Genomic DNA, 137,293 nt, shown 5'->3' with positions numbered 1-137,293 from the left:
TTAAGGGAGTGCAGAATTCGAAAATGATGACCATTTTGGATTCCAAGATGTCTCCCGTGCACTTTTGTCATATGACCCGTCATGGATGTTGATTTATAGGTGTTAGGAAGAGTAGAATTCGAAAATGATGACCATGACCAACGTCGGCAGACATCTTAGATTCTAAAACGGTCATAATTTTCGAATTCTCCACTCCCTAATACCTATAAATCGAGATCCACGACGACTTTTATGACAAAGTGTACGGTAGACATCTTGGTTTCCAAAATGGTCATCATTTTCGAATTCTGCACACCCTAAAACCTATACATATAGTAGTTCGCCCCGAACTGTGAACTCGCGGTTCGCCAAACAGATCAATTGAATGCAGTGCTACTTAGTCTGAGATGGGCATTTCGTAATTGATTCCTGATTCCACGATTACTTGAAATTACTTTGTAATCTGATTACCGATTCCTAGATTACTTTGTAATCTAACAATACCGAATTACCAAGTACAATTCCATTTGAGGAATCAGGAATCAATTTTTCGAATACTACAATTACTAGTAATAGAAATCAATGTCGATTCTTCATTAGGTACAGGAATATATATTACTTGATTCCTTTCAGATTAAATTTCGTACCACTACATAAGTACTATCAAAAGTACATTTCGATAGTAGATATAGATGTTGTTGACTTAGGGTCGGTTGCACCAAACTGTTCTTATCGTTAAAGAGTTCGCTAAATTTTTATGTATGGAAAGTTTCATAGTAAAGTGCCGGGGCGCGCCGGCTGACGTTGATCAGTCTGTCAAATGTGGTTGGTGCAACTGGCCCTTACTAGGATGCATCTACCGATACCTTATTTGAAACAGGTGTGCAGATTTCGAAATTGATGACCATGACCAATAAAACGACATCCATGACGACTTTTAACATAGTGCATGGCGGCCATCTTGGATTCCAAAATAGTTATTATTTTCGAAATCTGCGCTCCCTAAAACCTATAAAACGACTTCCATGACGACTTTTATGACATACTGCATGGCCGCCATTTTGGATTTCAAAATGGTCATCATTTTCTAAATCGGGGCCCCCTAAAACCTATAAAACGACATCCATGACGACTTTTATGACATAGTGCATGGCCGCCATCTTGGAATCCAAAATGGTCATCATTTTCGAAATCTGCGCCCCCTAAAACCTATAAAACGACACCCATGACGACTTTTATGACATAGTGCATGGCCGCCATTTTGGATTCCAAAATGGTCATCATTTTCAAAATTGGGGCCCCCTAAAACGTATAAAACTGGTTTGGTGGCCAAGAACAAACCTAGGCAACGTACGAGACAAGCTACAAAGACTCCAGAGGCTCGCATGCTCGGCCACCACTGGCTGCACGAGGTCCACTCCGACTGCAGCCATGGAGGTCATGCTAAACCTTTCACCGCTGCACCTACACATACAACAAGAGGCCAGTCTCTCAGCGGTAAGGTTACGAACCCTCAATATATGGTCTAACACCACAGGAGCTCTTCACACAGCATGCCTGGAAAAAGTATACAGCGAATTTCCAGTGCTCATGGCGGGCACGGATCGAATTCACAAACAAGCCATCTTTGACAAAAGGTACAAAATACAATTATTTGAGGACGACAACTACGAAGGACTCAATCCCCGGGAGCTGAGAATCTTCACTGATGGGTCCAAAACAGACAGCGGATCAGGCTCTGGAACCTTTTCAGAAGACCTGAACATGTCAATCACCACTCCGCTAGGAGCCCATAACTCGGTATTCCAGGCTGAGTGCATGGGCATCATTAACGCGGCGGCTGCCATCACTGCAAGGAAGGTAGTAGGATCCTCCATCCGCATACTCTCTGACAGTAGAGCAGTCTTAATGGCCCTAAAAAGCCATATAGTCACATCCAAACTTATACACGAATGCCACGAACGACTAATGGAGGTATGTCAGAACAATAAGATCACCTTACAATGGATCAAAGGACACAGTGGATCCCGAGGTAACGACGCCGCGGACGAGCTCGCCAGACAAGGATCGGGTGCGGGGGCGATTGGCCCGGAACCGATCCTCCCGATACCGTTTAGTAAGGTACGCTCAATGCTGCTGGCACGTACAGGGAAACTACACACAGAACACTGGCTAAACCAAACTGGATGCAGACAGGCCAAGCAAGCCATGCCGAGCATGAACGGTAAGCTCACAAGGGCGCTCCTTCAACTAGGAAAGGTTCGACTGAGTATGGTAACCAGTGTCATAACAGGTCATGGACTTTTTAACAAACATCTTTTTATAACAGGTGTCACAGACAGTCCCCTATGCCGTGGATGCATGGAGGAAGAAGAAACAGCCTCTCACGTGGTGTTGGAATGCAGCGGATTGGCCCCATACAGGGCAAAACATCTCGGATCCCCGAGTGACCTCCCCGAGGTCCTACTCAACATCAAAGGTCTGATAGGATTCCTCGAGGAGCTGGGCTGGCAAGACTAGTCCACCCCCTATCACGCAAAATAGGCGCAAGACGTCGAGTTGCGGAAAATCGCCCGAACTACAATACAATACAAACGTATAAAACGACATCCATGACGACTTTTATGACACAGTGCATGGCCGCCATTTCGGATTCCAAAATGGTCATTATTTTCGAAATCGGCACTCCCTAAAACCTATCGACACCCATCTCGACTTTTATGACAAAGTGTTTTGCTACCATCTGCATGCAAGACATTTCTATTATTTTTACGTACAAAAATGGCCCCCTGTCAACTTTCAATCGAGATTTAATCGATAATTTATTCGATTAATATTCAGATTAATTCAATTTCAATCTATGTTAGGTCGACTAAACTAATCGCGATTAAAATTTGAGAGTTAACTTTTTTTATTCCATTAATTAGTCGAATAAACAGTTAATCGATTAATGCCCATCTCTGACCACGGCATTTTTACACTTTGAGAATATCTGAAAACAAATCAACACAAGGAGCCATTTTGCAAATCCAGTAACATACCAGTAACTTTGTTATTACTTTTGACAGCGCGTGTCATGTGTCAACACAGAGTCGACACAAAGTCGAAACATTGCAACTACTTTGTGACTGCAATATTTCTCAGCCTTAAACCATATTTATACATCATAATTAACAAGTTTCGTAGTATGTAAAGCGTTATTTCCGTTATTTAAGTATAGTATACGCATCGAAGTACTAAAAATGCTTCAAATAATATAGTTATGAACACAGGCACTGAGAAGTAAACAATTTCATTTCCGGCTAAACTAAAACAATGTGGTGGCGCGTTGATTATATTACACTTAGTTTATCAAATCACTCGAGCAGTTTAATTCCCCATAATAATTTAAGTCCTATTGTAATATAAATGCAAACAATATATAATTACGTCTTGTAATCCGTTTTAGAGATGGCGTATTAATGTCACTTATTTTTATGTAACTATTTTTCCATCTGACAGTTTCCATTTGACAGGAACAAAATGAACGAATGAACGAATGATTTTGGCATAAAGTAGTCGCAAAGTCGAAACAATGTGTGCACACGGCGACCACACTTTATGTCACTTTGTGTCATGTGTCGACCCTTCCCCATTTCTGGTAACTGTGTCGACACGGCGACGACTCTGCGACTGGAATTGTGACCGAAACAGAAGGTGTCGACACAAGATGTGTCAACACCGCGTCGTAACGGCGACTGGAAATGGTTGTATGGGATGAGGCGTATATCCGACACATAAAATCTAGTCCAGGAAGACGTATGTATGGGTGTAATGAATGCAGCCCTGTAATAAAGATAGCATGGTAATGCGGTGCATCTCGTTATAATTAGACGCAGACGGCGTGTCCGACCGGCGCGCGCGCCACTTTGCGGATATCCGCTCCTGCGATCGAATACTAAATAGGAACCTTAATTTTTTTAAATACAATTCATTTACTGCTAGATTTATCGACTGAAAAATTTGCCCACCGTTTTAGAAATTGTATGATAAACTCAGGTTCTGTTCTCTTGTTATTCTATGTAGAGATTACCTTACTTACTTTTCTGGTTTAATTGAAAACAAGAGTTGTGACATAGGTATGGTCACGATCACGACTTATGCTGGGTGGTAGATCTTTTGTGGTGTTTATTAGATAATTGTGGAATCTGTATCGTTAAAACAAACTTTAATCAGATTTACAAACATTAATCTTATTTGCAAGAAATTACCTATAGGCCACACATCGTAAGAAGAGGCTACGTTGAACGTCGTGTATAGGCATAAAACTGTCAAAGCAGTATGCATTAGGAAAGATTAAAGAAAACCATTTTGTGTAAAAGACATATTTTTATTTGTATGGTATATTGTTTTTTATTGTCTTCTTTGTATTGTTTTCTGTATTGAGGGTGTGCAATAAAGAGTATTTGTATTACATGATGGTGCGACTAAGATGTACAGACATCAAAACCATACATTATCAAAACTCGAATCGACCTTCTGAACTTATGAACACCAATGATTGTGCAGTAAAAATTCTACTATTTTTACACTGATCAATTAAACTAATACCTGTTAGTATTCTTTCGACCGTGAATTAATCACTCAATTAAGTGCAAGCATTCGCTTGCGTGCTGCAACTAATCTTACTAGTATGCTATAATGCACTAGTATTACGCTGCCCCACGCAAGACCGTTCTGCCCTCCTAAGCTAAAAAGCGGTATTTGCATTTAATCTACATTAAAAATACGTCCTTTTAGCTTAGGAGTGCAGCGTTCGTGCTCGTTCTTGACACAAATCGCTGGAAAGACCGTAAAACGTATTGGACGGGGATACCGTAAATTTGTTAACGACCAAAAGGCTGTTCGTGTAGGATATAAATGGTGGGTAATTTTATAGGGAGCGTTTTGGCGACCGCAGGACCAGCATTAATCTCGAGGGACCAAGTATAACATGTAAACACTAAACAGTAATCTATCTCCAGCCATAAGGAATTCCGGGACGACAAAACACAAGTATTAAGCAGTCGTACGTTATGTATGTCTTTGACAAACGCTACAGATACAATTGATGTGTCAATATTTTTGGGTTCTTCAAGCCTGTTGAATTAAGGAAAATAAAATAAAACAAAAAGAAGGGATTGTATTACATAGCGAACCGATCAAACGGCTGCTCTGATCATTCGCGATTGTCAATCTAACGTGCTTGACAGGGGTAGACGCACTAGTTGGATTTATTCGGAACCACTTTAGAAATTCGGATTGGACGAAATGACTCCTGTGGCCTATTTTATAAAGCTACAAATTACAATTTACAAGCGGAAGTCTCGTTCTAACACATAGGGTTAGAAAGAGACTTCCGCTTGTAAATTGTAACTTGTAGCTTTATAAAATAGGCCACTGGTTGTAGTCCCAACTAATCCAGTCTGTCGTTACCGGTGCCCACGTAGGGAATGTAGGGTCTACCATTGCATGTTTTATATATGCACAGGACTGTATGAAAATGGACTACTCTATTAATTTTACTCTGATGATGGCGACCACAGGACGAATATTAATCTCGAGGGAGCAAGTATTTCGGTGTGGACACTAGTGAGTAATTAAATTCCGGGTTGCTACGAGATGGGGCGATCTTTATTGCTGATAAACGACCTCGGGATAAAATAAAAACAAAGGGGAGTTTTATTTGGGAACAGCCAGAACTTAAGTTGAACGTCGATTGCCAGACGCATTTTTTACATAGCCCACTATAAACAATTATAAACATGTTTTTTACAAAGTCCATGATATTATGTGAACACAGCTATGTAATAAAATTAGTGAAGTTAAAATTTGCAAAAAAATCGTATTATTTGCGTCCTTGTTTATTTCTTTTTATTACAAATATAACTAAAATTGACTTCATTGTGGTTTCTCCAGAAGCATCTCCATTGTCTGCGGTTAGATGAAAACCTCTAAATAAGTATTATTAAAGAATTATAGGTCACTTTATTTGTTATTGGTAACCGCAAACTCTATTTTCATATTTCACTGTGACCAAATGACAATAGCGTGCAATTTATGACGGCTTCGTTTTGCTAACAATGAGCAAAACAGTTCATAGCTGTATGCGGATCGGAAGCTTGCATTAATTAACGCCAGGGCCGCATTTAGCGCTAGAACTACTGATCCAAAAGACTCGAGCCTTTGGAGCTCTTTTTTTAGGGCTCGCCTCATCTCTTGACGCCTAAAAGGCTAAAAGCTTATTTAGCTCTTTAGCCCCCGAGCCTAGTTCTATTTAAGAGCCTAGACTCTTGGGGCTAATAACCTTATTAAGCCCCTAAAAAAAGCCTATTTAGCTCTTTAGACCCCGAGCCTAGTTCTATTTAAGATCCTAGACTCTTGGGGCTAATAACCTTATTAAGCCCCAAGAGTCTCTACAACTCACTAGCTATTAGAACTCATGATTATTTTAAATTGATAACAGAGTAAAACATTGTTAAATATAGATACATTATTTTTATTTTACTTACGGTTAAAAACTTTATTGTAGATATTTCTGCATCATGGATTATACAAGTATTCAACTAAAATACTTTTATTTTGCGAGCCCTTAAATTCCTATCTCTGGCTAAGATATATGTTTTACGACTACCTATCATAAGCACCCTCTATATCAAAACAGCGCGTCGTATATTTTTTATATCCACAACTTTTGGGACTTAGAAAGGAAAATTCAAACTAAAGCTTACTATAATTCAACTGCAACCTATTATATTATAATAAATGTTATTTTAACTGCAACCTAAGCCTATGCTGGATACGGCTCTGGAGCCGTTAATTCGGCGGGTCCCGTTGCGCGCCGTATTCGGCGGCGCCGTGGTCACTGCTCTTCCGGCGCGCACTATTCGCAGATCGATGCAATTCGATAACAGGACGTAAAAACTCAATCTTTAAAAAAAAACCTTCAATTTTTACCTGTATGACGTGGAGGTAGTGTATTTCGAGTGTTGTCTACCTATGTTTTAATTATTTGGCACGACACAGCTCAAATGTCACAGCTTTAACGGCCTCCTAGCCTAGTCGGTAGTGACCCTGTGCCTACGAAGCAGGAGGTCCCGGGTTCGAATCCTGGTAAGGGCATTTATTTGTGTGTTCATCACAAATATTTGTTCCTGAGTTATGGATGTTTTCTATGTATATAAGTATTTATATATATTTGTATATTATATATATCGTCGTCTAGTACCCACAACACAAGCCTTATTGAGCTTACTGTGGGACTAGGTCGATTTGTGTAAAATTGTCCTATAATAAAAAAATAAAAAAAAGGATTATGATATCTATTTGGGTTGCGGTGTTTCTCTATGTAATTTCTCTATGTAAGCTTCCTCGGATACATTTTATCCTAAACTGCAAAACGTAATTCAAGACCAAAAAAAGTAAGAAAATGTTGCCACTTTTTACTAGCGCGTCTTGTATTTATGTAAAATTAAGTAGAGTCAAACTTCTATGAAATTATGACGTATAAATGACACTAGCACTGCGTGGGCTATCGAATCCGCTGCTACTTTTTTTGGTCCGACTCTAAATAAAAGTACTTTTTTAAATAGTAGGAGCAAAATTACCAAGAAATAAATTATCTTAGCGTGATTATTTATCAACAGGAATTTACTATTTTACAAACAAATTATTGCAGTGGCAACATTGTCTTACTTTTTTTGGTCTTGAATTACGTTTTGCAGTTTAGTTACGAGACAAATTTTGATCGTAGGTACTTATGTCACAGATGAATGCAATAATATCAGATAGACCCAGATAGGGCAACGAAGTGAAGTAAAAGCTTTTTTTGTGGTATTTAAGTACCTACTGAAAGTACACCAATCTCATTGACCGTATGTAAGAAATTAGAAAGAATAAAATATGTTCAATTCTTTTCAATGGCTTTCCGTTCCCAGCAAAGCAAAAGCTACTTAGCAGTCATGATTGTATGTAAATCGTGGAGATGGGCCGTAATTGAATACTCAGATCACAGACGCGCCGTCTAGATTGAAGCTACAGTACTATCTGGATCTGGAGCTAAGTAACATCAAACACTTAGGCATGCAGACGGGCAGGGCACACATTCAGCAACAAACAGTTCAATGAGATCGAATTCAGTCTCGGCCTGCATGCATTGTTAAAATTGTACGGAATTTACGCAAAAAATAATGTTGGAATCCACATATATGAACACACTAAATATATACTTCTAATAAAGTTAAAAGTATTTCTGGCACAATATAGAGCATCCGATCCCATTACAGATCCGTTCGCAGACATTTCGTTTTAGTAGAGCATAGAAAGCCCAACAACTAACATGGTTAAGTAATATGTATTAATATTTGTTTTGGTGATAGTATATATACGTAATTTACATTCAAAAGAGGTTGGCATTATAAATAATGCTACCTACTAACTGCTAAGTGGGTTAAAATAGCCGTTTTAGTGCATGACTACGAATAGGTATACCTATTATCATTACAATATTATTATACCTACTCGGCGGTGACAAATCCGCGACTCCTACGTTGTGTTGTGCAGTTCCATTTTGGGACAAGTTCTAGGGAACCGTGAAATCATTTGTCTAATTAAGGTAACCTAACACTTATAGGTATGTTTTACCAGGAAATTGATAAACTTTTATTTCGTAATCAACAACTTTCACATTCATGCAATGTGCATGTTTAAACATCTTTAAAAAAATGGACATCCATCATGAGAATCTGTACGTGAAAGCTGCATTATCATCAGGTTCGTATAATAAATGTACATTATGTAGCGTCAGTGAAGAGGTACTCCAAAGGTTCTCGCCCTGCGGCCCGCTTTGTAATCAAGTGGGGTAGCCATTATATCAGAAAGTTGTGGCTCATGCATGTTCTCAAGTGTTTGCTCCGATACAATGACACGTGAGAAACGACAAAAACCGTTCGCTATATCCGTTGCCGGCGGATCAATTAAAAGGTTCAAGTAGAGCGCCAATCACTGAGGAATTGCGAGAACTATACATAATTTGTTACACAAAGTATGTACTGTTATTTGTTAATGTTTGCTGTTGAAATTCAATTTAAAAAAAGACTAACAAGAATAGGGCGGAAATATCTAACAAATAAGTCGAAGTTTTGTTTCCCTCCATAAGTACATACATGTACCTACTCTATATATTTTATTATATCCTAAAGTTTAAATCGTATTTATAAATACTTTTTACTCTGGATAAAATACATCTTATTGAGTTAGGTATGGTTATCTTTCTGAACTATAACCCCGGTAAGTCAATTATTTTGCCGTATATATCTTCCGATACCAATTTAATATCAAAAAATTTAGAAGTTATAGCTATGATCGGTAACCATTGGTAATGTCTTCAATTTGTAAGTTGTACCTAAAGACGCATATTCCGTGGAAAATATCGTCCTTTGAAAATACCAAAGTTTAAATAGTTTTTATCTTTGCTTTCCTAGTAAAGTCCTTAAAATGTACAAGGCTATGGTATAGCTTAAGGAATTTATAGCGTGTAACGGTTTCGTGCCCATGTTGCGCCCACACTTATTAACGAAACTCAGATTTATGCGTCGCCGCGATAGCGATAGTGGCACAATGGGCCCTACGGAATGTGACCCAACACTCATTCGGTAGACTTATGTTTATCTAGCTGATATCTACGCTGTATAACCATATCGTTCCGCTCGCAATGACGCGGACCTTTGCTTTAAACTTAATTCACGAGTGTCAGTAGAGCAAATTTGATATAACATTTTAATGAATATGAATGGCCCCAGAACTGTCGTACTCAATTTACAGCAGGCTTATACCATTATATATTATTGGCGATAGCCGCCAATAAGTCGGTGGTATAATAATATATAAGTCGGTCGCCTTTCGGTTCATTACTGCAGTTGCAGCTCTCAGCTGTTGCCATTATATTGTTCACCGTCGAATTACGAACCTAACCATCAACGCTGCTCTAGATCCGAGCTCATCGAACGAATCTGGGAAATTACTTCTCGACACTGCTATTATGTTCAACCTCCTTTATTAGTTTTTTCTCAAGAGAAATCAGTTTGTGCTGGTTCCATTTAATGTTAAAGCATTATATCATTGTGATCTGTGTCCCAAGTAGATGGAGAGCACGAACCTATTATGTACGAACTTCTAACAAAATCGCTGACAAACGATGTTTTCTTTCCTCTGATAACTAATATGCCCACTCTAAGCTGGCCCCGCGTTGGATGGCTCATTGTAATTACCATATGCCCACCACCGGGGCTTGAACTTTCTGGGGCTTTAGGTAAGTCAAAATATCATTAATATCGATTCATTAGTTTAGTCAGTAAAGAGGTACAATAAGTTTCGCATTTATTGCGAAGTTGCCAGTTTGTCATTGTAGGTATGTCTACATGTCGACGCAAAGATTTAGGAACAATGGAAGTAGAAGTCCGTGTGAAAATATTTGCATCCTTTGGGTTAGCGATGATGTAATCAAAGAATTATTGTGTTTATGCGAGCAAGTAACTTAAATTATCATAATTTATTACTTAGCGACTAAATCCTTTTATTCGTTTCGCAAACGTTCGCATTGTTGGGAACACAAAATAGACAAGGTCAGATTCACAACAATTTACCTGCCCACTCTGTCCATAGTTATAACTAATCGTTCAAGAGTAAATGTGGACCGTGAATAAATGCTTTTCTGTTTAGGTCTGACTTCTCAAATGGAGATAAATTATTGACAGACAGAAAAACTTAACTACATGATTGCCTTTTCTCGATGCTGGTGGTCTCTGCAATTCGTATTCACTTTCTCTGCGAGTAATATTCAAGTGCTACGAAAAAGTTTAACATTTAACTCGGATTCAAACAGATATTTTATGTTGCACATTACGCCGTAAGTTATTATCGCTCGAAGATTCGCAACATCAGAAACGTGGAGGTACCGTGACTAACCACTTTTGTTATGGCGGTCTTTACGGCGGATGTCATTAAACGGTCGGCTGACTAGGAATGGTTGATCGTGCCAAAAGGTAAGCCCAAACTGCAAACATTGAAGAATCTTATAAGTAAGTATTTGGCTATCAACACTATCAATTAAAAATAGCTGATGTGATGATTATGAGCCTACTAACTATACGCGAGAGTTAAAGTTACTGATGTGTTTAAACTGATCAAGTATCATTTGCTCTTCATCGCTTTATTTAAGTGGTATAAGGAATAATGATTTAGTAGCACGCAACGCGTAGTTTGGTAGCGGGTTTCTAAATTTAATGAAAGACGTTTTATGTAGTGCAACAAAGGGTTCAGTGTGGGTTCTTGTGAAGTATTCCTCGTCTAGTAGCTTGTCTTTGAGCCCTGGCATGCCGATGCCGACCCGGTACAAGCCGCCATTGTCCAGCAGCTTCATTATCCCACGCGTGGGAGATCCGGAATATGTGGATTAGATCTAGTTCTACTTATGTTGCAGTACTTAAATTAAAAATAACTATACTGACACTACGATGTCATTCAAATGTTTTCGTTACCAAAGCCGCCGTTAAAAGCCGAAATATAGATCGTGTCTACCTTTGTTCGTATAGATCAAGGATTGTTTGAAACATCCGTGGCTTTGTACTGAATCATGTCTACAATAGAGCGAACTCTACATTACGAAACTTGCATGAACTTTAACGTTTCCTGCGTTGCGAATATTACGGTGGTAAAACATTAAATGCTCTTACGTCTCGTGAGAATTCTCCATTGGTGTTATAGACGGGTGAACAAAACTGTAAAAAGTATTAATGCGCTCATCTTCTGCTTTGTCGAAAACAACTTAATTATTACTCGTTCTCGTTGGTGGTCGCTCTTGATTACTAAGAGTAAGATTTTAATTACAGACTTGCGGGAAACGGTAAACGTTGGTTATTATAAAACTAAAATATGCAAACGTGTTGCGTAGTAGTCAGGCTTTAGTAGTCAAACAAAGGATTTGGTGCTAACCAACTAAACAAAGACGGTAGTTAGATAAGCTGTGAATCTTTCAAGTCCACACTTGTCCCTGCCCATAACTGGGGCATCTTGTTTAATGACACCAGTCGCCTTTTAAGGGGTCTCCGAGGCAAACGGACTCAGATTTTGGCGAAGATATTAACATACCAAGTAATATTTAAGCTTTTCATAAACACCGCCTCTTAATAAAGAGTCTTTAGAGATAAATTTAAAAGATATTTTTTGAACTTTACAAAAGTTCTTTTATATATTTGTAGATTGCACCGTTAAATCAGGGTCTATATTTATTAGCTGAATCTCGCCAGGGAAAGGTGAAGATAGGGCAGCCGAGCGGAGGGCGCGAAAATAACAAGTTAACGACTGACGATCTGTAAAATACCTGCCTACTTGTTGATGGGATCGTTTTATCACGTTTTCGGAGATTGGCTTCCCTGCTCTAGCATCGTGTGTAAACTATTTACTAAAAAAAAGCTAAACAAATTATTAACATATTTGAACGTTCACCATTTACACAACAATATCAACATTATCAAACTACACAACGGGACTTAATCGCGTATTTAAGTTTTAAGATACTTAAATACGCGATTAAGTCCCGTTGTGTAGTTTGATAATGTTTAATAATCGTGAAAGTTTAAATCAATATCAACATTACAATGCGATGGATTAATCGTCTAATGGATTGAGGTTCCACAATACCGCAATATGCATACGGTATAGGTAATAAGGGGAGGGTGGCTGGATGCATGACGGCGACGACGTCTGCATACTTCCAACCTTTGTATTCGAGAATCACCTTTATCGTCCCTGTTTTAGGGGTTAAATGCTATAGGTTTGGTATAATATATAGCAGACGGAGTGTGACGAGGGTTTAAGGTACGATGCGAGGGGAAATGCTGGGGACGAATTTAACAACAGCTATGCAATGCAATGCATCCGAGTGTTGATATTAGAGAGATTTATTTAATTAATGATCAATTAAGTCTGTTATTTCTATCATACTCTATATATTTCTTATTTATTGAATATGTACTTAAGTACCTAAGTATTAAAGTAATAACAATTTAGATACAATAGCTATGTACAGGGGTGAACTTATTCCTTTAAAATATCTCTTTCTCTGTTGTTGATGTTAATGTGATGACAATTACTAATCAAATTTTGAACAAATCAATAGGACAACGTCGTCGTTTCATCTATCGCTTATTAGAAAACTACCTATTCAATGTAAAAAATATAATTATTAGACCTATTTATAAATATGATGAAACTGAAGACCAATAATTAAACATTATCAAAATCTTAAACCTCTAAAATTTTCCAAGCGGCAGCTCACTTCTAACCGTTACGTTTAAAATTCATCATAAACACAAACCTTTTTTTTTAATTTATCCAAGTCATGCAAACATTGGCGATCGTTTGGCACTTTAGTTCAAAAGTCGCGATCATATTATTATTATTAGTCGTTAAGTTTCAAATCGATCATTCAAACTTTATATGCAGAAGTCGGCACAACACAAAACATATCGATCGACGCAGCTGATGCACAACACGATTGCAGCCGGCGACAAGCTGCCCGACGCGGCACGTTCGCCTAAGGCGAATGACGAATTAATACTAACATAACCTCAAACAAAATTACGCGCGCGCCGTCGAGAAAATGCTTTATGCTGTCCGTACTTTGTAATAGGGTTCAGTAAAGACGAGGAAGGAAATATTGATGGCATAGTGCATGACAAGGATAGAGGATTGTCAAAGGTGCACGCGCCGTAGTATGTTAAAAACGGTCTGCCGGTCATAGGGGCCATTACCTAACGAAAAAAAAAACAATATAAGGAATTTTCGTGTTTAATGTATGTTTGCATATCAGTTACTAACTACAACGGAAACAGACGGAGTTGTGTAAACCGTTAACGTTCACGGTAAACACTGTTAACATTTCTAATAACTGAAAAACACCGCACCTATTATGATAAGAAAATGTGCATACACGATATGGGGTTCAATTACTAGCAATGTGGTAATGCGTGAAGAATAATACAAACTATACTGGAAAAATTAATAGGTGATATTAATGCCATTAAGTACGTATATGTATTGTATGTTATATAACTCACAACTTATTTATTTTTATAGTTCTGTAGAGAAAGAACGCATCACATCAAACATCAAAACATTTTTTCACTCTCCACTTGAACATGTAGACAAGTTGAAGACCAAAAAAAATATCAAAGCGTCAACTGTTTGTGTACCTGCGCAACGTCTGCGTCTCTCGGCCCTTCCCAAAGCCATTGAAGCGTGAAGAATGAATGATTTTTAACAGCCGCTAACAAAAGTCGCAATAAATCCTGGCTACTCTTTGTATTCTAGTGGTTGTTAATGTTTAGAATTCCTTTTGTTGTGATCAAGACTGTTTGTATGGGTGAAGAAGTTATTTTGATCTAACCAAACTCTTTTACTCGTACTGTCCATTATTTAGATTACAATTGTTATGAACCAATGCTAGTTAATAGGATACCTAGATGTGAGAACAAAGCTGTTACCTCAAAAAGGTTTGAAGTTAATCTACTTAAAAGGAATACAAACAACATTGACTGATTATTCGTAAAGTCGGCTGACCGTATGATGAAATCAAAAATATATGTTGAACATGCTGGGTTATTAAAGAAAATATACGAAATATACAAAAAAAAATTAACCATGAAGGTCTATACGGCACAAACAAGGATGGCTCACGCTAGACCGGGCCGTGCCTGGGCCGAGGCGCTCCACATGTCATTTTCTATGACGGCTTATCAGTGATCACGTGGTCCTTTCCATAGAAATCGAAGCGCCGGAAGCTCCGGCCCGGCCCCGGCACGGTCCAGCGTGTCATCCTTTATTCGATGTTCCAAACGTCGTTGTTTCAAGCATAGTTATCTGGTACCTATACATTTAAGCAAAAATGATCTCTTGTATGTATTAGTAGTCAAAGCATTACTAAACTTAAATAGTTATAGGTAGTCATTATGCTATAGTAGCTTTTTAGGTGACTGTCATTTAGTATAATTTAGTGAGTACCTTAATGTTGTGTAGGACGATGCCCACATGCTCTCGCGCCAGAACGTCTGCAAGGCTGCGCTTACTAATGATTAACTCATGGTCACAAGGATTGAAGGAACACAAAAGGTGGATTATTAATAGTACTTAATTATACTTGTAATCCTTGCCAAATAACGTTGAAAGACAATCTCAAAAGTGTATGTAACTCTAACTATACTACCCCCATATTCATTTTTTTTGTAAGCATGTCATTGTTATGTTATTTTATCTCTGCTAGCGTGACGTAGGAGGTATGCTCATGTTTTAAATAATGACTTAATTACTGTGTTATTCATCAAACAAACGTACAAATAAGAAACACTTCAGAAATTACGTGAAGATAGATCTATTTATTTGATACACTTTTTTTTTTATAGTTACCCATAAAATCTGCTATACTAATTGAGTACTAGGTACGAAAGTTTCATTGAACATTTTTTCTTATATGTTCAAAAACTAACACAAAACCCTCGGCATTTGTATTCGGGTCGGACTCCTGCGGTTTTCTTTAATTCCACGTCAGACATGAATCCACGCACGCACCTTGTTTGTAAAGGCAAGGGATACAAACGTCCGCGGGTCGCCTAGCGGCGCGTGCTTCCTGCCAGCACGACCACGTCCTAGCTGCCCTAGCATACGCGACATTATAGCATTCTACCGCCAAACTAGTTTTAGTAACATTAATGAGAAACAGGCTATGCTTGGCCGTCTTGAGCACGCGCACGATTTACACAATGCGTGTCATGTTATAACTCCACCCTTCTAAAAGAATAATGTCATATGTGACTAAAAAATTCATAGTTATGTTTTATTTTTTCTAAAGGAGGCTGATAGTGGCGTTCCATACTTCGTGGTACACGTTTAGTCCGTGGGTCGTTTTCATCAATAAGTGGCAGCTGTTTGCGAAAGAACCAGACTGTAATCCTATGCAGAGGTCAGACTCTTATATCAAAACGGTAAAAACGGTTGATAATGAACTAACAAGGTTTTCGTTTGGTTTGTATGAAGTTCAACTTTTTTAATGAGGTGCTTCAGCCTATTTACGAGTAGGTAAGTATATCCTACTTAAGAATCATTTTTTAAAACTGACATGGCTCGAAATGGGTAATATGTAAGTACGATCAGATATTAGGTTTAGGTACACATCGATTTTGGATTTTAATGTTATTTCAGATGTTTTACGCTGCAATAAACCTAGTTTCGTAATAAGTTGGAAATATTTTTAGGGGAATCTCTACCCCATGTTTTACAGATGGGTTGATTATTTAAGCCAACACCCCAATGTTTCGGGTATCATCGTAGCGATTTATGAACTACCTCCGTATAACACTTTAAACTCTCGCGTTTTCTACACATATCTAATTACACAAACGGGTCTACCGCGATATAATTTCATTGTTTTTACCTTTAATTCCGACGTTTCAGCTGAGTTGCACCAGCTGTGGTCACGGAAAGACTGACGTCCCAATAAATGTCAACGGAGATAGTAATAAAACACCACCAAACTACCCGAAATTAGTTTATAAAAATGTTCGGGGTAGACAAAGAAATTGCAATTTTGCAATTTTTATAAATTAATTTCGGGTAGTTTGGAGGTGTTTTATTAATATCTCCGTTGACATTTGTTGGGACGTTAATAGTCTTTCCGTGACCACAGCTGGTGCAACTCAGCTGAAACGTCGGAATTAAAGGTAAAAACAATGAAATTATATCGCGGTAGACCCGTTTGTGATGTAATTAAATATACATATGTACCTCCGTATAGATGTATCAATCGTTTTTTTTTCGAACTGAATATATAGTTTTATTCTTTATCATGAGAATCATGAAAAAAGTTGGTTTCCTTTTTCGGAAATCTATTTTTTCCCTAAAATCAACTGAAAGCTTTGGAAGTTTTGACGTGAAAAAGTTATCGTATGTATAATCAATAATCAAATGATTAGCATTAGCAAAAATAGTTATACCTATCTACGAGGGTCAAGGTATTAAATATCAACACAGAAAAACTTCCAAATATATGTACACAACTACTCTAATGTAATGGGCAATAAGGTCGTGTATACATGCATACATATATTTGGCACTTTATCCGTGTCGATATTTAATACCTTGACTTACTGTAGGTACTTACATGCAGTGCTTCTATACTTATTTATGTAAAGTCGAGAACAATTGATTCTTAACAACAATGAGGCTGGGCTGGAGCCGTTTAGATTCTTATAAAATAAATATTTTGGTAGCAAAGGTTTTCTATTCTGTATTGTTTTGAATTAATTCTCGCTACGCAGTTTGATTTTCTTTTGCTCTAAATTGAAATATCCCAAGTTTATAAATATGTTTAAGTCTATTCAGGGCACAATCGCCTAGAAATTAGGCTTATAATGGCGTGTCAACGAAAATGAAGTTGGGTTGCGTCGGCTCTAAGGTTCAGATTTAGGGCGTTTACAATAAGAAGCTTTGTTTCTGTAATGTTATTCCTATTGCTTACCGAGTACGTTACATCATCATCAGGGACTCGATCCTATAGATAGACAGTCGCATAATATTGCTTTTCTATGTATAAGGTAAACGTGCTGGTGCTCGACGCGGTCCCCGTACATGTCATCTTGAAACTTAAGTCATTGTCAATAGAGGTGACAGCAAGGTGTCACCTATTGGGCATTAGCATGTCGAGCACTAGTACGTTTACCATACATCTCTGTCGCCAAGGATCTTTTATAGCTGAATTTAGTAACTACAAATAAATTTCGCCAATTTGACTGAGGAATTGTAAGACGAAAAACACTTAATCCAGTAGGATTTGGTTCAAGTTATGATACAATCCATCATGAAAACCAAGCCTTCATAATACGCAAAAAAATACGCAAGTAAGTATGTACCTATAACGGGTTAGCACTGATTGACGAGCACGTTATCTTTTCGCGGATTAGCAAATTAATATTTTGGTTTTACTTCATAATACGTACGGCAATAATTGTGGGCAGGTGTGCGTAAGATCACCGATAACGCACACTTCTACCAGATCGGGAAAACATATTTTTTTTATGCTGGTCGGGTAGAAGTCGGTGAACTATGGGAATCCATCCCTGCGCCGTGTTTTGGTTCCGGGCGCGTGCGCAACTGGTTGTAATCAGAACCGTAATCGTGGCTGGGCCGACGCGTGTGCGTGGTCACGTAACGGACGTTAAACTATAACAAATTATTTATTCCGTCAAAAATAGAACATTAACCTGTTATTTTAGGTACACATGGCCCAAAATTAAACAAATTTACTTTAACCCCTTCGCCTTCCAAGAGCTACATACCCCCCATGGTTATACTCGTACTATAGGTAGATAGATAGATAGATAGATAGATAACCATTTATTAGCTTGCCACAATACACACATTGACAGAAAAAAAACAGAAACAATAACAGTATCAAACTAAAGCTAAAATCAGGAACAAGATGTATCAATAAATGTGCTGTGTGCGTTGCAGCAAAACAAAAGGTAATAACAAGATCGGCTACGTCAACCACTTGCGAGCACACCAGAGACAGCAACGGAGTTGATAGCAGTCGCCGTGGCCGAATTGGCCGTGGAGTTATTATTATAGGTAATGTGTATATGTATACCTATGTATGTATATCGGGTGGAACAGAATTAGGGGGTTTTATGCAAACGGGGAACTGTTTAGGCTACATATTTTATTTTTCACTTATTAATCACGTTAATATTTGTAACCGTTTATGAGATCCAGTTTGTTAAGCATTAGTGCAAAAATCTGTAGGTATGTTTCAACCCTAATAGCAAGTAGATCCGATGAAAACTCTTAACAGCAACTTAAAAGATACCTCGTCCGTAGAAATAAGACAAGCAAGATTGTTCAGGGTCTTTGAAGTACTCGAACGAAACCAACGCCCACCGTCTCACAACTTCAACAAAAGATACGTCAAATAAACATCTCCCGCAGCTCGACGTTCCACGAACTCCGTGCCTTGGCCACTCCCGTGAAATGACATGCCTGTTTCGTATTATGATTGCGATGAAGCGGACTTGAAATACTCAAATACCTTTACTGATTAAATAGATAAAGTACCACGCAATATGTAGGTACCTGACATAGGTGTAGCTGTCGCTGTCGCGTGTATTTATTTTATTATTCATCACTTAAATCACTTATGATCACTTAAACGGTTAACTTTAAATAGCCATGTTAGTACGTGTGGGTCATGGTATAATAATATACTCCGCCTGGTACTCCATTCCCGTCTTTTCTAGGTCACCTAACTGACACGGGCCTACGTCATCATGCGACAGCGCTATATGATAATATGCGATAGCGCTATATATAGCGGCCATGTTGTTGTGACGTAGGCCCGTGTCACTCTGGGAATGGAAGACCATGTTTTATTAGACTATGGTGTGGGTTAAATATGTATTGCAAGCATGATATCCAATTTTTGATTTTGTGGAATGCGCCGAATTTAGGACACGTTAATTTGGTGACAATGCAATGTTTTGGCACCGTTAAGCTGATTTAATAATCTTATGATGGAAAGTTAATCTTGCACGTTTTTTTTTAGCTTTTATAGAGAATCTCAATAAGCGTAGCCCCAATTCTTCACTTGTCGTGAGAAAATTGCAATCGAACTGTAAATTACTCTGTCGGGCACTTCACTTACGTTGTGATTGAGTACTAAACAGTTTAATTCCTAACACCGAGAACGACGATGGAGAAACTTAGTTCACAGAATGAAAGCGGCAATCATTTATTACAATAAATATATCCAGAAGTAGATAAATTAGTCAGGAAATAATGTAATATTATTTATTAACAAATCTTGTTAAAAATTTCTTAAAATGCATTTTAATAGTCGCTTTAGTAGGCATAAACGCAATTCTATTTCAGCACAGAAAACGCTGGAATATTTTCAATTGTTCAGTATCAATTGAAAATAAAAATATTAATAATTTTCTTGTCCACGTAACTTTAATAAACATGTACTTACCGAGAGCACCAATTGCGTTATAAGTACATATATTTCAAATACCTATGTCAATAAAAACTGTGTTTGCTTCTACTACAGCACGTAAATAAATATATAATAAGATATAAGTAGATCTTGTAGCAATAGTTTTGGGAATTTGTATAAGGTACCTGCGCCTTGTAAGGCCCATTTTTTGCAATACCTAAATATAACAAAAATAAAAAAATATTTCTGAAATCAAATTTTATTGAAATATTCCTTATTTATTTGCGAATAAAATGAACATGAACAAAGCTGAAGAGGGTCGAAAGTCTGTACATGGAAGATATTCGAAAAAAAGTTGTCTGGGGATACTTAGAAGCGATAACAGAACACGTTCCAACAGTTTTTAGAATTTTTGTCTGTTTGTCTGTTTATCTGTTTGTCTGTTTATTTGAACGCGCATCACGTGAAAACGGCTGAACGGATATTGATGCAAACTTTACTAATCTGTCGAGAACATCCCCGGCCAGGTTATAGGCTATAAAAATTCAACCCCTAAAAGGGGGGGTAGCCACAACACTCGATTGACTTAAGTTAACAAATAAAATTAAATTTCTTAAAGAAAATAATCATTTTTAAACACCTCGAATGTGGGCCTTTTTAGGAACATAGGCACTTATCATGGCCCAATTTTAAGCAAGTAATTTTTAAACGCTATCAAAACAAAAAATATTTTTAAGCATTAAAATTAACGTATTAAATGCGTTTCTTAGGTAATCAGTTTCTTATAATATATTTTTTGGTCATAATTGGACGGTGGGCCATCTTGGGCTTAGCAAAACTTAATCTATCAAAAAAACAAATAAAAACTTTATAAAACATAAAAGTAACATTTTTCCTCTGCTTTTTCTAACATTTGTTTAAATCTAAACAACGAATAACCTTACAAATTGCAAACTTTTTTTTCAAACAATTTTAGTGGGCCTTATTAGGAGTACAGAAAAAAGTTTCCGATCCTTTTAGTATTTGGCGCCATGAAAAGTATTAAAAAAAATACATTGAACAAACCAAAGATCTGACAACTTTAAATTCAAACCAAAAATAGTAAAATAAAGTATATAGGTTAAACCTATAAAAAATTTAAATATTTTATTTTGCTACTATTTCTATTACGATAGTTATATTATATTTGAAAAAGAAATTAAAATTTCCCATTGTCATTTTATGGTCCAAAAAATTATCATATTCAATAGTCCTAATAAGGCCCATCCCATCGGGCTATCTTGGGAGCCCGTGTGGTGGGCCTTTATAGGCACTTCTCTCGGCAACGTGAATTATTTCTATTCAATGAAAATAAACAAAAAATATAAACAACGCTTACCTTCATAGGAATGTCCTTGAATCTTAGCAACTTTATATCAAAAAGGAATACTAAAACTGTTTGTTTTTTTTAAAGAGACAATAAAAAGTATGTGAGTGTGAGGGTATAAACAGCAAGCCATTTGCGACGTGACTGACAAAGTGTCAACCGCTACAAAGATGGCGGCATCTACCATTTGACATGAACTTGCAGTTATCTCTATGGCACTAACCGAACATGTGCGCGAAATTTAAAATCATTCGAACGGTTGTAAGTATAAAATTTTGAAAGTGGGCCATCTTAGGAACAGGGCCATCTTTGGCGGAGGTACCTTAGGTATATTTTTAGTCTGCTAGCTTTAATTTAAATTCATTTAGAAAACGTTAGAGAAGCATTGAATTCTGTCCCGAAACATAATATGTGCCAGTCTTAGTCTGTTACGAAATACTTTTTTTATTTGGTTCCGACCCGCAGTTGCAGCGTGTGGTCTGGCGCACAAAGCGACGTGTCTGTGTAGATGTAAAGGTTGTATAGCATTTGTACTGAAGAGGTGTGCCTTTATTCAAGGATGTCGTTGTCGTATGACCTTTGGCAACATTCCACGGGTAGTTTAGTGGGGATAGGGAGTCCGGCGGTCAGGTGTAAGGATGAATGGGAACTGTTTATATTTATATCTTCCTTAAGTATACACGCAAAAAGGTAAATATCGCATTGCAATACATATTTCTTTGTCCATGTCTTCTTCATTTTTATTTGAAATTTAGCTGTTTAGGTAATTGTGAATATTAAAGTATGCATGTAGGTACACACATCTGCAAAAGTGCATACCTACCTACACATTAAATGAATGAAATTCATTCATAGTGGTGCACTTTTGCAGCTCGCTGTATTCATAACCTCATCAACTTTTTGTATAAAAAATCTACCTTCAATTTCATTAATTAGTGTTTGACGTTTTACCACCAAACCAAATGGGACATTCTGTGGTCGTATCATATCTACATGTTTGCATACCTAAGTTTTCCCTCTTCATGGCGTCACAATTGCAAATGCCTTTCAACCGTTTAGTACATTCGTATAGGTACACAGGTGAAACAAGAGTTTTCCATTACCGGAGGCGAGTTCAGCGTCACGCTTAACGGTCCCGTGTGAAACAGAACACGCTCAATAGATGACATGAGAACATCTGTACATGTGCCTACAAAGCACATTGTGCTAAGTACAAAAGTATCGGTTTTCGAAAGTTAGCGAGAAGATACGTTTTGTTTTTCTTCATGACCGTGCGTTACTCATTTGTTTATATCGAAGCGTGACTAGTGCGTACGAATACCACTTACTTACTCACTTATTGTTCTTCTTACATAGTGAAGTAAGGTATGTAGGGCCTACATTCGACAAGGACAGGCCGTTTATCTCAAGTCCCATGTCATAAGACAAAAAAGACATTAATATTTGGTAATTAAGTTTGGTAGGAGTATGTGTTCATTGTGGTTAGAATTTTATAATTTAGCAAACAATAAAACTTATCAACTCTATCAAGATCCAAATTGGACTTTTTTTAATTGGGTATTTTAATCATAATAGAAGCTAAGCGTGGGAGCCACGGCGGCCTCGGCGGCGGTGTACTGTTTCAGCATGGGAGCCAGCCGCGGGTTCCAGTTCAACTGCCATCACGATCTGTCAGCAAGTGCCAGAGCACCGTTATACAAATGACAATTAAACGTGAATTACACCACCTTGCTATAGTCCTACAGTCGTGAACAACGGTATGCAACCAAATTTCATTTCATGGGTTTCTACACGTTAGAATAATGATATTTGTGAGTCATCGTAATATTCCCTAGCTATATAAGGTATGTTATAATCGTTGTTCGTAGGTATTCTTTTATTTTCTGTATTGATAATTATACGCTTATTATTTATATGCCTAATCTTTATTTTAAAAATATGTGTTAAGGTTTTTCAGTCATTGAGTTTAGTTATTGGGTTTTATTGGGTTTTTCAGTTTCTCTGATTTATTTACTGTTCGATGTATAAATACTACGAGTACATTATACGGTTTAAGATCAAGGAAAAGAAGAAAATCTTAATCCTGTAACAAAAAATAAGTTTGTCAAACCATGTTTGATGCCTTTAGTTTTAGCTTAGAAAAAAGCCACTCATGTGCAATCAACTACAATTCGCCATAAGAGTGATGAGTTAGTTTTATGAGACCTCAAAATTGTCATACAAAGATGAAACGTTGCATCATTGGATTGCAGCATTTAGTAGTATGTTACAGGTAAGACAATGGGCAGCTTTCACCCACGTTTGGACGTCGCGCATCTAGGCCGGACGAGGTTTCTGGACCAGAAAGGACTTATTGTTCCAACATTACATAGGTACTTTCGACACTTGCGTTTGGATAGATCTTACGTCAACGATAGACCATGCAATGGATTAAGGCTCCCTTATCGAATCTGGATTAAGAAATTATTACGGAAATTAACGTCAATATTTTACGAACTAACGAATTGACCATGTGGTCACTTAACTTACTTTTCATATGTATCACATAAAATGACATGAGCATTAAATGATAAATGTTATTGAATTTACCATTTCATGTTCAAAAGATGAATAAACAGATGAAGTCGTCAAATCCAACCGTCAACGTTTGTGGCTTGGTATTGGAAAATGATACAATAAACGGCTTTTTAAAAAGCAGTCAGGCTGAAATGACAGCAGTGTCAGGTTTTTAAATGGAGCATGATGCGATATAACCGTTACGATAACATTTAATTATAGTCAGATCTCTATTTTCCTCTAACTTCTATTGCAGTCAATTAATATTCACAGCAATGCTAATTTAAGATATAAGGACACTGACATCATGCTAACAAAGCCCTTTTCCAGACTACCTAATGCATTCAAGTGGTCTTAATAATGCTCGTAATGGAGACGCCTGCATGATTGCAGTTGACGACGACGATATTATCAACGCGAGAAGCTATGTGTCACAACTACTATTAAATTAAAGTTCAACGACATTCACATTTAAATTTGCTTTTATAAATTTTATATTTTCTATACATGCAGGTCATATTTGTAGTAGGTATCCTGTAATAATGTATAAGTAGGTGCCAAAAATATAAAACATCAAACCCAGAACTCGGTGAACATAATACTGCATAATAAGAAATAATACAATCCGGAAAAACGCGAGTTGCTTTTAAGGAAATAAAAAGGTGCAAGTAAAGAAAATGTGATGATGATGATATAAATTTTGTGAACAGAATCATATTCGCACTTGGCCCTTTTTGGGAGGTAGGTACATGAGCTTAATTAAATTAAAAGCTTCCAAAAAAGAGCAGATGGCTCTTTCACAAACCGGTTCGTTTATTCATGCTAGTCTATCCTTCCTTACTTATTAAATTACAGCGCTGTTATGAGTATTAACGATAGTTAATTATGAATCACACAATAACAAATCAATTAAATGTGTCATCGTTTGAATGGTGACCGTTCGTATATCATCTATAGGATAGTATTTATTTACCTTATAGTTCCAGGAGGACGTCAAGGCACATCAAGCGATGAAACATGAGTCACCTATAGCCATGGTGGTGGTTTAAATTTTGTCACGTCGTACTGACACAATCAATGAGTCATGAAATGCATGGTGTTCATACTCACAAGAATTCTTATTTAGTTAACTCTTTATAGGGCACATTTAGATATTATACGGAAAAAATTACCACCCCATAACAACAACTTTATGTATTTTTTTCTTATACGACTTTTTTAAACTTTTAATGAGGCGATGAAGCTTTAATTGTAATATTTTTTTTAATCTGGTCTGTTATAGGGCGACGAAATAAGGGCCGAGGTTCTTAAGTGGAGACCATGTATATACCGGAAAACGCATGGAAAGAACTCCAACAAGGTAGACTTTGATAAGATCTCAGGGAATTGTTGGATGAGGGCTGCTTACAGCCAGTCTAGATGAAGATCTTTCAGGCATTTATTGTGGAATAATGAATAGAATCAGGCGTTACTTTGCGGGAATCCATTTGCATTTTTGTGGATGGATGGGAACATTCATTGCATGTAAAAAAATACGCAAGTAAGTATAACGGGTTAGCACTGATTGACTAGCACATTATCTTTTCGTGGATTAGCAAAGTAATATTTTGGTTTTAATGCATATATTATTGTGATAAAGAAAATTGTTGATCAAAAATTAAGCGTCCCTTTTTAACACCGTGCGATTGAAAGAGATAGGCAATTCATTATTACGCTGTCAGGTAGACAAGGGCGCCAGTGCCATCATGTACGTAAGTGTACGTACATTATAATATATGTCGCAGACCGTCTATAATGAATGTATGACGGCTGCGTTTGATGGAATGTCAAGTATTGAAATAGTCTATGCTTGAGTGTGTTTGACTGCGATACAGTGACTTTTATTTGAATGACCCGAACAGCTTCTTTAATGGATTGGTTCCTGGCTGATTCTGAGGACAGCCCGAAATGAGATGACATCCTGAGTGGAACCGTCAGTCAGATTCGAATTGGAAAGAATCGCGGTCAACCTCACTACATTCCTATAATTAATATTTTATGAATTCTATCATTTTAGCTGTGCCGTTCATGGAGTATCTTTAATTTATGTACATCATCAGAAGTGGCTCCTTTTACCCTATTCCCACAGAAGAGTATAAGAAGAAGCAAATAATTTCAGGCACAAGCAATTATAATTATAGTGGTGGTAAGCCCAAAAGTAAGGTATACACGTAAAAATATGAAGATATTTTATTAAATACGTCTGGTGAGTTCAAACAGTTTTCGATGTTTAATATGGATAAGTAAATTGAGTGTAGGTACAGTCAACGGTAAAAATATGGTTGTACAAATCATCTCAAAAATATGTCCCATAACTCTTATGTCAGTCACTTAAGAACTATGGGACATATTTTTGAGTAAGTTGTCTACACCCATATTTTTACCGTTGACTGTACCAGTGGCGGCGCGTCAAACATATCCATAGGCAAGCCGGGGCTAATTTGGCTTAGCTACATATTTCCTTTACAATTCTGCTCAAACGTCCAAAAACAGGCAAGCCGGTGGGAATCGGCTTTTATGGACCCGCCGCCACTGGTAGGTACTTAATCCCATGGGTATTAAATATTGCCTATGCCAATGTTTGACACAAAATAATTTTGATTCCCGTTACTTTTGCGAACTGAAGTTTATTATTAAACTATATAAAAATAGTGGTGGTGCATAGTGGTGGTGTACCTATGCTGAGTGCCTCATTGTTCTGACAGTGCAACCAGTGCAACTAAAGTACAAGGACAGGTTTCGTTCCAATTTCATGAAATTTGACCCATATCGACTGCTAAACTTAACAAGGAATTGCGGCTACAATGTTTGATCTATTCCTATACATAATGAATTGACGTAGCTATGCCGATTGGTATTGCCTTAGTAAACTTATCAAGAAACTACGGCTACAACGCTTAACAATTTGTTCTCCTCCTATCCTGCTTTACAAAACAGAAGCCTGCCTAGCCTGCTGCTGCAGCCTTCTAATTTCGTGTCGGGCTGGTGTGGTGGAGACTGAGTTGAAGGATCGCTTTTGCTCTCGATGCACATATCGCAGCTGACATTGACAAACTTTGTTTATTTGGTGAGCAGTTCTCATTTTATTTCACCACAGCTAGAATGCTGTCAATATTTGGCAAGAGTCTGTTTAGTGATGATCTGTTATGTGAAATTAAATTACGAAACCACGAATAAAAGTTAATTCAAGTATTTCGCTATTTCAAGTTTAATCAAAAATATATGGCATCGATTGATATGTGGAGCAATGCACCAAAATAGCTACATAATATTTAAGATTGTTTTGTTTGGTTTCAAAGGGTACTTATACTTATCAGTTACTTATCTAATTAAATCGATTTGAAAGGGCTAAACTTATCGTGTAACAGTACTTGGGTTTTGTACTTAAGTTTTAAACAAATAAAACTGATCTTGTGTTCTCCTTGCCATTTGATACGAAACTATGAACTGAACTAGACGTCACATCCGAAAGCAAACGATTATCAAGGCCTCCGGTGCCCGGAGCTGGGAACGAATCTGCGTCTTCTGCATTTGCGGCGGAGGCCAAAGCAAAAACTGGTCTTCCCGGTCACGGTGATACCGGTCGAAATTTCTTGAGAATACATTATTATGTTTTCCTTTATTTAAAGGTCCTTTAGCCCACATTTGATACAGCCAAAATTAACACAAAAGCACTCAAACCAATGTTATATTACTAACCGTGCCGTAGGGACTCTTTAATGGAACGACGTACTAGCTTGGTTGTGTTTATGTTTGTTGGAGTTGTCTCGATGAGTATTGGTTGCCTCTTAGAGAGCAGGTACAGTCGGTGATAGAGGCTGTGACGAAAATGAAACCTAAAAAAAACACATACTTGTATCGTTCAGTAATCAAGCACACATTTTAAGATTGTGTTAATTAATTAATTTTTTTTTCCTTGAAACGACAACGACCGCTAGAATCCTTCCAACAAACTGTCACTGCGGTCCCCTGAGCAGCGGAACAAAGTGGCTACAAAATAGTTGAACCACCCCTAAACCGAAAAGCTATTACGCATGTAGAAATTAGAAGTAGAGGCTGTGACGAAAATGAAACTAAAAAAAAAACATACTTTAATCGTTCAGTAATCAAGCACACATTTTAAGATTGTGTTAATTAATTAAATTTTTTTTTCCTTGAAACGACAACGACCGCTAGAATCCTTCCAACAAACTGTCACTGCGGTCCCCTGAGCAGCGGAACAAAGTGGCTACAAAATAGTTGAACCACCCCTAAACCGAAAAGCTATTACGCATGTAGAAATTAGAAGTAGAGGCTGTGACGAAAACGAAACTAAAAAAAAAACACATACTTTAATCGTTCAGTAATCAAGCACACATTTTAAGATTGTGTTAATTAATTTTTTTTTTCCTTGAAACGACAACGACCGGTAGAATCCTTCCAACAAACTGTCACTGCGGTCCCCTGAGCAGCGGGACAAAGTGGCTACAAAATAGTTGAACCACCCCTAAACCGAAAAGCTATTACGCATGTAGAAATTAGAAGTTGTTATCAATACGACAAGTCATGTTGTTGACATAATGGGTAATGTTAATGTTACATACAGATTTGACATATTTGAATGATGATACAAATGGGCATTTTCATTTGAACATATACTTTAAAGAGCGACTTAAGTCGTGTTTCAGTAACGTCAACTCGTCGTCGTCTGCCCTATGGACTAGGTACTGAAATTTGCTTTCAATGAAATTAAGGCGTACCGATCGGGTAATTATTTTAATTTAATTTTAATTATGATATGGAGAGATTTTGGACACTGAGGGTGAGTGTAGGACTACTCACATTCCCGAAGTTATATTGCTTTGATGCAATTACTTATACAAAGCCCGCCTTTGTTTGATTTTTTTTCCCAGGGGTAGGATGGATCGATCAAGAAAGTAATACGTTTGTCAAGTTTGTAATAAGTTTGATTTGATTAAAATTTGAAATTTAATGTCTATTGGTGCACGGGTGAAACACGCTTCACGCTTTTCACTTTCATAAGACATTATGGCATAAGTTGCATGTTGTATATAAGTGACGATGAAACACCTACCTCCGTGCTTTGAAGTTGAAGTGGTGTTTCGATGATTAAGCATAACGATCTTGTTTTTAAAATCATACAAAGCCTAATTTTATTTATTTATGTTAGTTATTTATTTATGAATAATATTTTCATGACAGTATGCCAACATAAGTGTTTTGTATGATTGTTTTCTTTTCGTTAATGGTTATAAAAAAAAATAACGAACGGTGAGTGGAATGGTGAGGTGATGTAATAGTCGCTGCGAAACCGATTTTATTTTAAGGACCTAGGATGTAAGATAAGGACCGACTGAGCAATTAAATTCATTCCAATTTTGATCACCTGGAAGGTGGTGAAAGGTGATAGATACACATCGAAACAATTCATGCTTACCTACCTACAGTAGGTACCTACAAATATGCTCACGATTGGTTAGGGAAAATACGAAAGTGCCAAAACCTTTACATCCAACTAATCTAGACGATGATAATGCAGAGTCTTGGAGCAAGTTCGCAATGATGACTTCGAAGCATTAATAAATCATTAATTAATAAGTTGATAAAATGTTTAACATTCTCACGCGAATGATACCTATTAGTAATACATCTGTGGTTTTTCATTGGTGGTTTAGCCAATGATGCAGATTGCGGGTTACGCAATATGTTGTGGTTTTTCATTGGTGGTTTAGCCAATGATGCAGATTGCGGTTTACGCAATATGTTGTGGTTTTTCATTAGTGGTTTAGCCAATGATGCAGATTGCGGGTTACGCAATATGTTGTGGTTTTTCATTGGTGGTTTAGCCAATGATGCAGATTGCGGGTTACGCAATATGTTGTGGTTTTTCATTGGTGGTTTAGCCAATGATGCAGATTGCGGGTTACGCAATATGTTGTGGTTTTTCATTGGTGGTTAGCCAATGATGCAGATTGCGGGTTACGCAATATGTTGTGGTTTTTCATTGGTGGTTAGCCAATGATGCAGATTACGCAATAAGGACAGCGCCGGAAAAAAAAGAAGGAGTTTGGCCAATGATGTGGATTGCGGGTTACACAATAGCGGATGTACAGAATACTACTAGTCGAACAACCTGTTCCATTTTTGCGGATAATAAAGCCCTAAGCAAATAAGGTTATTGCGAACTTGCACTTGAACTTGTTTCGGCTTTGAAATTCTTATATTCATAAATAAAATTCGATTGAACTTGATCGAGCAAACTTATGTAAAGTCTGTTTGCACTTATGATTGTGATCAGGATAGCCGAGTGGACTTGTTGTTCCTGTGGAGTTTAGACTTGCATAGTACTCTTCTTACGAGGACGTGTGAAAGGTCAGAATGGCCGTGTCGCAGACCGTCTATAATGAATGTATGACGGCTGCGTTTGATGGAATGTCAAGTATTGAAATAGGCTATGCTTGAGTGTGTTTGACTGCGATACAGTGACTTTTATTTGAATGACCCGAACAGCTTCTTTAATGGATTGGTTCCTGGCTGATTCTGAGGACAGCCCAAAATGAGATGACATCCTGAGTGGAACCGTCAGTCAGATTCGAATTGGAAAGTATCGCGGTCAACCTCACTACATTCCTATAATTAATATTTTATGAATTCTATCGTTTTAGCTGTGCCGTTCATGGAGTATCTTTAATTTATGTACTCCCCGTCATATAGATACAGGAATACATAAGTATGTAGGTATCAATTTATCAAGCGTCATTTACTGTTAATAAACATAAATGTTTTAGTGCTTTAATTACCAGTTTAAGTACCTAAAGTTAGAGATCAGAGCATAGATTTGCAGTTGTTGATAAACTTTGATAGGTTTCACAACTACTTTAACTACAATCACAGGCAGTTTAAGCTGCGTCCTGCTATGAAGCCGGATTGTACATTATGCATAAAATGTTTAAGTGAAATTGTGAGAGAAATTGTTTGAGAGCTTTAGAACTGTATAGAATTAATAAATTGGTATTACAGATAATGTTGCTGTTGGTGGTATCTGTGACTAGCGACCCGCCCCGGCTTCACACGGGTGGTTCAACCAATTCACACAAAACTTTAACAAATTATACACCTAAACCTTTCTCAAGAAACACTCTACTCATAGGTGAAAACCGCATGAATATCCGTTCAGTAGTTTTTGAGTAAGTACTAATATATTAATTATATACCTACAGTTACTTTACGCTTACATTAAAAAAATTCTAGAATTATCTTCTCCGTATTTTGTTGTAGTTCCGTATGTAAAGTTGGCGAAGTATTACTACACCTTATAAAACAAAAAATACATTTTAAAACTGTTAATTGTGTCAATTGTGACGAACGGGCAGCTACGGAATCTTACCTACACTGAAAATGGCCCAACAGCACTTGGCCGGTTTATTACACCTTTTTTATTTCGTTTTTTTTTAACAGATAAGACATACTTAACTGATATATTATAGCAATTCGAACATAATGATTTTTTTGTGTTTAAATTGTGCGTTGCATTTAATGGTTATGTCTGAGGGTGGTGCGAGGTGTGAAGGGCAAGGTAGAGGAGTAATTGATATTTAAGGGATTTAAATTTACATAATTTACTACGAACCAGGTATAAGACCTCTTATTAAGATTAAAGGGGTCGCCGCACACCGCAGGGTGCGTACGAGGATAGGGGAAGCGTGATTACTTTTAGCAATATACTTAACTGTATGGATTTGTATAACCAAGACGTTGTAGAGCTAATAATACTTATGTCTGAATTAGATATTCAGAGAGACATTTATATCGGCACCAATTTTGATCCCACCAAAACCATTTTCATGTAAAATGTTGCCAAAACGAGACCATATGAGTCGCACTGTCAAAATATCAGATCCGCAGGTAGAGTCAAGCTTCCAGCATTAGACACCCTAACTCTACAAGCCCTAACTTCACTAACTCTACACCTCAGTCAAAATTAGATATCAGTCTAATATCAGTGTACGTTCGAATTAGCCTGTATAAAACTTTGACATTTATGATAGGTTAGTAGTACATATTATTAAATTGCACAACGGGACTTAATCGCGTATTTATGTTTTAAGATTTACCTCCGACGTTAAAATATAAATAGAGCGATTGTCCCGTTGTGCAATTTAATAATGTTTAATAATCGTGAAAGTTTAAATCAGTGTGTTGAGTAGTACATATGTCCTAAAATTTTGTCCCAGGTCCAGACGATTCACATTTTTGGGAAATACAATTTCGAATAGTGTTTACCGAGAGAACTAGTATTCCTATCTTAAGCTTACTATTTTATAATAAGCTAGCTTTACAATGATTTCGGGTTTTTAGTTTCGTCATATAAAGCCATCTACCGGATATCCATGAAACGCTAAAGTTTACCAATGAACATTTGTAAGTTACCTTAGCTTCAATCACAACTTAACGTACAGTTAAATAAGCCACTAACTGTAGTACGTGGTACCACTTGAGTTCTGTAGATGGCACTGTATAAATTGTTTGCATAGATGGCGCCGCTGTGGTAAGTTTAGTTTAAGTTTGCCTGGCGCCGAGCTCTACGTGTTTTCGAGAGCTTTACCACCCGACTTCGGTTTATCACGGACAACTTTTAGTAACGCTGTACATTGCGGCATCTATGATGTTACCGGCAGTATCGTTACATGCTGAGCGAGTAATGTAAGACGGTTGAGGGTTTTATAGTGTTGTACACAAGGTGTTTGTGTTTCGTAGTGAGCTGGTGGAGTTGTGAACGCGGGACCGACACCGGGCCGCCGGTGGCAGTAGATACGTGTTCCCCGCGGTGACAGGTGGCCCGCCGCCCTCACGCAAGTAACTCGCGCTCGCGAAACCGTCCCTTTTGTTTATAACACTTGTTGTGCTCCCGGTTCGATGACAACCAGCGGGGGAGTTTCCTAAAGTTCGTTTTGAAACTTGAAATGTGAACTTTCAGTGTCGTGAAGTGGTTGGGGAAAACTAAACGGCGTGATTAGTCATGTTAACAAGTACGATTAAAGTGAGATTATTAACATAACTTTGAAGATTTTGATTGACATAGTTCCAGCATGGACTTTGCTGGTGTGATCGAGTCAAGTTCTCAACAAATTTAGTCACCGTAAGTAAATTTAAAAGTTCGTTCCCACGTTTTTTGTAGGTAGTCAAGATGGAGCATAATTTGTGTGAGAACCGGAGCGTGATGAATAGGGAGTTCTCATGAAGTATACGATAGTGATAGAACTGTGTTGTAGAACATAAAGCACTAGTGTGAGGCCATGGTCGAGTTGAATGGCCGGCGCCGCGGGCCTCGGACGTTGCCGTGCATACCCAACCACCCGGCCGGCGGCTCGCGGTCGCGGTCGCAACGTTCTTACCGGGCCGTAATAATGTGATAGGTATTATTGTCCTTACGGATCTAGTCACAACTTAAACCATTTTATCACGACCATATAAATGCTTATCAGAATGAAATAAGAGTTTATTCTCGTCTAAATTATGGGCTTGATGTGCTGGCTGCATAAAGAGCTAAAAATGTTTGAGGACAAAAAACTTAACTGTTCATTTAAAATTAGGATTTCTACGGTTTAGTTCTGTAGCTGGCATATTCTGAAATGAAGGACGCCAAGTGTGATAGTTAGAATCTAAACATCTTAGATGCCTAGTAATTACTAGGGCTAAGTTAACAAACCCCCAGAATTACAAAAAAATGCTAAAAAATATAAGATAGCAATTCTTACATTGTTACTTGCTCTACGATGCTGATTACGGCTGTTGCCCAGGACTTGGTTTCCGTGGATTTTTATATTGGTTGCTCTACATATCTACATGAACATAAGTTGAAAACACGTGATACATACTTGTGTCACAATAAAGACACTGTGACACAAATGTCACGTGTTTTCAACTGCTGGACGAAGACTTCCAAAGTTTCAACTCCCTCAATCGGAAAAAAATATTTGTGCTCGACACAAACTGTCAATCTTCTCTCAACCCCATTGTAGAAAGTATTTTCCAAAACTCACTCATACTTGACACATTTTCGTTCTAGATACTATGTAGATACAAAGTTTTAACACCTTTTCTACCCCTTGAAAAGATGAATAAAAAAAATACTGATATTACATCTCTTGTTTTCTAACGGTTTACACCGTTTTCTCCGTAGTTTCACACGGGTCTACAGTATGGGGTTCTTCAAAAAAGGAGTGTACAGGTTTTTAAAAGGTCGGCAACGCGCATGTAACACCTCTGGAGTTGCAGGCGTCCATAGGCTACGGTGACTGCTTACCATCAGGCGGGCCGTATGCTTGTTTGCCACCGATGTGGTATAAAAGTTTCAAGAAGTGCCCCTCAAACAAATGTTTGACCCCAATTCAAACTTTCAACCCATTTTTTACCCAATATGGGTGATGATGAATACATCATCATCATCTGAGGCAATACAGCCGCGGGTGGGCCTTAGCCTAGTCAAACAAGTCTCTCCATTCCGATCTATTTGTGGCCTTCCTTCTTCAACTTCTCACTCCTAAGGTCCTGATGTCCTGGTATACGCCGTCCAACCATCTGAGCTTGGGCTTGCCTTTACCTTTACCTCTGCGGCCCTCCGGTCGGCCTTCTAGAAGGCGCTTGGGTACCTGGCCTCGTCCATTCGTATCACGTGCCCTGCCCATCGCAGGCGTCCGATCTTTATGGTCTTAATGACGTTAGGCTCATATTTTTAACCCTATTAGGGGCTGAATATTCAAAAACACTGCTGTACATGTCTTCTTACGGTCCCGTCCCGTACCTACCTACTCAAATCGTTCCCGTTACTAACTTTTAACCTCCTTAAGATTTTTTAAAAACGCTGAAATTACTTTTATTGTACCGTAATATTGTGTCTTCCTAGTTTCCTACCAAGTTTCAAATCCCTTACTCACAAAAGTTTTCGTTCCGGTAAGTAAGTAATCAAAGATTAATAATCGATGCACATAAGTAAACACATTTTTTACGGGACTGATCCATTAAACAAGTAGGTAGGTAAGTCAATGTTTCTCGAGAAGCGCTTTCTTATATCAAGATGGGGAAAAACCAATATGGTAACGCTTTCTTTTGCACTATGTGGGTAATGAAGCAGCAATTTCAACCAGTTCTGCAATAAGAACCCTGTTTAGCAAGGCAGGCTTTTCATTCAAGCGTAAATCATTTCTTGCTTAAACTTGTTGTGCTATCAAGTTTTTAAGATCAAAAATAAGGTGAAAAATCCGTATTAAGCAGTTAAGCACTTGTAATGTATTACTCAATTGCCGAGTGCCAAAATTCTATTCAATAAAATCTCCCAACGCCTGGTTGATGCGTCCGGTGATCAGAGGACGGGCAGCTACTTTGACCAAGCGGCTAAGCCTGGCCATTCAAAAAGAAAACGCTGCCAGCCTGCTGCCGGGCGCCTTCACCTACAAAGGAGACCCTAAACCAGCGGTCGGCATTGTCGGCAACCTTTTAGCAGCCAAGGGCCAAATAGTAGTTACCGAAGTTGACGCGGGCCGCACTTTGTTAATATTTATGACTTTATCAAACATTCTCGTTTGTCAATATTATGTACATACAAAATAGCCAGGGAGGCTCGCGGGCCGCTTGTTGCCGACCGCTGCCCTAAACTAAAGAATAGGTACAAATCATATAATATAATAAGTAAAGGGTCATTACAATTTTGAACCAAACTCTTAGTTTGACGTTCTTTGGGTTCCCAAATGGATCGTGAGAAATAAAAGTTCGTCATCTGCGCATGCAGTTGCGTTCAGGCCGAATGTTAACTAGACCTGAGACCCTCCTGGCTTTTTAAACTATAGCAGCTTTCTTATCGTTATTTCCTTATATCCAATCATGATCATAACTAACAGATCTGCCAGAATAAGATGATATCACAGTGTTCCGACATTTTCTCGTAACTGTCTATAAATAATAAGTTCCTACGCGGGTGAAGACGGTCTCCGGGGGGGCTGCCATCTTTCTTATTTTCGATCTGGAGCTGTCAGTGATAACGAGCTCCATTTCATTCATTAGCCAGCTTCCTTTGGAATTAATGTCTTTTACCATAATTATTTGCTATCACGATTTCCGGAGGCTGATTGATTCACGATGTGGTCTAATATTTTAAATGTTTAACCAACAGCACATACAGCTGAATAATTTGACTTATATCTGAGAACAATAACAGCAGATTAAAAATTAAATGAAAACAAACTAAATGATTTTGTTCAATAAAACAGTAAGTACTTAGGTAAACATGTTGCAAGATGTTTTAACTTGCCTGAAAGATTTAAAAGGATTATTCTTTGACAGCTATGAGGACCATATTTTGTGTAATGTTAAAATACTTTTAATCTACTTACTAGAGCTGCGTGGGAATTATTGTGGGTCTAAAAAGAGTGAGAATGAGTCACAGCTAGCACATGTTTTCATTTGAAAGTCGGCAGTCGGGATACGGCCGGCGGAGTCTTGGCGAAGGGGTCAAGTGCCCTCTTGTCCTCGATAGGGATTTGTAAAATCACGATCCGCCTTGGCACTACACTCTTCTGTGGTTCATTCCGTCAATAGGGTGTATTATATATATAGACTCGGTAGACAGATTGCACAGTACCTAATGATTAAAATGTACCAATGCATTAAGTAACATAAAACATAAGGTAAAAATCGGAACAGAAGGTTCACTCGTTAGCTCGCCTTATTAGCGGTGTGTAATGGAGCCCCCGAAAGAAAACTTGGAACTGTAAAATATTGTATCAGGACGACATATGCATGCATAAAATATTATTGTTAAAGTAAGAGTTACTTAGTTAGTTTCAAGAAATATTAATATGTAGATATAGATAACTGCACTGTTAAATCCTAATATTTATTAAGATCGAAAGGTTTTCAAGTTATAAGAAATATTTATCAATATAAATTAAAAATATATATAAATATTTTAAAATGGTTAGGTTATTATGCACATATTATTATTTCGGACGACCGCATGTAAAAAACGTGTACAATCAAAACAGACACATTCAACGCAAATCTAATTACAGAAGTGGGCACGTTTTTGCTCGTAAATTTTAGCACAAATTAATCGAATGACGGTTTCCGTGATCAAACGGAATCTATGTGATCCAAATCTGTATGCATGGAGTATTCAATATGAATGTGCGCGGACGACGGGCGCGCTGACCGGCAGGCGCGGGCAGCGGGCAGCGGGCAGTGGCCGGTTGACAATAGGAGGCTTTGTTGCACAATGCCCATTTCCGATTACCAGATTCACCAGATTGAATTGAACGCCGTCACTGCGGCTGTGCCACCGGCCGTTCAATTGAAATGATTTTCGCATCATATGGCTCACATGCTCCGATGCTTATAAGTGAAACAGCCAAATCTCAGAATCGTGGCTATCATGTCGTGGTACCTACTTCGTTCAACCCGGTTTATTGGGATTATACCGTTTTAACTCTTCAATATTTCGTGTTTTCTAATGAACTAATAGGTACTAATAGAGTTAAAAACGTCTAAATATCAGCGTCTTAGTAAGCTAAATACATACGTACGAAAAGTCCTTACATTTTTGGATTTACAGGGAGTATTATTAGATATAATGATGACGGTTCAGTATTTATATAAACAAATTCAGCCAACACTTGCTATTTTACAACGCTATCTCAGTGCTTTGAACTCGGAATTTATACAAGCATCAAACGCGTTTCCCATCAAAGCTGTTACCGTTTCAAGATTGTTTCTGTTCTCATTAAAGGCAGAACTATCGTCTGTCGCTATCGGAACATTGTTACGGTCGTGTGAGTCGTGTGACGCCGCATTTTTCTTCTGTTTATCTTCCTTTGTCGCGTCGCAACAATCTCACGTTACCGGCAATGGCTCTGACATCGTGTTTGCAATATGTTGCCTTCCTTTTACGATCGATTCTTCGTAATCAATTTCATCGGATGTTGAACATTGCTTTGAATCATGGTAAAATAAATTTAATGAGTTGGACACCATATCACTACTAAACTAATTGTATCAATACAGTATTATGTAACGATTGCCCCCAGCGATTAACTTGTAGCTGGTTATGTATTTGGCTGTGTGATATCATAACAAATGCTTAAATATACATATATACCAATGTATTGTTAAGATGCCGCAAATACTCATATCATTCAATACCCACTTTATAAGCTGACTAGGTCATTGAGCCCTCGGAACTGAACTCGAATTTGATGACTTGTGCATATGTGCATGTGTTTTAAATGCACAGCTTTCTCTTCAGTCGTACCCGTCTCCTTGAAGATCTTTCTGAACTTCATTGATCATGCCGCTCTGACCTCGAGAGTTAGTGTCCAATGACCAATGAAGACTTTTTGGCAGCATTGTTCAATTCTTTCCCTTCCTTCAACTTTACCACGCTGAATTAGCCGAGTCAGAGCAACAGATTGCACCAGATCTTCCACACTTCCCAAGTTCTATCTGCTTGCGGGTCCTAAAACCTTTCTAATGTATTGTAAGTACATTATGTAGGTTAAATGCTATTCAAAATAAAGGCTACATGTTCCTTTGTATCAATAGACTCATTCAATGTGATTTAAAGTTAAATAGATTTGCCAGAGATTTGCAGACAAACACTCAAATTGATGAAATAAGTTTTCTACTAATTCCTGTAAACGACTGGGCGAGGCATAATTGAATGGTGGCTAGCTGACACGCTCTGCAACTAAGTCCCAAAGCTTGACTACAGTTTTGCGGTTTCCAACTTCACCAACTTGTCATAGGACCTGATTAATTGCTATGTCTTGTAAAATGTCGTCATAATAACGAATATACATACCTATGTATAATGGTTCAGGTTTGGCTTGACACACATCTTATTTAGGTCGTAATAAAACTGTATTTTAAATTTCAATACACTTTTCAATAACGTGCTTCATTTTACTACGATTACCTATAATTAAAAAAAAATGTCTTTTATATCTCTTACTCGCCACAGTTTTCTAACTTCTATGTAATTCGAAAAGGGAGCCAAAGTCGCGCCTGAGGTTTTCTTGTTAAGTATTTCATTTAACCTTTTTGGTATGCGGGTGAGGGAGGACATTAATTAACAACTTCCATAATTGTTTCGAAATTAATATTTTCCAGTCGCCACTCAGGCATTATGATTAGCTTAGGTATTTTGTTACTTGTTTTGTTTGTTTACCTTTTTATCAATATTCTCTGATTAAGTATTAATATTACTCTAACGTATTATAATAGGTCACTTTTGGACAGTGTTATCTCGGGTCACATTAAACTGATCAATAAACAAATTTAAATAATGTCACTGTAATAAAATAACCAATTTTATGAAACTGCCTACGGCAAATTGAGCTGTCTGGCTTTATGTTTAAATGCTCCGGGCATTCAACACTACAAACGTTTACCGTTAAAAGATAATGAGCAAAAATTAATTCACTGCAAGCAAAATGTCGAATTCACTAAGTAGAATTAAATTTAGCGAGATCATGCTTGAGGGGCTCGGCGTGCTGAACACCGGCTCGTTGTAGCGAAAATTTAGACGAATTTGCGACGATTGCGTTTCATTAAGAGGCGTTTTAGTGCAGAGGCGCTTTGTAAGGCGGTACGAGTGCGGCGCAAAACAAAGTTTAGAGGGGTTCTTCGTTAGTTGCTCACTCGCAAGCACAGATTACCATGGTAAGACACCACATTATGAAGCGTTTACGAATACTTGAGCGGTTATCACACATATTATGCGCTCTTATTGTTGTCAAAACTCCGCATGTGATGATCCGCATATCCATGAAACGTCATATACATACAATTGAATTTCGTCGTTGTGCTTTCATACTCCATAAGTCAGGAAGCACTAATGCCTCGTCTCTACGACTGAGAATCCTGTACTCCGTCTTGCAGGTAAGTAATCTATGTTCACAGGTAGAGGCGCGGTGAATATATTAATCGCGAATGTACGAACTTTATTCTTACGCAAAGGTAACTTTATACTCCGCAATGCTTGTTACTGTGAGCTCCGCTGAGCTTAAAGTGCTGAATAGAATTGTGTGAATTTGTGTGTTAGGTAGCTACCCTTGTAACGCTAGGAAAGACTAGCATTCTTTGCGTAGACTGCTGACTTCGATGAAGGACGAATGGCCGAATAATTATACCTTAAATTACTTAGTGAAAAATATAACCGTTGACTTTGGCTTAGCAAAAACTACAAAAAAAAATTTGAAGTGAAAACTTCTTTGGCAGCGCTGTGCACTTTTTGTGATGGGGAAAAAATGTTAAATTCGCGACAGCGTAAGACGTAAGACGCTTCGTAAGACGGACACGTGACCTGATCGTAAAACTGTTACAATGTCATTGAGTTTTCACTTCTGCCGGCACTCCCGGAGTGCAACCCGTTGTTTTTTTTTTTTCTAAAAACCGTTATTGTAATTTAAGATACATATCTGTTATTGGCGTCTATTTTTATAATAATAATAATAATAAGCCCGCAGGGCAGCTTGTGGCGAGCTGTTGGGGAGTAACGACCCCACGGACCCGAGTGCTCCCGAGAGTCGGTCAGGGTCTCCGTCTCCGGCGTGTCTTCGTCGGTCGGAGTGGACCCCAAGGGGACCCGCAGGACTCAGCTCTGGCTTGCCTTTATTGGCCGTCCAGAGAGGAGTCGCTAGAGCTATATGCTCCAGGGGTGGAAGTGTTAAAGGGCATAACGCCGCGAGTAACTTCGGAGAAAGCGCAGCACCACCTCTCGACACCCCTGAGCCGCTCACGCCGGTGTTGCGCCTGGCCGTCTTTACGATGGCGCATCAGGTGCCCATCTAACGAGTGGCGAGTCACCGCCTGCCTCGATAACACTGTATAACACAATGTTATGGCAGGTTCCCGGAACTCTTAGCAATAGCCCAGACTTATTTTCCACCCAAATTTAAACCATAGACCAGGACTCTTTCCATTTTTCTATAATAGCTCCCAATGCCTGCTGAAACCGGTTTACGGGTATCTATTTATGTACCCGTGAATGGGTTCCAGCAGGCGTTCTACATGACATCAAAGCTCTCCAAACGGCCTCTACGTGTTGGATCTATATCCCCACGCACGCCTTATAAATGACCGGGCTTAAAAACCCGAGAGTTTGTAACGGAGATACAATAATAATAATAATAATAACGAGTTCGCAACGGCGCCTGACACAGACGGATCCAGTGACGAGGGCGGGCCGCCGCCGCCGCCGCCACGACCACCTGCGCGACGAGGGCGGCCACCGCTGCCGGCACGCTTGGGGCCTGCGGGACATCCTGCCCCGCCCACGGCTCCCGCTGCCGGTGGTATAGTGCGACGCATGAGATGGACTCGAGACATGAACGAGAATGTCATGCGCGCCTATTATGGGGCTACAGAGGGGGGAACACAGCTATCCGCCTATCGTTCGAGAATACTGCCTCTGTTTCAGGCTCTTGAACCTACCATCACCGTGTCGGAGCAGCGATTATCGGATCAGGTGCGCGTCATTCAGCGGCTAAAGCGCTTGGATGACGCGACACTTGATCGGCTTCGCCAGGAGGCTCTCTCTGCTCGCGCGGACTCCACCTCGGTGCGGGATCTGCCCGCCACGTCGCCGGATCCGGTGCCCGCACCCGACCTGGCACCGGCGGCGCCACGGGTTGATTTCTGTACCGACGAGGGGGACTTCGCGAGTCAGAATGTGAGTACAATTGCTAATGAGCAACTGAGGAGGACTTTGGAAGAGGCGATTACGCAGTATCGCGCCACAACCAACTCTAGGCCCCGATTACCACGTCTGCCTATGAATAGACGCAATCTAGCGCTGATGGGAGGCCTAAACGCTTTACTAGAACCACATCTGCGGACTAGTAAAGATTTAGATGATACGCACTCGATCATGTACTGCGGAGCCATCGCGGCGTGCCGTGTTGCTCGCGTCAAGTTCCCGGACGCTGAACGTGCACCTAGGACCGCCGGAGGTGTCCCTGCATGGCAAGTGCGGATCGAGCGACGTATCAGCTCGTTTAGGACTCTCATCGCAAAGCTGATCTGCTTCAGGGAGGGCAACAATCGCCCCCGAGTAATGCGCTTTGTGAACCAGGCGTTCGCGGGGACGGATATCAGGCCCCGCGACTACATGGCCAATGTCACAGAGCGCATCGACTTTCTAAAGCAGAAAGTCTATGCATGGGCAAACCGTATTCGCCGCTACAGAGAGCGTGTGGATCGATTTCAGCAGAATCGCCTTTTTCAAAGTGACCAAAGGAAGGTGTACCGAAAGTGGGAGGAAACCAACCTTCGTACGCCCGACACGCAGCCGCCGGATGTTACTGCCATGACCGACTTCTGGCGTAGCATCTGGTCGGTGCCTGTCGGACACACCGAGGGGAGTTGGATGAGTGTTGTCGAACGTGAGTGCGAGTCCATCGAACCTATGGGGGCAGTCACCATCAGCCCAGAACTGGAAAAGTCCTGGGCCGGATGGATTGCACAACTTCTGGCTAAAGTGGTTCCGATGCTCGCACTCGCGCTTGGCAGCACAATTTCAACAAGCCCTCGAGCTTGGTTCTCTCCCACCTTCCTTAACAACTGGTGTCACCTTTCTGCTCTATAAGTCCGGTAGTACCACGGAAGCGAAGAACTACAGACCCATTACATGCTTGCCTACACTCTACAAGCTCCTTACATCCATTTTGAGAGCAAAAATCAACGCGCACATTATCGCAAACAATATTCTGGCTTTCGCTCAAAATGGATGTCGGGTTGGGTCCCGTGGTACTAAAGAGCTCCTCCTCATAGACATGACCATTTGCCAACAAATCCGGCGGAACAAGGGGGCCCTCTCAGCCGCTTGGATTGACTACAAGAAGGCCTATGATTCGGTGCCTCATTCATGGTTGGGGAGGGTCTTAGAGCTGTATAAAGTTGATGCAGCTTTGAGAGCCTTCCTAAGCGCGTGTATGAGACAGTGGACCACAGTCCTTCGTCAACCAGGAGGCGGAGATGACCGCCCTGGCCCGCAGGATTTTATAAGGATTAAGCGAGGAATCTTTCAGGGCGACAGTCTGAGTCCCCTGTGGTTCTGCCTAGCTTTGAATCCCCTCAGCACCCTGCTGAAGGATTTGGGACTAGGTTGCCGGCTTCGGAGAGAGGGTGTAGTCATTTCTCACCTTCTGTACATGGATGACCTCAAATTATTTGCACCAAATAGCCAAGACTTGTTGGAGCTACTGAAAACCACGGAAGTCTTCAGTAGTGCCATCCACATGGAGTTTGGTGTCGATAAATGTGCGGTTATGCATGTACAGCGGGGGAAGGTTGTAAATTCAACAAATTTACAACTCTCTGAGACAATGTCTTTCAGATCTATCTCTGAATCAGAAACCTATAAATACCTTGGTATGTCACAGTCGTTGGGTATTGAGGACGAGGGTATTAGACGGTCGGTGAAGGAGCGCTTTTTCAGTCGGCTCACAAAAGTCCTTAACAGTCTTTTGTCAGGAGGCAACAAAGTGCGCGCCTTCAACGCCTGGGTAATGCCCCTACTCACATACTCCTTTGGCATACTAAGGTGGACTCAGACCGAGCTGGACGCCCTGGATCGGAGGGTCCGGTCACTGCTCACCACACATCGCATGCTACACCCACGCTCGTCAGTTATGAGATTGTACATCCCACGGAAGTGTGGAGGCCGAGGCTTCCTAAACGCCAAGGATCTCCACAACCGCGAGGTGTACAATCTCAGGAATTATTTCCTTAACAACGAGTGTGGGATGCATCGTGACGTGGTGGCAGTAGACAGGAACCTCACGCCGCTCTCCTTGGCAAACGAGAACTGGCGCAAACCTGTGGTACTAAGTACTGCGGATCGCAAGGCGGCATGGGAGAGTAAGGTGCTACACGGGCGGTTCTACAAGGCCCTCACGGGACCCGATGTGGACCTGCTCGCGTCGGTGAACTGGTTACGATTCGGGGACCTCTTCGGAGAAACCGAGGGTTTTGCCTGTGCAATTGCGGACGAAGTGATGATGACGAACAACTATCGGAAATATATCCTGAAGGACGGTACGGTCGACATTTGTCGGGCATGCCGCCGTCCCGGAGAGTCACTCAGGCATATCATTTCCGGTTGTTCTCATCTTGCTAACGGCGAGTACTTGCACAGACATAATCTCGTAGCCAGAATTATTCACCAGCAACTTGCTCTTCTATATGGCCTTGTGGACCGCGAAGTACCGTACTACAAGTACTTACCTGCGCCTGTTCTCGAGAATGGTCATGCCACGCTCTATTGGGATCGATCTATCATCACAGACAGGACTATTGTAGCCAATAAGCCTGACATTGTGATAATAGATCGATCGCAACGTCGGGCCGTGCTCGTTGACATCACCATCCCCCATGATGAGAATCTCGTGAAGGCCGAGAAGGACAAGTCCAGTAAGTACCTAGACTTGGCTCACGAGATAACCGCCATGTGGGATGTTGATTCGACGATCATTGTCCCGATAGTCGTTTCAGTGAACGGTCTAATAGCGAAGAGTCTCGACCAACATCTTGAGAGACTCTCGCTAGGTGGTTGGATCAAGGGTCAGATGCAGAAGGCGGTGATCTTGGACACGGCGCGGATAGTCCGCCGGTTCCTCTCTCTGCAGCCCTGACCACCGGTAGCTTGGGCCTTGCCCCGCTGCTGGCGGTACCCTAGGTTAGGTTTTTTATAATGTGCTTATATGTTTTTTTTTTATCGTTTTGTAAGTGTTTTTATATTTTACTTTTATATTCATATTATAAAAACCCTAACTTAAGACGGAAAATAAATAAAGAGAATAATAATAAAATGCTTTATTGCACACTACAAAAGAAATGGTACAAAAGTATGAACAGGTACAAATATGTAGGTAACAACAGGCGGACTTATCGCTAAACAGCGATCTCTTCCAGACAACCTTCAGATAGTGAGAAGGCGAAACAAATTCAGGTTAACGGGTGGTGCGAAAATAAAACAAATAATAAAAATAAAATACATATACTACAAATATAAGAAATAAAAATATACTACATTTATTACTATAATCAGATTTATAATCAGCTTTATTAAATAATTAATACAAGTATTTTATTAGAAGCTAAGGTGCAACTATCAAGCTACATAGATAGTTGGCTAAGGCACACTAATCTTCATACGAATTGACACAAAGGAAGGATGAAGAGACAGTGTTAGGGACGCTTCCATGCCTTCTCATCTTCATATTCACTAGCAAATGGTATTATAAAGGCGCCCCGGGTGAGGCCACAAGCATTATTAATATTCCATTTAGCCGCGCCGACTAAGCTCAGCAAAATCTGAGCACAGAGAATCCTTACGTGATAACTGCAACTTTTTAATTAACACTGATTTAAAGCCACAAAAACTTAACGAGCCGTCCCTTCCGCAAATCCGCATCCTTCCTTTGGCTTCCGAACGCCGAGCCAGCGAAAACTTGGAGAAAGCCACTGACACCCATTTTGAAGTCAGATTTCATAAAGCGTTTGTGAAACACTTAATACTTATCCCTATAGAATAGCCGTTGGCCTTTTTATTTGACAGACTGCCCAACAATACACCCACAAGAAATAAGCCCGGGCTCCAGCATAATGACAATATAATTATCGGGGTCCATAATGAATAATACGAATCTAGCATTATCCCAGGCGAGTTGAAAAATGTTAAACTGTGGGCGTGTCCGTAGGTGTATGGAGCTGAGCCGGTGAGTCCGACAGCGCGCTGCTGATTGCCGCGGAGCAGGACCGCCGCGGGCTACCTGATGTAATTTGTGAGCCAACAAATTACTCATAATAATAATGTGCCTACTAATTTTAAAAAGCAGACTTTAAATCCTTTATCTCGGTTTGAAAGCAAGCTACAAATTATGTGTGACTCAGCGCCGATCTTGCATAAGTAGTTTGCGTCTTTCGGTCCCGCTTGTAATTTAGTAGAGTCGTGTTCAAAGCTCCGCCTACTTTGGATAGAAAGTAATAAAAATATTATCCTTCATCGGGCGCCTACGTAATAAATAATTCACTTTTGTTAAGTGGCATGGCACAAACAAGATTTGTCAAATGATATATATATAATATTTACCCAAATATTTGTATTTTCCCCTACAATTCACATATTCAATCGTCGTCAAACCAATATGTCACTCGTAAGCCATTCGTGACTTGTTTTGGCTTCTTTCCACAGTGTTGCCAGGGCTCTGGAGTCCTAAGTTACGTTTCGTTTCCCTAAAAGTCACGTTTTTGCTGCTTAAGTCACATTTTTATATTATTGTTGTATGGGTAGGTATAGCTGGTCAAGCAAATCTTGTCAGTAGAAAAAGGTGCGAAATTCTGATTTTCTATGAGACGATATCCCTTCGCGCCTACATTTTTTAAAATTTGCCGCCTTTTTCTACTGACAAGATCTACTTGACCAACTTTTAAATCGATTTTGTTAGAAGAAATTCAGAAAATAATATATTTTCACAAAAAATCTATCATATAAGGTTAATATGATTTTTCTTATTGAAAGCACACACATTTTCATACTTAATGCTATTTGTGATCGATTTCATGAATTTTAAGGCGTATCCAGACTAGTAAATTTTTCGCCAATCTGATTAAATTGCCCGATCGAATCAGGACGTGCGGACGGAAACGCCAATTTGGCTCGCCGAATTAAACCGCCGATTATGACCGATATTACCGATAAAATGGAGTGCGGACGGAAAAAAAATCCGGGAAAAAAATCAAGAAATAATAAAAGGAACTTACAGGAGTGCCCAGACAGAGGTTATCAAATCGACCGATTGAAAAACTGCCCCAAAATGAAAATACTGGCGTCACAAATTGGTATTCTTGTGTCCGCACTTCATTTTATCGGTCATTATCGGCGGTTGAATTCGGCGATCCAAATTGGCGTTTGCTCCGCACGTCCTGATTCGATCGGGCAATTTAATCTTATTGGCGAAAAATTGACTAGTCTGGATACGCCTTTATTAGCTGGTGTGATGAAAATGAAATAACCGATCGCAGATTTTTTTTGCAGTCACCCAGACAAAGTAATATTGAATTGAACCTATGGTTGACGATATATTCCAAACATTTACGTTGATACGAAATCTTACTAAAAAACAATTATTAATCAAAGTTTACTTACCTATCTATCGAATCGTAAACAAATTCGGAAAAAACACTGTTATTTTCACAGGTAAATAAATAAAAGCGCGAAGCGTGAAATCACCGGACCTAGTCACATGAGTCACAGTCAGTCAGTGCGAAAGAATAGTTTTAAAAGTTTCCACTGTTTCCATTGTTCACCGCTCGCGCGACTGCAAGACCGTGCAAGTGCAACTAGTGCAAGCAACGGTTCATTTATTGGCGTCTGTACTCAACTTGCGGCATTCATTATTAATTAAACTTAATCAAAAGAAAATACAAAACCGAACAAGTGCGTGTCGGACTCGCCCACCGAGGGTTCCGTACTTTTTAGTATTTGTTGTTATAGCGGCAACAGAAATACATCATCTGTGAAAATTTCAACTGTCTAGCTATCACGGTTCGTGAGATACAGCGTGGTGACAGACGGACGGACGGACGGACAGCGGAGTCTTAGTAATAGGGTCCCGTTTTACCCTTTGGGTACGGAACCCTAAAAAAGTACCTATATGCGTAAATAATTTACCCCCGGATAAAAATGACACAGTAATGGTTTTTGAGCGCTCAATTATCTCAATATAACTGATGCAGTGCAATGAGTAGTATAGATAGGTACAGACTAAAAGAAATGAACTAAGAAATGAACTAAAAGAAATACACTAAAAAAATAACTACTAGGTATACTATCAAACTAAATAACACCGTCATTCCAAGGTAACAAGTCTCATTTTGCCACGACTATTATAATAAACATGATGGTGGATGTAACGTCAAAGTGTCAGTGCAAGTGTCAACTTGGGTTCGTTCACTGCGTTCCTAAATAATACGAATTGCATAACTAAACTTGTCCAAAATACGACTAGCTTAAAAAGTCACAAAAATTGCCTCATGATCGAAAGTCACGCACATGTCACACGAGAAGGCGAAAAGTCACGAAAAATGTGACTTTTGTGACCATCTGGCAACACTGCTTTCCAACAAACTACTTGTATCCAAACCGTAAGTTGAATGTATTAAAAATAAAAAAGGAATACGTTAAACTTCTCCACATGTCATCTGCCATAGAAGGGCAGTGTTGGTTATTTTAATTTGTGTAACTTCTCAGAAACCTTACATCTTTTATATTCAGTAAAAATAAAAGAAAGATAATTCCGAAGTAGGTACAGGATGTCATTACTGCTGCGGTCTACAAAGGTGTTATTTTTGTTGGGTAAAATTGTTGAAGTTTTTTTTTTAAAGTAGCGTGATCAGTAGATTGGGCCACTAGTTGGTGCGTCGAAGCTTGACGAGTGCCCGAGCCCGAGCCCACATCCCGCAGCCTCCGCGGCATGTTGTGCAAACTTTACGACGTCCGTCCGTCGAGATATGGCCTCTGTTATCAATTTATGCCCTATCGTTTTACATCACACACTGTACCTAAAAGGAAACACGCAACTTATTACGACTAAGTGTAGCGAACGGCCGTAAAAAATCGATCGGTCTCATTTGACTTAATAGGAATACTCGTACATGTAATTGGTAAAGTACTTTCAATTCGAGGTCAATTTTTTTAAAGGACAATCTGTTGCAGTATCAAACGAAAGGTAATTACATAGAGAGGACTTACATCCCATGTTCGACGAATCGATCGACATGCATCCAATTGGAATCCTCAAAATGCAGTTTGGGCTTTATTTAGTTCCGCTGCTACAAAGCTATTCATTCATTCATGCATTGAAACGAACGAAATATTCACGTCTCGTTAGTCAAACGCATTGACAGTGGCATATCTATCAATTTTCCAATACTTTTTAGTTTATAAATGTGTAGTTGAGTTTATTTAGGTTATTGTCCATTTGAAAATACCAAGGTAAAGTAGGTAGGTACCTACCTAACTAGGCGGGTGTAATATAACATAGAAATGAAATACCTATATATTCAATATAAGATAGTATCTTTAAACAATTAAGAACCAACACCAATGTTTTTATACTGACGGAATGTAGGTAGGTACCTACCTAACTAGGCGGGTGTAATATAACATAGAAATGAAATACCTATATATTCAATATGTAGTATCTTAAAGATACAATTAAGAACCAACGCTAATGTTTTTATACTGACGGAATGTTAATAGCTTTTAAAATATGTCTAAAAAGACAAGTTCTAAGAGTATGGGCACTTCTGGGTCATTCTCTGAGAATACATATGTCTGCGGTTGTGTCTAATTGCCACGACTCTTTACATACATTTTGTATGAAAACATATATGAATCGCGGCAATTAGACCGTAGACATATTTTTTTGAGAATGACCCTTCTTATCATATGACGTAATAAGTACCATTAATAAAAAAGGTTTTGTCAATGTTCAAAGCAATGTATGTAGTTAATTTGGTTTTCAAAGGACCTATTATCTTTCCCGGGCTCACTTGGGAGGGGGGGACACAAGGATGCGGGGGCTATGTCAATGTCGTATTACACACATGATGATTAAATGTGTCTTACTGTGCATGTCATTTATTTACAACATAATAAAAACACTGTGTCTTACTACATTATCAAACATTGCAAATATTTATTAGCTTTATTATAAAATCGGAAGGCGTATTCTGATTGTAATAACAGGTTATGAATTTGATCTGAATTTGTTGTGGATACGATCCATCTGTGTCAAAAGTCAAAAGTCTTTCCACAATAATTATAGCTTAAAGTTACCACAAAAGCAAATTATAACCTAAACAATGTAAATTTACTATAACAACATGGCAGATTTTGTAGAATCTTGTACTGAAGCCAGAACAAGGAAATAATATTCTTACATTGTATTTGGCTGAGAACTCTATGCAATATGCTAACTTCAATATTCGTATGCAAAATTAAAAAAATACTCTAGCATTTTTATGAGCATTTCTGTTACATAAAACGGGATTTTTATAAAATTGTCGTATCATATATTATAGCGTATATTACACATAATGAAGTATCAAATTAAAGCGTTAGGTACTACATATCATTTGATTACATATAATGGCTGACAGCTTTTGGGGTCCGATCCGTCCGATTACAAAGCAGTGCTTAGTAGGTAAGCACTAAAAGTTGTTGCTGGTTATATGACTTTAACCTTTAACCATTTGACATTTATTTCTAGTCATTCGATTTCGAACCGTAATTCTTAATGTAGAGATGCGTTTTTGTTTTAAGTATGATGGCAAGTACAGGTTACCGCTACGGACTAAAGGGTTAATTATGTTTACATTTTGTAGTCAACTAGTCACTCTTTCCACATACAGATGATGTGATAAAAACGAATTAATTGAAGTGTTTTGAACCACGCGAGAACCACGTTTTTTCTTATAATATCTGTCTGGTTTGATATTAAAGCAAAGCAATAAAGTTGTAGAAGTAGTGTCTAAGCGGCCAGCGCCATCAGTATGCGAGAGGTCTGCGCGTGTTGGTATGCATTGGTGTCCGCTCGCACCTCTTTGTTGGTGTTTAAAATGCATAGCAACCACTTGCCTCAATACAACCAGTGTACTTACAATCTCCGATTACCCATACCTGTTACAAATCTCGAGGTCACACTTATACTTGACGAGTGAACGATTTGTATGCAATGGTCAGAACAAGACTGTTTATATTATAACCATAACAAAGAGTTACGGCCACAAAGAGTTACAAGACTGTTTATATTATAACCATAACAAAAAGTGACATTTTTGTTTGAAGAAACGTCTCATTTGACACTGACACATCTAATCCATATCGTTTCTAGATCTGTTAATTGCCATATCTTAAAGTTCGAATCGGGCAGTTATTCTTACGGCTGCAAACGCCTTTCCAAATTGAAGGAGGTCTGACGTTAGATACATAGAACAGGAGTAAAAGTTTTACAGCGCTCGTAATTTGAAAGGTATTTTTTGGGTAATAAACGGAAATTAGGTTGTGAAAAATGGGGGGGAATGCTAGAATGCTATCATAAAAACGTGTCGATGTTATTTTGGTTTGTTCTAAGCGACTTTGTAGCCCTCTTAAATGCATTTGTTTTTTTATAATAACAATTTTCATATGTTGAAAGAAAAAAAATCCACACCATTTCAAAAACGAGTTACCTCTAACTGATTTTGAACAGTTTTAGTGCATTTCATTTTACATGCAAAAAAGGGGAAGCGGGAATTTTTTTTTTTATAGTTTACTTTAGGTATATCAGGTAGCTTTAGTTCGTAGAAAATTTTATTTGACCTGACTCGCTCGTATTAAAAAATACTACTTATAGAGTACTAGTTGACTCTGCATTGATCACTTCACTCTCTCACTCTGCAATAATAAAGTGTGGCAATGTCTTCATAAATGAAATGTCACTTCATTTTGTTCTGTCAAAACGGTGTATAGTTAGACAAACTAGTTCAATTTAAGCTAAGGCCTCGGCTTAAGACCAATCTGAAATTGTATGTAGATTGGTTTGTACCTTGGATAACAAACTTATTTAAAAAAATTGTGATATCCGTTATTGGAAACTCTAACTACATCAAACTTTTATTTAGTGGCGTGATAGTCACAACACCGCCAGCCAGCACATACCCATCGCCGTATTTTTTTATAGTTTCGCTACTCTCGCTGCATGTTGCAAAACGACAATTACTGACAATTTATATGTATAAAATGGTCACAACACCGTGGAAACAAAAGCGTATAAAGCTGGCCCCAGCGGCGTCGCTAACGCTTCGATAATTGGCCATATTGGCTTTTCCGTGCCTATACTTATACCTACGCTACGAACATGCAGTCATATACTAGCGTAGCGTTTACACTTTTCTCAAATATCGTTATGATAGTATAGAATTAAAATAATATATTGTTTCTTAATCTCTTTGGGCATAATGTTAAATCCATGCAAACTCAGCTTTGCATATCCGCAGTTACTATTCAAGACTAAAATGAAAGAAAAATGTAATCAATACCCAGGATTAACAATTACATAACTCCCCAAACAAAGAATACAGATACATATAAGAAAGAGCAGTAATTTTAGGCGCTGTAGAACTGTTAAGGAGCATAATTTTGCAGAAATAGTAAAAGTGACTTATGGTGATTGGAATAATATCAGTTTACCCGTTTCTTATTCAATTCACAAGCAATCGGTGTTCAAAAGTGCGACGCTGCACTATATTAGATTGTGGTTCTAATTATAGGAGCAGGCCCTAAAGGAATAGTTGTTATGTGACAGTAATCGCTTGTGGGAAAGAAAAAATAACGCGACCCCACGATCTCGGATAAGTGCAGCAAGCTGTCGACGACTTACGTTAATGTAATAACACCTAACGAGGTTAACTATGACTCGCTGTTACGTGACGGTGAAGTGATGAATACAATGAAAATAAAAGAAATTCGTCGCTTTCAAGAATTCTTTTAACTGTTTTATTTATTGTCTCTGGATCTGGATAGATGATGTGTTTTTGTATTTTGGAATTCACGGGCCTATAAATCCCGGTCTTTTGAAAGGCTTGCGTGGGGATATAGATCCAACACGTAGAGGCCCCTTGGAGAGCTTTAATGTCATGTAGAACGCCTGCTGGAACCCGTTCACAAGTGCAACAATAAACACCCATGAACCGGTCTCAGCAGGCATTGGGACTATTGTATAAAAAGTGAACAGTATACCGGTCTATGGATTGAAGTTTGGGTGGACAATGAGACTGGGCTATTGTAAAGAGTTCGGACACCTGCCATAACAATGTTAACACCGTCATCGAGGCAGGTGGTGACTTGCCGCTGACTAGATGGGCCCCTGAAACTGCCGTCGTGAAGACGACCAGGGGCAACATCGGCGTGAGCGGCTCAGGGGTGTCGAGAGGTGTGCGCCGCTCTCTACCCAGTGGTTGTTACTAGCCACTGTGCCAACTCGCGTCTTATGCATGTTTCACTTCCACCCCTGGAGCATATAGCTCTAGCGACTCCTCTCTGGACGGCCAGTGAAGGCAAGCCAGAGCTGAGAGTCCTGCGGGTCCCCTTGGGGTCCTCTCCGACCGACGAAGACACGCCGGAGACGGAGATCCTGACCGACTCTCGGGAGCACTCGGGTCCTTGGGGTCGTTACTCCTCAACAGCTCGCCACAAGCTGCCCTGCGTGTTTTTGTTATTTTTATAAGGTTAGGTAGACTAAGTACGTCGTTCGCTGTTCGACTCGATCTTGGTTGATTTTTTTAAAGCATACCTAGGCTACCTACGACGTACTGTAAACATTGTAAAAACTTCTTAATAAACGCAGCAGTTATTACAACAGTGAACCAAAAAAACCTCACAACAAGCAAACTGCTGTTCATTGTCTGTAATCTCGTTTGTGCACATGAGAAAAGGCACTCATGAGAACGGAGTGATGAATTGACGACTGCGTAACGATGTTATCATGGGTACGCAGTGAGAATATTGCCGTTTCTATATTAACGGGCCTAATGCGGTACCTCTGTATCGCGCGTGATTCTCGAACAAAGGGGAAAAAGAAAAACGCAGGGGTTGTTATTCTCGTTATTTACTGAGTAGTTACTTGCTTTAACAGACCAATGTAAGTGTGGTCTAGAGATCCGTAACAACTCTGCATTATCGAAGATTAGACATGGGGTATCTATAGCTGCGGAATGCGATGGGAAGAACTGCTCGGGCGGCAGGGGACACGTTAAGATAGACGAGAATCCCACCAGTAAATCTGCCGCGTTATCTGCTTAAGATGAAAATAAATTCCACAGCCTCATTATCTGACAAGTTTAATGACACTGTCTAAATAATGGGTGTTGTACATTAAAGTGACATCTGTGGATTTACAGGAAAAAACAAGAATAAATAACTTATATATACTTATAATGAATAACTTATATTTATTTTAAAAAAGTTATTATAAAATTCCAGATTGAATTTTTTCCACAATTAATCTTAATTATATTAAAATCGTGAAAACGAAAAGGAGTTAAGTTTAACACTACTTTGTTTTAGTAGATATTTATTGTTATGCATTTTATATGTCTCTTGCAGTGGCTAGTAATTTGCTACCAGAGAAATCGCGGGCAAGTACTTATAGTTATGCAAATGTTTACTTATTTCCTCGCAGTAGTAGTGAAAAGCACTATGTAATGCCTCGGCCGGAAACGCTAAAGATGGACTCGTATTATTTGAGGGCCTCCACTAACGTGTCGACCCTCAAACTCACTCGTCCATCTTTTAGCGGTTTTCCGTCCTCTCCTACAATGTACTATAGTTGACTAGTGCTATCGGCGTAGAAATTGTAACTTTGTAGCAAGGTAAGTACTGAATAATGAAGACCCTGTCAATTTGATTTTTTTTTGTTATTCCTGTGCCTCTCGCTGGTAGATATCATATTTGTGTGAGCGAGATGCGCTGTGAGTAATAACATAATACATAATAAATAACAGATTTTAAAAATCTGAATGCTGCTTTAAATCGCGCGCGGGACTTTGCTCGACCCGCACCGCGTCGCAGCGCCACGACGTCAATCGCGACTCCTCTTTTTGCTTCCGCCTAGACAATGGCGGGAAAATGTTTTCCACGTGTGGGGTGGGGTCAGGGGGCACTAATCTCTGTCGGGCTCGTTCGGATTAATGGCTCGTATTGCCATCTCTGTTCCGTTGTTTGCTGCCTCCAAGTTCTTGGCTTGTCTAGTTGTTGGAAGTTTTGCGATGAGCTCAACGTGTTGCGTTAATGTTTGGTTTTTCTTTTACCCGACGTTTAGCGCCAGGGATTTATTTGTTACGTCTACGGGAAATTTGTTGCAAAAGTGAAAATCCAAAAATCTGAGAGATACAACTAGGTACTAGTAGAATAAGTATGGTGCACTATTACAAGGTCATGTCATTGTAATGTAATGTAACATTATGGTACACAATTATTTATTGTAGGTATAAGTACCTACCAAACAATGACATTGCATTATACCTCACAATGACAAACTACGCCGCTCTATATTTGGTTTAGGTAACTTGTGTCTATTACGTATGTCAACTATTTACAGCTAATAGCTACAATTTAGGTAGATATTAAGGAACGCAATCTCGATCTCGCAATTTCGAGATCTCGCACTCATTTTCAAGATTAAATCTCGTTGACAGGAAATCTCGATTTTAGCAATCTCGGTCGAGATCTTGATTAATATTTTCGAGACCTCCAACGAGATTGAAAGAAGAAAGATCTAGGTACTTTTGGTTTTGTTAGGTAACAAAATGTTTTTCTGAAAACTTGTAAAATCCTCCAGATTAATATAAAACTTATTAATAAACAATCTCACAAGTAATAAATCTAATTGTTTGTGGCAGCTAATTATTTAACAACTGCAAAATTGAAATGGGAGTTCTAATAAATCTTAGTCGAGTCGAGCTCCGTAAATAATACGGCATCGGCTCATCACGTAAAATCTTAATTAATTGCGTGTCTACTTACCCATAAATAACACAAGATACATTTTATGGTTATGTATTAAGGTATTACTGTTTATACAGATACAGGTTTAAATTAGGTACCTAATCTATTTCATGTACCATTCGAACGTCACGTACAATATCGCGCTTAATATCCCCAACGGTAAACTTTCATTTAGATTCAAATATGTCATTTCACGTTCCTGTTCCTATTTTTCGTTTTCCAAATAGGCATTACGAACGTGGTCCTTACTGTTACTTTAACGTACGAAAAACCTTTTCGAGATCACAAAAAGTCCCGCCGAATCGAATACGCCTATTAGGGAGGGCGCTGCTACTAATTAAAACAAAATTGTTAAAACACACCCTCCCTGTGCGCTCGCTCTCCCCGACTAACTTTTAACGAGTATATATTTGGTTTCGACCAACCCTTTGGTGATTTTACTATTGAGTCTGAGTGCAAATTCAAATAACTCCGTAATTGACTGCAAACAACTTCTGGCTTTGCGGTTAGAATACTGGGATTTGTATTAGGCTACCTGCAAGGGTTTTAATATGCTCCAAAGCGCAAAACACAAATCCAAAATATGCAGTTTCATGTTATCTGGTAAATAGGTTGGCTTTATGCTTGAAACGTACTCTCGAACAGAAAGCACCTGATGAATTCATTGAATTATAACCCGGCTACACTGCACTGCACTTATTATATTTGTGTTTGATTTAGATGGATAGCAAATATATTTATCAAGCCCACAACCTGATAATTTATACACATTCTTAATAACCCTCATGCCCTAGGACTATTGATCTCGCCATACGAGAACATTAGTGCTACAGGCAACGGAGTAGCGCTCGTAAAACAGCTATATTAGCTGCTAAATCAAACAGATTTTAAAGTTAAAAGTGTGCTTATGGTACAACGTACACATTTTCTAACCCTCAAGCGAAAATAAGTAGCTAAATACTTTGAATCAGTCAAATCAGGGGAGGTATAAAAATATTTTTTATGGTGTTCGAATGTTACTAGGTTTCATAAACATAACATTGAGACATCTTAACTGTATTTTAGCATGTATCTTGATTCATATTAGCCACTTATTTGAACTTGTGATAATTGTTTGAACTGTGAGAGGGTCCATCCGGATTGTAGTGAAGTATGATTGTAGTGTATGTATGGTCAGCATGTTGCTAAAGTGTATTTTGTTGCAGGGCGCCAGGCGCACGCAGCACGATGATGGACTGCCTGTGCCCCGCGCCGCGCACGCTGGCCTGCCGCGTCGTGCTGCTGGATGAGCGAGAACTACTCCACGAAATACAGGTAGGTACTTAGGCCACTTAGGGCATACTGAAAATTCCTGGACTGGCCACTTAGAAAAAATAAGTCGTCTTATATATCAGAATCCAGAAACTTTCAGTATGGCCCACGTATAATACTGCCGAGCTTTTCTCGAGGGGATACAGCATGAGGTTTTTTGATACAGGAGTGTACAGGTTTTTAAAGGGTCGGCATCGCGCATGTAACACCCCTGTAGTTGCAGGCGTCCATAACTGCTTACTCAGGCGAGCCGTATACTTGTTTGCCACCGACGTGGCTTTAAAAAAAGTAATCATAGACATAATAATGTAAAAACACGCGACTGCTATGTCTAAGTCTACGGTTTACATTTTACAACTACAAGTTTCATATTAGGTATGTAACCGACCATCCAAAGCAGTTCTTTTTAGTTTTACCTTACCTCAGAGCTGCGTTATTCAAGTAATAGTCACACCGATTTGGATTATAGTTGGATGGTTTTTCGGTAAATACCATTAATAAAAAAAGGGGGTACCTACCTATTTACCTATTTATTATTTACCTACATCGTCACGGAGTGACTGGTGTGCTGCGAGTTAATTGTGATCTATCTACACACCATAGCGACGTACAATCGCTCTTTTGGATTCAATTTTTACGCACATTGTTACTGCTATGCTGCTACAATGTTCCTCATTTTTACAATGAAACACGATTACGTTTACGATACACAACACCTATGTAAAACGAGCTGTGTGCACACTATCTATTCGCGCGTAGAGTTTAGATGCCAACAAACTGTTCTGCAGTTTGGCAGATACATAAGTGCGATAATTAAAATGTAATTATTTTATGGATTAAAAAAATAAAAAAAAGATACCAATTCCGTGAAAATTGCTCTTATAATGGTGCCAAACATTATGTTCATGGTGAATGCCCCGTTTTATCTTATCTGTATCTTTTTTTTATTAACTAACTACTGTCTAAATGCAAAATTACTTAGTTACTGTTGACAGTTGTTGGATCATATGTGACGTCCTACGGGTAAAGGTACCTTATGGCGCTTGGCGCTTACGCTATTATTAACGCCGCTCCAATATTATTGCGGCGCTATGCGACGTAAGCGCCAGCCGCCATAAGGTACCTTTTGCCGTGGAACGTCACATATATCCATAACAAATCCAGATCAATTTCATAATCCGTTATTACAATTACAATAAGTCATGCCTAGGTTACATTGGAGGGCATTCAGTAAGGTCATACTTAACATATAAGTACTAAGTTGAAATTAAACACTATTGTTGACCGCCGCGCCGTCTACACATTAAATAGTCCAGACACTCCAGACTCGATAAGGTCACATTGGAGAAGCTAAAGAAATGTGAAGTATGTACACGGCATATTATTTATAAGTAGTTTTATTTTAGTTTGATAGATACCTACAGCCTTAAGGATGACTCACGTTAGACCGGGCCGTGTCCGGGCCGGAGCTTCCGGAGCTTACTTTTATATGACATGACAGGCGATCACGTGATGCTTTCCATAGAAAACGATGCACCGGAAGCTCCGGCCCGGACACGGCCCGGTCTAACGTGAGTCATCCTTAAACACAATTCGATCTGGTAGGTAGGTACCACAGTTAGCTGATATAAATAAATACTTATACTTACTTATACACATAGAAAACATCCAAAACTCAGGAACAAATATTTGTGATAAACACACAAATATAGATAATTGCCCTTTGCAGGGATTCGAACCCGGGGCCTAGCGACTAGTAGCCCGAATCTGATTTTAATTTCTTGTTCTGAAACAACTGTTATATGGTTATGGTTTTGAATTCATCTCACCTATCAACAGTGACATAGTTGGACTAGAAATGACAGTTTTTAGACAAGAAACTAAATTCGGAACCGGGCAAGAGGCCATTAAATATCAAAATATATCGACATATGAATTTTATTTTAATTTTATTTTTATAATGCAATCGTTTTATTTTATATTATATATTTTATGGACCGGTTGGTAACTCGTTTTTACTTCATTCCTATCCTATCCTATTTAATCCAACTACTGCGAAATTACATTCAGTGAAGATATTTAGGTACCTATTATTTCCTACCTACAAAGCCAAACCATCAAGCTCGGGCGATAATTCTAGTGTTCCGTTACAATTGAAAACAACTTCACTCTTCTCTATGATGACTTCGATTACCGTTCGTAGCTTCCTAGTCGGAACGTCGAAATTGGCTGGGGATTATTTCGAAATTCAACCTTTGCCACCTCGTCCCGGCGGACACTGGCGGTATTTTCAATTTCCCTTGTATGAAACAACGCGGGAATTTTTTCTCGGATTCCCTTCCCTTACTTTTGAAGTGCAGCAGCTATTCCGAGACGAATTATTTGAAGTACACCCAGGGGCTCGAGGAAGGTCTTTTATATGCGAAGCTCGGGTCCAAGGTGCGGACGATGAATTCACTGAATCGTACGTCGACTCTATGAATATTAAATTCTATTTGACTGGCATTGTCGCTGCGTAGTGAATGTGAGAGTGGCTGTGTCCCGCCGCGCGCCTGCCGCCGCGAGCCTCACTATCGGCCAATTATACTCTCCCAGCTGGCTCATCATCGCGCCCCAATAGCGATTATTCCTTCTACTTGTTGAATCGCGTCCCATATCTAAAGCTCCCGTAACACTTTCCGCTCCCACGTTGGAAACTTTGTTAAAACTTTTTCCAAAGCCGAGATAATTTATGGCTCCGAAAACACCCCCGTCCGCCGAGGAATAATGGCCGCCTCTGTCGACCTCACACACAATGTCTATTATCTCCAAAACTCCGACAAACTTGGAAATATAGAGCCTCCGACTTCGAATGAATACCGACCAGTTACTCTGTCATAACCGTAAACAAGGACGGAATTTGTCCTAGAAATGCTTTTGTTTGGCATGCATGGATCCTCAACTTACACGTCAAACAAATTCCCCAGAAAATATATTGAGGCCAGACTCATCCAATTTGGGTAAAGTGAAAGCGACGAGAATGCGACATTTTATCCTAAATTGTATGGGTATTTTAGATAAATCGCCTTTCTTCCCTCAGTTTTCCATCTACAAAGGGACATTTGTCTTAAATGGATCTAACAAAAACTTTTCTCTTTTCACACATCCAATATCCAATAAAATATCGTGATTTGTTATTCACAACCCTCGGCTAGTTAGTAAGTTTGTGGATTAAATTTGAGCCTCAAACTTCTATAAATTGATTTATGTTACATAAGTTATTATCTCGAAGCACTGGTGGCCTACCCGTAAGAGCGTACGACTTTCAATCCGGAGGTCGCGAGTTCAAACCCCGGCTTGTACCAATGAGTTTTTCGGAACTTAATAATAAGTACGAAATATCATTTGATATTTATTACTTGCTTTTCGGTGAAAGAAAACATCGTGAGGAAACTGGACTAATCCCAATAAAGCCCAGTTTCCCCTCTGGGTTGGAAGGTCAGGTGGCAGTCGCTTTCGTAAAAACTAGTGCCTACATCAATTCTTGGAATTAGTTGTCAAGCGGACCCCAGGCTCCCATGAGCCGTGGCAAAATGCCGGTATAACGCGAGGAAGAACATAAGTTATTATTTATAGTTATTTCGCTTACCTTATCAAACAGGTGAAAATAAATATATTTTTAAATGTTTAACAAAATAAGTATAAAGAGGTATTTTTTTTAATAATTTAAAATTTACCAAAACAGTGGAGCTTCATCGATTATCTATAGGTGATCGTCGAAGTCGAGGGATAGCGGAACGTAATGTAATTGGTTGCGCTTATGCTTTTATTAAGTTTATTACCGAAGATTACAGCCGCGGCAGACGATCGCTCTGAGCCGCGGCCGGCGCCGCCCAAGAACTAGGTTATTCCAATCACATGCCGACCTCAAGTTAATGCTAATCTGAGGACAACATTTATAAGTTTGAGCATATTTGTTACTCAAATTCACGGTTTGTCTGAGGTGAGAGTTCGGGGCGTTTGGAAAACATTGGGAATACATATACAGCATATATTATTTTTAAAAAATTGCGCGTCATAAGTGGGGCAGGCATAAGTGAACTAAGTTAACTATAGTCATCATAGAGTAGGCAATAGGTATGTATGGTTGTTATGGACACACCGGTTGGTCCACAAATGCTCGCTGCTCAGTAAACGAAAGGAATTACCTCCCAGGAGACTTTTGCTCTTCTTATAATGTCTACAATAGTCCTAAATATTTGTGATTTAGAAGTAATAACCAGATGTCTGAGGCGTGGCATCACATAACAATAGGCTGCTCAAACAGGATAGTAAATACAATTTGATTCTAGCTTTCTAATGTGAGTAAAATTTATGGAAATTTAATAAAACGGTCGCCAGGAAATGTAGAATTAATTAAGTTAATTAATTTTTTGTCATGTTTCGCCAAGTCACTTTGAGGAAAAAAATATTCCTATTTATCCTTCGTACCTTATGACTAGGTCAAAGATAATAAATGTGTACTTAAATAAAATTCATCATTATGGCAGGATTTACGGTTTTAAAATCTAAGTCGTTTTGATTTTGTTAATGAACTAGTTATGAATATTAGCTATAGTTTGTTTTTGAGTAGCTTATTGTCACAAGTTTTAATTGAAAATAGAAAGTTATTGGTTGATTAATTTTGCGTCATAATTCGCCAAGCTTTCTCTATAGGTATAGCTTTTATAGAGGTGACAGTCATCTATTGGGCATTAGCATGTCGAGCAGTAGTACCACCACCTTATTATGCCCACAAATTCTTGATCACTGTGTCTACTATAGGTACGATTGATTTGTACATTAAGAACTCTCTCGACGATTTTTAATGATTACCTATAAATTAAGAACTGAAAGTAGAATTTTCAGTAGTCGTAATTATTATGAAACGACCATCAATGTGAAGAAAGTACTTATATGTAACACAGAGGCTTAATTAGCTTGTAACGTGTCTCTAAGCGTTTGACTAAACGTATAAGAAAGTGGAAGTTATCTAGATGTCAGACATAAAAGCAAGGCAAATAAAGCTTTGTCGGACTTTTCTAGCAAAGCTGTTTTTATTTGACTCAAACACTAGACGGAAAGGGAAGATAAGAAATTGCGCAGCAATTTATGAAGCGAGCCTAGTGTCGGCGACAACGCGATGGCTCGCCATTGTGCTGTATTGTAGGAGTAAATTGACTCTGCAGAGTTTCACGGTCTGCTGCCTAGTGCTGCAGCTACAACTACTTGTGTTTCATTGATGCCTTCTTTTAACTTCCCTTCGCGTTCTAGTTTTTCTTTTAAATTACGAATTTTTCACGTCGCGCGTAGCGCTTGGTGCACGGGTTAAATACGCAAAAGCAATCACCATATTTGCAATTTCTACAGAGTTCTATACTTATTATATATTTATTCGTTCTCTCTTTGAGTATTGAAATACTTTTGCCAGAATAAAACAGCCTGTACGTCATCAAAAAAATTGATTTCGATGAAAACCAGTTTAATTGTAAGTATGGGGATCATATTAAGCTTGATGTTCGAATATTTTATGAAAAAAAATGTAATTAATATTAGGTATATTATATGATTGACACAAAAATAACAAACCGTTAAGGCTCATTTAGACGGTGCGAGAACTTGCATGCGAGTTTCATTACATTGCGGGTTTTGATCGGTCGGTTGAATTGGACGTAACCAACAGTCCGCAATGTAACTAAAATCGCATGCGAGTTCGCGCGCCGTCTAAATCAGCCCTTAGAAATAAATAATTACAAGAACTGTGACACTATGAATGAATGAATGAATGAATGAATGAATGTTTCTTTATTCAGGCAATAGACCCATTACATAATATTAAAATTAAAATAAAATACAATAAATTTAAAAATAAAAGGAAAGAAATGTAAAAATAAATAACTACTAAAAAATAGCTAAAAAAAACTAACTAACTACACTAACTAACTAACTAAAAAAAAACTATCAAATATCTGCCGTCATAGTCTAAAAGGCAGTTTTTCGACATTTTGCCAAAATTGACTTTTTGTGATATTCGTAATGTAGAGATCGAGATGCATCGACCACTTTGGCCCGTTTTCTGATAAGTGGCTTAGTTTTCGAGAAAAATATCGTAAAAAGACCGTATTTGCACTAATGTTCTAAGCGTTCCTAGTCTAAAAAGCGACTATTTGACAAAGCCAGGCTAAAACAACGTATATGCAGCTATACGTTTTTTTACGCTCTGGTTTGCGTAAAATCTTATCCACCATGTCTAGCCTAAAATAACGTATAAGCCAAAAACTAGACTAAAAATACGTAAAAGACGCTATACGCGCTTTAAGATTAGGATCTTTAGCAAAATTTTAGATTTGATACTAGTATAAAAAATCGTATAATATTTTTTTTTGTTTAAATGTCTCATACGTCATTTAAGCCTAGTATCACTTAACTTTTTTACGTCACCATATTAGTCTTTAGAAACGTATAAATGTTATACGTTCTTCTTATTTTGTATGGACGTCGTATTAAACGCAAACAAACTTTTAAAATGGTTGAAAGTGCGTCTAACTAGTCTATAACGCAGTATATGCTCCAACCTTCGTCATGCTCCCCGCGCGCCGAAAGACACCCTTATGCTAAGTAAAAGCCGTCAGCCGCAAGCGCAGGCTTGTGGCTGCCGGTATGCGAGCGGAGGTGGCATTTTGCGCGCGAAATATTGACCGAACGCCAAAGTAAGAAAAATACTTTATTATTGCATTACCATCATATGTTATCAATAATATGTAGTGTTTACAATTAGTACCTTCGAGTATTATCATTTTTATCAAGGTATATACTTTAAAATTGCCTCGCAAATGCTTACGCTCGACAGCAAATACGTCTTTCTAGCGTAGTTTGTGATGGTGAAATTGTTCATACGTACTTTTCTACAGCAAACGTTGTTTAAGTTTTATTTTTTCATTCGACGGTTTAACTGCTTTTATTTAAATAAAATCAATTTTATATTAGAGCTAATTGTATCGGGTTTAATTCCCTATAAGCCAAGTAGGTATTTGACATTACGAAGAGTTTAAATCTTAATGAAAAATGTTTTATGGGAAATTTAATGAGAATTGTTATGGACAGAATAACATTTTCCACCTAAGTATTTAGATAACCAGGACATAGCACCATGGGCATCTTTGTATGGAACCTGGGTCCATACAAAAACCAACATATATATATATATTAGGCCATTAAATACCTAAATGGGTTTTATCTAGTTCATATCGCACCATGGGCCCCAAGCAATGCCTCAAGCGGAATTGAATCATTTTTATTGTAGTTTGTCAATATCTAACCACTCACTTGCTTTTGGTAGCCTAGTAAGTCACCTGACGTCACTCTTATTATCTAGGCAATAGATTTCGATAAGAAATATCGTAAATTAATTACTGCAAATTATATTACGTTTTATTTATCATAGTATTTATATATTACAGTATTATCTATTACGTTTTATAAAAAAACAATATGGATCTTAAAATAAGTTGGTATGTTTGTGTATTAGGTAATAGTTGTATGTTAAAATAGTAAAAGCTATGAGTTAATCTAATAGAAAAATAATTTTATTAAAATTTGAATCAGATTTTTAATTACAACCGCTAAAAGGCGTTTTAGAATTAAATAAATGACAGAGTATCTGCAGGAATTAATACGAGTTTAATTTTATTGCTAATGTAGACTACATAGCTCGCTAACGTCTTACCGTGCGATGAAACTCTCGATGATTCGATGCCTATTGATAACAAACTAAAATAACTATTAGAGATGCCACGAATTCGGTAAAACATTATGTATTATTTTGAGTTACGTGTATGCGAAAACTGGTCACCTACAAATATAAATGGTTGCTAAGATTTAAGTCAGCAGCAAGCTGGGTTCTCCATACAAATGTAGTTACGCTCTCATTTTAAAACGATTAGCTAGATTGCTCTAAAACTTTGTACTCACTAAAGGATAAGGTATATCTATGCCCGTAATTAATGTGTAGCTTCAGATACCATAGTTAAAAAAATACAGCGAATATAAGTTTTTCATACAAAACCTATTTTTCCTCTATTTCATTCGTTTTGTTGGAATATAAACTAATTAGGTACTGGTATAGATATACCTCATGTTATTGTATGTGCAATTTATTACAATCCAACACGTTGTTTTAAAATGAGTACGAATCTCCGTTTTTATGGGAAGTAAAAATTCAGCTGAGCTTATTGCGGACTCTTTTAAGTTTCGTTGCTCATGCTCATTAGAAGTACATGTAATGTCATTAGTAGAGTCGAGTAAATCTAGCCTATGATACAAATAAAATCAGAAAGACCGTACACTTTAAAAATTTGTTACATATTATGGGGTTATTCCCACTAGTTAGGTATCTACCACCAAGTTGTTACCAGTGGTAACTACTGGGAATTTATTTCCCACCTTTCTTCCCAGTAGCTACCACCAACTCTGTTTTGTGGTAACTACTGGGAATTTTTTTTCCAGTAGTTACCACTGGTAAAAGGTGGGTTTTTTTCCTAGTAGTTACCACCAAAATTTTTTTACAGTATAGTTTAAATGTCTTTCATTATATGAACAAAAAACACTATACTACTATGTAGGCTATTATTAAAGAAAACGAGGTCCAGCGATTACTTTTTGGATTATAATCTTAATTACCATACAAAATTAACACATAAATCGGGTTATTCCCACTAGTTACCATCAAGTTGTTACAGTTCAATAGTAATAAAAACAGTATAAGTCGAATACTATTAAAATAGAGGCTTTATTGAACCCTAAAAAAATTGTAGTGGAAACTACTGGGAAAAATATCCCACCTTTTACCAGTGGCAACTACTGGGAAACAAATCCCATTAGTTACCACTGGTAACAACTTGATGGTAACTAGTGGGAATAACCCAATTTATGTGTTAATTTTGTATGGTAATTAAGATTATAATCCAAAAAGTAATCGCTGGACCTCGTTTTTTTAATAATAGCCTAGTAGTATGGCGTTTTTTGTTCGTATATATAAATAAACATTTAAACTAAGTGACTGTTTTTTATTCCCATTTCTTCCATAAATACTAATCTATAAAACCGTATATTCGGTGTTTTTGGTGGTATACGTTTTTTTACACTAGCACGCTAGTCGAAAATCTGGACAAAATCTTAATTTTTCCTAGTATACTAACCAAAAAGGCCGAATAGCTGCTATAAGGTCTTTTAACTTAGGATTTCAAGTGCGAATTATACTTTGTTACTAAGCAAAAAGGCAGCATGTGACATATACGGCGTTTTTACCTAGTTTCTACTTCGTAACTAAGTTAGAACGCCGCATAACGCATGTTTACCGCCTTCTTGACTAGTACGACCTACACATTTTTAAGCTTAATACTAATCTAAAGTGATTTTTATAAAATTAAAAAAAAAACTGAGCTGTTTAGAAACATACTATAAATACCTAAAATAAGTACATATATATACCTACCACATACAAAAAGAAAAAATGGAAAAAGTTTTTCCGTTTCGTAGAAATTCAAGAAAGATGTTTGGGTTGGTTTTTTGCGATTATCTCGAAACTAGCTTTTGTCGAAAAACTGCCTTTTAGACTAGGACGGCAGATATGTTCTCTTAAAGTTCATTGTTCAATTCCAAATAGCAACATCAATCTGCAACATTTATTAGTATAAAAATGTAAAAAATTACTAACTTGAAGCACCTACAAACTAGGTGCATTTAGGAGTATGAATTGAAGTTATCAATCACACCTACTTCATCAAGTAGGTACTGTTACTATACACATTTAATATTGAACCGTTTTAATACAGCTTTACTCTTGCTAAATTATGAAAATGTGAACCTCCTTGGTCGTCTTCGTCTACCAATTTATAAATTGACTAATTAATGAAGCGAAGCGAATAAAACATTTTATAAATTAACTGTATTAAATCCCAGCAAATTACATCTTTATCGCTCTCAATTCCCACGTTCAACTGAGAAAATTCAGAATTTATTTTATATTCAAATGTTTATTTACCTTTCAGCTTCAGACGCTATCTTTATAATTTTGCTTTCACAATTTTCCTGACATTAGAATTGGAAACATTGAGGGTGAATTTTTATGCAAATCCAAACATTTGCACAGATGCGGAAACAAAATTAGCCCGGCTTATCTCCGCGACACAGATGCCAGCGCACTCGTATACTGACCGAGACTACTTCTGGGAAACAACTAACTTGTTTAACGTTTCTCGTCATATGAGTTAAACTGATTTAATTGGTTCAATTTACTCTGATTATCTCAACTTGATTCCATGTTGAGAAAATGTTTGTAGAGGAAGGTATAAAGTAATAGGTGTATGTAGCATGTAATGTATGGAGCTGGCAGTAGGCGGCCGGAGGCCGAGTGCCTGCGGGAGGTGGATCGCGTGCACCGCCGCGCGCCGTAGATACCGCACTTTTTAAAATCGTTTGTTATTTTTCGGCCCGAACGTACGTTGGGAGCAAACGCGCTCTGTTATTAAATCATTTATTATTCAACCCAACGAACTGTTTCGCAATTTTCCCACAGACTCGGAGGCTTATGTACAAGCAAATACAGCTCTTCTGCGGATACCTACTTGTGCTGCATCTGTTATTGTTGCGTTTCCATATTGTGGATGTGAAGGAAGTGAGCTCGGCTTAATTACGTATTCCAGTATTTCCAGTACGCTTTGATAGGAACTTGTCGTAGCAAAAAAATCTCTGAATTGGTATTACGTGCACACTAAATTATCGTAGGTAGGTACGTGATAAGGATATAAAACTAGAAATTAATGAAGTTAGATAGTCAATAAAATACGTATTAATTTATACAACTTATATTTTTCTTTACTAGTTTATGATATTTCCATCCATTTCTTTTCCATCTGTTATCTCACCCAACTTGCAAAATACGCATGTAACAAATAAAAATAAAACGTACATGCAATGACTATACTTAGTACATTTTGTAACTTATTCATGTACCTATATTAGAATTACTTGATTGATATTAAATAGGAGCCTTAACGTAACTACCAGATTTCGGTTGAGCACAAATATCTACCATACATGAACTTATAAGATGGACTGCACTGTCACTTTTTTTGCCATACTAAATTGAACTTTATCACCGAGCCAGAAAGACGTTCGTACCAGACTAGAGAAAACGGTCCACTTGAGATAGCAAAGGTGGGTCGCGGTGTCTCACTCGCACATGTTGCCAATGTTAAAAATATACCATTGTGGTAGTATTTATATCAATATACTACTGAAATTAAATACCTTCTTATATTATTTAAGTGCTATATTCAGAGTAAGGTCCTGATATCTTTTAAGAAATTTGTAAATAAATATGATGTCAATATTATTAACTGATTTAACCAAGCATGTGCACAACAAAAAAAACATTAATTTTGGTATGGTAGACATTGTAGAAACTTTGAATGTTAATTGGTATCCCTAACGTGATGACATGTTATCAAAACACGTGAATGCAACATTTCTTAAAAATGGTGAATAAATGATGCGTTATAGGTTGTGGGAGTGAAGGAATTTCTAATTGTGGAATATTGTTTCACAAGGAAGTCACAATTATTACATTTTGCGATAAAAATACAAGACAACATTGTCAAACTCATTAGGGTGACTATGATTTCGGTACGATGAGAGTCAGTGTTACACAATTCTTATTACGTACTTAAGTAAGTTTATATAAATAGGTATGTATTTATTTCGGCATGTTTAAATTGGTGAAATGAGAGCCAATACAGAATAAATAATTGCCAAAATTGAAATCCAAAGTCCTTAAACATTACAGACACATTTATGCATTGTTATAATAATAAAAAAACACATTGATAATAAAAGAAAAATAGAACTTTATCGTAATTTACTGACTTTTGGGACGATACCAGAAACGTTACTGGGAATTTACCCTCTTTAGAAAATTTACTAGGAACGGCACATCACTAGTTTCTTACATTTCACGACTCTTCTCTTTTCGCACCGATGGCCTAGCACCTTGAACACCGAAGTTCGCAAATTACGGGCATCTTTCTCTTTTACTCCTATAAAGGAGTAATTACAGTGACAGAGAAAGATGCTCGCAATTTGCAAACTTCGGTGTCTATGCTCCAGTGACAAGCGTCCTAGTTAAAAACTATAGCAAACGGGCATAGCGGACCTACGCGACCCTGAGGCAGTTGCGAATTTGCCCTAAGCCCGAGTAGGCCCGGGCCTAGGGCGGCCAGATATTTTGGGCGGCAGTCTATATGATGGGTGCTGAGAAAGGGGCGGCTAGTGCTTGCTATGTAGGGCCTGGGGCCTAAGGCGGCAAAGACTGTAATTCCCCCACTGTCCTGAGAGCCTACCCCGAACCACTTTCGACATGTTGCCTCTTTGTCGCATTTGTAAATTCGTACGTAAGTGTGACAGAGAGGCAACACGTCGGACATGGTTCGCGGTAGACCCTCTGGTTCTGTCAGCATATCTGTCTCTCTATCTCTCTCACTCATACCTGTGTTCTTGACAGACGTTACGGCGGACCACCTTCCTGACGATCGACCATGTTCGTTGTCGAGACTTACGCGTCTTAGTAACAGCTTTTCTTCTTCTTCAGTCGGTCCCTCAATACTTTGGTTCGTGACATCATATTATCCTTCTGTTGTAGACCAGGTTCCTCCATAGGGTTCTGTTCCCCGCCAAGCGCATGGCCTTGTGCAGTTTTAATTGCATAGGTGCCGTAATTTGAGCACACCATTTAGAACAACTAAATTAAGTACCTAAGGTTGTGTGAAGCGTTTTACAGAAGAGAAATATATCCATCCCTCTTTAGGCCATAATACTAGTACAGCGAAAAGACAGTATGATTCTCTATAACTAATATAACTATAGTTCGTTTTTTTTAGCATTAGAAATAAGGTAAACAATCTTGATGTGTCTTTTAATTAAAAAACGCATTTTAAAAATAAGTTACGGCAAATATGTAACATTTATGAATCTAATGCGATCATTTATATTCTTCTGCTTTCATAAGTAATAGTTTTTGATTTTTAAAAAGCGTTTTTCAATTAATAGACATGTCAAGATCGCTTACCTTCTTGCAAGTTCTTTCTAATGCTAAAAAAACGAACTATATGCACGAATAAGAAAAGATCCTGGCCAAACTATATATTCAATGTTATCCTAATATCCCACATACATATGACGTATGGTCACCCTAATTAGAAAGAGATGCAACGGCCCACCTTGGCTTCTCATGTGGACACACTTTTTGGCCAATGTACTCCATCCAGTTTACTCTCTAGGTCCGTGCTACCATATCATTTTCCCACATCAGGTCATCGCCCTGATCTTTCAAAAAGCACGAACATTCATTTTAGAAGAAACAAAAGGCAGTTAGTAATTTCGCGGTTCGTTTTTTATAGTAATTCTAGAGTAGTTATCGCATCATGGGCACAGCTCGCCGAGCATTCCAACTGGTTTGTTGGCGAGCGAGTCGAATTCTTAGGTGGACCAATGTAACTTTCGGTGCTGATGCCCGTACCGTTAATATGCAATCGAAAAGGGCCCTTGTACTGGGCGTCCTAAGCTTTGCCCGTACCTGATTGGAATGACACAGTTGCGCGCGCACGCATCACACGCGAGCGCGCGCGTGAGACCAGCCCGCTCATTATAGTGGATATCACTACTGGTCTTACTGGTCCAGCCAATGGCATCGCGTGCGAATTACCCTAATTGTGGAAAGCCAGGCTTCGGAAATGCAAATTGGAGATAGTTACGTGCCAATACCGTGGGATATTAATATTCGGTTCTCGTGCGTCTTCGCTTTCTAATGTCTAACAAAATCGATGAGCTTTTGATCAACAATTTTTAATGTAAATTCAAATTGCTCTTGAAAGTCGTAGTAGTAGTCCTATTAATACCATTTGAGACCAGTTGCTCAGAATACTCTGTGATCGGAAACCCTTCACCATCTCTATTAAAAGTTTATCAGCATTGGATATATTGACAATAATTAATATGTTGCGATTATGATACATAACAGACACACTTTCGCATTTATAATATTAAGTATGGATTTACTTGTGTACATGGATACTAACTAGGAGGATTAGGTATTCGACTTGTGCCTACTATAGTTTTTTTTAATAATGTAGATTATAGTGATCAAGAAGTTTCTTTATTCTACTTTTCCAGTTATAGCCCTGAAATTTTACCCTTGCTATAATATTACTGTACTTTAAGAAATGATTATGTGGAACCCATAATCGGTATAATTTATACTAAGTAAATTATCCCCCATAAGCTAGTGTTCAAGGCAGGAGCTGCATATGTAAGCAGTTCTCGAGCTGTGCGAAAGAATAGTGAGGAAGATAAAAATAAGTAGTTCACCGTTATCATATTTTATTATATTATCCTGAAAGTTACATAACTAAGCTGTAATGAAAACAGAAAAGCCAGAGTTAACCCAAGAGTAACGAAGATTCCGTTCCAGACGTTTAAATTTATGACTTCAAATGTAAAGTTATTTCAAGAAACAACAGGGAAATGGAATTGCGAACAGTTAGTAGGTATTCAGTTGAGGGAACAGTTCCGAGACTTTTGTACCGCCCCGAGCAGATATAAATCTCTTGTTAGAAAATTACCCAAGAACAAACGACTTTTCTAGTACCTCATTACTCGGCTTTAAAACAGTTTAGTTACCATGGTATTCGTATTAATAATGTTCACAATTATTCATATGTTTACGTTCTGGAAAGAAAATAAACATCGTTTTCTTAAATGTCCCTAGTAAAAGTAGGTACAATCAGCAACACTCTTAACTGTCCATCGGCAGAGCTTATGCCTTTTGTAATATGGTTAATAGTGTGGGCGATGGTACTACTAAAGGTTATTTCATCTCATGAATTACAATAGGAGATATATATGTCGACGCGCAGGCGTTATAATTGGTAAATTCAAATAATGAGCGCTTACATGATATAATACTTACGATTTATCAAAAACACTTGTAAGCGACGTGGGTAATAAAGATGTCTCTTCAAGAGGCTTGAGAGCGTATTAAAGGCGTCAGGGGTTTTTGTAACGTCTGAATGTGTTCTCGGAAATTGCTCTGTTTGATAATTCATTAGCTCATGGTTTTTGTGGACTAGAGTAAGTGGGATCGCCAGGCTGGAGGCTGGCGTCACTCTGGGATTGAATCTCAATCTGGTCGGACAGTAGCAATAGAGACTGCATTACGCCTCGCGTACTTGTACTCGCGTTAAATATCTACGCCCTACGGATGTACCACCTAGTGCATCTAGCCATTCCTGAATACCTAAACCTACATTAAGCCCCGACATCAGATCGTGGGATCGTAACGCGAAAGTACTACGGGGTTTGTACCTAAAGAAAATTCGATGCATTGTGTATGTTGTGATTTGTGATATCGTGGAATTATGAACTAAAGAGTGAATATTTCAATTTGTGCAAAGACGTAAGGTGTAAAGTTAATATGCGGTGAAACTGGTGCTTTCCTGTAAATCCTCTTTGGAGTGTCCTGGACATGAAATCGGGTCAGTTCGTTCCATTATGATTTATGATTGTTACGTTGATGATTTATCATTCATGTCGTTAATTTGCGTGCATGAGGTTGGTCCTTAAAAGTGGATTGTTCCGTTTTACGTATAAGCGGAGATGTTATTCTTGGGTATTTATTATGAAATTGAATCGAGTACTTTATCTCTACTTAAAAACATTGTGGTATTTGTCCGACAGTATGTAGCCTGTTTGGAGAATTTGTAAATAATTTTCCAAGACAATAAGACGATGTTTTTATGGTGATTAATGGAGAAAAGATACGAGTGAACTTGAAATTAAATTTGAAATCATTTGCGATAGAGATTTAAGATAACGAACGAACGAACGAAGTGTGAGGAGTTTGGGCGTGTCCACGGTGGTTTTGGTTTCGGGAGCCGTAACCCCGAAGGGGAAGAAATTCTCCGGACGTGTACGGCTGCTGATCTAGCCGTCGTGAACACGTTTTTCAAAAAGAAATCCGAGCATCTGATCACCTACAGGAGCGGGAGGAGCGCCACTCAGATCGACTACTTTCTCACTCGGAGAGACTATATCGGCAAAGTAGCCACCTGTAAAGTCATACCGGGAGAGAGTCTCACTGCCCAACACCGAGTCCTTGTGATGGACCTGCTCGTCAAGCCCCGAGGCACATACCGGGAGCAGTGCCGCCCCCAAACCCGGTGGTGGCTGCTTGAAGGATCCAAGTCCCATGAGTTTGCTGCCGCTGTCAACGACCTCAGTGTTGTGACGGATGGCCATTCCGTACAGCAAATCTGGGATAGAACTCAGGCAGCCATCACACGGGCGGCGAAGGCGGTGCTGGGGGTGTCTAAAGGGGGTCGCAGGCTTGACAAGGAGACTTGGTGGTGGGACGCCACAGTCCAGAGGGAGACTAGGGAGAAAAAAGCCCTCTTTAAAAAGTGGCAAGCGTCCAGATCTCCTGAAGACCACGCGGCATACAGGGCTGCCAAACGTGCCACTAAACAAGCTGTAGCCAGAGCCAGACATAACCACTTGCGTCCTCTGTACGATAAGTTGGAGACGTCTGAGGGGCAGAAGTTCATTTATAAGTTGGCACGATCGAGGGTCAAAGCGGCGCAGGACATCTCCAAGTGCCGCTGCGTAAATGACCATCACGGTAACCTGCTATGCGAGGATCGCGCGGTAAAGGAGAGATGGCGCTCTTACTTCCACAACCTGCTGAATAACCAGCACAAAGAGGTGCAACCTCCGGATCTCCCTCCGAATCAAGGACTAGTGCCACCGATAACGCCGGAGGAAGTCGAGGCGGCTCTTCGCCGCATGAAGAATCGGAAAGCTGTCGGAGCCGACGGAATCGCTATAGAGGCGTGGAAGTCGATGGGCTCTCAGGGTGTGAGCATACTCACTGATATTTATAACCGCATACTCCTCACCGGGAAGATACCCAACCAGTGGAGGCTGAGTATCATTACTCCAGTATTCAAAGGTAAGGGCTCGGTGCGGGAGTGTAGCAAGTATCGCGGTATAAAGGTTATGTCTCACACCATGAAGCTCTTTGAGCGCATAATCGATGCTCGGCTCCGACAGGAGTGTACAGTCTCGGAGTGTCAATATGGGTTTCGGCCAGGGTGCGGAACGATGGACCCTGTATTTGCCCTGAGGACCCTCATGGAGGGATACAGAGCAAAGAACACGCCTCTACATTTCCTGTTTCTGGACATGGAAAAGGCCTTTGACTGTGTCCCTCGTGAGATGATCTGGTGGGCGCTGCGGTCCAAGGCTGTACCTGAGGCCTATATTGACACTATCCGGGACATGTACCACGATTCTGATTCAATAGTCAGGACCGCTGTTGGTGACACCAACCCCTTCTCTGTCACTGTTGGAGTACATCAGGGCTCTGTGCTTAGCCCGTTTCTGTTTAGCGTGATATTAGACGCCCTGTCAGCCAACATCCGAGACTACCATGAGCAGCCACCGTGGCTATTCATGTATGCTGATGATATCGCGCTGACAGACTCTGATAAGGGCCGACTTGTCCAGCGTGTGAACAGATGGAGGGGGTCGCTGGAGAACGGCGGTCTTAAACTAAATGTGGCGAAGACAGAGTACATGGCCTGCAATAGTACAGATCCTCTACCCGTCCGCATAGGCGTGGACATGGTCGAGCGCACGGATCAAGTTAAGTACCTAGGATCTGTACTTAGCACTACCGGGGACATCGACAGCGACGTCAAAGCCCGAATTTCCGCTGCTTGGGTCAAATGGCGGGAGATGACTGGGGTTATTTGTGACCCCAAAATGCCGATTAAGTTGAAGGGACAGGTCTATAAGACCATCATTAGACCTGCCCTTCTGTACGGCAGCGAGACTTGGCCTTTACTAGAGCGGCACAAGCAGGAACTGCGTGTCACGGAAATGAAGATGCTACGGTGGATGTGCGGAGTTTCACGCAAGGATCGCGTCCGAAACGCCCACATTCGGGGTAGTCTTGGCGTCCGTGACATTGCAGACAAACTGCAAGAGTGTCGCCTTCGTTGGTATGGCCACGTCTCGCGCAGACCGGCAAGTTACGTGGGTAACAAATGCCTGGCCATGCCGCCTCCTCCCGGTACGGGAAGAAGAGGCCGGCCCAAGAAGCGATGGCTTGATGTCGTCAACGAGGACATGCGTGCCAACGGACTCACTACCAGGGATGCCGAAGATCGGGCAAAGTGGTCACGAAGGAGTCGGAAGGCGGACCCCGGGTCCTCGCGCCCCGCGCGGGGGCACAGCCGGGATTGACGCCAGGATGATGATGATGATGATGATTTAAGATAACGATCGAAGAGTAATAATCTTCGTTAGCCATTTCCTTGTCTGAAGTTTGCCTGGAGGAGATCGCGGTTTCTATTTGTCCTCGATCCTGTACCATTTTTTGTAGTGAACGATGAAACATTTTTATTGTTTTTATTAGATACTAGTAGTTGGGCTAACACTATCGAGATAATATGAGATCCCTGATTACCTACTAATATTTTGTCTATTTCTAAACTAGAGTTTTGAATGAGGTATTTAAAAGCGAGTATTTTCAAATTACGAAATTGTTGCTGTTTATAGCCTGTTGTGGAAACCGTTTTTAGTATACCTACTTTAAAAACTAAAAGAAACATTAAAGTTAGTTTCTCGTTTAATCCGTTAATTCATAATGCAATGCTTAATTTTAAGCGAGTAATACCTAGTTAGTACGGTATAAAGAGACATTTCGTAGCAAACTAAATAATGATTTAGTTGTTGTTTAAATTAACGGATATTGGTTGAAAAATCAAAATTGATTTTTAAAGGAAATAGAGCTTACTTACTTTGATATTGTTTTGAATGTTTCGACTGAACAGTTGATTGTCCACCCATCCATCATTTTATGGACTTTAGCTTGCATAGTTATCGATAAAAAGAGTTTAGTCCATTCTTAAGTATCTGACTGGTATTTTGGTTTTGATAAACTCGAATAATACGGAAGCATGATGCAAGAGCAATGCGATCTTGTAATGTCAATGTATGGATTTAAGTTATTCGATTAGTAACCTTTTGTAAGGTAATTGTTTTTATGGCGACTGGAGAATTCATAAATAATAATCTGCTACTTAGTCACCTGGTTTTCAATGAAAGATGTAAGTACGTAAATTGAGATTGAAGCCTTCAATCTGATTATTTTGGTCTAGGCATGTCTTACAACAGTTACAACACATTACTTATCGACGTATAGTCAAAGTATTCAACCGATAAATTACGAGACGTAAGATTTACGCCCATTTCTGTGAAGAATACAAGTCTTATTATCGATTAAAATAAAGTCTAATGTATTTTGGCGATGAATCAGTGAAATACAGCGTTGAACTCCTAGTTAAATGGGTCCATTCCGGGTGCCTACCTGCTGATTTTTTTTGTTTATGGCCGAATGTTGCACAACTTGTACAAGTGTTGTTTGTCTTTTAAAGTACCCAATGATTTGGGTCGAGTTTTTTTTTGGTCGTCAAGATGACACCAATTGACGTTGTTTGATAACGTTGTTTGGCAACAAAAAAAAAATATTACAGAATACGCTTTTGGAGAGACGGCAAAAACATGAACAAAACATCGTTACTTTCAGATCATTAATCAATAACGTTGTTAGTATAAAAATGTTAAAAAACATTATAAGTGATAGGTACATTTAATCAATACCTAACTATAAAAAAAAAACTTTGTGAATTTTAACAACGAATGAAATGCCGTGATATTTCTTTATTTAGGTTCTAAAAACTTCTAAATCAGCACTTTCCAATAATATGAATAGCTGTTAATTTTTTTGAGAGAATGAACCTTTTGCGTTTTCTGGTTACATTTTTAATGGTGCGGAAATAAAGTTTTCGAGACATTGAAAATGCTAATCTAAAGTTAATATTACAGGTTCGATTCCTGGTTTGAGCTGCTAGTAAATGCTCTGTATTTTGTTTTTGCTGAGACCAAGTAACAAAGAATAGTCAGTTATAGCCGTTGTCGACGCATAAGAATGTATATTCTTTGAATAATTTGGATGGCTGAATATTGGAACTGAAATTCAGTTGGTTTATGTGACTTCAATGCAAAGTTATTTTAGAAAGTGACAACTAAGAGTAATTTGAGTATTGATGACTTTAGTGACTTATGTAGGTGCATCACTTTGTGTTTAGCTTGTCGGTCGATCGTAGGTCACATACCCGAATCAGATATATTCTCACGCATATTTAGTGAAAATGTGTTTGGTAAAGGAGGCTGCGCGGCGACCACAGGTGATGATACATAGTGTTAGGGATGATGATGACACCCGTGGTGGTGTTGATGCCTTGTGTGGCATGGTTTGGGTTCCTGTGTGGAACTGTTGGAGTGATCGGTGTATCACTTTGGAAGTGGCCTGAGTGCTGCTGTGGTCAGTGGACCATGTGTGTTGTGATGTGGCAATGTGTGTCACGTGTGTTGTGGCCGGTGTGCCACAGGTTTTTAGATCTGACAAGGTATGTCGCATGTATTGTGGCCGATGTGCTACAGGTATTAAGACTGTTGAGAGTTGATATGTGATAGTTGAGACATGACATCTTTGTGACTTGTGATGGGCGTGGTCGGTGTACCACACGTGTTGTGACGTGACAAGGTGTGTCACATATATTGTGGCCGTGGTGCCACAGGTATTGAGACAGTGAGACATGACAGCTTTGTGACGGACGTGGTCGGTGGACCATGTGGTTACGGCACTTGTGCCTTGTGACAATGACTATGAGAGACATTTGACATTTAGTGCAAGCCTTATTGCCTGTAGACTTGCAGTGGTGGTACCCGGATGTGGTGCGGGTCTTAGTGCTATTTGAGAAGTCACATAAATGTTGTAACAACGAGGTGTTGTTTTGATCAACGTAATTTAAATGATATTGATGATGTTCTTATCAGAAAATAAGTATACTCAAACTATTCTTTGTTGCTTGTTGCTTGTATGTGTAAAAGAGTTCATTCGATTCGAGCATTTTATTGATTATTTATGTTTGTACTCTTAACGATATTCGTGGCAGAATAACCTTCGTTAGTTAGGTCGAATCTTCGCCGATCGTTCGTCGAAAGTTAGGTCGGATCTGTAGCGATATTAATTGCCTAATGGATCTTAGTGACCTGTAGTGATGTTAATAGCCGAATGGATCTTAGTGATCTGTAGTGATATTAATAGCCGAATGGATCATAGTGATCTGTAGTGATATTAATAGCCGAATGGATCATAGTGATCTGTAGTGATATTAATAGCCGAATGGATCTTAGTGATCTGTAGTGATGTTAATAGCAGAATCGATCTTAGTGATGTGTAGTGATATTAGTGGCAGAATAGCCGAACGGTAAAGTTGGATTAAAATTTGCTGAGTTGTCATGATGACTATTAAATGGCTCATTGCACACGAGGACGTGTGACAGTTAGGATCGCCGTGTCGACGCGCAGGCGTTATAATTGGTAAATTCAAATAATGAGCGCTTACATGATATAATACTTACGATTTATCAAAAACACTTGTAAGCGACGTGGGTAATAAAGATGTCTCTTCAAGAGGCTTGAGAGCGTATTAAAGGCGTCAGGGGTTTTTGTAACGTCTGAATGTGTTCTCGGAAATTGCTCTGTTTGATAATTCATTAGCTCATGGTTTTTGTGGACTAGAGTAAGTGGGATCGCCAGGCTGGAGGCTGGCGTCACTCTGGGATTGAATCTCAATCTGGTCGGACAGTAGCAATAGAGACTGCATTACGCCTCGCGTACTTGTACTCGCGTTAAATATCTACGCCCTACGGATGTACCACCTAGTGCATCTAGCCATTCCTGAATACCTAAACCTACATTAAGCCCCGACATATATATATGAAAGTGTCAAAACGTTTCATCGTCAATGTAAACTGCTTTTATAGTAAAGTTAACAATAAAAGGTAGTGATTATATTCTCTTTGTTAACAATCCAATCTCCTATATCTGTCAACTTTATTTGACTGACGTCCAGGTGATACAGTGTTGTTTTTTATTACAGGATAACAGTACGGGGCAGGCACTCTTGGACGTGGTTTTCCGGCATCTAGACCTCCTGGAAACAGCCTACTTTGGGCTGCGATATGTTGACCAGGACAATCAAACTGTAAGTTGAAAGTACCTTTCGATATTGCACTAAATAATATACTTATTGATAATGAAACTTAATAAAAAACGACTTATTTTAAAATTAATAAGATCGTATAAGAAAAAGCGATGAAGAATCAGGGTGCATTGCATAGCCAACGTGAAATCGTTAACGCTCCGTAGCGAACGAAACGAAACTGTCACTGTCACACTAGTGGGGAAGAGTGATAGAGAGAGAGATGACTACAATACGCTACCAAGCGTTAACGATAGACACTTTAGCTACGCGTTCTGGCCTGTAAATGCACCAGTGAGAACTTGCGTTGCGAAATAAAAACTTGGTGCCTACCTACTTACTCGTTGAAAGTGGTCATCGCACCAATATTCAGGCATGCAAGAGAATGTCGAAATTTCTAATCCTAGCTTAAAAAAAGCAAAAAATATTGATTTTTATATAAAAAAAGAGGTAATTACGTAACAAAATCGGAGTAAACTAACGCATTGTGTTGTGCCCAGCACTGGTTGGACGCCGGGAAGCGCCTGCGTCGGCAGCTGCGCGGTTCTGACCCGCACACCTTCTACTTTGGAGTCAAGTTCTACGCCGCTGATCCTTGCAAACTACTGGAGGAAATTACGAGGTACCTCGAGGACTTTTGATATCATCATATATATATTAATAATTATATATTATAATAGATTAATAATTATTAATTAATTTTATAATGGTGGTCTTTACTTATAAGGTATATACATGCAGACACTAAACATCGTTTAAAAAAAGCTTTAAATATACGTCAGCCCTTTCAAATTTCCCGCCCAGGGTCTCGTTAAACCCCAAAAGCCTTACAGAACATAATATAAGATTTTATTTCAATGTTGACTTTTAGCTGCTAGTTTAAAAGTTTCATATTATTTTATTGCATAAATAAAATACTTTTGCACGTTATTAATTAATGAACGAGAACGCAACGAGTTTCATAACAAAAATATGGCATAATGGAATACCTAAATTTACGCATTTTTGACGTGGCTGTGGTAAAGCGCGTAAAGTTTTAACAGTTTAATTAAAAAATCTACATTGTTTTTATTCGTTTACGATTGTTTTATGTTTGCATAAAAATGCAATGTTTTGTTTTCTTATACTTAACTGTAAGCGTCGATGTAAAACCAGTTTGCGGAGGCGTCTTGTACCACTGACCTTATCCCGTATAGTGCGTATATATTTCGGTTATTATTATAAAACGGCCGGCCGAAACCGCTAACTGTGCTTTTGAATAATAAATGATCGGAGTACATTAATATTTAATGCGACAGCTATATTTATTTTACCTTTTGTAGCGTTTTCCATTTATGTATCAATATAATGTACACAGTTACACATGTAACCGGTTTATCACGTACCTACTTTAATAAAATGCACAAACATTTTATTTACTAGGTATGCCTAAACAATTGAACGAGATAAACTTAATTCACATTTTGTGACATCATGGGTGTGTAGTAGTAGTAGTAGTAATCACTTTATTGTACACAACACAGGTTTACTTTTAAAATAAATTACAATAATGGAAGTACAAAGGCGAACTTATCACTATAAGGGATCTCTTCCAGCTAACCTCACACACACATGAATACCTACATAAAAACAATTAAATTCTTATTCTGTCTTAACACCAGAAAATATAACGAGTTTTTACAAATGCCAATTTACCTAACATAAGCGTACGAGGAATTATTCGTAGGTACGCTGATAATAATATGTGGCAGACTGGCTGGGATCGAAACTATAAAAGACATCTGCGCTTCACGCTACTCAGCACTTTGCCATCACCTCGGACCCTCGGTTATTATTAAAACTATATACTTACTTCGTGTTATTCTGAAAGGTCACAACATGTAGGGATTTTACTGTGAACTCTGTCTTTAGGGACAGCTTTTATTTTGTCTCTAAATGTTAGTAGTTAGTTGATGGCTCTTAAACAAACTTTGTTTTAGTAGACTTAAATAAATAAATTAAAGCAAAAACAATATTATGCCTGATTATACATACAATAAATAACAGCGTACAAGTTAAAAGTAGCGTCTCTGTTTTAAAACGTGTAATATTATGTGAGGGAGAGTTTTCATTGAAAACAAATTGAAACTTACGAATACTCGTAATCAAGACTTAACTCTCGGACCATTAACTCTATCGGTAGAACAACCAAATGTAAGCAGACATTGAGTAGTGTGACGTGGGCTCACTGAATCCATAAACCAAACAGTTAGAGCCAGATAGATAGCGCACACGAAAGAGGGATCGCTCCCACGTCCACATGCGTAGCTCTGCTTAGGAATTACGTCATGGGAAAACCACGCATGACAACCGTTCCGCTTCGCAACAACCACGAGCCACATGTGTTGCTGAAAATAATAAATACTCACTAAAATGTGCGATAAATATACAAAATATACATTTGAAATGTATCCAAAAAACGTCTTGGTAACCAAGCAAAAACAATCTTTTGGAAGTACCGATTTTAAATTAATATGAATTAAGTACAGTATCAATTTTGATGAGTGATTATTTTTATTGTGGTCCAGCTCAGAAATAAAATTCGTTTCGATTTTTTTTATATACTTACGCACCCGATTAGTTTATAATAAAATAATGCCTACACTGCTTTTAACAATGGCAAGAAACATCTCATTAATATATAAAACTTATAAGTAAGTCGAGTTTAAGAGCGCTATTACATTTCGGCGTTGAGCGAGTTTAGGTATTTTACGCGCTGCGGCAGGCCGTGCGAGCTCAGTATGCCGATCCCTTCTACCACACTCGCACTACAATGATGGATTAAACATTCTTGATCCTTCGCGAAGCATATTGAAATCAACCATAACAACACTAACTGTGCTTAACTTTTAAAGTCCTAAAACTGTTATTTGGTAAGTACGAAAATACTAAATGCAGTGTAAATGTAAGTGTGTGCAGTGTTCATAAATTAATTTTTCATCTATTTTTGACGATTTTTGACCCCCCCACCGCTCAAATCATCCAAAAATCATGCTTCGGATGACTCTGTTTCCTCCTACGTCATACTACCATCATCCGATGTCCAGACCCCCCCCCCCTCCTTCCATTTGAAACGACGTAATTTATGAATAGCCCCATACTCGTACTTATGAAGGTATAAGTATTACTCGAAATAAATTATAGGTACTCGCTTATTTACATGTTTCGTCATAGCATTTGGTACCTATAGGTTGTAAAGTTTGTATCAACGAGGGTTTAAAAACGAACTAGTATTGAGGATCTGATGATAATGATGATGATTAAGGTGGTCACGGATACCAATCAACCATGTAGTAACATGATTAGGCTCGTTTGATTCGTCTCAACAAGATCTTTGACACTGAAGATACACAGGGTCTGATGATGGAGCTGGAAGGTGGCCACGGGTACCAGTCTATCATGTAACTAAACCACTTCGTGTTTGGGCTCGTTTGATTCGTCTCAACAAGATCTTTGACACTGAAGATACACAGGGTCTGATGATGGAGCTGGAAGGTGGCCACGGGTACCAGTCTATCGTGTAACTAAACAACTTCGTGTTTGGGCTCGTTTGATTCGTCTCAACAAGATCTTTGACACAAGACAGTACTCAGGGTCTGATGATGGAGCTGGAAGGTGGTCACCATTACCAATCAACCATGCAACTAAACCACATCGTGTTTAGGCTCGTTTGATTCGTCTCAACAAGATCTTTGATACTAGGTGATACACCAAACACGAAGCCCAAACACGATGCCCAAACACGAAGCCCAAACACGTAGCCCAAACACGAAGTGGTTCAGTTACGTGATAGACTGATACCCGTCGCCATAGCTGGGCATTAACTCGTTAATCCGTTAATCGTTAATTAACGAAGTTAAGTTTTCGAGTAACGGATTAAATTTTAAGTTAACTTTAAAAACCTGTAACGGACTTGTTTACTTCCGTTAACTTTTCTTAAGTCCGTTAATCGTTAATACCTGAGTACCTACTCACACCAAGGCCGCGCGCTGCCTCAAATATAACACTAGTATACCTTCAAGTGCTGCTGTGGAACGCCTGTTTTCGGCGGGAAAAGATATTTTTTCTCCAAAACGGGCGTCGCTATAAGACGACAATTTTAATATCACTCATGTTCATGAAGGGGAACATGCACCTTATGGCATATGCTAGCAAATGATATTTTTATTGGCTATGCTATTATTAATTAGTAATTATTACCATGTTAATTAGTAGATTAGTCTTTAATAAAAATCAAAATTTATGATTATTTCTTATTGCGTATATTTACGATTTCGAGTTAACGATTAACGATTAACTTTAACTTCCGTTAAAACTTTTGAAAAGTAACGTTTTAACGTTTAACGAAGTTAACTTTTTATTTAACGGATTAACGAAGTTAACTTTTTGATTAACGGTGCCCAGCTCTGCCCGTCGCCACCTTCGAGCTCCATCATCAGATCCTGAGTAGTATCTTGTGTCAAAGATCTTGTTGCGACGAATCAAACGAGCCCAAACACGAAGTGGTTCAGTTACATGGTAGACTGGTACCCGTGGCCACAGTCCAGCTCCATCATCAGACTCTGAGTACTAACTTTTGTCAAAGATCTTGTTGCGACGAATCGAACGAGCCCAAGCACGAAGTGGTTTAGTTGCATGGTTGATTGGTACCGGTGACCACTTTCCGGCTCCATCATTAGACCTTGAGTACTATCTTGTGTCAAAGATCTTGTTGAGACGAATCAAACGAGCCCAAACACGAAGTGGTTTAGTTGCATGGTTGATTGGTACCGGTGACCACCTTCCGGCTCCATCATCAGACCCTGAGTACTATCTTGTGTCAAAGATCTTGTTGAGATGAATAAAACGAGCCTAAACACGAAGTGGTTTAGTTGCATGGTTGATTGGTACCGGTGACCACCTTCCGGCTCCATCATCAGACCCTGAGTACTATCTTGTGTCAAAGATCTTGTTGAGACGAATCAAACGAGCCCAAACACGAAGTGGTTTAGTTGCATGGTTGATTGGTACCGGTGACCACCTTCCGGCTCCATCATCAGACCATGAGTACTATCTTGTGTCAAAGATCTTGTTAAGATGAATAAAACGAGCCTAAACACGAAGTGGTTTAGTTGCATGGTTGATTGGTACCCGTGACCACCTTCCGGCTCCATCATCAGACCCTGAGTACTATCTTGAGTCAAAATTAATACATATAGAATGTCAGGTCGTTTCAAATATTTTTAATCCTGTCCGGTAGTTTATTAAACTGTACCATTATAAATTATAATACTATAAAAACAGTGCTAGGATCAAAGTCTCTCGTTGCGGTTTACACGCACACAGTATAGCGTTTTACACGGCGCCCGCCGCACACAATGATAAAAAATCTCGTTGTCGCCGTTGAAAATGTGCGGAGCCGACCGACACACGTCCTGCCTCTACAAGCTCTGCCGCGGCACTGAGCTGGCGCAGCGCGCGTCATCGGTAATATAGAGTAGTTTTCAAAAAATTGCCAAAAAATTATAGTAGAATTTCATAAACACTAATGTATACCAACTGTATAAGCAAACGTTGCAGATTGCTTGAGTATGAAAATGACTTCGATATTAAGTAGATTTTCGTAGGAATTGACACTTGTTTCGGAGAGAAAATTGAGTTCGTTTTACTTTGATTTTCTCTTTCTCAAAGGTGTGTAGGAAAAATATCGTTTGATATGCCTAAAGTACAGGGTATTAGTAATACAAAATAGCCAGGTTTAGCAGAGTAAACTTCTCAACATTTCCAAATAAGAGCTTGCCATTCAGTGCTTCACGGGGTTTTTCGGAAACGACCATCAGAAAAAAAATCATTACTAATTTAATAAGTCCTTTTTCTAATATTTACAACGATATTTAAAAAGATAAGAAGACGCTTTTACTGGAACAAGTACTCATTGTTTCTAATAATGAGCACAAAGTCCTGAATTTCGTCGACTAGTATCATCAATTTTGCGTTATTTCGACTTTTCTTGTAAGAGCGCTCTTAAGTGCACACATGAAACACTAAATGCCACCTATTTTAACAACCGTAGTTTTATTGGCGACTGCAAAATTTTATGACATAAATTACAATGCGGGTGCGCAATAACTTGTGAGCCTCGTAAACCAACCCCCGCACAACACAGGCTTAATAGAAACGCTAAATTAAAAAAACCCTTCTAATTCAATTCTATAATAAGGCATAAAACGGAGTTTCCGTTTTAATTTGTCGTTAGAACGTGGACTGTTAATTTCCTTTTCTCATTTGTATTTTTTAAGGTAGGGTTCTAATTTTTGGTTTCCCTTTTACCTCGAAAGTTTTACTCTCAACAATGGCACAATTGAAGGCAGTTAAGTGGAATATTTGAAAGTATTCATTATACTTTATTTCAACGTAGGCTTGCAACGGGAATTGAAATGTTTTATTAAAATTTCGTTATTACGACGTCCGCCGCCTCCTGTTACGGCGGCGCTGCACGTGGAAACATCTTCCTGTAGATGCTCTAGATAAGAGCCACATTTAAAGCTCGAGCATTTTTACAGTAATGCTCTTTTAATATTTAATCTCGCATTAAGGGCTGTATTCCCTTAGATCTTTTTTTACTAAGCGCAATACCAGAAGGAGGAAAATGAGTTACAAATTAATTATATTTCTCATTTAATTATCTCAAGGCAACTTTAACAAGCATTCCAAGCGTAACTTTCTATGCATTTTTCTTTGAGAAAAATTGTAAATATTTAATTTTCTTATTAGTTCCACCCTTTCATTTATAAATGGTAAACGTATAGCTAGGTACTATTTACTGGACTACCGGAAACAATTGCCGGATGACAATTTTCTATTTTATTAATAGGTGAGCTCTCTTGGTGTGTTTTACGCATTTGATGACACTTTTGATGTGTCCTAAGTTATAAAGTGACAATAGGTTACAATTAAGTTTACTTAATATATGTGTTCGGTTAAAAGGTTTTTAAGTATTAGTAGTATTAGTACCAATGTCATGACAAACAAATAGCATTAGTTTTGTAATGTACGAGATATAGATGTGTGTAATGTGTGTGTTGTGCAGGTACCAGTTGTTCCTGCAAGTGAAACAAGACGTGCTCCGCGGCCGGTTGCCCGTCAACTTCGACCTCGCCTCCGAGCTGGCAGCCTTTGTGCTACAATGTGAGTACAAATACATTTATATCACTTATCATCCAATGCCCTAAGTAATATAAAATAAATGTTGTAACCTGCGGGACTAGCCAAGTGACAATGGTTTTATCAAAAAAAAAATCCATCGAAACTTAAATGGAAGAGCAAGTTTATTAAGTTTTACTATTTAAGCTTATTAAGTATATGAGGGTGATAAATACATACATACCTTTATCACTCCGATACATTCAAGAATTATATACTATTGGCTACGGTACCCGGACCACTATACCTATTATGTTGAAAATTAAAACGAAGAAATTATTATATATTTGGAATACTTATCAAATATTAATTAATATAGCAATATATCAATATTCCATAAATTGCTAACTACAATGAATTCAGTCTATTGACCAAATACGGCAATGTACTTAACGAAAGTCGCATGCAAGTTGGTTGTAACTTCTCACAAAAGTATTGTATGATGATCACGATATCGTTAGCTGTCATTGCCATTGTCATTAACACACATTGCCGATGAAAATTGTTCGGTACCTTGGTATTTTCATTTCATATATACTTTTCAATTACCCATTTGGCATTGTTACGTAATTTAACTCAGCAGAAAGTAGGTACCTACGAGATACACAAAACAAGATAGGAAACAACATTCAATTTCGCAATAACGTCAGAAACGGAAGCGAAAACACTGTTATTGACCAAACTCTCTCGAAAATCTACACGGCACATTCCCGACAATATCCATTTGTTCTTCACACAGGATAAGTAAAGCGCTGTTTCTCCTTTGAGACCAATAAGCGAAATGGACTAAAGTCATAATCCTAGTACCTACTCAAGGCGTGTAAAAATCCTGGTGCGAATTAGAGTTCCCTGGGCGCGAGTAGTAGCCGTATAAAGACGTGGGCCGTGCTCGGGTTACAAAGCGCGCTCGGTCAGTAACATGCCGATTCTTCGGGTAGGGTTAACAGGCACGAATTTGTAAAATACTGATAAAATTCAATAGTTTGTTATTTCTAGCACTTACGATCACGGAGCAAAGACGGATAGGAGGACATGGCGAAACTATAAGGGTTTCTAGGTAACTACGAAACCCTAAAAATGTTCTCAGTTGGTCCTTAAATAAATGAAAATTGAATTATAGGTTTTGTATGGAATCCTGTAAAGCTACTATAATTGCGCTTAGCCGAGTTGAATTGGTTTTACTTTTAGGGAGATACAATTAGTGAATTAGTGAAATAGACTCCGAGCACCTACATATTAGAGAATTGAAATGCTAATATTTTTGTACAGATGCATCATCATTCATCATCATTCATCATTCATCATTGAGTTGATCATTGAGTTAATTTCAATAAAATGGCATGTTTTTAAGAAAAACAAACGGTAATTCCATGTACCTACGTCATCATACGAATCGGAAAATGCCTTTTTGTTTTAACAGTTTAATTAAAAAGTCTACAGTGTTCTACTCGTAGAATCGGTGCGGAAAGAGAAGAGTCGTGGAATGTATGGGGCCCAATACATTCCACGACTCTTCTCTTTCCGCACAGACTATAATTCGTTTACGATTGTTTGTATAAAAAGTTTGACAACAGGTTAAGTAAAATACCATACTTGATCCAAACAAACACCATAAAGTACAGTACGTACAGTCAAAGAATTTAATTTCCGACTTATTTTGTATCTTGTCACAGCGACTTCTTAGGTACTTCTCCTCATAAAAAAAATACTCCTATTGTTTCTGTATTCGTACTGCTTCCATTACATTTTTGATACGTCGAGAATAATCCAGAACTCTGATAACCCTGACACCGAGCACCAGTGTCGACACCCGCCGTCGTTTACCATTTCACGTAAAAGCACAACTATTTTATTAACCCGATTGTGCAGCTCGCACTGTAAGTGGAAAACTACTCCATTTGCTTTGAGAAATGTGATCTATTGTTGTGGATTTTACGTGCTATGCTCACGGAGGAGTTAGCAGATTAATCGTGATTTATACTGAACCTACTTAATTTATGTTATTGGCACGCACGATACATGCTCGGAATTTCTATTTAATTTAGTAGTATTTAATATAATTAACATTTATTAATAATAATTCAGACTTTTATTGTGTAATAGATTTAGGCTATGTACTTATACAGCAAATTATAATAACTTATATGTATATATAAATCTTACCTAAATAAATTATTTTAATGGGGGGTTTCTACAATAATATTTCGGTATGTTTGGCATAGCCCAGGAGGTGTATTGTAATAACAGGTATGGATTTGAACTGGACTGGCCATGGATATAATATATCAGTGTGAAAAGTGACATATCTCATATCTTTAACCAGAAACGTTACTTTAGACATAACAATCATAACATTTATCTAGATCATAATGCATAACCTGTTACTACAATCAGAATGCGCCTCCGGGATGGATGATAGTTGAAAGCCATTCTTTGGGCGAGTGCTCTGGCGAGATAAGGCCAAGCCACAACAACGCTCGGGATCACCATCTATCTTGGGAATTTAAAACTATTTTACGCTGCTTTCGTTCTGATTTGTTTTATGTATTTATTCACCCCTACTCTTATTTATTTTGGTGCATTCAATTTAAATTCAACCTAATTTAACCAAAATGATTATTTGATTAATTTGTCTTTGATTTGACACAAAGCACAAACCTAAATAGAAAATTAATAAAATACTATGCATGATTTTCTTCCGTGTATTGTGAACGTGAAATTCTTGTCTTAAATTTTATCAAACTAGCCATGCCCTTAAGTCATCCTTTACAAAGTTTCAAGTCATAAATTTTGCACGGAGCCTGAACACTTGTATTATCTTTTGTAAACTTGAAAGTCTAACCTGAACTTATCGTGGTTAATATTAGGTTTAAAGGTTTATTTTATTTATTCATATTTTTTATCCATTCGTTCTTTAGACAGTGTTACCGTTTATCACAATGTCTTTGAAACGAGTAAAAAAATATTTAGACCTCAACAGCTCGAACGCTTCGCTTCGCTGTTTAAAAACAGTTTGCAAAGTTCAATTTGGTCACTGAGTAGTGTGAAATCCAGTAACAAATAAAACAAAATAGGGAATGGTTTGAGGTTAGGCAACGTAAAAAAAAACTGGGGTAGGTACCTGAATAGAAAAAGGTAACACCCTTTGGTAACAAACTGACTGAGTCTAAATCTGCGATTTATGTGTATACTAAAGAATCTATACCCCGCCATCTATAATATAGATGGTTGGGAGGGGTGGGTTAGTACTATTGTTTAGTGCTATTCAGTCTATACATATAAAGTTATTGTACAATTGAATTTAGAATAATAAGTAATCTCACTATAATACTCTCTCGATACAATTAATTATAGTGGCTTAACAAGCTGAAACTGCAAAAGGGTTCATGAGCCAATTTTAAACCGATATAAATAATTTTTTACCACACCAGCTCGGAAAGGCTTACTTTGCACTTCAAAAACTGATAGCAAAGTTGCATTTTATTTACATGTGAGGCAAAGTAATCATATGCAAATTTTGAGTTGTTTTCTTATGCTTTCTGGTAGAATTGACTTTCAAATGATGATTTTGGATGATAAATATTTAATAACATTTGTTTGGATTAGATTTGGTTTGATTTTGTTTGATATTTGCTTCGGGTTGGTGTGGTGAAAAATTTTGTGTTTCACTCGGGTGCAAATTTTGTTTAACCCTCATGCTTTGAAACCCTCGCAACGCTCAAGATTCCATTAATCGAATCACTCGCTACGCTCGTGGTTCAATTTTGGAATCTTTCGCTTGCTCGGGTATCAATATTAGCATGACCGGTTAAACAACAACTTTGCCCCCTTGTAAAACAAATAACTATTATACTTACCTACAAAGGGACCCACTGATTACCAGTTTGCCGGACAATATCAGCCTGTCAGTTAAACGCAAAATTTGACAGCTCCGAACAACTGACAGGCTGATATCGTCCGGCGAACTGGTAATCTGTGGGCCCCTTAAGGTTATTAGGGTAGCCTAGGAGATACATCTATTTTAACAGATCTGCCATACTCAAAGTCACATAAAATTATGAGTCAAACGGGCAAGGACGGCAAGTTTTGCTCCGTAATAATGGCAGGGCAGGACCAGAAATTCAGTAAATAATTTAGGGGTTGCGTAAATAAAATACAAAGCGGATCTCCGTCAAATAAGTAATGAAACCCTGCTTTATATGATCTATAGTAAAATAATCTATGTACCTAAATCTTTATATAAGTAGATTCACTTTGACAACCTATCGATGCGATACTTACCTACAACAATCTTGCAAATTGATGCGTGTTCTCTATTTGAGTATTCCAATTTCCTAATTACAATTACCATTACAATATCAAATTACAGAATGCAATTTACTGATTATACACAAACAAACATACTACCTACTCGTATTTAGATTTATTAATGAGGTTTGTTTAGTTACCTATTTTATTTTCCTTATTTTTTTGTTGTCAAGTACACTTATGGTTAAAACTGTTAAAAGACACGGTTTTAAGTTTTGACGATGTATACTTAATTATCGTCAAACCTAAGCACCATTTTCCCATGATTTCTAAATCCTCCTAAAGCTAACATCTAAGGTTTCCTCAAAATCATAAAGCGTTTAACCTTACCTGATATTAATAACAGCTCTGTAGCTCGTTCATCCTAAACCAATTTTTCAAAGGGCGCGTTTTTTACCTCGCCTCGTCCCATTTACGCGTAAGTGCCGTAAACAAGAGCGCGGGTAATATCGATGCGTTATTCAAGAGGTAAATGAGCCATCAGCAGTGGCGTCGTTTACATCTAATCTCGACCTTTATGCCACAGATTATATAATATCATAGCAGATCCGAAGGATCATAAAAATTAACAGCAAAATAATCTACTTTTCCCAAGCTTCATAGGCGCGAGGCCTAAATTTAGGCGCGAAATCGCCTTTTTATACCGTCCTCATTTTCCTCTCTGGATATTAACATAATTTAAAATATTTTGATAAAATTGGTTTTATTGATTATTATAAGAGTTAGGAGTATTTAAAATCTGTTTTTCCCTCCTCATTTTTTCAATAAAAAATCTCTTATGGAGTTGCCACGAGCTTTTCATAATCGCTTACCAAGGTGATTTTAGCGTACGATTGTTTGCCATAAGTATTACAAAATAAGAAAAAAACCTATATTAAGTTGTGGACCTGTAGATTTTTTAGCTTGGAAATATATTCGCATAAAATAAAAATATCCATTATAGAAATATTAACATCATAGAACTGTAATCATAACTAGATAACACTCAGGTTTATTGCAAGAGTGGTGTATCTGTAATATTTTTATGGTCTGTGCCTCGACCTTTGTGCCGCATCACCGGCCCTCGAGACACACCGGCGTCTCGTAATCGTGTGCAATTTGTACTAACTCCCAATTACAAGAAAGCGTTAAAGTTTACAAGACTTGAAATAACTTCATTAACAGAGCCACGTTGCCGTAACTACGCTGTAGCTGTATTAGATTGCTTAAAGTTCAGGATGGTCTTAGAATTTAAATGAAGCTGCAGGATGCTAACGATTTTTAAATTTTATACTTTGAGACTTTTTTAAATTTCTATCATTGAGTCCGATCTATTATAGAATAAATCTTACAGTCTTTTGAACTCTTAGATATCCTTTCTTAGTTGTAGAAAACCAAGAAAAGAACAGCGTTTCAAGCGCCCGTTTGTGTTTTTGACAAAGCGGTGTAACCTAGTCGTAAAGAGAAAAATGTTCTCATTTTCCGCCCTTTTTTACTCGAAATTATCCAAAACTGTGAGAATACCTTCTGGTGAGGGCGCCCGGTTTCTTTATGAGACATTCTTATACAGAAATAAGACGAATAAAAAGTCATATTTATAAATGTCCGTTCATTTTTCCAAGTCTCAAAGGTTACGGTTTCTCGGAGACAATAATTTATAGTAAAATGCTGAAGATACTGTTGTTCAAAAGTAAACAGAAGCGCATTTCAGGAAACGGCATCGAACTATTTATTACCGCAGTTGGATGCTATAGTCTATTCTTAGTTTAGTCCCATATTCACAGGCGAGAGTATTAGCTTCTGCTTGCGAGATGGTATCGGCTTGGGGACAATACAGTGTTCTTATTCTCGTAGCTCAACGATCATTAGACTCTGATATAGTTTTGGTCTCCAACTATACAAAGTTGGGACGGATATCAAGACAGCAGTAGCATTGGTCCGCAAGAGTCGAGTATTCGCTTATGGTAAGCTGAACACCGAGCCTAGTACTTCGAGCGGGCTCGTTCGCTCGCAACAAGTAGCGAAACACTCCTCGCATTAATCAACCGGGCGCTGTCTGCGCCAAATGAGACGCTGCACGATGACCACAATATGGATATTACCACTTTACTAGAATGTAATAAAGATGATAAGCACTTGAAATGCTACATTTGAAGCTTAACGACCCTCATAAATTTTAAACGTTGCCAAGAACTTGAAATCTACAGTTACATGTTCTTGGAAGGTTTTTATGAGTGAATTTAAATGTTTTATGAAATGTTTATTTAGGCTATCTTTTAACGCATGTGATAAAATCGTTATTTGTTTATAGAAGGACTTTAAAATGTGGCTACCGTGAGTGGATGCTGCATATTCTTAATATCCTACTAGTTACGCGACCGCGGGTGAGTCAGGTTCGGTGAAACCACTACAACGTAACCTCGAGTTTCATAACGATTTTGAGAGCACACTTACACTACTTTGAGCCTTTTATTCTGCCATTACTCGGCAAGCGTAGGAACCACATTCCTCGACGGATGGGCGGTCCGCCACTTGATCGATGTTCCTTCCACAGATCATTCACATCTAACGCAAAACAGATTCTTTGCTCTTGACTTATACTGATGGTACACACGATGGAAACCATCAGGCGCTGAAATTCTTTGATGTCGAAATTATATAAAACGAAACGCGTGGAGTGTTTGCGCTTATAGATTTACACAGATTTGATTGGATATTTTTGTTTAACGTGCCAACCAATATTCATATCGTTACCGGGGAAAATCTGTTTGATTTTAATGCGTAATCTCAATTCCATCATGAATAATTCGTTCAAACATCGGGTTTTCGATTTACATAAAGTAGGTATTTTGTGTACATTTATGAGAAAGGTATTATTCAATTATCGATTTGAGTGTTAAGCTCTTTACTCCACAGTGTACCTATCTTTTAAGAATTATTTTCGTGCGGTTTATACGGTACATGTCTTATTATCATTGCATTTTTAATTCCGGGACAATACTAATCCAAAACTTATAATAATCATGACGTGTTGAGTTCGTGTAAAAAATCTAACATAAATCTAATTTTGTTGAGTGGAACTTAGGGATACTTGCAAAGTGATTTGTCTAATTTTATTTCAACCGACATTAAATGTAAAAAAAGATACACATACGTATGTTTTCGTACTATGAACACTCGTACCAGATGTGACGTGGCGTGATGTCCGCAGCAAAAAAAAGATATACGGAGGGAAATGACACTCGGCTCGTCCATTCTACTTTTTCTGGAGTGTTCCTAACTTACTAAGTGCTGTCAAGTCAAACTAACTAAACCAGTATATTTAGGACACGACTGAGTAACGCGGCTTCTAGCGTAGTACTTTACGAATGTGTGGTGACCGCGGTACGGAGTCTTTGAGAGGTAATCCATAGGCCACAGATACTGGATGGTCTAAGAGTGTGATTTGTTTTCGCAATGGGAATAAGCAGCCAGGAAGATTATTTATTTTGCCGCAGTTCGCACGTTCGCTAAACGTGGTCAGTACAACGGAACGTGTCATTAATCTTTGGCTAGGACCCATGAGTATTATTCATGGGTCCTAGCCAAAGATGTTTGTTAGGTTAGGTCTTCAACCATAACGTGTCCGCAAATACATTTCGCTGAAACTATAAACAAATAGGTACTCGTAATAGTATGGCTGTTACCACTTTTAAAGATTTAGAAGAAGAGAGAAAGAAAGAAAGGTTAACATTAAATATTAACCCAAAGTTTATTTTATGTATTCTAGTTAGCGCAGTTAAATATAATGTAAAAGTATGGGAAATAAAGCAAAATCGTTTTGAAAAAGTAAAACTGTACCTATTAAAAAAATATAAGCAATACCGTAAGATTGACGATCACACGACCAATGGACAGATGTTCATTTCATCCTATGTATATCCTCGAGTGTTGACTGTGTGTGTTTTAATTTAACTAAGCATTAGCTTAGCCGTTGCAAAGAGTAGGTAATTAATAGGAGTGTTCAAGGAAAAAAATATTCTTTGAATTTGACAGCTGAAGTAAATGTCGCTATACGCGATTTACTTCGGCCCAAACTCGAGGGCTCTTTTTTGTACGACGTTACGTACGACTTTGTAGTCTTTTCTTTTTTCTACGACTTTGTAGTTATAATACTAATTAATACTTGGTTGTCAACCTATTCATCAGTGCAGTGAAAACAGACGGGGCCGGCGAGTTACTCTGCTAATTGTTATCTTGTTATCTATAACGTTGCTGTACTTAACATTTAATTGAATATAGCGTTATTATATGAGCATAAATTCGTTAATAAACCGCACATGCGATATTCCATGCGATAATGTCAGACAGATAATTCCAATCGTATAATCCTGGGCACACGTTCGAGCGGTAACTTATTAGGTACGTAGATATTGGTCTTTCGTATGATTAGTTTGATTAGTGGAAATAAGGGTTCTCTAAAAGTTAACTTTATTAATTAAGAAAATACACGATTGGTAGAATGGATCGCATTTGATATTTGATAATAAAACTGGCTAACGTACCTACTGACCTTGAGGTCACAGTTAGGACCAAAAAAATCACATCTGAGCTTCTGATCTAATTATGTCTAGTGACATTGATCACGAAAACCCGTCAATAAATTTCAGATGTGGACTTAACAATACTTCGTATTCTGTAAGGAACGGGAATAATTCAAGCAGGACAATAATAATCGTGTTAACGAGCGTATTACCTACTACTACATAATGTAAACATCGATATTTAGTTAGATATAGACCCCTTTGAATTGATTGGATTAATTGTTTCAGAAGACAGGGGCGGCAGGTCGACGTTGTAATAGTGTTACGGACGCGTCTCGTATACTTATTTGTAACACCAGGAACGTCGGTCGGTAAAAATCAAAACGCTTCTAAGTTCTAGGGAACTCAAAATATCCAAACATCCTTAATCACTCAGCTATTAGGTTTAAACAAAAACACAACAACGAATTCAACACAGAAAAAAAAATCTGTTCTGTTCCTGAAAGTTAAGAAACCTTTCTTGTTGAGATTTAGGTAGGTACAGTCACCTGCAATAAAATGTTACACAACGAAGGCCGCAAAAATATCTGACACGATCTTATATGTAGAGCCATAGGAGCGTGTCACATATTTTTGCGGCCTTCGAAGAGTAACATATTATTGCAGGTGACTGTACTTACTTATATCGGCCAGATTAGTGCCAAAAAAGAAGGCCTTTATAGAAATATAAGGCGTAGGGATGTGACGACCCCATCGCCCGCTGGTTTTACCAGTGCAATCAGTCAACGCAGGGCAGCTTGTGGCGAGCTGTTGGGGATTAGCGACCTCACGTACCCGAGTGCTCCTGGAGAGTTCTGTTACCCGCAAGGAGGGTGGGTGGGACAGGATTCTCTGCCTCTGGCTTGCCATAGCCGGCCGGCCAGAGTGGAGTCGTTAGAGCTATAAGCTCCAGGGGTGGAAGTGAAATATGCATAAGACGCGAGTTGGCACAGTGGCTGTTAACAGCCACTGGGTAGAAAGCGGCGCACACCTCTTGACACCCCTGAGCCGCTCACACCGGTGTTGCCCTTGAGCCATCCTAGATGTCGCTTTTTGTGGGGGCCCATCTTGTGAGGGCGAGTCACCGTCTGCCGGAAATAAAATTGCATACCGTTTTATTAGGCAGGCGTCAGGTTTTTTACCCCATAGCTCAGTTCTTAGTCCATCGCTTTCACCCAATAACCTAGTTCATTTTAGATTCCATCAACTCTCAATAGTCCTTACACCCTGGCGGGTGCTGCCTCTGCGTGCGTCCCATGACACGGGCAAGGGCAGCCTCCGCTCGGTGTACCCCTTATATTTCATTAAAGTGTCAAAAGGGCCTCTACGTGTTGGCTTCGCCTCCGCGCACGCCTCCCAAAGGTCCGGAACACCATTGTTCCGTGATGGGAAAGACATACAACTAAAATAAGAAAAATAAATGAAGAATACTAAAATAATAATAATAATTCAGCCTATATACGTCCCACTACTGGGCACATACCTCTCATGCGTGAGAGGGCTTATGAGGCCTGATAATTACATACTTTCATATAAATGACGGTGCTCCAAACAAGGCATTTGTTACTAAAACGGTCTGTCGCGCCCTGGGCTATTTCTATCCACTTGTTTGAAGTGCTTCATCTCCTATAAATAGACTTATTAGACTTAGGTACTTACATGATACCAAGAATTTATTTAGTTTTATTATCTTCAGCAGTGTCACATGTGTACAAAGTCGACAATATATTAGTTTTAGTGATTGCGGTGCCTAATTTTTTTATGGAAGGATATTATAAAAATAAATTTAGTTTTATTAATTGTTTATCAAGAAACTCTCCAAACTCTGACAGTCGTTCTTAATTGACTGCTTAGGTACTAGTTTAAATCTTGTCGCTTCTCGCATAGGTAGTGCTACGAGTATTAATATTAAGTATAAAGCGGGCCACTCACACACCTGCCGCAGGGGCAATACCGGTCGCACGGCGGTCGGAGCAATTTTAGGCTGTTTTCTACACACTAGCCTGCCACTCAGTGTGTAAGTGATAGTCCCGCTGAACGCACGTCGACGAGAATGGCTCCTGTGTTATCAAAGCACCAAAGGATAATAATTATGTATTTAGAATGTTGGCAATAACTATTGTAAATGGAAAATAATATATTATTACACTTAAATATAGGTATTTGCAAAGGAAATACTGACCTTTTTCAACTCACGCGAGTAAGACGTGCGCATGTTTTCAATTTTTTTTTTTATTTGTAATGTCTACACCGTTGGCGAGTTCGCGATATATTTCGAACATTAATTCGAAAGTTTGGTTTCGCATGTCGCGGTCAAAATATTATTTGTTTTTTTTTTATCCCACATGTGGGGCCGGCCTTTATATACATTTATTATCCGTGTCCAAATTTCACGTTCTTTATTCATTGTAACAAGTGACCTCCGTTTGGTTCGGTAGTCGCCAATGAACTGACTGGAATTGCCCCAATCGTACTACACATGTAACAACCTAGCAGGGCGGTAGATACAATCTAGGGAGCTAGGAAGGTCTTGCGCCCCTGCCGCCCTGCTGCAGGCCCAATCTAAAAATTGCCCCTGCTTCTCTCCGCACATCACAATTAAGGAGGCAATTAAGGGTCCAATTCCAATATTGCCCCTGCTGCAGGTGTGTGAGTGGCCCGCTTAAGAGCCAACTCTATACATGTAGGTAAATAATCTTTTGTAATACTTTACCTACCTAAATTTCTTCTTTTTAGGCCAAACTGCGGGTACGGGGTAATTATCGTTGGTTATATTGCTGATTTAAACTTGTAAATGAAAACGATTTCCATTAAGGATAAAATTTAAAACTACGTACATATTTTACGTTAGCCAACAGTGTTATAAATTTAAGCTTCTCTCAAAATGTACCTGTCTTGCAAATAGATTGATGTAACCAGCAAACCAAAGGGTACTTTAGGATATAGGTACTCGCTCGTGATTGATGTTAACTAAAATTTGAACTTACGTGTGAGAGGTTTGGTTAGAAACGTGTTTGGGAAACATAATGTACCCCTCGATCGCAATTGTGTATTGCTGCTTGTGGAAGTGGAACGAAGTATAATGTGTACATTGACATCTGTTGGAAGAATAAATAGAGGTCTGCGTTTAATGGCTGTTTCGAGTATCGCAGCAGTGTTCTTTATTTCATACTTTCCAGTAGAGTCGATCAATAAAGTAATCAAACTAATGTTTAAGTGTCTAGTGATAGGGGAATAGACAACAACCATACTATAGTATAGACAGTTCATGCGTTTTGAGTAGGTACATAAACCTTTTACAGTTTAAAAAATGATGGCCTGTGTGTGTAGTTTACACACACAGGTCATCATAGTTTATTTAGCGTTCATAAATTGTAGTGATATGATTTATTGATAATGAAATTTGTTTAAATAGCGGAGCTTGGTGACTACGATCCTCGTCGGCACGTGTCCGGCTACGTGTCGGAGTTTCGGTTCCTGGCTCACCAAACCCCTGAACTGGAGGCTCGCGCTGCCGACATCCACCGTACGCTCACGTGAGTACATCTAGTACATAACTACTAACGTATATAAATACGTGCACGCGCTTACATGAGACACTCCATCCGTTATTTCCTAACAGCGCATTTATTAACCTGCTAAATACAACTACTACTAGAACACAAGAAAGTAGGTAGGTATCTATGTTACCGTAAAAAATAGTTTTTAGTAAAAACGATTTTTCCCTAGTTAAAACTAGTTTTCCGTATTGTCTCAGTAAAAATAAGTTTTCACTAGTAACGCGTTTTTTATACTAATAACAGATTTTTCTCAAAAATGGATGGCAAAGTCGACTTTGCCGTATAAAAAATTGGTCGCGAAGTGCGGAGTTTATGGTCAGTCAAAAATTAAAAAGTTAAAAACATTGCAGTCTCGATTTTGGGACTGCAATGTTGCATACAAATTCCATTATTTGTCGAGTTCCAAACTTTTTAAAAGTTTAAATGGCCATATCAAATGAAGGCACAGGCCCATTAAACAGCCAAACAGATGATTAGTAATAACTATTATAATGTTGGTACCGCGACTATTTAGCTGCCTCAAATAGCTTGGCGTATTTTCGGCAGAAAAATACACTTCTATTTTAAACAACAAACTTTTTCAATTGTTATTTACTTTTTTCTGTGAAAATATATACGTAAGAACGTTGCTTCTGTAAAATATTCCTATCATATTTATATTTCTTGAACCATTTTTGAGAAAAGCACTATATATGACTCGGCTGGACGGCTACTTGCTGGCTTCGGATTCAATTAAACGGACTCCCAAGGTCGTCCGTTTAAAGCGAATCCTCAGCCCGCAAGTAGCTACTTCCGAGCCTCGACAATAATGTACTATTTACGGTACATACCTAACATCTAATAGTCATAGGTACCTACTCATAGTCATTTATTTTACCTTAAAGCCGTTTTACATCTTTATGCGTGATTGGTATGCCTGCCTGAGTATGTGAAACGCGGGCAAAACTAACAACAATAAGTTCTAGACAACTTTTAACTGAACTAGAATCCTGCAATTTCTTCTACGAGTAAAATATGCAAGTTAAGAGACAACAGAAAATCTTCACCTGCAGTTTTAGACATGTGTGCATCTCACAAACAATGGTAACTACAAAAGCAGCTTGGAACAAAAAGACGCGTACCTATACAGAAGCTTGTATACTATGATCACGGCAAAGAGAGTAGCAAGTTGGTTGCATCGTCAGAAGAAAGTAAGTTTCAAGGAATTAAGATTTCAGAGGGAGCAGTTTCACGCCGGAAGAGTCCCCGCCCGCGCCGGAAATTAAACTTCGTCGCGCTTCTCGCCTAATTGAATGAATTTTTAACCGTACAAAGATGCAGTCTGCGGCCGAGGGCGCGTCACAAAGCCGCAATTACATGCAAATTACGTGTACTTAGCACCAAGTGCGGCCGCGGCAGTGAACGCCGCGGGCGCCGTAGCCAACTGATTATTCATTGTTAGACTTTCCAGAATAATGACACAATTTGTAATAATTCACTTCAGCTATTCTTTATTATTGTCTTTTGTTTCAGTTACCCCTTTCGACTAAATTGCGTTATTTGTTACAGCGGCATTTCGCCAGCGCAAGCTGAACTGAGTTACTTGGATAAAGTGAAATGGCTCGACATGTATGGCGTCGATTTGCACCCCGTTCTGGTAAGATATTTGTCTGAATGCCTATTAATATTCATATGTGTACCTTCCAAAGTAAAATCTCGGTTTTAGATTGAATGGAAATTTTATAGTGCAAAAGGCGGTCTGAATGCATAGGTAAATTATGCGGGTCTCTATTGTTTCCCAAATAGTTTTAAGTCATAATGTATTGTTTGTCCGAATCTTCGTTAGTCATAATGGGTTTTTCTCAGAAACGCGTAACTTTTTAGGATTGCCATAAAACAAACCTAACCTAACCTAACCTATCTATAGAATAACCTTACGAAAGTCCTGAAAAGTTAACGGTTTCAGTTTTATGACTAACGATAATATGACAAACAATACATTATGACTTAAAACTTTATGGGAAACAAAGGGACCCCAAATTATGCAACAAAACAAAAACAACAAGCGATGCAGCAAAAATGCCGTACAAAATTTAATTTAATTTAAGTTGTTGTAAAATTTATTTTGTTTGGCAAAATGCATGCATATGAGATCCAATAAAAATATAAATGTTTTACCAATCTAGTTTTTAAGATTTATGGTACTAACAAGTGTATGGATATAATGTCTGAAATTAACGATTTAATTTCATTTCAAAATAATAAAATACTACCTATTTATAAAAAGCTTTATGGCACTAAAACACATATTAGAACCATAATTGTTGTAGGCAACATTGAAATAAATTCAAAATAGTTAAATATCATTCTATTTTGTCACGTGTTACTTACGTAGGTACCTAATTATGTCCAACAGGGTGAAGACAGCGTAGAATATTTCCTCGGCCTGGCGCCCAGCGGGCTACTACTGCTGAAAGGAAAACACACCGTCGCTAACTATTACTGGCCGCGCGTTTCCAAGTTGTATTACAAGGGGCGTTACTTCATGCTTCGCGTAGCGGACAAAAATGTAAGCACTCATCTTTAATTAACGACCACGAATATTTTCCTCCTGCGACAGCCGAAGCGAAAGATCCTGCGAAAAACTTCACTAATTGAGAGACGAACAAATAAACAAAATCCTGAGTCTTGACCCCGTTTCTGGTTGGCAGCTATCTCATAATCGCGCTGTGAATAGTGAAGTGGTGCAAGACGTCCACCTTCTGAGGCTTCCTTGAAAGACATTCGTAGGAAGGCAATTATAGATAAGTCAGAGGACTGAGCGGCGTATTTACTGCGCTGTGGGGCGGCTGGTAACCGCGCGCCCGCTCGCGTCCTACGTCTTGTAGCTGGGTATAATACCCACCTATTAGCCTATTTATGTTACGACGAAAATATTTATCTCTTCTATATTAAACGGGTAATGTATGTTCATAGGTAAGTTAAGTATCATATATAGTAACAGCACCAGTCATGGGACATTTAAGAGGAAATTTGGAGTATTTATGATATTTCCCTTGTACATGTAAATGGTCTTCCGCTTAGCGTGTTAAAAGATGAAAGTCCTATCCGCCTTTCATGTTTTAGGCGTGTTGTATCAAAGATACTGCAATGAGTTTCCACATAATTAACAAATTAAAACTATGCTTTTTTTCTCCAGTCATGGACACCAAAGCTCCAGTAATGGGCCCCCGGTAATGGACGTGGATCCAGTAATGGGCCCCCTATAATGGACATTGCTCTATCAGTATAAAATATTGAAATGGGGAATAAGTTATGGCAAAAAAAACAATTTTTGGTATAAGCTTTTATCGCTGAATGTATTTTTCTTTCCACAGCCAATTATTATTGTATTAGATTTATCGAGACAATTCTAATATACCCAAACACAATTAGTTAGGGTTTATTGCGATAAAGTTCCCATGGCCACCTCCTGTCTCCATCATCAGATCAAGTCCATGTTATCATAATATTGCATTATCATCCGATTTGCATACTTAATTACGTCCTTACACAAAATTTCAACTGAATCGGAAATCGAAAAGTGGGTCAAATTCAGCTACCAAGATTTGACCCACACTAACTAACAAGGCAAGTTAAATAAAAGTTTGGAAAAACGATATTAATTTATCCTAAGTCCGAGAATACCTCCTGGTTGACATATTTCGTAACTACATTTTACTTCTGTATTGTTTAAAACATGAAATTATGGCATGGCAAGCATCATTATGTCAATTGTCCCATCATAGGAGGTATGCAGTTTTACAGCTCCTATAATGGGATTGGGCCAAATACCAATATTTTTTTACATCTGTGGAGTCACAACATAGTGTGTTGTATACTTTATCTCATGGTAAATGCAATTAACAAAACACATTCTAGTTTTCATCAAGTATTAATTAATTAAAATTTAATAAATTAACTCACCTCTCTTAGCGAAGTTGTTAAGAATTTTTAGTGATATTTTTTTTCAGTGGCACGACAACTTTTGGGTTGACGCACATTTCTTAAAAAATAACCGAATTTAATAAAAAATTCAAACATAATCAGCTCTAGGACTCTTATTTATGATAAAAATATATCCAGTGTTTATAAACTAGTTTTATATACTTATTTTAGAGGAATTGTGTTTTTTTGTCCCATTACTGGTTCCGTGTCCATTATAGGGTATACTACTATATATAAAATTGAAAAACCAGAACGGGATAAAAAACGAGGGAAGAAGCGAGATGGCGCCTTACAAATTTCTAAAAAAGTTTTTGACACGTTTCTCAAATACGACGCACGTATGATAAGAAAAAACTGTTCTAATTATTATCTAAGTATGAGAATATAACTAGAGCATAAAAACTATCGCTTTCGATGCGTATTTAATTTACAATAAGCAAAAGAAATTTTCATAACATTCTTCATTTTACGACTATCGGCTATTTTCGGAAACTCTCGGTTGGTTTCGTTTCGAACTTCAAATAACCAAAATTATGTTTGTTATGTTGGTATGCAGTGATTTCGGCCTTTTTTACTCGAAGTAAAATAAAAAGTGCTGTCAACCTCAACCTTTTACCTTAGTTTATGCCCATACGAGTGACATGCCATATAATGACTGATAATGACTTATCAATATCAATAGTAATTTGTATTTTGTTGTTTTAAATTTCTTTTTGAGTTATGTTATTCAGATTTACTTTCACAGCTTCGGCAAACAAATTCGTCCGGGGACCGGGCTGCCGAGATGGGCCAAAAATACGAAGTTGATAGCAAGTTATAATGTAGGTAGATAAAATTAAAGTGCATGTTCAGATATTTTTGAGCGAAACGACCTGGTGAAAATAAGCAAACGTACAGTCAGCAGTCGGCCAAATATCGTAATATAACTATGTTGCTATAGAAATAAGGATGTGTTCCGATATACTGGCGGAATACTGAGAGACAAAAGTGGCTAAGCTTACATTGGCTCGGACATTTAGAGAGAATGGGAGAGGATCGTGCCGTGACGAGAGCGTACTTGGGACAACGAAATGGGAGACGCCCAATTGGACGTCATAGGTACCTACTGCTGGAACGACGTAGTTGCTCGAGATCTGCTTATCCTCGGCCATGGGGACTGGCGAGAACTATCGCAAGACCGAGAAACATGGTGTGTTTTGTTTTGTCTTTTCTCGGAGGCCAGGATTCACATAACCGTAGTAAGTAATGTTAGTATTCAGAAAGGGAAATGGGGAGTACGTACGTTTGTACCAAAAGGCGATTTATGGGCGGTGGTCGTCCATATTCGTCTTAAGGCGGATATTAATCTAATGAACGTTTTTGGAATTAAGCTTATAAAAATAAATAATAATTTTATGTTGAAACGACTTTTAAATAAATAACTACGTAGCTGAAAAAGTATAATTTTGCCTTTTATCAAATCACATAATTTTTTTCAGATATTTTGCGTATTAAGTTATCCAAATAACGGGTACAAACAAGAAATCCCTATCACCGTTATGAACCCTGGCAGGGTTGACACACTCTTTATTTCATTTACGCGAGCGGAGCTGCGGGCCCGTCTAGTTTACGATATAAAAATTCTTCATCATCTTTAAAATAGTTTTTACCAAATTCTAACAAGAAGATGCTGCAATAAAAAATATTTTCGTAAAAAGTTTGTTGATTGATTCTTTGTTGATATTTACTATTTCTACTTAGAATGGTGTGCCGTTTTTGGTCCTAACAGGAGAAAAAAATTACAATGAATTTTCATAGGTATACTTCCTACCTACCTGCCAGTAGGTACATTACATAGGATACAGCGTTTATGAAACACACCATTAAATAATAATTATCCTCGAAAATTATACCAAGTCTGGGTAATTATTTATATGAATAGTTGTCAAGTTTGTTTCTTATTTAAGGTGTTTCTTAATTAGTAAAAAATATATACAAATACATATTATAATTGTTTATCGTTCATCAGAATGAGACGTCAACATACGGCTTCGAGTCTCCAACGCGTTCGGCCTGCCGGCACCTGTGGCGATGCTGCTCCGATCACCACGCCTTCTTCCGCCTACAACAGACTTCGCCAGCCTCAGCCGACATCTTTGCGTTAGGAACTCGGCTGAGGAACAGGTTAGAAACAATAATAGCATTCACTATATAATGAGACATCAACATACGGTTCCGAATCTCGAACGCCTTCGGCCTGCTCCATTCACCACGACTTCGTCCGTCTATACTATACCTACAGCATATGTTGCCGACTTCTACCATTTCTTTTTGTTTTAAAATGAGAAACTTAACTGAGGAGTAGGTTAATAAGCGCAATGATAATTTCTTCAGTCGATTTACTTAGGCCTGAAAATATTTTCCTATCGGGTAGGTAGCAGTTTCTCTCCTTCCTATTAAAATATAATTATATATACATATTATGTTTATAACCAGTTTATAATTCCAAAATTATGAGTGACATATCCAACTCCTTATAAATAGACAGTGGTGGCGCATTAAATATCCCTTTGTAATCGACGATACTAAGAGGTAATTCAAAGTTTAGTAACTTTAGTATACCTACGTCTTTAATAAAGTAAATAAATATGTACATCCTGGAAATTTAACAAATTCAAATTCAAAATTATTTTTTAACAGACGTATAACTTTATAAAACCTGTTTCAGTTCAAGGAAAAGCTAAATTCCGTGCTAAAACTGTCTTTTAGATCAGTCTGATAGATGTTACAAATTCCTTATTGAACTTCCACGTCCCGTAATTTATACACTTCGCTCTCGTAGTTTTTACTTGTTGAACTTTTCAACAATCTTTTGTAGTCGTTTGGCACCTCTTGTTTTACATATAAGTTTATACTTATATCACTTATATGTATAGGAAGTAGTGCTGCGTACTTAATTATCATTTCGAACGACTGAATCGAATAGCAATAATTTCGTAGCGAATAAAAGCAGATCTATATTGAAACATTTTACTAGATTGGCGCTTACGAAAGCTATTAAGTAGTTACAGATACATCTGTAACTACCTAATAATTATACACCACAGTGCATATTCGCTTCCTATATAATAATGCACAGTGCATAACTGAGGTTGACTGAAGTAGCATGATAAATACGAAAGTTCCGAGAAACTGCGAAGGAAAACAATAATGCAGCTGGTACATTTGTACGCGAAGTCCTGTTTTGATATCACAGACCAAACATCAGCTTCTTAATATTTTCAAATTTTTTAAAAGAACATCGCAAGAGGCATTCTCGTGAAGACATATTATATAAATAACAACGAAATAAATAAACAATTTTAATAGTCCGTATACAAAAAAAAACTTATGGTTAAGTAGAAACGAAACTAGATTTACTTAGAAACAAAATTTTTATGTTTATTTTCTCTGTAGCTAACGTATTGTTTGTTTCGACAGCGGGAGAGGAGCCCGGCCGAGGCCGCCGCCAGCCTTCACGCGCACGCCATCGCGGCGTATCGCGCGGCCTCCACACGCCTCGATGCACGACGGTAAAACCAATTAAAACAAGCCAAAAAATTGATTGAAATTTCACTCATATTTCCTAGGAAATACTCGTAGTATTGCAACATACGTTGGGAACTATTTTCTCTTCGTAGTTGAAGGATATAATGTATGTAGGTATAGGTATGTACTTAAAACTTTATTGTAGCTAATATATGTATATTATATTCAAGGAAAAATAAATACCTGTTTTTTTTTCAGTGCACAAACTAGAAGACTTGAGAATAAAAGACTGTCCCCCGGAAATTAAACAACCTACCTCAATACACCGCCCCATTTCGTGAGTGTCAATTACCTACTTCAGATAGATTTCGAATGTATTGGTACGCGGCTTGATTGAACGTGATTTCGATAGGGCTTCGAAGACTTTTCCGGATGTCTTGATAATAAGGTTAGAATTTTGTAAAGATCATAAACACAGATCCGAGTCACTACATGGTTCCATATTAGACCTAGGTTCTACGAAATCGCGACAGTAGGTATTAGGTTTTTATTCAATGTAACTTAATTCTGTACTTAATTATCATGACAGTTGCTTTGAGAATTTCCACGCTTTGTAATTTTGTTGTCAATTCTTGCTGCAAGCTGCCAAAAATCACTTCGTTACTTAATTAAATGTATGTTAACACAATCAGAAGAATAATTAATTATATTTTAAATTGAAAACACTTTGTATAAATCGTTCCAACTGTTATCTTTTTCAACAAAACGGATTGTGGACTACTTTATACTTAAATATCTATCTATTGTGGACTACTTTATAGCTGGCTTAGCATTGCGAGGAAAGATTTAAAATTTAAACCTTCTTCGCAGCATGAGCGTCGAAGGGACGTTAGAGCCGGCGCCAGCACCAGGCTCGCCGCGGTCGACGCGCTCAGCCCCGGCACGACGAGGGCTGTACTCGGCGTCGCCCAGCGCAACGCGACCACCACCAGCACCCCGCCACCGCTCTGCATCCGTCGACTCGCAGAGCTCCAACGACTCACGATCCAACCGCAGGTAATAATGGGTGACCCCAGCTCTCTTTAGCTACTTGACTGTCATCGTCAGATATAAGACCCATAGCTCCAGGATATCTCGGGGATAATTGATCACGCAAAAGTCCCCAACGTTGATAACGTTGATAATCGAACTGGTTTGAATAGCAAAGTTTGAAGTCTAGTGTATACCCCAGTATCGTAAATTCTTGAACTTTCATTCTAACTCTGTTCACGCTAGCACAAAACATACATTCAAATGTTACTTACTAACTTGAATTAATTGTACCTATAGTATCTTTTGTTTATATAATGAATGTGTTTTATGACCAGGCATAAGCACCGGTCACGAAGACAGCAGTCGGACGCTGAGAGTGAAATGTCGCGTGGTTCAGGACGATCGGGGCGGCGGCACCGGCGGCACCGGTCGCGCCACAAGCACGAGTCCGGCTCCGAGCACGACTCGCAACCCGATACCAAGTAAGTATCCTCAACGTGTGCACTTGAGGCTTTATCTTTCTGTTAAAATACCACTCACGTTCTAAAATATCGCAAGAAAACGTAAAACATGGCATGTTTTGCAGAGAATACGAGCTGGTGGAATCTGAGTCCCAGTGGAAGGAGGTACTGAGACAGACGACCGCCGGCAGCGGCGTTCAAGTAAGTGCCGACCGTAAACATAACCATCAAACTGCAGACGCTGCGCTTGCATTATTCAAATCCTAAAGATTAAGAACGTCTAGAAACGGACATAGAAAGCTATAAGATGGAAATTTACATTTTAATTAAATCGTTCAATTTGTAGGTGGCCAACGTTCGTCGTTCACAAATGGAACCAGAAACAGGAACACACCGATCGTCCCACAAACACAGAAGGCACAGGAAACATCGGTAAACTTTATGCTTGCTCTCATACGAGTATACCTATTATTATCTTACATATCTGTATATTATACATATATCGTGTAGGTACTCTTTTGTAGTTATGGATAGTGACTTAGCCGAAAACTTTTATCGTAACCATTACACGAAATTGAGAAAGTTTTTCCTGCCAGTCACTTATTTTATAATACAAATAAGAAGGTAGATGGGTAATATATAAACGTAGGACTTATTCTGTATTTGATTACTTACCCCTCAGGCTGAGTTGGATTTATTAACCGAAGTCAAATTGAAATCTAGATCCCAGACGGTTATATTATTTACTCTGTCGAAATCTTACGTTTGACTTTTGAGAAGGCAGGCTTATATTCATTGTTTCATTTCACGAATTCTGCTTGCAATTTATTGAATCTGTATTTATAATTAGCCGATATAAAATATACATATAGGTAGGTACCTACCTAATGTCCAATTTGATATCAGCGCCGTCAGCCGATATACAGGGCGTCCCAAGACTATGGGACATCAAGGGAAAGTACCTTAAATATCGTAGGTAGGATATTTTGCTGAAAGAAGACATTATTTTAATTTAAAAAAACAATTTAAACTGCATTCATAGATTTTTAAATAATTACATGGTTGAACCAGGAATCGAACCCGCTACACGAGAAAAAAAATTACCCTGTAGCTTTATCATACCGATCGAAAGGCTTCATCATAAGGATTATTTTTTGCTAAATAACATAGTGTCAGAAATAAAAGGAAGACCATTGATGTCCCATAGTTTTGGGACGACCTGTATATTATATTTTATTTGCCGTACCATATATAACTTAGCCCGCAATTTTAAAAGCCATTGTTTCTATATGTTAGGTCTCGGTCTGGATCTCCAAACGATAAGAAATGGCTGCCTAGCGAGCTGAAGCAACACCTAGAATTTTCACTGGTCGATACGGCGGGCATGACGGAGGAACAACTCAAGGAGATCCCCTACACCGTGGTACAGACTAGCCACGCGCGGCAGGCCAAACTAAGGACCTCCTCTCGGCATAGACAGTAAGTAACAGATTATTTAGCTACATCAAATGGATATTATCATCATCTCTATGACAGAATAATAAATAGAGGTAGAGGCTGTGTAGAGGCTAATCCTGGTATATTTCTCGATCCGCGTTTAATATCAAACTTGACTTTACCATACATAGTACCTAGGTACCTAAGCGGTATTGAATTTACGCATCACTAAAATTATTTACATTTTAATCGTTATAAACATGCTGATACTATTAAGAATAGGCAATGCAAACGGGGCAGTGTAAAACTAACTTCAGTTTTATTGTCTTTGACTAAGGTTTGATTCTCGCCCTAGAATAAGGCTTATTTTTATTTTTCTTAAATCACATTTTCAATCAAATCTTTGTTAGGTAGGTACTCGAAATAAAAAAATACCGATCGTTACCGTACCTACCGACCGACCGTATATCTTAGGTATAGTTAATGATTATTTCTTAACGCCCCTTTAGAGTGGTCACTTTATAAATATATATTATGTATAATAATACCTAGGTATTTACCACAGAACAAAATAACAACACTAATTGTGTTCACTGAAATGACAAATTCGTCAATATCAAACTTATTTATAGGACGGAACACGGATCATTAGCGAGGCGAGAGAAGAGTTCCTTAACTCACAGCAAGAGCGCCCATGACAACCATAACCAAGGATCCCTCCGATCAAGCTCAAGCACCCTCAGCACGCACCGAACCGGCATCGAGAAATACGGAAGGTACGAACTCGGGAAACCGCAAAACAGATTTATTCGGTAAGCTTCGGGGTTATATAATATTACAAATGTTTTCAGGCGTGTATACCCGAGCTACGACGAGACCGTCGGCCGGAATGGAGATGACTTCTTAACAAACAACGGATATAAAGGCAACGTGACGCCTGTCTCGAACAACAACAACCCTTACAGCCCAGTGACAAATAGCAATAGCAACAGCTCAAGCGGAGAATTGATATCAGGGAGCGCGCGGGTCTCCCACGAACACACCGACTCGGGCCTGGGGGCCGATCAGGATTACGCCTATTCTTCCGAAAGGTGAACAAGCAATTTATTTAATCGTTTAATCACTTACCTACATACAAACGTCCTTAACTAGAGTACATAAAGTACGTATAGGTAGTTACTTTGGAAATGCGAATAAATTTGTCGCGTTGAAAGTTGAAAGGCGGTAAATGATGCGATCGACTGATCCGATCACGTGTCATTCAATGCGTTTTAAATACAGTACGAAACAAATAGCTTGTTGAACATCTGGAATTCAGTGCTGCGGGGATTTGGCAGATTTACAACGTTTTCATGTCGTTGTTCAGATTATTATACATTTGTTCGCAGGTGGATTGATATATGATTTAATAAACAGTGAGTATATACATACGAGTATATAGGAACTCCTCGTACTCGTGAATGTATCTAACAAGGAAAATATTTATTAGGAACAATTTTTTTTTGTGCAGTGTTCGACACTTAATCATTGTCCGAGTTCCGAGTGGTTGTAAATTGGAATTTAAACGTATTAAGGTGCACTAGGTATATACAATCTAGTTAATAATGTATACCTATAGAAAAAATAATTTTCGAACGAGCGTTAGACAAGTAAAAAATATATACAATAATTTTTAAATTCAACTACATAATATACGAGGATTCACAAGTGCTATATATCTAGAAGCAAGCAGCCCTTGCTTTCGCGGTGACACTTGATCCTGACTTCAATCCCTCTTTTGAGGGAAAGGGACTTCAAGCGCTTCGTTATTTCATAATATTTGAAACCAAAATGATTCGCCTTTTATAAAAGTTGGTGTTTTTACTAGCTGTAATTTGCAGTCGCAAATTTTATTTCGTAGGTCGAGCGACAGCGCGAAGTGCGGCGCACCGGTGTCGGCGGCGCCAGTGAGTAGGCAGTGGCGCGTGGCGGACGGGCCGGGCGGCGCGGCGGTGGCGCGGCGGCCGCCGACGGCGCCGCGCGCGCGCATCTCGGCGACGGGCTCGCAGCGCTCGCTGCTGTCCGTGGCTAGCGACAGCGCCACCTCGCGCCGCCCGCGCGAGCTCCTCCCTCGCTACTACCCCCATCCTGCGGACACGGGCTTTTCTCTCTTCGTGAGTGGGCGCTTCGCTTTCTAACCGAACTTCCGCGATCCGGCGGCCCTTGGCGAGCAGATATTAATTGAGTTCTGAAGGCTACCAAAATCGCATAGTCGCCGTTTAACTTTAGCGATTAGCACAAGGTTCAGCACCGACTACAGGTGATAAAACCCGCTGGAAATAAAGGGAATAAAAACAATTATGTATTCTATTGAGAAATCATTAATTTATAGAGTTTTCAATTGTACCCAATGAATTGCAAAATATTCTCACAAGTACCTAGTTTTAAATTGTGTTGATAAAATGGTATCTAATTGAAGACAGGGATTGAAAAGAAAAAAACATTTACAATGTACGGCAAATAAAAGGCGCTATTTATTAAATTGAAAACTGGTGAGCCTGAAAAACGCCTTGAACATTTCTATTTTAATTGCTTCGGCGGCGATATAAAAAGAAGCCCGTAAAGTACAATAAATTACAAAGAAGCTTACAAGGGCCGCCGGATTAATCCGCAGCTCCTGTTTCTTGGTCGCTGACGAAGCTAACCGTGTACAGGCTGCTGCCAACATCGAACCATTTACAGTTTTATAAAAAAAAATACTGGGAAACACTCTAAATATCCTTCTTTTCTAGTTTTGGTAACAATATTTAACTAATAATGTTTGTAGTTAGGCATAGTAACTTGACTGCATTATTTAACCGTTATCTGAACAAAGTTATAACGGAAGGATATTACTGGCGTTTCATAATTTACTTAAGTTCTATATAACGTGTGTACTTACTAGACTATGATATACGCATTTTATAGTAGACCTGAGTTGAATAGTCTAATTCACTGACGCATATATTATTAGATTTGGTATACATTAAAATATCATATACATAAACTATTCTATGCTACGGGGCTTTCAATTTTCAAAATAGCAGTACACTACGAATAATAAACAGCATACCCAATGAAAATTTAACGTTGTTTATACTTGTAGTGTGTTGCATCATTTATTGCCTCTCGCTATCTGGGGATATAGATAACTTTAATTACCTACCTATGTTATACTTACATGTATAATTTTATGCCACAAGTACTGTATAAAGCTATGGTGTGCACCGGTAGTCGTTGACGCTCGTGTGATTATGGGATACGCAGAGACATGCTAGCAACAACAACATATTGGTCGGCGAGCCGGGCGGGTCGCTGGCGCGGCGGCACGGGCCGCGGCCGCAACCGCGCGCTCCGCGGGACTCCCGCGAGGCACGCGACCACAACGCCAACCTGGCGCGCACGCACGCGCGCATCCACCGCCACGACAACACCCTCGACATTATCCTTAAGCCTCTCATAGAAAGCACGCAGTAAGTAAGGCTCGCGCCCGACCCACCTCTGTGTCGCAACACGTAGCGGAATGTCCTAGCTGCACGCAACCCCGGTTTGTTCATATGTCCGCCTCCCTGCCTGCGGAGGCCTCTGTGTTTTTTTTTGTGCATGCCGGTTGAGGGGTACATAGTGGTTAAGAATGTGGTATCAAAGTAGACTAACCCGATTTGACTAACATATTACTACAATTGTTAATTTTCGTGTTTTATCTTATTTTTATGCACTTGTGATTGTCATTAAAATTTTAAATTGTACGTAACTAAACGTGTGATTCACTGTTTTTATTATTTTCTAATTTTATTAATTTAGAATTTAACATCATTCCTACAATTTGACTATTCGTTCTGGTAATACGACTTTCCACGAAAACAGGCTGCAGAGCAACTGAATTCTTCGAGCGAGGCGCCCGGGGGCTCGGGCGCGGACGGGCCGCCGCCGGCCGGCGCCAAAACTTCGGCCACGGCTGAAATGAGCACCGAGCTGTGAACCGGCTTAATTCTATACTTAATATAATATATTGTGAATATTCAATTGTGTTTTTCCAAAATGTATGTTAACGTATGTTTATATTTTATTTTATTGTTTATAAGTAATTCTCATTATGGTAAAAATATTCTTATTAGGTAAAGCATGAAGCTCACATCAGTATTTATGTTTGTGTTGTGTACAGGATTTTGTTTTAATTAGTAATTAGACAGATTTATTTTATGTTCATATCTTGATTATGAAATAATTTTAAAACTATTCAATGATACCCATCCAAGATTGTGACAATTTAAGTATATAAAATATCAATTATATAAGATCTGTGCCAAAGACTTGTTCTTACTTTTTACTTCTGGTTACTAGACGTTGTTACTTGAAATGTTCAGATTAAATAAGGTGTAATTTATTCGTCTTTTCGGGATATATAATTAACTTCAATAACAGTTTTTACAAATATTTTCTTTACATTCAAACTTATATTATTTTTAAGTGAAATGATATTTTTTTCGTGAAAAAGACGGGTATTATTATGTACTAGGTACTTATTATCAGTTTCACTGAACAAGTTATTGAACCATGTACAGTTGTTATGTAGATTAGTATTTTTGGAATAACGAACAAATGTGTGAAGTGTGAACATGTTCACCAATATAATATAAAGTAACTATCAGTAACTTTTTCTAGTACTTAATTGATTTACATGTAAGTAATACCAATGGAGCGGTGAAGCATTAAGTTTGAAGTTCGTAAGCCAGTGTTTATTGACTACAAAACTCATTTCAACACGTTCACTGTCCCCATACAAAATGATATGATAAAGTCACAAGTCCAGAAAAAAACCCGGACAGGGAACGTGTTAAAGTACCTATCTCCACACAAGAAAATCTTAATACTTACCTAATTCTGGATGTTATAAAATAATTGGTAAGCGCAAGTCACAAGTAGGTAGAGTAAGAGGGTCAATTGGAAGGGGAAAGTGGTTAGACTGAAACCCACTAAACCCGAAAATTTGTATCCAATTACAGTTTTATATGTATTTTTTTAAAACTGTTCCGATTGTCCACAATAAACATTACTATTTGGAAGCATTTCTTTACTTATGTCTACAAAAAATACCTGCCTAACGCCGAATGCTATTCTCGTGGCGGTTTAAATTTTTGGCGCAGTATTCAAAATACTGAATAATATACAATGCTGTACAAAATACCGGATTTTAACGCATTCACTAATAACATTTTCTTAGCGCTACGTTCGTAGGCGATCTCAGCGTTTTCCCGCTTTGTAGAGGAAAGCGACTACGAAAAGAGAACCCGCCGAGCGGGTTCCCGACACTCAATGTGTTAACAGACAAGAGGGTAGGTAGGTGCTTTTGCTTTGTATCACTTTTGACACTGTTTGCGTCACTTTTGACACTGACATATCTAATCCATATAGTTGCTAGATCTATTAGGTCATTACCTATGAAATTGGCGTTTTGTACGGAGAATTTCAACGAAACACGAATTTCCATACAATTAATTTTGCGGATATTTTTTTGATGGCTAATTCAAACCAAACAAAATTTTTCCAGTAATTTTTGACACCTTTAAGGCATGTTTTCAATATCTCCATTTCTTGAAAATTGGTACCATTAGAAAAATATAAGTAATTTTAATACTCGAACCGACAGCACATGAAAAGACCTATTTTCAAGGCTTAATTCTGAACACTTAACAATAAAAAATAACAATTAATTGTATGTAAAATCGTTGTTTATTGAGTGCACTGTAGTTTTATTGTAATTGTGTATGTACTTTTGTAAAAAAAAAAAAACTAGGATCAGACTTATATCTATGAACAAAAACGCCAATTTCATAGGTAAGGACCTAATATTAATTGACATATCTTAAAGTTCGAATTGGGCTGCTATTAACTGACGTATCTTAACCCTTTACCAGGCTGACAGTTCAAAAATGGCAATCGAATGTCAGTCTTACTCATCGAAAATAGAACACATGTTTGAAGTGCCATACGTGGGAAATATATATCCCTTAGCCTGGTAAAGGGTTAAAGTTCTAATCGGGCCGACAGTCTATTTTGGGATACGTAGCTATTCCCTAGTACAGTAAGGTTAGTTGGCGTGACCACGTACCTACTACAAAATTCAGAAATGAACAAACAAGATTTGTCGACTATTTGGTCACGATCACAGGGTCAGGCTCAGCGAGGCTTTTGTCTAATAACATAATCCTCATATTTGGGTTAGATATAAATAGCAGTACCTACTAACCAAAGTAATAATATAATACATCAGACATAGGTAAATAAATAACAAATAGGAATAGCAATCCGACATTAATTATAGCTAAATCGTTATCAGAACTATTATAATAATTCGGTATGACAAAGGGCCCGTGGCTACGGCATTAATTAAACCGCCGTATCCGGAGTATCGTTCCGACCGCCATTACCGTTAATGAGGGCCGTTCGATTCGTCGCCGAGCTGCCTTTCATTACAGTGAGATTCGCTCGAAGCAATACACGTCATAAATAGTAACTGTCAATGGATGCTGAGCTGTCGTCGAAGAACGAACATGGGTAAGTATATGCAGAACTAAAAATTTAACGATTTAAGAGCCCATCAACGTGCACACTAGCGTCACTGCTAAATGATCGTGATTATTTAAATTTAACGAAAGATATTTAAAAAACCGGGCAAGTGCGAGTCGGACTCGTTGCTTAACTTCGGTCAAAAATCACGTTTGTTGTATGGGAGCCCCGCTTAAATCTTTATTTTATTCTGTTTTTAGTATTTGTTGTTATACCGGCAACAGAAATACATCATCTGTGAAAATTTCAACTGACTAGCTACCACGGTTCGTGAGATACAGACTGGTGACACACGGACGGACGGACGGACGGACAGCGGAGTATTAGTAATAGGGTCCCGGTTTACCCTTTGGGTACGGAACCCTAAAAAGGGGGCCGCTACGTACTGTATTTTGTATTTAAGTACCTTTTGAATACATCAGACTAGTTTTTACGTGGCTGGATTCGTCAATCTATGCGTCCAAAGTTAAAACGGCCGTTTTTGTTATGAGTTCATAGATCGACGAATCCAGCAACATAAAAATTAGTTTGATGTATTCAAAAGGTACTTAAATACAAAATACAGTAGGTACGTAGGGCCCCCTTTTTTCGAACGAGCGAGCGAAGCGAAGCGAAGTTCTTACATTCGACTTGGATCACGCGGCTGGCTAGCGGCACGTCCCGGCATTTCGATGTTTATAAGCTGAACTGTCAGAAGATAGTTTGATACTCAAGAACTTAAGTAAATTTGTTCTAATTTAAATTAAATTGGGTAAACGTGTAGTTGAGAGCATTATATTTTAGTCATTAAACTATGAGCAGGCTCGAGCAAGGGATTATTGAGGTAGAAGAGCTTAGAAGGCCAAAAAGCTGTTTGTGAGAGGTCTAGCTATTCTGGTCATTTTATTTGCAAAAAACATGGTCGAATTTAGTATCAAATGAAAGTGCTCGGTTTGCACTTTTATACATAATATCGTTTTTAAATTTACCATTTTGAAATAATTAGCAAGATAAAAATAAAATAATATAAACATAATATAGGTATTTGACATTTGACAGGAAATATTTCGGCTTAGCACAGATACAGTTTATTTTAATCTCTATGATTTCTATGATGACTTAAATCCAGGGGAGGAACAGTCTTATATAAAGCACTTTATTCGAAAAAATAGCGACATCTATATTACTTAACGCTAAACTTTTTTTAAATATGGCTTCACTTTATTTCGTCAGAACGTCTTAAAAGTCTTGTATCCAGGGCATGGATCAAACAAAAAAACATCTGTTAGAACAGATTATTTATGGCCATCGTTGCCATGGAGACGATTGTCACAAAATAACAACTTTGTCAAATAAACCTCAAAATATTATAACACCCCATTACTTGTCTGTACTACGACATAATTCAGATAAATAAAAATACTTTCAGTTTTACAATGTTAAAAGAAACAAAGTTTTCATACGCCATCACAGTTGCTGAGAACTTTATTACCAAAAAAATTTGAAAAAATATGGCGGGTAGATTGTGTTTCGTGGTCAATTGTGTGTTATTCCAGCCGTGAATGATAGGTAATTTATTTACATCAACAGTCAAGTTAAAAGTACCTAATCTGTTTTCGTGTATTAATAAATATCCTGAAGCCTTTCTTCAAAGTCAAAGTTTTTTACGTTCGCAACATACTTAGACGCTATTTATGCCCCTTATGGTTAAGAATTACAGATGGCACTTCAAAATGGATGCAAAAAAGTTCCACGAGAGGGCTCTCTTTGTCCTATATATTATACATACTACTCTTTGCTTAAATCTATCAGTCAAGGGCTCCACAGACCTTGCAATAAATACAGGCGATTTTTAATCCATTGCCGCCTATAGCGCGACATAAAATAGTAGAAATTAAATAAAATGGAACACAAAAATTTCCATACTAAATTGTTGCTATGTGTAAGCATTTTACGTCAAAAATGTGACAGTTACGTAGAAAGTGGTGCCCTCATTTATTTTCTACTATTTTATGTCGCACTATACGAGTACCTAAGTAGGTGCAACAAAGTCAATCGCTCTATAATAATTTTTGGTTAACTGCGAGTTCTCAGTTCGGGGCGAACTACTAGTAAATATCTTTCGTTAAATTTAAATAATCACGATTATTTAGCAGTGGCGCTAGTGTGCACGTTGATGGGCTCTTAAGTCGTATTTATAACAAATAGACTTGGTGAAAAAGAATCAGAGACCTGGCCCCTGTGACAATTGTCGCCACCAATGACAATTCACGGTACATTCAAGAAGTAAATATTAACGTTATATACCGTTGTTACTTATCGATCCGAAATGTACAAACATTTTTAGTGTCAAATGTTAATTGTCAGCATGTTAAAACAGGTGCCAGCTGGAAGAAAAGGATGCTTGGTAGGCTCTACTGATACTGTGCGTATGCAACTCAACAATTGTCTCACACTGTGAACGTTTATACGAGTAGATAAACAAATTGGTTTGAAATGTAGCTAGAGATGGGTCGCGGGTATTTACCCAATTTACCCACCCAGGTAAATACCCGGTAAATACCCATCTACCCGGTATTTACCCGTATCTACCCAAATGGACGGGTAGATTCATTTCTTGTTGCACATGTCGATTTGTGTTAAAGTGGAGATATAAACCGAGTTAATGGCTGTAATTATTGTGTGTCATTTAAAAAGAAATGGTTTAGTTGCAGTTGCAGTTGTAACTAAGGAATTTTTAGTACAATTTTAATAAATATTAAAAAAGGCCGTCATAAGAGTATTTTTATTAGACTTGAGTAAATTATCGTACTTATACGTTGATAATACACATTCCAACTTCGGTCGGCGGGGGGTGCGGTTGGGGGGAGGGGGGAAAAAGTGAACTTTTTCATATTTCTTGGAATCTGTCATTAATATCGAAAAGTGTTGTATGTACAAACTAAAGTAGACATAATTTTCTACAAAAAAGGTTATATACATTTTTGTCCTAAAACTAACTGTGTTTGACTTATAAGCTTCACAAGTTGGGATACTGCACAATTTTTTTTTATTATCATTCATAAGTATTCTTTATTTTCATCTTTCTAATGTATATTAAAAGCATTTTAAAACATTTCCGGAAGCCAGGGAATGATTTTACACGATTTTCATAATTGGACTGATATGTTAAATTCGAACTTCACCTCATAGCAACCTTTTCGTAATTAGTTTGAACATACATTTTATGTAACATTGTAAAAAAATACTTAAGAGCGCTATTACATTTCGGCGTTGAGCGAGTTTAGGTATTTTACGCGCTGCGGCAGGCCGTGCGAGCTCTGTATGCCGATCCCTTCTGCCACACTCGCACTACAATGATGGATTAAACATTCTTGATCCTTCGCGAAGCATATTGAAATCAACCATAACAACACTAACTGTACATAACTTTTAAAGTCCTAAAACTGTTATTTGGTAAGTACGAAAATACTAAATGCAGTGCAAATGTACATAGGGGCTGTTCATAAATTACGTCATCTATTTTTGACGATTTTTGACCCCCCCACCCCTCAAATCATCCAAAAATCATGCTTCGGATGACTCTGTTTCCTCCTACGTCATGCTACCATCATCCGATGTCCAGAGCCCCCCTCCCCCCTCCTCCCATTTGAAACGACGTAATTTATGAATAGCCCCATACTCGAACTTAGGAAGGTATATTACTCGAAAGAAATTATAGGTACCTACTCGCTTATTTACATGTTTCGTCATTGCATTTGGTACCTATAGGTTGTAAAGTTTGTATCAACGAGGGTTTAAAAACTAACTGGTACTGAGGATCTGATGATAATGATGATGATTAAGGTGGTCACGGATACCAACCAACCATGTAGTAACATGATTATGCTCGTTTGATTCGTCTCAACAAGATCTTTGACACTGAAGATACACAGGGTCTGATGATGGAGCTGGAAGGTGGCCACGGGTACCAGTCTATCATGTAACTAAACAACTTCGTGCTTGGGCTCGTTTGATTCTTGTGCCAGTCCAGCTCCATCATCAGAGCCTGAGTACTAACTTGTATCAAAGATCTTGTTGCGACGAATCGAACGAAGCGAAACACGAAGTGGTTTAGTTGCATGGTTGATTGGTACCGGTGACCACCTTCCGGCTCCATCATCAGACCCTCAGTACTACCTTGTGTCAAAGATCTTGTTGCGACAAATCAAACGAGCCCAAACACGAAGTGGTTCAGTTACATCCCAAGTAGCACAGATAGCTCTATAACTACTCACTTTTAGTTCTATCTAACGCTCTGTGCGTATTAAGACACTTATAAGAGCACACTTGTGGTCCTACAGCTGTATAATAGATCTCAGTGATATTTATATAGCTTAGGGCTGATTAAAAGCTACATTACGGCTCTGAAAACTACCATTAATACGCAAAGAGTGATATAAAGGTATATTTGCTACGACCCTATACAGCTTTAAGGGTTATCAAATGCTTTAACCGTTATAAGGTCTGTTTAGTGGATAAAATTACGCCATGTGCTGTATAAGGAGGTAAATGTGGACTTTTATTACGTTGACTTATTAAGGGAGCACAAGTGAACTATTATGAAGCTAATAGACGTATAATGGAACACATGTGGCACATAATACAGCTTGTTGCTTAACATGTTTACCGCTAAGCAGCTTTTATTACGCTGACTTTTTAGAAAGCACGAATGAACTATTATGAACCCAATAGACGTATAATGGAACACACGTGGCGCATAATACAGCTTATCGCTGAACATGTTTACCGCTAAGCAGCTTTTATTACGCTGACTTTTTGAAAAAGCACGAATGAACTATTATGAAGCCAATAGACGTATAATGGAACACATGGGGCGCATAATACAGCTTATCGCTGAACATGTTTACCGCTAAAGCAGCTTTTATTTCGCTGACTTATTATAAGGGAGAACGAGTGAACTATTATGAAACCAAATTAAAATTGCTTGTCCAACTTTTAAGGGTAACAATAAGGTTTTGTGCCTGAGTTCTTAACCTAAATCATTAGTTTAGTACTTCCTATAACGTATTATTAACTTTTTATCTCATAATTCTGTCCAAACCACTGAAATAGTTTTTACACATAGCTTATTTATATCATTAATTTGAATAAATGCTGATTATTTTCGTGGCGCACTAAAATTTTCTTAGATAATGTATATATATAATGTCAATAAACTTGCATTCCCAAACATCTTTCTCGCATTAATATATAAAAGATCATGTACAAACATTTAACTAAACACTTTAACAAAATGACTTATGGTGTCGTTGCGCTTAACGTTTTTGCTTCAATATAAATATGTTCACCTCTGCGTTCGTCGTCACTATACTAAATATAATAGCTGATTTTTAAGGCAGAGGTGTAAAAGTATGTTATTAATTATCTTTTATTCAGCCCAACGTCAATCTTTCCCGGTATTAGGGCGCACATGTGACATATTAGCTGAATAAAGGGTAACAGGTAGTCTCTTACCCGGTCAATATACACCTCTTATAACTCCTGTTACCCCTTATAATTCCGTTAAATTGCTGCTACAACGCTCTTAAGTAGCTATAGGAACTTAAGGCTGCCTAATTTGTGCCCACTTAAGAGTTACAAAAGCTGAAAAGACGCTTATACAGCTCTTATGTAGCTTTTATATTCCAGCTTCAAACGTATTCGTACTTCATTATGCGGCTGCTATACAGCTAATCTGTGCTACTTGGGATGGTAGACTGGTACCCGTGGCCACCTTCCAGCTCCATCATCAGATCCTGAGTACTATCTTGTGTCCAAGGTCTTGTTGAGACGAATCAAACGAGCCCTAACATGAAGTGGTTCAGTTACATGATAGACAGGTACCCGTCGCCACCTTCGCGCTCCATCATCACACCCTGAGTACTACCTTGTGTCAAAGATCTTGTTGAGATGAATAAAACGTGCCTAAACACGAAGTGGTTTAGTTGCATGGTTGATTGGTACCGGTGACCACCTTCCGGCTCCATCATCAGACCTTGAGTACTATCTTGTGTCAAAGATCTTGTTGAGACGAATCAAACGAGCCCAAACACGAAGTGGTTTAGTTGCATGGTTGATTGATACCGGTGACCACCTTCCGGCTCCATCATCAGACCCTGAGTACTATCTTGTGTCAAAGATCTTGTTGAGACGAATAAAACGAGCCTAAACACGAAGTGGTTTAGTTGCATGGTTGATTGGTACCGGTGACCACCTTCCAGCTCCATCATCAGACCCTGAGTACTATCTTAAGTCAAAGATCTTGTTGAGCCGAATCAAACGAGCCCAAACACGAAGTGGTTTAGTTGCATGGTTGATTGGTACCGGTGACCACCTTCCGGCTCCATCATCAGACCCTGAGTACTATCTTGTGTCAAAGATCTTGTTGAGATGAATAAAACGAGCCTAAACACGAAGTGGTTTAGTTACATGGTTGATTGGTACCGGTGACCACCTTTCGGCTCCATCATCAGACCCTGAGTACTATCTTGAGTCAAATAAATACATATAGAATGTCAGGTCGTTTCAAATATTTTTAATCCTGTGCGGTAGTTTATTAAACTGTAAGTACCATTATAAATTATAATACTATAAAAACAGTGCTAGGATCAAAGTCTCTCGTTGCGGTTTACACGCACACAGTATAGCGTTTTACACGGCGCCCGCCGCACACAATGATAAAAAACCTCGTCGTCGCCGTTGAAAATGTGCGGAGCCGACCGACACACGTCCTGCCTCTACAAGCTCTGCCGCGGCACTGAGCTGGCGCAGCGCGCGTCATCGGTAATATAGAGTAGTTTTCAAAAAATTGCCAAAAAATTATAGTAGAATTTCATAAACACTAATGTATACCAACAGTATAAGCAAACGTTGCAGATTGCTTGAGTATGAAAATGACTTCGATATTAAGTAGATTTTCGTAGGAATTGACACTTGTTTCGGAGAGAAAATTGAGTTCGTTTTATTTTGATTTTCTATTTCTGAGAGGTATATAGGAAAAATATCGTTTGATATGCCTAAAGTACAGGGTATTAGTAATACAAAATAGCCAGGTTTAGCATTGTAAACTTCTCAACATTTCCAAATAAGAGCTCGCCATTCAGTGCTTCACGGGGTTTTTCGGAAACGACCATCAGAAAAAAAATCATTACTAATTTAATAAGTCCTTTTTCTAATATTTACAACGATATTTCTAAAGATAAGAAGACGCTTTTACTGGAGCAAGTACTCATTGTTTCTAATAATGAGCGCAAAGTCCTGAATTTCGTCGACTAGTATCATCAATTTTGCAATATTTCGACTTTTCTTGTAAGAGCGCTCTTAAATTAATCTTATTTATACTCACATACCATTAAACACATCAAATTTAGAAGAAAAACGAAAATACCCGCGTATTTACCCGCGGGTAGGTAAATATCGGGTATTTACCGGGTAAATACCCGCTCTCGGGTATTTACCCGGGTAGTTACCCATCTCTAAATGTAGCCTATGTTGCCCGCGTTGCATTGACACCTTTTTGACCACTCTTTTTAATTATATACCTAAGATAAACTATGCAGATATAGACCAGCTATTAAGTAGCTATATTGTATGCTAACTAATCTTGACATATAACTATAGAATAGGTAAATCGAGTACTTACCTACGGCTAATTGGTGCAATTTCTCTGTTATCCCGGACCCAACGTTGTCCGATTGCAACCTCTAATTCGATTCAACCACTGGTTTTGGAATCGGAACCCCTTCGGTTTTGTCTTGCTAACCACATAGTGCTGGTAAGGGACATTCGATATTAGGTACTTTGCGTCTCTTGTGACCAATGAAACTAATCAAATCACGTGAACAAGACTACCCTTTTAGTACAGCTGCAATTGTAACGAAATATTGTAATTATCCTATTATGGATGCCATTAAACGCCTCAATATATTCAGGTACATAATAACACTTTTAGTACCTATTTATCAACGCTTGAAGCCATACATTCGTATTTGCAGATTATGTGACCCGGGTAATTATTCCAAAGCACGATGTAAGTACTGATAAACAAATTTAATTGTTGTCGCTAATTGAAAGCCAACATCAATGAAATCAATTTTTGCGTTAATTCTGCCTAACTAACCGAACGCCTCGCTCTTGCTCAATTTGTCAGCAAAACCAAAAGACAAAACACGACGCGGGTGGTCGTCAAAGCTCCGATGTCCATTCGTCGAAGGGTGAAAAGTCATTAACCGTATTTAATGAAAGGGCTTCTCGGGGCGTGTATGAATACTAGTTAATTGAAAGCCGGAAAATCAGAGAGCAAGACAAAGTTACTTGTAAATTGAAAATTTAACAGGTAGAAATTATGCTTCAGGTGTAGATATACCTACAGCTATGTTTGTCTACACATTTTTCACAATGATAATATTCAATAAAAAAATTGACTTTAATACATATACTTAGATAAGTAGACAGTAAAATTTTCAATTTCATTACAGCGTAATAACAAAAATACGTAAAACAATTGCGAGGGATTTTTTTGTGGTTGTATCTCTAGTTAATATAATATGTGGTTGTATCAACTAGGATTGGGTATTTTGATCCCATTAACGCAATTACTCTTTTATGAAAATGTACTTTATTACTAGAATAGAATAGAATAGAATAGTTTTTATTCGTAAACACAGACAATAGACATACATAGAAAAAACAGTGAAAAATAAAGTGTCAACAAATGGTCCCATCTCAGCATGTTGCTGGCGACTTCCAGTGCTGATCTTCCGATGAGACCATCAAGTGAGAAATAATCACGGAAGGTAACAGACAAAAAATAAAATAAAGAAAAGAATAAAGTAAAGGAAAGAAACATAAAATAAACCGAAAAATAGATTACACACATTTTACACAGCTAATACAAAAAAGAGATACAACATGACGACATAAGTAAATACATGTACTACGTTTATTAATATATTTTTAAAAGTCGCTGAATCTCACCATCATTAATTCCGTGTGAGTAATTGAATTAAAAGCAAATTATTATCGTTTAATTGAATTAACTATTTCGTCTCGTATTTAATCAAATAATCACTTACCCATGGAATGAAGGCGAATCGAAGGCTTAATCTCGTTCAAACGCCATGCATATTAAAGTAATCTTTGTAATGTATTAAACAGGGTGAAACGGAAGTAGTTGCCAACGAACAATTTAGAGGTTTTATTAAAGGTCCGAGATCGACTTTAAAGGTTTTCAATTCGATTATTTGTTTCTGTTCGTTTTATAAAGTATACACATGTTGTATATAAAGTTGAGTTAGGAGGTTTATTTAAACTTTATAAATAAAATGGTTTTAAGTATTGATCTGATTTTATTTCACAATACGTAGTCACAAGCGAGATGCACTGCGACTCCAAATCTCAAATCACTATCGCGCTACGAATATCGTAGCACATCGTAGCGCGTGAGATTCCTATGTCACAAGGAGTGAAAGTTCTGATGACCTTAAATGGCATACACTCAGCCGTATTCGAACAATGAGATACGTCAAATACTAGATATTGAAACGATATGGATCGGATATGTCAGTGTCAAACAAGTGTCAAAAGTGACGTTTTTGTTTGAAGAAACGTCAATTTTGACACTTGTTTGACACTGACATATCCAATCCATATCGTTTCAATATCTAGTATTTGACGTATCTCATTATTCAAATACGGCTGACTGTAAAATAATTACGGTAAAACCTTATAGTACATCGGAATCGTCATAATATATCGCAAAATACGATTATACTGTCTGATTGTTAATCGTTTTTGTAATCGAGCCTTACATACGTTACATGTAATTACGTAAAGTCATATTAAGAGCACTTATACCTACACGAAAACATGGGCAATATTTATACCTGTCGGAGATCACAGATTATTAAATAATTTGTAAGATATATATTACCCAACCCAACAGTCTAAGTTAATTAGGATTTTTATTTGAACCGAACAGAACCGCGTCCATATTTCATGAAATAATTCTTTTATTTGGACCCAAGCAGTGACCGAACAATCCGCTAGTCTCAAATATTTTCATCGTAATCACGCTGAGTGCTTGTCGCCATTTATTAAGTTCAGACGGGATTTACTAGTGTATTTAGAGAATTACGGATCCAATGTACCTACGCCTATATTATATCAAGAAAACATATGTCTTGTATATATTTATCAAGATGAAAAGTATGTAAGTGTACCTAAACTACTATAATATTATTCATTTTACAACAAATTCATTTAATTTTACGTTACGTCTAAAAAGATTTCACTCGATAAAATTCGATGCAATTTATTTAATTTATTAAATTGATACTTGTGGGATAGATGAATTTCTACGTTGTAGGTACTATTTTACGAACATAAATATTTTGTCAAATTTTATTTAAATTCAGGTAACTACTTAATTATTATTTTTGTCTGGTTTTTAACTTTTTAATTACTTTTTAGGCACATCTGCGTACATCATACAAAAACATCAAGATGAACCTCGACTTTATGGTTATTCAATAAATTATTTAAATTATGGCAACTTAAATTAACTGTGCTATAGTTTGAAAAAAATGCAATTTTATGTCGTCTACGCACGACATAAAGGTGCACTTTTTGAGCATGAGAAGTGAAAAATTACTTTTCCGCACGGAGTGTGCAGAAATTCCTCCACTACATACACATTTTTATTGCACTGTGGATGTGGAACCTGCAGCGTAATATCAAGACTACATTTCGAACTTATCGTGCACTTTTATTTTAAGAGCTCGCTTGCCACAGTCGTAAACAAACCTCCTTGCTAAATATTATAAGAGTTAAGAGTAGTAAACATGTAAAGTTTGCTTTTGAGTTCAGGCGACTCAAGCAGGAAGCGCATTCGAACTCAACTGCGTGGAAAAAATAATTCGAAGTCGCGGTGCCGAGGCCTCTTCCGCTCCCCCAGCCTACGTTTGCCACTTCTAACAGCTTACTCTTACTCAACGAAATAAAAATACTAAGTATAATTACTTCTGAGATCTTTTCACTTTAGGTATAAATATCGCCCACCAAATCTATGCTGGTATAACTGAAGAATGAAAAATCCATAACAAATAGGTAGGGAAGCCGGGGGCTTAATGTAACAGGCGTAAATAAAGTAGTAACTCTCAACTTTGACAGGGAATTAAAAACATTTTAATGTTTTTTTTGCCGAATGACTTTCTTATAACTCGAGGAATAACGTAAACACCGCCATTGCCCCGCCAGACATCGAAGCGAGTCGATGCGCACACGAGCTCTGTTTTGACCAGGGAGCCGATTTTTGAATTTCGACCACTCGATTTGGTGTATTTCGTTAAATAATATCTCCACTACTAGGCATTTCAATTCTACTAATAGGATTGAAATCGAGTAGTCAATACCAATAGATTCCAAATTTCCATCGCTCGTATTTCAAAAATTAGCATTTCGCCGTTTTCCACCGATTTTCGAGTGACGAAATCGAGCGATCGAAATTCAAAAATCGGCCCCCAGGTATTGAAAAAATATTTCTTACGAAAATGTTGATTTTGACAATTTAACTTAAATTAATCGTTCACTGTGTTTTCATTGCTACTATGTAAATTTAATTGGCTTTCATTTGCTTTTTTTAAATACTTCTATAGCTTATAGTTTTTGACATATTTAATTAAATAGACATTATGGGCCCACGGGGCAAGTAGTAACACAAAGCACCCCCACTTTGTAACATATTAGTGTGCGTGTTTTTTTTTGCCCTCTAAAATTGTGCATGTATTTATATATATATATATATATATATATATATATATATATATATATATATTATTATGACTCGTCGTATAGTGCGTCGTATTATGACGCGTCGTATTACAAATTACTTGCGGTTTTTTGTGCATTTTTTTATTCTATTTTACTCTCTAGCATTGCCCAAAAAAATATGCTAAGTTATTGTATTGTATTTTTAGGGTTCCGTACCTCGAAAGGAAAAAACGGAACCCTAATAGGATCACTCGTGCTTCTATCTGTCCGTCTGTCACAGCCTATTTTCTCGGAAACTACTGGACCAATTAAATTGAAATTTGGTACACATATGTAAATTAATGACCCAAAAACGGACATGTAACGTAAATAAATGAATTTTAAACATGGGGGCCACTTTAGGGGGGTAAATTAAAAAATTAAAAACAAAAATTTTTTCAAACTATGTATATCGTGTTATATGTCAAATGAAAGAAGTCATTTTGAGAAATTCAAATATACTTTGAGAGAGAGAGAGAGAAGAATGAGAGACTACAAGAAAAAATCTGAGAGAGGATTAAAAACTCAGGATGTATATGAGTCGCCAGCAAATGAAGTTTTGGAAAAAAGAGTCAGCATACGAAAAGCAGCCAAAAATTTCAACTTGTGCCATATCTCACTTTCCTGTTGATAATAATTGATTATTTAAAGTCAAAGATTATAACAGTCATAAGATGGAATCACAATGTATTACAAGACTGTTAACTGTTAACCAATAAAAACTTTTTTTTTCGTATAGATGTTGCCGTTCTTTTAGTTGTTACTACTCGCCCCGAGCCTGTTACAACTAGCACCAAATACGTGGTAAGTTGTAACAACTCCCATTTTTTCAAAAAGTGTCTGGTGTAAAAGATGCGTAAACATTTAAAATTATTTTGTAATCGGAATTAGTGCTTAGATAAATACTTTACAAACCCTCATACTCAGAATTATAAAATTATACATATTTTAGACAATACAGACCTTTTTCCTAAAACTGTTACAACAAGCCCCCCGCTCCCCTACCTACATTGTTAGTATGACAACTGGTCAGTATTTGAAAAGGACATTTTCCAATATGGTACTGGAATTTAAATAACTTCGCTTCAAAAAGCGATGGCAAGGGATGAAATTCAAAATTGCATATTTGGCGCATCACATAGGTGTTGTACAGAGGGAGCGATGACGCCAGTCCTCGGCAATTAGCAGTGTGACAATGACATTCAAAACGTGTGCAAATAGAGCAGCGGCGGCGGCCCCGTGCTCACGCCTTACCAACGTCTGGTCTGTGTTGCGAACGCAACCTTTATTTGTATAATACAGTAACTAAACGCAGCCGTCGGGCTCGGCTAGTATTTGGAAGTTTTTTCTAAAGCACCAATAGGAGCGCTCCACATATTATGTATCGCGGCCAATTAGAGGCACCCAAATCTTAACCACTATTTTCGGACATTCAAATTATGCAAATCACTCTTTCATCAGCCTCCATACGATTACCACACCACTTTTACATTTAACCGTTTTAGTCAAGGAACCCTTGTAAAACCAGTACCTATTGAAATTATAATAGTTTACTTCAAATCGAAGCTTTTTATTTGAGTCGTCGAGATCCTGACCTGCACGGCGGCTACAGTCTGTTATCAACATCGCTAACAAAGCAATCGGGGTAGGAACCAGTGTAAAACCATTTTTGACAATAAACAGTAACTACACGTTTGTATTCTAAATTGTACTATATATGTAACGTGTGTTTGTATTCCAAATTGGACTATATATATAACACGGCTTTATTTGGATCTCTAGATCTCTCTAGAAGTCTAGATTTATCGAACGAGCGAGCGAAGCGAAGCGAAGTTCTTACATTCGACTTTGAACACGCGGCTGGCTAGCGGCACGTCCCGGCATTACGATGTTAAGCTGAACTGTCAGAAGATAGTTTGATACTCAATAACTTAAGTAAATTTGTTCTAATTTAAATGAAATTGGGTAAACGAGTAGTCGAGGGCATTATATTTTAGTCATTAAATTATGAGCAGGCCCGATCAAGGGGCTATTGAGCTACAAGAGCTTAGAAGGCCAAAAAGCTGTTTGTGAGAGGTCTTGCTATTCTGGTCATTTTTTTGCAAGAAACATGGTCGAGTTTAGTATGAAATGAAAGTGCTCGACTCACACTTTTATAATATCATTTTTAAATTTACCATTTTTAAATAATTAGCAAGATAAAAATAAAATAGAATAAACATAATATATGTATTTGACATTTGACAGGAAATATTTCGGCTTAGCACAGATACAGTTTATTTTAATCTCTATGGTGGTGACTTAAATCCAGGGGAGGGGCAGCCGTATACGAAGCCGTTTATTCGAAAAAATAGCGCCATCTATATTACTTAACGCTAAACTTGTAAATGGCGCTTCAAAATTGATGCAAAAAAGCAAATCTTGTCAGTAGAAAAAGGCGCGAAACTCTTCTATTTTTTCTACTGACATGATCTGCTTGGCCAACTATATCATACATTTGCTTAAATCTATCAGTTAAGGGCTCCACAGACCTTGCAATAAATCCACGCGATCTTTGATCCATTGCCGCCTATAGAGGGACATAAAATAGTAGAAATTAAATAAAATAGAAACTCAAAAATGTCCATACTAAATTGTTGCCACGTGTAAGCATTTTACGTCAAAAATGTGACAGTTACGTAGAAAGTGGCGCCCTAATTTATTTTCTATTATTTTATGTCGCACTATACGAGTACCTAAGTAGGTGCAACAAAGTAGGTGCAACAACAATCGCTATATAATTTTTGGTTAACCGCGAGTTCTCAGTTCGGGGCGAACTACTAGTTAATAATAAGGTAAATGAAGGTATTAACGCACCCCTTAAGGCAGTTTTAAATTCGATCATAGTTTTTAAGTATACAGGTTGCCCTCAAATTCACTTTTCCATTTTTATATGCTAATATCGTGTTTGGAAAAGGTAATTACTAAGTAGCCTATACATATATAAAGGATTAAGATGTAAAAAATAATTTATAAAGTTACTGAGTCGATTGTTACTATTACCGACCCATAAAAATGGCTGTGAAGTTATTAACGATTTTTAAGCTGCTAATTCCGATCGTGTATAAGAGAAGGTATGTGCCCAGCAGTGAGACACATATACCTAGGCTGGTGTGTTGAAACAAAATAAAAATGCAAATGTTTGCTTCTATATATCATTCTATTTATTATTTAAAAAAATCAAAATAGTCTCAGTTCTTTGCTAAATTATTTTACTTTTAAGAAATAATCAACACGAATATATTATGATCTCAATAAATAATAAATGAATTTCCAGACTTACTTTACTATTTATAATTGGGTTCACCTCTTATAATTTATAAATTGCAACTTCCTCTCCGAATCTAAAACTAAAGTTACTTGAAAAATATATTCATCTTCAGATCTGCTACAAAAGGTTCGACGTTTAGCTATCAGTTTCTCTTGCAGAGTCTGAATTAAGTATAGTAATATCGATGATCGGTAATACCTACTTATAGTTGCTATTGCCGATTCCTATGAGTCGGTGATAAAATATATAAGTATGAATATAAAATGTATTACCGACCCAAAAAAAAAATTATATTTTTTATTTAATTGACCTTGTGACAACAAAACACTTTGTGATTATGTGACTTAAAAAATATAAGCTATTAATATAAAAAGTTATTAATGAATCTTTTTACTACACAACATCGGTTCTCCAAAAATATCATAACTTTGCGTAATTTTACAACATTGAAAGAAGAAAACTAGATAATAAAGCGTATGTCGGTAATAGAATTTTAAAAAGAATAATTATTTAGATTTAAACGGGTCAATTAAAATAATTGTTTTGTTGTGATATAATAATATAAAAGGAAGAAAATCTAAACCTTATGTTATGGTCATTACCGACTTACGGGTCGTTGATAGCTGCTACAACTAAAAGTAATGAAGCTATTACCGTCCAATTAAAATTTAATGTTTTATGGTTGTAAATGACTATTTTTAAATAAATTATTATACAAAATCAAGAATTTACAATAGATAGAACACATTTAGTAATAAAAGGTACATTACAGGAGTCAATTGTTAAAATAAATGTCTTAAACAGAAAAGTCACGTACTTACTTGAAGGTACAAGCGCCAGTATGACAAGACTTGCGTACACGCCTCCCGCGGCTTGATTGGCGTATTTTATCTTTTTTTCGGACTACCACTCAAACTAACGTAAATGCACCCGATACTCAAGGAACAAACGCTTGTGGAAGTTTACCTACCTACCTTTGAAATAGTTCAGGCAACGAAAACATATCTAATTAGTTCAATAGGTCGGCAATACCTGCAGATTTTTGGTGGGGCGTTGATAGCTGCGTTTACCTTAGGTAGGTATGCTTGAATTTCGAGAAGAACGTGCTGTGTCGCAGCCTACCTAGGGAATCCCGCAAATGAACCTCGACAATTGTAAAAAATAATTAACTATTGCCAGGCGTGGCTCACTCCGCGATTTCGTCGCTTTGCTACAGGTAGCTAAAAGTACATCCGTTCCGCCCCAATTTTGGGGAAAGCCATAAGCCGCGCGTGGCGCTGTCGCCACCTAGCGGCCATATCTGTGCTGATCGTAACAGACGCGTTTTGTTAGAGAGTGAGTCTTCTGTACCTAGTACTATTATTTCTTCTGTGCTATTGCTGGAATTCACAATAGGGATTAATAATCGACTCAATTAAGAGTCACGAGACCAGACTATCCACAATCTGTTACCAACGAGTCCTGGGCTATTTTGGACATATTGCTCGAAGGCAGCCAGATAACCTGGAGAAACTGGTTGTTTGTGGAAAAGTGGATGGCAAGAGGCCGAGAGGACGGTCACCCACCCGTTGGTCCGATCAAGTAAGGAACATTACAGGACTTACTGTCACTACTGCCCTTAGACAAGCCGAAGACAGAGTGAAATGGAAGCAGCTCGTCGAGGCCTCGGTGAAGGCATTTCAAGACAGGCACGACCTTCAGTAATGAAGAATACGAAGAAGAAGAAGAAGAGTCACGAGACCCTAGCCGCCGCCATACATTCGAAATTCTGCTCTCATTTTAAAACGAAATTCTGAAATAACATGAAATTTGTCATAAACCATGTAACATATATTTATGTATGGTATTCGTTTTCGTTGCTAAAAATTGTATAAGTACAAAAAATTTAGAGCGAATAGAAAATTTTCGCACAAAACTTCTACTAGCTCTATTTTCTTTGTATAACAATTTTTAGCAACGAAAACTAGTAACATAGACGTAAATGTTCATATAATTCCAAGTTTCATGTAATTTAAGCCTGTCGTTTAAAATGAGGGCGTAACTTGGATTGTATGGGAGCGTCTTTTTGGTGACGGGTTCGTGTAGTGTCTTAAGTAACAGAGAATTTCCAAACGACGGACGAACAAATTAATCAAGTAACTTAAATTCAACATGAAAGTTTTACAGCAAACAGGACGACGTAACATGAAAGTATGTATAGTTATAAACTTATCCAATTTGCGATCGTTAACAATAGCCATTGAAAATGTCCACTGACTCGTAACAATAGGGCCATAGTCCGGCACAGTGAGAACGTGCAGTCGCCGGGCGATGGTACTCACTCAAAAAAAAATAGCAGAAAACTTATTACATTTGAACTAAAATGTTTTATTCCCTTTCATTTGTATGGCGTAATTAGTGTAATAAATAGACATCAAAACTAGATTGTATTCCGCATGTACAACGTCAACATAAGTAAATGGAAATACCGTATTATTTGTGAAAGAGTAGCTAAATCAAAAATCAATACCGCGGAGGCCTCAAGGAGTGCTAAAATTTTAATCCAATTAGCGAGAGTTCCCCTTATATTTTAACGTCAAAATTAATTTAACAATAAATTTAGCTCCTAATTCGGCTTTGTCAGTGTACATTGCTCTGATGGTACATTTTTACTTGATTTTATTGTAGGTACTTATTACTGAAAAGGTTGTTTCTCCTTTCGAAAACGTCACGTTACTCCTTACATTTGTGGGACCATAATAAAATTAACATAAATTGCGACCACTTCAAAGCAATGATTAGTAACAAACCTTCGTCATCTGGCTAGATAGGGAGACAAAGAACGGGATGGGAATTAAATTACACAAAGGATGCTATGTTAAATTGAAACATGGCTTAGATTAACTTGTCAGACAGGTACCCACTTGTTTTAGTCGACGCGACGACGTCTGGCTATATAATTCCCTCTCACATGATTATTAGATCGGATGCAATGTCGAAACAGACTCCGCCGCGACGGAAATCACTCCCCGAACGTAATAAGCTCAAAGACACACCTGTACCTGTCTGATACACTTACGTAATATTGTGCCTTTAGATGTTAGGATCAATAAGAACACTCTTATATGTAAAATATGCGACCATTTGTAGAACTTCAAACGTGTTGATTGTTCCCACACAGATAAAAAGTAATACAGTAAATGTAATACAGTGATGTGTTGAGAAACACACAGAGTTCCAAATACCACTTTATATAGGATTTGTCGACTTTAAAAAAGCTTTCGACTCGATCACTCATACATCGATATGGCAGGCACTAGAGAATCAGGACATACCAGAAGTCTACATACATGTCATAAAAAAGATCTATGAAAAAAGTACAGCCAGAGTAAAAACAGACAAATTAGGAAGACAGATCCAGATCAACAGAGGGGTAAGACAGGGAGACCCAATGTCACCAAAGCTGTTCATAGCGGTCTTAGAAGAAATATTCAAAAATCTAAACTGGGAAGAAAGACAAAAAAGCATCAAGATAAACAACAAATATTTATCAAATCTTCGATTCGCAGATGACCTGGTAATATTAGCATACAGTGCAACTGAACTCAGTATATTACTGCAAGAACTAAATGCACAAAGTCAAAAAGTAGGTCTAGAAATGAATGAAGAAAAAACAAAAGTCATGACCAACTCAAAAAAAGTGACTATACAAATAGAGAATACATCACTGGAATATGTTGACGAGTATATATACCTTGGAAAACAGGTATCATTCACAGACTGCACAAACAAAGAAATAACAAGAAGAATCGGACAGACATGGAAGAAGTACTGGGCCATGAAGGATATATTTAGGAAGAAACTACCAATAAAACTAAAAAAACTAGCCTTCGACTCATGCATTCTGCCCTGTCTTACATATGGTAGTCAAACATGGTCACTCACAGGAGATATCATCAAATGAATTCAAGTATGTCAACGGTCAATAGAAAGAAGTGTCCTTAACATAAAGTTATCAAACAGAGTTAGAAACACAGAGATAAGAAGAAGAACAAGATTTATAGATGCAGCAATACATATATTGAAACAAAAATACAATTGGGCCGGGCACATAGCCAGGATGAAAAACAACAGATGGACAAAAATAGCAACAAATTGGAATCCAAAAATTGGTAAAAGAAAAAAGGGCAAACCAAAAACAAGATGGGAAAAAGACCTAATAGAAACAATAGGAATAGACTGGAAAGAAATGGCAATAGATAGAAAGAATGGAAGAAAATGTTGGACAAATACTTAAATATATTAGAAAAAGGCGATTCGGAAGAGGCCTAGGTCAAAAAGACCTTACGAACATGCATATAGAAATATACATACATAAAATTATAATTGCTAAATGAAATGTTAACAGTTCGTATAAGAAAGGCTTTAATAATAATAATAAACAGTAAATGTTGTTATTTACATTTAACGATTTAACTAATACCTATTTGAGAAAATTTATAAATCTTTGAGAGTTAATTTATTATAGGGAAGAAGGTGAAAATAGATAAACATTTCTTTACCTATTAAAGTGACGGATTTTTTTTCAATGTGTGATAACGAACTAATTGTAAGAAAAACAAAAAGGTTTAGCCAAAAATTCCAAGACATTAATCTCCAGAGTCCCAACTTCATGAAATTAGAAATAGAAATACATTATTTGGTGTAAAACATAAAACTTAACCTATAATACATCTTATTCTAAAATATTCTAACACCAAAATGGATTTAATAAATGGAAATTAGGTAGGTATATCTAAAATCTATGGGTTTTGCGATCTATGGATTACTGCTAAAACACAATTTTCTATTAAAAGACACTTTATGATGTGCCTTTATTACGTACTATTTATAATATATTTATTATTTACAGTAATGCTTACGATTGGAGAAACCTGTTAGGTGCTTACGAAGGCCTATTAACAATATGTCTGTTCATTGAACAAATTTGATCTAATTAATCACCTAGTTAATACATGGGCGTACCGTACATTTAGACATCCATTATATATATTAAATGTGCTCACCTCAGTAACAAGCTCAGTTTATCAAAGGCTGCGGGGTGATTAAAGGCTTCACTGCAATTGACGTTTGATTTAGCTTTGAGGGCAACACGTAAACCAGGGCATGTCGGCATGCCCGGCCGTATTGAGCAGGCCGAGTTCACCTGTAGCCGCTTCGCAAATTAATTTCTATTCCAGGACCTTCAAATTCATGAGCGGACCACAATCACAACCTGTGGGCTCTATTTTCCTTAACAATATTACAGGGCAACGGACGTATCCTGTAACTTTATTACAATTTCCTTGTTTGGAAATAACAAGCGGCAGGGATCCCGACCCCCGCCTCTAATATCTGTTTTGTTATTAATGTCCTTATCCGGATCTCCAATTATCTCGTAACAGCGAGCCTCGCGCTTCAATAAGCGACGCAACATGTACATGTATGTTTGCTATAATGCAAGATCGCTTAACAGGAAAGGGGGCGGCCGTTTCTCCATACAAACGTAGTTCCCATTTTCCTCTTTGGATATTGATATTATGAAATAGTAGTTTGTGTTACAAGGGATCAAAATGATATATTTCCGTCAAGGGCGTACATTGAATCCTGAGCGTAATGAGGGATTCAAGTGTTAACGCCCAAGACGAAATAATTTTGATACCGTGTGACACATACTGCTTTTCACATCAACTACGAGGAAAATAAAAAAATCTTAGTGTTGACACAATTATTATGTTACAAAATATTATTCAACCTAAAAAAAATAACAAAAACAGTGTCCAAGAACAGAAAAGTGCCACTTTGATCCCCCCTAGCAGGGAGGAAAAGTGCCACTTTGATCCCTCCTAGCGGGGAAGAAAAAGCCCTTTTCCGCATAGGTGAGTATAAATATGAACATATTACAGTGTATTAGCACCAATTCCAGAAATGTGTTTACGAACTAGACCAATTTAATATTATTGGCAAGAACATCTAGCGTGTAGACTGTAGACTGTAGTGCGATACGGCCACGTTACGTCGTCTGCAATTTGTCTAGCGCGCACAGCCTGCGGCGCCTGTGATTGAAATTCTTCCCGCTCCTTCTGCAACACGACTTCACAAACGCCAAAAGTCCTACAACATATTCTAGAATTTCTACACTTAAGTCTTTTGCGCAATCCACTTCAACGCAACCTGCTTCAAGTGTAGAGTGTTCTAGTCGTGCTCTTGTGTCGAATTTTTAGTCACAGAATATTGGCAACGATATAAAATCGCCCGCAATTACTAAAACAAGATACGCTATATAATTATTAGGTACTTTATACTGGTTGACTTTGGAAGTAGTTAAGGTTTCCTTCCGAGATAGTTTCGATACTACAAC

General features: G+C 38.1%; 1 protein-coding gene across 1 annotated transcript; it reads left to right on the top strand.

Moving 5' to 3' along the window:
• Nucleotides 1–32,530: 32,530 nt before the first annotated feature.
• On the top strand, nt 32,531–114,271 carry LOC134789953 (band 4.1-like protein 4). The gene is made up of 21 exons (XM_063760683.1): nt 32,531–33,135; nt 56,805–56,913; nt 79,053–79,157; nt 79,655–79,776; nt 86,263–86,360; nt 98,640–98,760; nt 100,333–100,420; nt 101,180–101,332; nt 104,759–104,913; nt 106,210–106,301; nt 106,516–106,594; nt 107,128–107,313; nt 107,625–107,771; nt 107,876–107,951; nt 108,097–108,182; nt 109,047–109,229; nt 109,820–109,963; nt 110,039–110,278; nt 111,088–111,340; nt 112,473–112,678; nt 113,073–114,271. The coding sequence occupies exons 2-21, from the start codon at nt 56,827–56,829 to the stop codon at nt 113,086–113,088; spliced, it is 2,637 nt and encodes an 878-aa protein (XP_063616753.1). The 5' UTR covers nt 32,531–33,135; nt 56,805–56,826; the 3' UTR covers nt 113,089–114,271.
• The last annotated feature ends 23,022 nt before the right edge of the window (nt 114,272–137,293 follow it).

This window comes from Cydia splendana, chromosome 4 (assembly GCF_910591565.1).
Source record: "Cydia splendana chromosome 4, ilCydSple1.2, whole genome shotgun sequence".
In the NCBI taxonomy this organism is placed as follows: Eukaryota; Metazoa; Arthropoda; class Insecta; order Lepidoptera; family Tortricidae; genus Cydia; species Cydia splendana.
This window is presented reverse-complemented; position numbering and strand designations above follow the sequence as displayed.

Bases quoted from the DNA above. Each gene is read 5' to 3' on its own strand.
- LOC134789953 (XM_063760683.1), top strand. From the start codon at position 56,827: ATGATGGACTGCCTGTGCCCCGCGCCGCGCACGCTGGCCTGCCGCGTC. The intron at 101,333-104,758 runs GTAAGCACTCAT...ATCGTTCATCAG, and splicing joins TTCGCGTAGCGGACAAAAAT to AATGAGACGTCAACATACGG. The intron at 106,595-107,127 runs GTGAGTGTCAAT...CCTTCTTCGCAG, and splicing joins TCAATACACCGCCCCATTTC to CATGAGCGTCGAAGGGACGT.